We start from the raw sequence: 144,179 nt of genomic DNA, 5'->3' as shown, positions 1-144,179 counted from the left end.
CACTTCTTTGCCACCTTACACTGTCTTGTCTACCCTGAAATGTTCTATTCCTTTTGAGATCCATTTTAAGCTTGCCTTTTTGAAAATTCTTCTCAGATGCCCTTCTCCCCAGTGGCCTTCCTGATATGTTACCATACATCCCACAACTGCATGTACTTACCCAAGTTATAAGACTTCATTGACATGTTGTTTGCAATCTTTCTTTTAGTTGTGGATTTCTATTCCTTACTAAGATTCAGTTTATGATTGTCCTTGAGAGAAAGAATGAAAATATGGGAAATTAGGAGCAGCCCTTTCTTTGTGTCACCAGCATTTCTCTGGCTCTCATTTTGGATCCATCCTGTCAAGTTTATGTTTGTGCATGCAGTTAACATTTATTAAGAACATGTTTGCAATATTTCCTCCTTGTTTAGACTTGATACTCTCTTTCCTGAAAGCCATACTTCCTGATGCTTTTACTCATTTCCTGTTTATGACTTCTTCTTCGCCTCTTGGCTCTAATGATTGATATGACTTCTCTGGTACTAACAAAAGGATCATGTCTGCCTATATGAAGCCACTCTGAGTAAGCCCTATTCCTGGGACCATAGTCTAGGGTGATGAATTAGTCTCATAGAAATTGCTTTTGAAGAATATCAAATTGAGTACTCCAACATACATTTTTACTCCAACATACTTTTTTGGGGGTACAGTGATACATGTTCAGCAGAGAATAACAAGATATGAAACTAAACCAGCCTTTCTCAACAGTTCCATGAGAAAACTGGACCTTACTGCATCAAGACATCCATTGTATGCAATGAATTAATTTCTCTCTTCCATGTTTCTGAAGTGGTATTAGTTATATAACTACCTTGGAGATTGAGAAAATTGTCACAACAAATCATTTTTCCATGTTTCTGAGGCTTGGATGATCAGAGAGTGTGTCTTCTTGGTTATCCCAGAGAATGTGTGTTTGCATGATGCCATGGTGGTGAAAATCTGTGACCCCCTCCAAATTCATATATGACCCCCAATCACCAAGGTTATGGTACTAGAGATAGGGCCTTTGATAGGTGGTATAGACCCTCATAATTAAGATTAATGCTTTGATAAAAGAGACCTCAGAGAGACACCTTGCTCCCTCCTCCATGTGCAGGTATAGAGAGAAGGCACTATCTATGACCCAGAAAGTGGGGCCTTACCAGTTACTGAATCATCCAGCACCTAATGTTGGGCTTCCTGGCCTCTAGAAACTGTGAGAAACCCATTTTGTTGTTTGTAATTGAAGGCATTTTTTTATAGTAGCCTGAATAGACTAATAAAGGTGTTGGAAATAGTTTTGCAATTGTCCAGAGTAAGGCTTGTCACATCAGAGGAAGTTCCTCACCACAGCAAAGGCATATAAACTAAGCTTCAGGACTTCTCATTTGCATGGGCCATTCACAAGGCCTTGAAAGGGACCACAGAAATTTAAAGTTTGTTATTTATTTCTTCTTAATCAGTGCCCTCCTCCCAAACTGAATATGTTGCAGGTTCCACAAAACCTGAATCCACTGCTGTGCTTCTCACTCAAGCCATGCCTACCGGAAGTTCCAGAATAATTAGATTTCATGGATTTTAAAACTATTTTGAGCAAACTACATTGTCTGGATTGTCATGTCAAGTTCTAGGCACATATGGTTTTTTGCTATGTCATAAAAAAACATCCATAAAAATTATTGGTTTTCCCCCCTACACTAGAATCACACTAGCACCATGCAACAAAAATCAGTTAATCAGTTTGCAAACATGTGTGAGCGTGAGACTTGGCAGGTCTGCCTAGGACTGATCACATGCAGGAGAGAGTCTCATGGAGCTGGAACTTGATCTTCCTCTTTCTCTCCCTTCTCATTTCTTCTTCATTCTCTCTCTCTCTCTCTCTCTCTCCTCTCTCTCCTCTCTCTCTCTCTCTCTCTCTCTCTCTCTCTCTCTCTCTTCCCCACCATCCTTTCCCCCAAAAGAACAAGGGAGGATAGGAAGGAGGCAGTCAGACAAGCAGGAAAGAAATAACTTGCTATGCATGGTATTTAAGAATACTCTTGGTTCACTTGTTAGGCATATTGTTGCCCTAAGACACCTAGAATAGAACTTATATGCAATCTTATGTTTTTTGTTTCCCCTCTATGTACACAAAAAGTCATTCCTCAGTGTCTGTGAAGTGAAGAACTTTTCCAGGTCCCCTGCAGATATGAAAACTGGTGTATAATCAAGTACTTTATATAAAATGGCATAGTATTTGCCTATGATCTATATACATGCCCTCCTATATACTTTAAATCACCTCTATATTGCTTATATTACTTAATACAATGTAGATGCTATGCAGACAGCTGTTGTACTTATACTGCATCATTTAGGGAATAACCAGAATGAATTCCATACATGTTCAATACAGGTACAATACTTTTCTTTTTCAAACATTTTTGATTCATGGTTGGTTGAATCCAGAATTGGTTGACTCTGCAGTGCAAATCCCACAGAAACAGAGGACCAGGGTATGATGTGTGTATGTGTGTGTAGCTAAGAAAACTATATAGTTTTAAATCTGAGGTTACATTCACTCACATACTCACACATAAAATAAAACTCTACTATATAGTATGCTAATAACACTATAAAGTCTAGTAGTGTATCTTCTCAGTATTAATTGTTCTTGCTAATACAATTATATAATGAAAATTATACATCTGGAATTTTCTACTCTGTTAAATTACACAGGAGTCATACTTTTTTCCTCTGAACTTTTTGAATTATAGATTCTTAAATCTAGGAAATTTATAGATTTTCTAACTTAGATTTCAGATTTCTTAAAATTAGATCATGACCAGTCTTTCTCCCCAGACTATTACTGATTCTAAAATGGCAAAAATTGAAGCTTTTTAACACTGTTTCTCCTACATCATCTCCTGCCATTACCACCTTTACACCTTATGTTCCAACAAATCTGGGTTACTTATAATTCTCTAATCCACTTGGCTCCAGGGTTAGTGCTAGAAATTAGGTGCATACACGAGGACGTATCTTCCATAGTTCATCTACATGGGTTCTCCATCTTATGTGAGGTTAAATTGATGATAAGCATACCAAAGATTCTAACTTATAAAGTATTGGAAAGGGGTGTTTCATATTTGGAAGGTGAAGGAAATATAATTATGATAAGAGTTTTAAACCATAACAATAAAATTTAAAAAGAAACAAATATACTAGAATTAGGATTTTTAAAAAAACTACTTACCATTGCAGAATTGTGAAAAGATTGAATGCTTCAACCTCGCTTGCACTGGCAATCCTTATTCCAGGAAATGTATTGTATGTAAAGTTATGAATAAATAGATCCTAAGTAATACTCCTAGGACTGCAGCTCTGTAGCTTATTTTAGACAATTATCGATAACATTATTGGAAATATAATCCTGATTGCCTCACAGGAAATAAGATTCTCTTGTACTTTTTTTTCCTAAATGGAAAGGAAATGTTTTAGCTGGGAAGTGGAAAAAAGAGCCAGCTTTGTATACATGGTATGAAAAACAAATTTTTAAATTTAATTACAGAATGTGTTCAAACAAATAAAAAGTTCAACAAGAGAAATCAACCAAATTTTATAAAAGGAATCAAAATAGATGTAAAGACTGTCACTCTAAAAGGTCACTGAAAAGAAAAGAGAATGAGTCATAAACCACATTAGCAAAGCTGAAAATTGGGGCAATTCCCCAGAACTCCATGTGTGGGGAGGTGGAGGCGGAGAGTGTCACCACTCAGCAAACAAGTAGCTAGCAGACCTCGGCATGAATCAGGGAGTGACTCTTCTCCAACAGCGGAAGTGGCTCCGCCACTGTGAGAGGCAGGCCTGAGCTCTGCTTGTGTTATTGGCACATGATTGTCCCCCTCTCTTCAAAGGAGCCTCAGACTATCTCTACTTATTCTTGCTAATCAACACTCCAGTTGCCCTGATCTTCACATTATGCAGTTCCACCTATATAAAAATTTTATTCTGCCAGCTAGAGGGTGGGTGAGGCTGTGATGTTTATCCTGGGGCCCAAACTCTTCTAGAAATTCATAAAGGGAAATTAGTAGAGTTAGATCATTTGGAGGGGGCAGCGGAAAGAAATAATAATCTGAGGCTAATTTGATAGCTGGAAAAGGTACAAAGATTTCTGGGTACTTGGCTGGTCTCTAGGAAGATCCAAAAACCAAAATCAAAACAAAACAAACAAACAAAAAGCCTGCGAGAACTACAGAGTGTAATTTTTCCCCATTTACAAGAAAAGCCATAAATGAGAAAGAAACTGAGAGAAATCATTAAGCATATTGAAGGTTGTAGATCTCAATTATTGTGCATTTAGATGATTCTCAGATCATTAACCTTTCTAAACACCTATCAGCTCTATGACTCAATTTGAATTATTTCTGCACTTAAAGAATCTTCTAGTCAGAAAATGAGAACCAAAATTAAACCTGACTGGATCTTTTGGTATTGGTGAGGGCTCAATAATAGAAAAATAATCTTATTTTGTTAAAAATGATTCTCTCCTCCATTACAGTATAACCTAATCTACATATTTAATTGTGTTTGATTTTTTAAAAAATGTTCTGTATATTTAGACAAAGGCAGTCCTGAAGTCACTCTGAGATGTAGGAAGTACAATTCTATGTTATTCCTGGCAACCTTCTTAGAAAGTGTTTTAGTGTATTAACACTAATATTTCTCAAAAGATAACTGCCAACCATATTTTCCTGACCTCATTCTCAAATATTGATATCTATGAATATTCAACCTTCCCCAAGATTTGCATCCACAAGAAAACAAAAATCAAAATAGGATGAAATGAAAAGTAAAAAATAGCTCTGAGAAATGAACAACAATAATAAATGCTCAATGATAGCCTCTCAAATGAATGATTAAACATTTTAGAATCCCCTTCCCCTTCTCTCACTATAAATGTTATTCCTTTGACTTCTCAGAAATTCAGAGCCAGGGTTCTCGTGATAGTTTGGGTTTGATTCCCAAAGCTATCCTTCTTTGTTATATGACCTTGGGCGAGTTACTTAACATTCCCAAGCTGAGTGTCCTTATAAGAAAGATGAACTATCTAAAACACCTACTTCCTAAGAGTTTTTGTGAGGATTGAATGAGGAATGTTTAGAAAGTATTTCAGAAGTTGGCATACATTAAGCATTCTGTAAGTTTGTTATTTATCCAAACAAAATTTATCTTTATTTACATTCACAATTAACAGTTGTATTGGCTAGATTTACATTTGGCATCTAGTAACAAATAACAAAACTAATCTAATCTTAAAACTGTTTTTCTCACAAGTTAAAGAAGCTTGAGGTTGAGTAGTCTAGTTCTCATAGGGTGATGGCCATAGTGTTCAGAGGCCCAGCTTCTTCTTATATTCCTACTCTGCCATTTGTAGCCATGGCTGCTGTCTTCAAAGTTTTCTCATAGTCCAGGATTGTTGCTAGAGCACCAGCCACCATTCTTAAGCTCCAGGCAAGAAGCAAGAGAAAGGTAGAGAAGCGAGAAAGGATTCATGCAAACTGTCCTTCTCTTAAGATGCCTTTCTTTTCCATGTCCAGTTGTAATGCAGACTGCAGAAAGAAGTCCTTACCTGGTCATATTGACTCTTGGAACAAAAAGTCAAATTTTGTTACTAAGAAAATCATTATTGAAGAGAATCAATAATGATTTGGCTGCTTGTCTCTTTCATAACTATAAATCAGGACACAAACATTGCAATCACAATGAAGGTTTCAGTAGATCAAAGCGTGACTCCAAAATTATGTTGTCTTTGTTTTTGCCCTGTGGTAAACTTGTGCCTACACCAGTGGAATGTAAGTTTCTTTGAAGTTAGTTTGTATGAGGGTAATTCACTTCAAGGTACAAAACTAAGACTTTTGAATTCTGAAAACAGAATAGATTGCCAGTAAGTTATGTTTTGCATTATTAGACAAATATGTACAGACATATATATGTTTTTTTTCATTTTGCATATTCATAGATCATACAATATTTCCAAATTACTGTTGAAGTCTGACTATATATAAGGATCAAATCTTTCTTTGACCCAATCATTTTAAAATTGCATCATTAATAAGTAGCCTAGAAAAAAATGTGACCTTATAATTGACATACTTTTCCTCTGAGGATGTTCTAAAAACTAAAATGTAATGTGACATAAAACAAATGTACCTTTGTGAAATCTTACCTCTTAAATGAAAGAAAAAAATTAAATATGAAGATGAAGTTTTTTGAAGGGAAATATGATGTTCCTGGGAGAATGAAAGCTTACAATGAACACAAGGACTGCTGTTTGAAGGACTCCAACATGGTGTAGGCAGAGCAGGACAGGAAACACTGATTTCTGAGTCAGAGGTGGAGGTGAATGTCTCCAGCAATGGAACAGAGCTGGTAGGAAAGAAGCAACTCAGCTGTCACAACCTAATTAGTCTTGCTTATATTGTTGCCACGTTACCAGTGTGTGTTCATGGCCCCTTCTGAAGCTAACAGTGAGTCATGCTTGTAAATAGAATAATACTAATAAACCAAGATGGTTTGCATAGTAAACTATGATCTTCACTTTAAGGATAGATCATAATCATGTCTGATTTCTACAAGTTCTCATGTAGAACTGCCAGACAAAACACATGATGCTCAAATAAATCTAAATTTTAAATAAACTAAGCTTAAAATAAATTTAACAAACAAATAATTTCTCAGTTTATGAATGTTCCCAATGTTGCATAGGATATATTTATGCTAAAAATTACTCATTATCTGAAATTCAAATTTAGCTGGGTTCCTGTATTTTTATATTATTTGCAAATAAAATAAACCTTTGATGAAAAAAAATCACACAATTATGCTCATTAGTACTAGTTTGAATACAAACTTCTTAAGTTATTAGGGGCACTCCAAGAGGCAATAACATTTGTATCTTTCTTTTGTAAGACCCCTCTAGTCGTCTCCATAGCCCTTATCTTCTCAGCTTTCTCTAAAAATATTACTGGCTACTCACTATCTGATTTACTGAGAAAAGGGGGAGGAGGGAGAGGATAGGTAGAATTTACAGAATCTATGTCTCTATTTCTCTCTCCCCTTTCTTCTTTAGTTTCCTATCTCAGAACTGAGATACTCTTCTGGAAAAGTCTTTCCCCAGCACTAATCCCAAGTTCTCAGCTCCTCCTGGGGAGTCTAGCCCCTCTGCTCTTGTCCCTGTCTCCAGCTTCTCTTTCTTTGGCACCTCAATTGAATTTGAACAGTCAAGACTCAACCCCCACCTTGGCTTTGTAACTGCTATCTTCTCTTTCCCTTTTTCTTTGACATATAAGCTCTTTGAGCAGCATCTGTATTAGCAGGTCCCAAACCTGACTAATCATTAGCTTTACCTGGGAAATTTTATTTAAACTACTGGTTTCAAATCCCTCTCCTGGCAAACCAAATCCTGGGGTAGACCCTCACTATGTCTTACCAGTTCTGCTTCTTCAGTGTCTTTAGGTTCTCCCTACCTGTCTCTGCCTCTGAGTGCCCATTGTCCCTGCTTTGGTCCAGACAAGCATGAGTCCTTCTAGGAGTACTTACTATGGCTCTCTTTAGTTGTTCTATGTGCCTCTAATCTACTTCTATCCCAATCTCAGTGTTAGCACAAAATGACTGGGTCAGACCTAAACTTCATGAATAAGTCAAAAGCCTTTATTCAGGAATGGAGTCATGGTTCTGATGGACCCACTTTCCTCGTGGAAAATGAGCCACTGGCTAAGGGGGGATTTGGGGCTTATATAGGTCCTGAGAAATGATTTAGTGAGCGTGTCAGTTTGGGCACTCAGGAATTTGGGTTTGGGGATTGGGATCAGTGGTTAGCACCTACAGAGGATTTATCTTGGAAGAAATTAGTGTTTCCTAGAGACTTATCACTCTAGGTTTGATGAGACTCTTTTCCCCCACCAGTGGCCAGCATCTAAAAAGGATTTATCTTGAGTGATAAAAGCTATCAATGTATGGCTTTCTTCTTTACTCCATTTTCTCAGATCACACTATTTTGAGGTTTTTATTTTCCATATCCAATACTCAGAATGATTGTTGTAAATTCATATTTTATCTTGTCATATTCCTAATTTGAGATCTTAAATGATTTTTCCTTGCCTTCAGGATAAAATTCAAATTCCTTAGCATGCCAAATAGAACTCTTAATTATCTGACCACTTCTAACTTATCACCCTTCCCCCCAGGAGTATTTATCTGCCTGCAATCTCTCCATGCACTGTTCATTCTTGCTTTCCAGGTTTTACTTGAACAACTTCAAAGATCCTTCTACTCGGAGCACCTTTAGCCTACCTCTTAAACTCACTCCTCCTTATCCTTTAAGATGTAGAAATTACCTGTCTGGCCTTGCTATTGGTAGTGAGTTCCCTGAGGCAGACACATGTCTGATTCGTTTTTGGAGCCCCCATTATTTATCATAGGATTATAATAGATTTTTCATATGTTCTTGTTAAAAGAAATGCCTGAGTCAGGCATGGTGGTGCATGCCCATAATCCCAGCAATCCCAGTAATTTGGGAGGCTGAGGCAGGAGGATTACAAGTTCCAGGCCAACCTGGAAAAATTAATGAGACCCTGTCTTAAAATTAAAAAATAAAAAGGGATAGGGGTGTGGCTCGGTGGTAGAGTGTCCCTGGGTTCAATTCCTAATACCTGGATAAACCACGAATAATTTAATTAAAAATATTTAAAAGTCAGTAAGTTACTCCCAAGGGAAGAAGTGTTGGAATGCAAATTAAAATTTCAAAATGCAACTAAAACATAGCATATTCGACTTAGGAGCCAGGGATGTCACTCAGTGGTAGAGCACTTGCTTAGCACATATCAGGTCCTGGGCCTTAAAAAAACAATAGAACTAAAGGTCAACAAAATTTCAGAATCTATATAGCCCATTTTCCAAATGTATGCAGATTAAAACCACTAAAATATAAAATGCTATTCAGATTTGTACATATACTTCAACAAAACCTACTGGGCTATACTTACCTTTTCCCTGTTTTGTCTTGTACCCTGGCTCTCTGGTCTTTCTCTTCCCCATAAAATACTACAATAGCCACAAAATTTCCTAATGCAGCTAGAAAATCCAACTAGTAAACTCAATTTGAATGATAATATGTCTTTCCTACTCAGCCCTGTTTCTGAACCTCAGTGCTACATAGCCCAAATGTTTCACAATCCATTGTCCACCCCTTTCTTCTGGACTGTGAGTAGGATGTTACTGAATGAAACAGTTTATTTCCTCCCACTAGTATCAATCTTTTATGTTTTTATAATCATTTTTACTATTAATAATTTTCTCTGCTTAACTAGAAATGATAAAATCTCCATGCATAAATGATGTGAAAAACATTGTTATTCTTCAAAGTATGTGAAGATCACTAGTGTGCATGCATGCTGGATTTGCAAACATGTGGAAAATATATATTAACCTATCTCACCCTTTGTGTACCATGCTTGTTTTCTGTTGCAAATAAGATAGTGTTAACTTTTTTCCCCTCCAATTTTTTCTATTGTGGTAAAGTACATATAACATAAAATTTACTGTTTTAACCATTTTCAGGGTACAGTTCAGTGATGTTAAGTACATTCATATTGTTGCACAACCATCATCACTATCCTTCTCCAGAACTCTCTTCATCTTATAAAACTGAAACTCTATACCCACTAAATAACAACTCCCTATTTGCCTTCCCTGTAACCTCTGGCAACCATCATTCTACTACTTTCTGTAGGATTTTGACTATTTTAACTACTTCCTTAAAGCAGAATTACAATATTTGTCTTTTTATGATTGGCTTATTTCACTCACCATCTTGTCCACATGTTGTAACATGTGACAGAATTTCTTTTGTGTTTAAAGCTAACTAATATCCCACTGGGTGCGTGTGTGTGTGTGTGTGCACGCACGTGCACAACACATTTTGTCTATCCATTCATTCATGATGAACATTTGGTTTCCTTCCACATTTTAGTTATTTAAATAATGTTACTGTGAACATAAGTATACAAAAATCTCTTGTACATCCTGCTTTCAATTTTGGGGAGTTTATACTCTGAACTGAAGTTGCTGGATCATGTAGTTAATCTCTTTCTGGAAGCTTGAAGTCCAAGATAAGGAGTCAGAGGGTTGGTGTCTGGAGAGGCCTCTCTTCCTGGCTTGTAGGTAGCCATCTCCTTGCTGTATTCATACATGACCTTTCTTCCATGCAGTATATGGAGAGATATTTGTTGTTTCTTTCTCTGTTTATAAAGACACCAATCTCATCAAATCAGAATTTGTTACAGTTTGAATCTGGAATGTCTCCTAAAGGTTCATGTATTGAAGGCTACGTGGGGTATTGCCCTATATGATTAAGTTTAAAAAAAACCAACATAAATTGAATATATAGAATCATTCATTATGCTTAACAGAATCAAGAATAAAAATCACATTATCTCAATTGACATGGGAAAATATTTTAACAAGATTCAACTTTCCTTCTTGATAAAAGCCCTGAAGAAACCAGGGAAGGATGGTGTCTCAACATAGTAAAGGCTGTAAATGACAAACCCAAGGCCAATATCATACTAAATGGGGAAAAACTGAAAGCATTTCCTTTAAAATCAGGAACAAGACAAGGACATCCACTCTCACTACTTTTATAAATTATATTATTTGAAATTTCAGCCAAAGTGATCAGGTGAGAGAAAAAAAAATAAGAAGGATACATATAGGAAAGAAAGAAGTCAGATTATTCTGGTTTACAAATGATGTGATTCCACAGATAAATAGAATAGAGTACGATAATTCACTATGCTTAACCCTTCAAAAAATTATGCTTAGAAAAAAAGACCATAAATAAACCCATTGAATGTTCAAATTCTTTTAATCAGAAAAAAATGTTCACTATAAAATTCAAACTATTAAAATTATACAGGTCATTTAAAAGTACTTTATGGTTTCTATTTATATTTGATATTAGAGAGGTAATCTAAATTTAGTTCTTTATAAAAGTTCATCCAAAATTTTCCTGAAAAGTTTGTTATTTTTCCAGATGTTCACATTGAGAATTAGATTAATTATAGTTGAGTCTGATGATGCATCTATTTATAATGTTATGAAGTCTATATTCATTAAAGATCTGATTTTTGTCAAATAAACAAAGTGAAACATTTTTTCCCCAAAGAGACAAATCATTGATACGCCTTGAAACTAGACTTTCTGAATAGATATTTTAGCCTCTTTGAGGTTAGCAAATAGATTGTGGGTAGAAGAAAAAGTACATGTTTCACAAATGATTACTGTCTCCCTTCATTGATTTTAGTAGTTTAGAAGCCAAAAATATCTTGGAGATATGCCATGTATATTTGACCTAAGATGACTTTTCATAAAGCAAAAGACATTTTGCATACATAAGTCTGGATGTCTCCTGAGATGTATGGAACAGACTCTTGAATTGTAAACTATTAACACGAATCATTTCTAGCTACCAGTTGCTAGATACCTACTATTTGGCAGATTCTCTGCTAGACATCTTGTTATCTTACTGAATCCTCACTTCAGTCCAGTGAAGAGAGTGTTTTCATTTCCATTTTTTAATGAGGAAATTAAGATACAAAGGGGATATTCAACTTGGTCAGGGTCAGCAGCTCTGTAAGTGACCGAGTTGGCTGTAAGATTCAGTTTTTTAGGGAGAGTATTTGTGAAGAGTAAATGAAATAACCCAGGTGGAAACAACCTTATGTCCATTCATGGATAATCAAATTTCCTTTTTTTGGATAAAGGAAATTTATTTGTTATAATACAATAGAAAATTACTTAACCCAAAAACCAATTGTGACACATTACAACATGGTTGAATCTTGAAACTTTATACTAAGTGAAATAAGTCAAACACAGAAGAACAAATATTGTCTGATTCCACTTACATGAAATACCTTGAACAGCCAAAATCATAGACAGAAAATAAAAAGGTGGTTACCAGGGGCTAGGAGGAGAGTGGAATGTAGAGTTGGTATTTAATGGGTACAAAATTTTAGTTTGTAATATAGAAAAAGTTCTGGAGATGGATGCTGGTGGTGATGGTGAAACAATGTGAATATACTCAATGCCACTGAACTGTACTCATAAGATGGCTAAAATGGCAAATTTTATGTATGTATGTATTCTTTACCACAATAAAAAAGTCATCCATGAAAACTTCAGTAGCATTCTAGTTCACTATAGAACAAATACTTGCTTGAGGATCATAAGAGACTTTATTTGCAGTAGTAAGTGAAAATGGAGCCTGGTGTGTTGGTGCACTCCTGCATCACTATGCAGGAGGCTGAGGTGGGAGGGCTGCAAATTCCAGGCAGCCTGGGCAACTTAGGAAGACCCTGCCTCAAAATAAAAATTAAAAAGGTCTGGGGATGTTGATTAGTGATAGAGAGCCCCTGGGATCCATCTCCAGTACTGGAAAAAAAAAAAATGGGAAAGATTTTTAATGATAGGACATGTCAATGTTTAGATCTACTTACATTTAGATAAAATCATGGAAGAATTTATGGAGAATGCTTAGAGGTTTCTTAAACTTCATTTGTAAAATGTGACACTTTTATTACCTCCTAGAATGTTTCCTTGTTCATATTAAAATTTCTTAAGAAATGAGAGACCATTGTATTGTTATTTCTACCTAGTGATGGAATGGGAACTTCAATTATAGTCAACAAATTAATAACTAAGACTGATCTATGCAGATCCCATATAAGTACTGAAAGTGGACACAAGCAGTCTTCTGCAGCAAAACCTAGAAGGGAGGGAAACAAGTTCAGATTAAAAAAAAAAAAACTGTAAAAGAAGAGAGGTGAGCAAGCAAAATAGATAAGGCCTTCTGAAGGGTACATTGAATGGAATAAAATGAGAGAGGGGGTGGGCGGGGAGAGAGAGAATATGAATGAAACTGATGCTCACATAGGTAAATATATACCATTTTACCCCCAAAACTAAAGGTCAGATAAGAACAAAACAAACAAAATCTTCAAATAGACCATCCATTGATGTATGGTTCTGCACTAAATTATTCTTCCTATTATTTTATAGGATGACCCCCTCACCTACATTGGACATTTTTAACACATGAGATAAGATGGCAGAAGAAGAGGCAAATCAAACACATCCCTCCATCTGCTGATGCTGCATTCCTACTGCCAAGAACAGTCAAAGGGATGGATGTCAATATTTATCTCTATGGCTGTTTATGTCTGTACCTATCTCTATCTCTATCTCTATCTTTTTTCTATCTCTATATCCATCGCTATATCTCACAAAGGACCCATTTCCAAAAAAAGTGAGTTGTTGCAAATCCAAGAACAAAAGCAGACTACTTGATAGAAAAATAGGCAAATGAACCCAACAGCAAAGACTATCCATAGATAGTCAAGAAGCATTTAAAAGGAAGTTCAACTTTATTAATCATAAAGAAAATCCAAATTAAAACCATGAGATACAACTACAGTCTCTTCACAATGGGCAAAAGAGAAGAGACAAAACTAAATGTTGGCTCAACTGGAATTCTCATACATGAATGAAGGGAGGGAAAATTTACATAATAATTTTAGAAAAACATTTGTCAGTATCTACTAAAGTGAATGTGTGTGTATATATATTTTGTAATCGAGTATATCCATTTATAAGAATATAATCATCAGAAATGAACACATTTGTTTACTAAAACATGTACAAAAATATATTTATCAGAATGCACATCACTTATAGGTCGAATTAAGTTTCCACAGATTTCACACATTAAAGTGCCAGCTTGAGATTTTGACTTTATTAGGAAACAGGATTGTTTCAGATGTTATTAGTTAACATGAGGGTCTGCACACCTTGTAATTCCAGTGACTTAGGAGGCCGAGGCAGGAGGATTACAAGTTGGTGAGGTCTTAAGCAACTTAACAAGACCCTAAAGAATTTAGCAAGACCCTGTCTCAAAATACAAAAAGTGAAAAGGGCTAGGGATGTTGCTCAATGGTTAAGCACCACTGGGTTCAATCCTTGGTGCCCCCACCAAAAAAAAGAAAAAAAAAGATGATGTCATACAGGAAGAGTGTGGGACCCTAATCCATTGTGATTAGTGACTTTATAGAATGGAAAAACCAGTCAATGGAAATGCATATACAGATAAAACTATATGAATATGGAAGGCAGCTTTTCCACAGGGTGATCCAAGATGGTGGACTAGAGGGTGACTGCATTGCTCCAGAACCCAGGATTCAAGAAGGCAAGGCATTGAGAGATTTGGACTAAAATAGAGCCATGGGGTGAGTCTCCCCCACTGGATGAAGCTCAGCTTGGGCAGCAGGCCCAGATAGGGGCAGCTTATCAGAGCAGGGCAGGGCAGCTAGAGTCTTCCCCAGGTAGTCCTGCTCCCTTCGGCGGTGGGCTCCTCCCACATGGCCAACTTCTCGGAACAGGCCCCCCAGTGAGAGCCTTTCTGCACAGAACCAGCTCCAAGTCCTGGAGCCAGCAGCGAGCTCCGGCCCGCAGGCAGCTTCAGGGACCAGGACAGGGCAGCCAGGGACTTCCCCAAGCAGCCCTGCTCAAGGCGGGAGGCGCCTTTCGAGGCTAGCTTCTCGGAGCAGACCGCCCAGTGAGAGCCTTTCTACACAGAGCCAGCCACAAGTCCCCAAGCCGGCGGAGAGCTCCGACCTGCAGGCAGCCTCTGGGACCAGGGCAGGGCAGCCAGACAACTCTCCAGGAGGCCCTGCGCCCTCTGGCAGCAGGCTCCTTTCACGGCCAGCTTCTCAGAGCAGACCGCCCAGTGAGAGCCTTTCCGCATAGAGCCAGCTCCAAGCCCTGGAACCAGTAGCGGGTTAGGGGCAGATTTCTTCAGAAGCACTGCATTATCAAGTTCCTCCAAGACTTCAGGCTACTAAAGGCGGGGAGGTGATAAACTGGAAATCTACAGGGACACTATAAGCCAATAGAGGAAATCTGCAATATCTCAGAGTCCCACTGACATCTGACCAATATGAGAAAATAAGGGAAGAAAATGTCCCAAACAAACCTAGATACTATATCAATAAAACCCAATGACAGCACAGCAGAAGAAATGTCAGAAAGGGAGTTCAGAATGTACATAATTAAAACAATCAGGGAAGCAAACGAGGAGATGAAAGAGCAAATGCAGGCATTGAAGGAGGAGATGAAAGAGCAAATGCAGGCATTAAATGATTGTACCAATGAACAGTTAAAAGAGCAAATACAGGAAGCAAGAGATCATTTCAATAAAGAGTTAGAGATACTGAACAAAAACAAACAGAAATCCTTGAAATGAAGGAAACAATAAACCAAGTTAAAAACTCCATAGAAAGCATAACCAATAGGATAGAACACCTGGAAGACAGAACCTCAGACATTGAAGACAAAATATTTAATCTTGAAAACAAAGTTGACCAAACAGAGAAGATGGTAAGAAATCATGAACAGAATCTACAAGAATTATGGGATATCATGAAAAGTGAAATTTAAGAATTATTGGGATTGAGGAAGACTTAGAGAAACAAACCAAAGGAATGAACAATCTATTCAATGAAATAATATCAGAAAATTTCCCAAATGAAAAGAATGAAATGGACAAACCAGATACAAGAGGCTTATAGGACTCCAAATATACAAAATTACAACAGACCCACACCAAGGCACATTATTATGAAAATACCTAACATACAAAATAAAGACAGAATTTTAAAGGCTGTGAGAGAAAAGAATCAAATTACATTCAGGGGGGAAACCAATAGAATATCAGCATATTTTTCAATCCAGACCCTAAAAGCTAGAAAGGACTGGAACAACATTTACCAAGCCCTGAAAGAAAATGGATGCCAACCAAGAATCTTACTTTCAGATTTGATGACGAAATAAGATCCTTCCATGATATAAACAAAAGCTAAAGGAATTTACAAAAAGAAAGCCGGCATTACAGAACATTCTCAGCAAAATATTCCATGAGGAAGAGATGAAAAACAATGATGCAAATCAGCAACAGGAGGAACTAGCCTAAAGGAATAGCCAAATAAAGGAGAAACCAAATCATGTTAAAAAACAAAAATGAGTCCAATGACTGGGAATACAAATCATATCACAATAATAACCCTGAATGTTAATGGCCTGGACTCATCAATCAAAAGACATAGACTGGCAGATTGGATTAAAAAGAAAAATCCAACAATATGCTGCCTGCAAGAGACTCATCTTATAGAAAGAGATACCCATAGACTAAAGGTGAAAGGATGGGAAAAAACATACCATGCACATGGACACAGCAAAAAAGCTGGAGTATCCACCCTCATTCAGATAATGTGGACTTCAAGCCAAAACTAGTCAGAAGGGATAAAGAAGGACATTACATACTGCTTAAGGGAAGCATAAATCACCAAGACATAACAATCATAATTATCTATGCCCCGAACATTGGCTCATTGATGTACGTCAAACAAATTCTTCTTAATTACAGAAATCAAATAGACCACAACACAATAATACTAGGTGATTTTAACACACCTCTCTCACCACTGGATAGATCCTCCAAACAAAAATTGAATAAAGAAACCATAGATCTCAATAACACAATCAACAATTTAGACTTAACGGACATATATAGAATATACCATCCAACAAAGAACGAATACACTTTCTTCTCAGCAGCATATGGATCCTTCTCTAAAATAGACCATATTTTATGCCACAAAGCTACTGTTAGCAAATACAAGAAGACAGAGATACTAATGGATTGAAATTAGAAATAAATGACAGAATAAAAAACAGAAACTTCTCCTATACCTGGAGATTAAATAATATGCTATTATATGATGAATGGATAACAGAAGACGTCAGGAGGGAAATAAAAAAAATCTTAGAAGTAAATGAGAACAAAGACACATCATATCAAAATCTCTGGGACATTATGAAAGCAGTACTTTACTTAGAGGAAGATTTATTCATGGGGCGCATTCAACAAAAGAAGTAGAAATCAACAAATAAACAACTTAACACTACAGCTCAAAGCCCTAGAAAAAGAAGAGCAGACCAACACCAAAAGTAGTAGAAGACAGGAAATAGTTAAAATCAGAGCCGAAATCAACAAAATTGAAGCAAAAGAAACAATCGGAAAAATTAACAAAATAAATAGTTAGTTCTTTGAAAAAATAAACAAAATTGATAAACCCTTAGCCACACTAACAAAGAGAAAGAGAGAGAAAACTCAAATTACTAAAATTAGGAATGAACAAGGAAATATCACAACAGACACGAGTGAAATACAAAACATAATTAGAAGCTATTTTGAAAATCTATACTCCAACAAAACAGAAAACCTCGAAGACGTCAACAAGTTTCTAGAGACATATGAATTACCTAAACTGAACAAGGAGGACATACACAACTTAAATAATCAATTTCAAGCAATGAAATAGAAGAGGTCATCAAAAGCCTACCAACAAAGAAAAGTCCGGGACCAGATGGGTTCTCAGCCAAGTTCTACAAAACATTTAAAGAAGAGCTCATTCCAATACTCCTCAAAGTATTCCATGAAATCGAAGAGGAGGGAGCCCTCCCAAACTCATTCTATGAAGCCAATATCACCCTGATACCTAAATCAGACAGAGACACATCGAGGAAAGAAAATTTCAGACCAATATCCTTAATGAACATCGACGCAAAAATTCTCAACAAAATTTTAGCAAATCGCATCCAAAAATATATTAAAAAGATAGTGCACCAAGATCAAGTGGGTTTTATCCCAGGGATGCAAGGTTGGTTCAACATCTGGAAATCAATAAATGTCATTCACCATATCAACAGACTAAAAGTTAAGAATCACATGATTATTTCAATAGATGCAGAAAAAGCATTCGATAAAATACAGCATCCCTTCATGCTCAAAACACTAGAAAAAATTGGGGTAGTGGGAACATTCCTTAACATTGTAAAGGCCATCTACACTAAGCCCATGGCCAATATCATTCTAAATGGTGAAAAACTGAAAGCATTCCTCCTAAAAACTGAAACAAGGCAGGGATGCCCTCTTTCACCACTTCTATTCAACATCGTCCTTGAGACTCTAGCCAGAGCAATTAGACAAACCAAAGAAATTAAAGGGATACGAATTGGAAAAGAAGAACTCAAACTATCCCTGTTCGCTGATGATGTGATTATATATTTAGAGGAACCTGGAAATTCTACCAGAATACTTTTAGAACTCATAAGTGAATTCAGTAAAGCAACAGGTTACAAGATCAATGCTCATAAATCCAATGCATTTTTATACATAAGTGATGAATCTTCAGAAAGAGAAATTAGGAAAACTACCCCATTCACAATAGCATCGAAGAAAATAAAATACTTGGGAATCAGTCTCACAAAAGAGGTGAAAGACCTCTACAATGAGAACTACAGAACACTAAAGAAAGAAAATAAAGAAAATCTCACAAGATGGAAAGATCTCCCATGTTTTTGCATAGGCAGAATTAATATTGTCAAAATGGCCATACTACCAAAAGTGCTATACAGGTTCAATGCAATTCCAATTAAAATTTCAATGATGCACCTTACAGAAATAGAGCAAGCAATTATGAAATTCATCTGGAAGAATAAAAAACCCAGAACAGCTAAAGCAATCCTCAGTAGAAAGAGCGAAGTAGGGGGTATCGCAATACCAGATCTTCAACTCTATTACAAAGCAATTGTAACAAAAACGGCACGGTATTGGTACCAAAATAGACAGGTAGATCAATGGTACCGAATAGAGGACATGGACACAAACCCAAATAAATACAATGTTCTCATACCAGACAAAGGGGCCAAAAATATGCAATGGAGAAAAGATGGCCTCTTCAACAAATGGTGCTGGGAAAACTGGAAAACCATATGCAACAGAATGAAATTAAACCCCTATCTCTCACCCTGCACAAAGTTCAACTCAAAATGGATGAAGGACCTCAGAATCAGACCAGAGACCCTACATCTTATAGAAGAAAAATTAGGTCCAAATCTTCAACTTGTTGGCTTAGGATCAGACTTCCTTAACAGGACTCCCATAGCACAAGAAATAGAAGCAAGAATCAATAACTGGGATAGATTCAAACTAAAAAGCTTTCTCTCAGCAAAGGAAACTATCAGTAATGTGAAGAGAGAGCCTACAGAGTGGGAGAATATCTTTGCCACTCATACTTCAGATAGAGCGCTAATTTCCAGAATCTATAAAGAACTCAAAGAACTCTCTACACCAAGAATACAAATAATCCAGTCAACAAATGGACTAAGGAAATGAACAGACACTCCACAGAAGAAGATGTACAAGCAATCAACAGATATATGAAAAAATGTTCAACATCTCTAGTAATAAGAGAAATGCAAATCAAAACTACCCTAAGATTCCATCTCACCCCAATTAGAATGGCTATTATCAAGAACACAAGCAACAATAGGTGTTGGCGAGGATGTGGGGAAAAAGGTACACTCATACATTGCTGGTGGGGTTGCAAATTAGTGCAGCCTCTCTGGAAAGCAGTATGGAGATTCCTCAGAAAGCTTGGAATGGAACTACCATTTGACCCAGCTCTCCCACTCCTTGGCCTATACCCAAAGGACTTAAAATCAGCATACTACAGAGATACCGCCACATCAATGTTCATTGCTGCTCAGTTCACCATAGCCAGATTGTGGAACCAACCTAGATGTCCTTTAATTGATGAATGGATAAAGAAACTGTGGTGTATATATATATATATATATATATATATATACAATGGAATATTACTCTGCCATGAAGAATGATAAAATTATGGCATTTGCAGGCAAATAGATGAAATTGGAGAATATCATGCTAAGTGAGATAAGCTAATCTCAAAAAACTAAAGGACGAATGATCTCGCTGATAAGCGGATAAGGATATATTATGGGGGGTGGGAGGGTTTAGCGTTAGTGTTAGGCTTAGGTTTAGGGTTAGGGATAAGGAGGGTGGTAAGAATGGAGGAAGGAAGGACTGTATAGAGGGAAAAGATTGGTGGGAGGAGTGGGGGGAAGGAAAAAAATAACAGAATGAATCAAACAATATTACCCTATATAAATTTATGATTACACAAATGGTATGCCTTGACTCCATGTACAAATAGAGAAACAACGTGTATCCCACAAAAAAAAATATGGAAGGCAGAAATGGGGGATGATACTTATGCAAGCCAATGAACAACAAATATGCTAGCAAAGCATTGTAAATTGTGAGACAGTTTATATTTTTCAAAAACTTGTTTTAATTAGTTGTACATGACAATAGAATGCATTTTGAGACATTACACACAAATGGAGCACAACTTCTCATTCCTCTGGCTGTATGTCGTACACTGGTAGTTTAGTCATACATGTACATAAGATAATAACATCTGTCTCATTCCATCATCCTTCCCATCCCCACACCCCCTCCCCTCGCCTCATTCCCCTCTGCACAATCCAAAGTTCCTTCATTCTTCTCTACCCACCCCCACCCCTTATGGATTGGCATCAGTTTATCAGAGAAAGCATTCGGCCTGTGGTTTTTTGGGTTTGGCTTATTTCGCTTAGCATGATATTTTCCACTTCCATCCCTTTACTTGCAAATACCATAATTTCATTCTTCTTTAAGACTGAGTAATATTCCATTGTGTATATATTCCACATATTCTGTATCCATTCATCTGTTTAAGGGCATCTAGGTTTGTTCCATAGTTTAGCTATTGTGAATTGAGCTGCTATAAACATTGCTGTGGCTGCATTACTGTAGTATGCTGACTTTTAAGTTCTTTGGGTACAAACTGAGGAGTGGGATAGCTGGATCAAATGGTGGCTCCATTTCAAGTGTTCTGAGGAATCTCCACACTGCTTTCCATAGTGGTTGCACCAATTTGCAGTCCCACCAGCAATGGATGAGTGTACCTTCTCCCCCACATTCTCAACAACACTTATTATTTCTTGTATTATTGATAATTGCCATTCTGATTAGAGTGAGATGAAATCTTAAAGTAGTTTTGATTTGCATTTCTCGAATTGCTAGAGATTGATTGTTTGTTGTTCAATTGTATTTCTTCTCTGTGAAGTGTCTGTTCAGTTCCTTAGCCCATTTATTGATTGGGTTATTTGTTTTTCTGGTGTTAAGTTTTTTGAGTTCTTCATATATCCTGGAGATTAATGCTGTATCTGAAATGCATGTGGTAAAGATGTTCTCCCATTCTGTAGGCTCTTTCTTCACTTTATTATTTCCTTTGCTGTGAAGAAGCTTTTTAGTTTGAGTTCATTCCATTTATTGATTCTTGATTATACATATTATGCTTTGGAGTCTTGTTAAGCAAGTCAGTTCATAAACCAACATGATGAAGATTTGGGCCTACTTTTTCTTCTAGTAGGCACATGGTCTTTGTTCTAGTGCTTAAGTATTTGATTCACTGTAAGTTGATTTTTGTGGAGGGCGAGAGATAGAGGTTTAATTTCATTTTGCTATGTATGGATTTTCATTTTTTCCAGCAACATTTGTTGAACAGGCTACTTTTTCTCCAATGTATGTTTTTGGTGCCTTTGTCTAGTCTGAGATAACCATATTTATGTGGGTTTGCCTCTGTGTCTTCTATTCAGACAGTTTATCTTTATTCTTATCTTTATGGTTATCTGAAGGAACCAACCCTGCTGACATCCTGATTTTGAACTCATAGCCTCCAGAGCTTCAAGACAACAAATTTCTGCTTCTTTTTTTGGGGGGTAGATTGATCTCAGGGGCACTCTACCACTGAGCCATATTCCCATCCCTATTTTGTATTTTATTCAGAGACAGGGTCTCACTGAATTACTTACTGCCTTGCTTTTGCTGAGGCTGGCTTTGAATTCACAATCTTCCTGCCTGAGCTTCCTGAGCCACTCAGATTACAGGTGTGTGCCTCCATGCCTGGCATAAATTTCTGTTTCTTATATCACTCAGTTTGTGGAACTTTATTATAGCAGGCCCAGAAAATGAATACAAAGCCCAAACTAGATATAATCCTCCAAGTGCCAATCAGACATATTATTTAGCAAAACTGGTTTAAAAAAAGTGTGGAATATTAAACAGCAACAAAAATGAATAAACCATAACTATACTCAGCAGTATGAATAAGTCTTACCAATGTAAAATTAAGTAAAAGAATCTGATGTCTAAGAGTACATCTTATTATTCCATATAAATAGAGTTGTAAAACTGTTGAAAATAATTTATGATGTTATGTGTCAGGATAATGGTTATCTTTTGTATGGGATAAATCAGGAAGTGGGCCATGGAGGATATTTTGGGGTTCTGGAAATATTCAATTTCTTAATGTGGATTCTGGTTGCAGTTTGTGAAACATCTTTAAGGTATACACTTCTGAATTATATACTTTCCTGTATGTAAATATATTGAAATAAAAAATTGTTAGAGTGAAGAAAAAAATCTGGCAAATCTTTCTTCTCTCACTTGCTTTGTGACTTTTGGTAAATTTCTCATGACTAAATTTTCTAAGATGTGAAATGGTAATAATAATGCTTACTCCATATGTTTGCTGTGAAAATACAATAAGACAATTTATATGAGGCACTTAGGAAAATTACTAGCAACATTCAGTAAATGTTAGCTATTATTACCATAATTATAATGATTAACAAATATACTATGTAATAGTTCTACTCCTGGATAAACAACTACTGACATATTTTCTGTGGTTACACACTCTTGATTCGATTACTTATGATGAATTAGTTTGTAGAATAAAAGCCCAGTAGATTAGCCTAGAAAAAAATATGATGTGATCCAGTTGGGAAGACACAGTTTTAGGGTTTTGGGAGTTAGTTTCCATATTCCTTTAAATTACAATGTTTATTCCACATTTTAAGTGCAAAATGTTTTATACATCTTTTTTTTTTTTCCTGGCAGACAATACAAAATTAAAGAAACAAAAAGGGCTTCCAGGAATAATCAACCTTTATATTTCTATGGTTACCTTTTCATTTGAGCTTCACAACAACCAGTGAGACAGGCAATAAATTATTATTCAGATATTAAAAATGAGCAACCAGCTCAGCAGGTTAAGTGACTTACCCAGGGGCCACATTGCTAAGATATGGCAGAGTTGGGACAAGGCTATTACAAAATTATTTGGATAATTCAGGAAGTGAAGAAAGGAGGGTAATTAAATGTAAATAATAAGAGAATGTTTGCTTGAGCAATCATGTCCAGTGGAACTTTCTGTGATGATGCAAATGTTCTTTATCTGCAGTGTCCAACATTGTAGCCTAGCCACTAGACACTTGTGGCAAGTGAGCCCTTGAAATGTGGCTAGGGTGATTAAGAAAATAAATGTTTTAATATTATTTAATTTATATTTAAATGGTTGTGTGTGGCTATGGGCTTCTGTATTGGACAGGGCATCTGTTCCATTTTAGGAATTATGGTTAAGTCTCATGGTCAAAAAGTAGAGGCTGGAACCTGGTAGTGGTGCACACCTCTAATACCAGATACTTGGGAGGCTGAGGTAGGAGGATCCTAAGTTCAAGACCAATCTGGGCAACTTAGTGAGACACTGTCTCAAAGCAAAATAAAAAAAGGGATGGGGATGTAATTCAGTGGTAGAGCATTTGCCTAGCATTCTTGAGTCCCTGGGGTTAATCCCTAATACTGCAAGTAGGAAAAAATGTGGAAGCTGGGCTAAGAGACTCCCACTTACTTTGTATATTTAGGGTCTTTTACATTCTAATCTCATATAAATGGAAATACATATATGGGTTGGGGTCATTTGGATTTTTTTTCTTTTTTTTTTTTTGTGAAAAAGTCTTTAAGAAAAAAATTTAGTTAACAAAAAATTTAACAAGTTTCACTTAGCAAAATACACCCAAAAGGAAATCACAATACAAAGAAAGCTTTAAGTCAAGGCCTCACCAATTCCTACAGTATTAGTATTGTGTCTCAGTTCTCAAAACTAACTTTAAAAAGCTTAATCTTAACCTAAAAATTTTAAATGAAGAAGAAAAAAAATAGAACAAACAAACATGAGAAATGTTTCTCTTTGAATTAGGGATCTAGCACCTTTGAGTTCTCCAAAAAAGTACATCTCCCCAATGTGTTCACTGTGGTGTTGTGTAAAAGATCCACATTTAACATACTTAAAACTACTTTAACTCAGATAACATCACTCTGAAGTATACTACCAAAATGTTAATCAAGAAAAGCGGAAGAAAATAGTTTTTAGTTTACTCAATATCACATGCTAGAAGAAAAGTTTGCATGAGAAAACACTGAAGAGGTAATTTTTTAATCCAGATTTCACAGACTCATGGTGCAAAATGGGTCCCACAGCTTCCTCTAGTTATAAATTGCTTTTCACTGCTTGTTGGCTGCCTGTGAAAATTTGATTGAAATAACTCAAATGTTACTACAAAACTAGTCATATCCACCCATGCTATTCTGACCGCTATAGCCGGCCCCATAACAGCCGCTCACTGACTGGCTCTCTAGGCCACTGTAGGTGGCCTGGGCAGCTGACACCCCCATGCCCTGCATCACCTGGCTGCTATAAGCCCCATTGCTGGCCCCTGTTGTTGAATTCAGGAAGAGTTCTATATATCTGTGCTGCATGTTGGCCCTGTCTTTTGACATAGCTGCCACAGCTTCTTCATGGGTGGCAAGCTCAACATCTGCTTCCCCTGTCACTCTACCATCAGGGCCAATCTCAATATGAACTCTCACAGGGTTGAGTGGAGAGAAGTAGTTGTAAATGTCGTTCTCGGTTGCTTTGTAGGGCAGCCCCCTCATGTGGACACAGTGGCCAGTGGTGCTCTGCACTGTGAATTCACCATCTCCATATCTATGATCATACATTCCTGAGAGACAGTAACTGAGGTCTCTCCCAAACAGGTCGGTGGTAAAGCCGTAGCCATCACTCAGGCCGCTGTACTCCTCATAGCCCCCATAGCCTGCACTGTAGGCACCAGACCTCATTCTCTCCAGGCCCGCCTGCTTCACGATGCCAATGTACCTCCGGGCTGTGCTTGGCGGGTCTTAGGTCTTAGGGCCCCGGCCGCGGCACAGACATGAACTTCAGAGGCGGATCAGAGTATGACCTAACCTCCTCCTGACTGCTCTTAAACACTTCAATATACCTATGCCCTATTCTCTCCTTGTGCTTCCCTAGAGCCTTTTCAGCTAATTCCTGTGAGGCAAACTGCACGAAGGCCTCCCCTGTAATCTTGCCCTCGGGGTCCACAGGCAATGTGATCCCGTTTGGCACAATTTCCAACCCTGAGAAGAACTGAACGATTTCTTCCTTTGTGCATCCAAACGGGAGTCCCCGAAGCCGCACGAAGCCGTCATTGGCAGTGTCGGCGCTGTTTGGACCACTGTGCTTCAATACCCAATCCATCTCGGTTCTGTGTGACTTGAACACCTCGATGTACCGGTGTCCCATGCTTTCCCTGTCTTTTTTCAGGGCCATTTTTACATCATCTTCTGATTCAAGTTCAACAAAAGCCTCACCACTCTGCCTGCCTTCTCTAGTGTAAATGAAATGGACACCTGCAATCCCATCGTGAATCGTGCAGTCGGAGAGAAAGTTCTGCACGTCCTCAATTGAGCAGGACCAGGGCAGGCCACAGAGCTTGACCACAAAACCTTCACCTCCCTCAGGGCCCAACATCATGGACACTTGACAAGGCAGATGTCAGACAAGCTTGGGCACAGGTTTCTGTGGCTCAAGGAACAATGGATGCCTTCAGTGGAAGACACTCAAAGTAGGTAACAAATTGTCCGTTGAGGAAGATAGGGCTGATTTCTACTTTCATCAAGCAAGTGCAGCTCCAGGCCAGAGAACCCCAAATTCCACCCGACGCTTAAAAACGCAGAAGGCTCCGGGGAAAGTCCAGGTGCATCTTTTTTGTTCTTAACCTGAAAAGGAAGTTCAAGTCGCTGGGGCAAATGCTTTTCTGTGAGGGTCGGAAACCCAGGGGCGCGGCCCTGTTTTGGCTGGAAGCAAGGCCGAGATCTGGTGACAAGGTGACGGCGTTCCCGCGGGCCTCCACCTGACGATCCCACCGTCTGGAAAGCGCCGGCCGGGCAGCGGGTCATTTGGATTTTAAGCTCGATTGCATTCAACTAACATGAGGTATCTACTGTATTTCCAAAGACCATATTTGTGGGGCATACATTTTATTGTGATTTTAAAAGTACATGTTTACTTACTCCAATGTAGCAACCCCTGAAAAGATTAATCCTTTCTGGTGGTAATACATTTGCCTGTCACAGTTCTTCCAAAGGAGTTTTTGATAGTTGAATTCAAGATGTGTTGGAGTTCTGGGCTGGGGTTGTTGCTTAGTGGTAGAGCCAAGCATGTGTGAATCACTGGGTTTGCACATAAATAAATGAATAGAACAAAGGTCCATTGACAACTAAAAATATATATAATTTTTTAAAAAAAAGATTTGTTGGAGTTCTATACTTTTTACTTTTATTAGTAGTGTTTTAGAGGGATGATTCTAATTGTATGAGGAAGGAAAAGTTGATAGAGTATTTTGGATTGTGTTATGAATTACCTCAATTGAGTGAAACTGGAAATGGAGTGGTAGTTGCGTCACAGAAATAATTCTAGGGCAGTATTTAACTCTGTTTTTAAAACGAAGGTGTCAGAACAGGTGGTCTTGAAGTTTTATGGTAAACACACAAAAAGTTAAAGAGTTTTTTTTTGGGGGGGGGGTGTCTGGGGATTGAACCCAGGGGTGCTTTACCACTGATCGATCTATATTCTCAGTCTTTTTTATTTTTTATTTTAAGATGGGGTCTTGCAGACTTGTCAAGGATAACCTTGAACTTTCAAACCTCCTGTCTCAGCTTTCCAAAGTGCTGGGATTACAGGTCTATACCACTGTACCTGGCCTGAAATGCTAGCTTTATCGCTCTATAAAAACAAACATTTTTCCATTTTCTAGACAATTGGGTTCCAAGGAAGTTTCAGTCAGCCCAATTATTGCCCCATTCAAACAAACAAGCAAAATGTTGATGTTATACTCTGTGGTATATTTGTGTGTACATGTGTGTTTTTGTAACATTTATGCTTTTATTTTTAAGAGTAAGTGGAGAAGGAGACTGTAGCTTGATGTCTTTATCTGTGGAAATTGTGAGATTTTTTTCAGAGATCTTTCTTAACTAGCAGAATTTATAGGTATTTCATGGAAACTTTACATATGATTTATTGACAAGTAAAGATGGATGCAATATAAACATTTTATTTATTCTGGGATAAAACTGGCAGATACAAAAGGAACCTCCTTTTTCTTATTAAAAAGTAAGTTCACTTACTTTGGCTGTATCATGCCACTAGTTTTTTCCCTACCTTAAGGTCAGGAAATGGGGATGAGTTTTTTCATAGTTTTGGAACAACAGCATGTGGTAAATCTTCAGTCTCACTACCACTGTCAGTGTATCCTATAGATATTGAGTTTTCTTTATCCTCAGTACTAAAACCAGACAGCCTTATTATATGGTGACCTTGTAGTTGATGTTGTATTATGTTGTTAATGGTGAAGCAGTGAACTGACATCAGACTGTGTTTAACAAATGCGGTCTCATTTCTATTGTGGAGGAACAAAAGCAAATGCTTATTAACATGTGAAGAACATCTTAACAGACAAGAGATATTTTTCTTTGATAGTACTTCATACACACACACACACACACACACACACAGTGTCACTTTACATCAAGATCACACATTAGTCAGTCAAGAGAAGCCCGTCACAATAGGCAGTACACTTATGTCAGGTCTGCTCTTTATGAGGACAGAGATTAGCTTGCAGAGGCCAATAACAGCATGTAAATCTCTGCTTTAGTCTTGTCAAAGAAGAGCCCTATATACTCAAGGTAAAACAAAGTTCACCTTCATTTTGTAAAGTTCATTTTAATAACATGATTTATACAATTTCAAATATGAAATCCCTAAGGCAAAGTGATTGTTCATTTGCTTAATTTGTTGCCCAGGACAAATGTAATACTGAAGGGGTGTGTGTGTATATTTGAGTGTGTGTGCACACACACATATGTATATGTATATACATATATAAATATATGTATACACACACACACATATAAATTGATAATGGAAAGCTATTTTAATCTCTAAGCTAACTTTCTGGTACTTCCTGTTCCTTCTCCTTTCCCTCTATCCTTTATCTTTGTTTTATAGACTATTTCGGCTTATAGTATTTAAACAAACATGTAATGTCAGTTCTTTGTGTCAATCTGGCTAAACTGTCACCCCAACTATTCTAGGCATTTCTGTGATAGAAGTCCAAAAATCAGTTTACTTTCAGTAAAGAAGATTATCCTCTATAATCTGAGTGGGTCTGATTCTGTCAATTAAATGGACTTAGGGGAAGACTGAGACCTCCCCAAGGAAGAAGAAATTCTGCCTGTGCCAGTAGCTTCAGCTCCTGCCCTGGAGTTCCAGTGGCCTGAGCTAACGGTTTCATATTTGCCTAACCAACTTTCACCTTTGTATAAGCCAATTATTTGTAATAAATTCGTTAATATATATCTTCTGCAAAATCTGTTTTTCTAGTTAAATTCTGACTGATGAAAAACAATGGCTATATTTTAGTTTATACTGAAAAGAGAATAAAGAGAGGGCAAGGAAATAGATATCTGATTGTTAAATTGTTCACTTGAGATTTCCTCTCTAAAATTATAGAGCTGAACAGATAACATAACTCTCAAAACCAGTTAAATAAGGAACAGGTGAAGCTAAACTGAGGTTCAATCCCACAAACTTACTTTAAAGACTCATATCCATGGTAACAGAGAGAAAATGTTAGAGTAATAAATGTGCTTATTCATTTACTAAAGTGAAAAGCAATAGTTTCTTGTATATTCTAGGATTTTTTTGGAATTTAAAGTTCAGAAAATAATGACTAGTAAATTTTAATCAAGAAGAGATATAAATCTTCAGATACAGAATGCAATTTTATACTTTTTCATTCTCTAAGTATACAAAAATCTTAGATATTACAAATGCAATTAATTATTAAGATCTGTGGTCACAGTAACCATCAGAAGCTACTTTGAGTAGTAGTTCTGTGTTAGGTGTTGTAGAGGAAGTGACAAAAAGAAAAACAACAACAACAACAACAACAACAACAACAAAAAGTCACTGAACAAGTAAGGAAAATATGGAGCACTTGACTACTTGTGATTTATGCCTATGTAGATGGCCCTCTGTAGGCAATGACATTTCTATTGCTCTTTGATGAAAATCTCAACACACAATTCTGGTACACATGTACAGATCTCAGTATAACTAGTTAGAAGTAAAGGGAGAGGATAGTGGTTGACAAGAAAGGAGTTTACTTTAGAGAGAATGGTTCTCTCTGGGAAGGTGGGAGTGGTTTCCAAAGGGATGTCTGTCCCAGACAAAGAGGCCCCTGTGACCTGACAGCATTGCTCTGTAAAACACTGAAGTTATTAGTGTGAAGGTGGCAGATATATTGTGTCCACATGGGCAAATGTTAACAATGTGGGTACTGCGGGTCATTCTGGATGTAAAACATCAACCATATAAAATGACAGTTATAGATATTTAACACAATTTTGATATTAATAATGTTCTATTACTTTATTTATTGGTACTTGTTTAGGTTGGGCTTTCCAGGAAGCAGATGCTGATAAAAAACTAAGAGTGCAAGAGATTCGTTGGGGAGTAACAGGTGTGAAAAGAAAAAGGATTGAGCATGGAGAGCTGCCAGATTTGACAAAATTTCTGCCAGCTCAAGAGGCAAACTGTGCTCCTGAAAGAGATCTGGAGTCAGTTAAAAAGTTTGAACCTTGTACCACTGCCTTGCTCATTCAATGGCTCGATATCATCATGAAAGCAGCATCTCCTAAGGTTGAAAGCTGAAGGAAACCCTTGCAAAGCAAGATGTTGAGTATCTACATTCCTGGGCAGAGTGAGTTTTCTTAAGGAAATCTGGGTAAGTTCATCTGCCCCAGTATTTCAGTATTCACTAGTAAGATGATGGGTGCTTGTATTGAGAGGTGAATATTGTTTAGACCAGAAAAAGAGGAGTTAGTCAAGAGCACTAAGTCAACAATTCTACTGAGTAGCTTGTAATGGTGTACTAGCATCAATTTCTTAGGTAATTGAAGTTATCAGCAGAAGATCCAAGGGTTGAAAATATTGGATATTACTCAAGAACTTGCAAAGTGGCAAAGAATATTGTTACTCATGTTTTAGGTCACACAGGCTTAGTTGAAATGAAGCTCAGAATGACTTTTTGGGGGGGATGATGAGAAAGAAACATTATTTCCTATAGATGAAGAAGGTAGCTATTTGTGATGCTGCATCACTATCTTTTTATGTCTTCTAAACAAGTTTCACAGTAGTGGTGGCCAAGAAGGAGAAAGAGACTAGTCCTCTTTCCTTTTTTCAAGATTGTATTATAGCATAGTACTTCATATAGTGGAGACTCTGGTGTCCTTCATCACTTACCGGTGATTTGGTGTTGAAAATATATCTAATATCTCTGTGATTTAGTTTCCTCATCTACTAAATGGGGGTTACAATAATGTCTAACTCATGAAGTTGTTGTAAGGATAAAATAATTCATGCATAGTCCCTGGATTAAGAAGAGCTCAATACTTGTATGTTTTTCTACTACTGTCTCCTCTTTTCATTGAAAATATGCTTTCCTGTCGAATTTTGTCACATTCTCTGCTAGATTGACAAAATGTTCAAAAAACTTCGGAGGAGGGTAAAACAATCTAATAGAATTCAGGATGTCTGGAACTGAAAAATTTGTTACTCTAATAGGATTCAAGATGTCCTCCATTGGTCAAGTCTCTGGTTTTCAACATTATGTTCTGAGTATTGTATGGGGTGTGAAGAAATGTTTTTTTCTCTGAGAAGTAGTCTGTTTGAGAAATGAATATTAAAATGATCAATGAAAACACAAGCACATAAAATTTAATTCTTAATCAGCCTGATCAAACATAAGTTATGTAGGTATCTAATTTTATTTTGGTACCATTGGTTGTTTTGATCACTGAGAGACAATTCCAATTGGGGTGATATTGTGAGGGTGAGTACTTAAGTCAATAATATCAATACATATCTGTTGTCTTAGATTCTAAAATATATTACAGTAGATTATAAGAAAGCAAGTTTAAAGGAATTTAAGTATGATAACATTTAACATTGCCTTTTTTTTTTTTTTTTTTTTTTTTTTTACTATTAGCCTAGTAATGCTCTTGACTACTAGGTGTGTCAAAATGGCAAAACCAGGTAGACCTGATGAATACTTTTGGGGAAAAAAGCTATCAGTAAGGCTTAAACTTTTTAGTTGATGAATTCTCAATGAATTTCCCTCTTTATTGTATCATGATATTTAAACCAGTTGATCGGGCTCATCCATTGGCCTTCTGCATTCCAGGAATCTCCTCGTCATTTTCATCAGGGTCATAAAGTGAGTGCCATTTCAGACACCTGTCCATCCTCCCCTCAAGAGGCTCTTCTATAATATCACCTAGGATGAAAGGGTTCAACTATTTAAAAAACATAGCTGAGCCTGATCATATGGGATCATAATTTTCAGGGTACAAAAGGCAGGCTTTTGGGTTAAAAAATACTTTTTGCTGCTTCATCACTCTTTTGTTTGCTAGAGAAACATGCTTTGTGAAAGAGATGCACATACAGTAGGCCATCTGTGCTTAATCAGACACTGTCAGAGTACTAACAATACTCTAGAGTGATTGCTTACAGTTAAATTCCTAGGAAATATTGATAATTACCACAAAATTCCTACGTCATTTCATTATTTTCTTTACTCCTTCCCCTAACCTAGAATGCTAAAGGCCTTTTTTTCTTCGAGAGCTGTATGAATATGTCTGAAGACTCTGTTGGATTCTCATATCCCTTACTACTAAGAACAGACAAAAGGGATTTAAAAATTTATTCCATTCCGAATTTTAAGACACCAAAAATGTTTTTTTTTATGATACTATCATGGCTATTACACAATTTGTCCAAACCCCTAGAATGTACACCACCACCAATGAAAACCTTTATGCAAACTAAAGACTTTGGATGATAACGGTGTGTCAACATGGGATCATCAACTGCAACAAATGTTCAATGTTGATAATGTACTGCCCTAGTGGCAGGCTATGCATGTGTGGGGACAGGAGGTATATATCTCTATGCTTTCCTTTAAAATTTATTGTGAACTTAAAATTGCTCTAAAAATCTTAATAAAGAAAAAAAAAATCCTTAGCCCCACCTTTTTTTTTTTTTTTTTTTTTTGTACCAAAGATTGAACCCAGGGGTGCTTTACCACTTAGCTACTTTGCCAGTCTTTTAAATTTTTTAAATTTGAGACAGGGCCTTGCTGAGTTGCTGATGTTGGCCTTGAACTTGCGATTCTCCTGGCGCAGCCTCTGGAGTTGTTAGGATTATAGGGCATGCGCCACCCTGTGTATCCGATTCAATGATACTGAACGAGCGTTTTAGGAATGCCCAGGAGATGGCTGATTGCCTCGCGATGTCCTAGGCTGTATGAATAATAACAGGAAGCTGTCCTCAGGTGTTGTAGGAATGCCTCCTCTCTCCTCGCGATATCCGTGTCTATGCGGTGCGACTGTGCCCTCGCTCATTGCTGCGCGAAACCCGTGTACACAGAAAAATCCAATCAAGGACGGCGATTTGTTTTTTTTTTTTTCTTTTTCCTTTTCCAATTTCTTTTGCCACCTCCCACTCCCGACAGCCTGACAACCTAGACTGCTTCCCAGGACTTGCCTTACTTTCCCATCTCCTCCCACCCAGCTACACCCTCTGAGCCGCGACGCGGATGGAACGCCGGAGGAGCCAGCGAGCATGCGCGACCGCCCCGAGCATGCTCAGTAACGCACGCGACGCCCCGGAGCTTCTCCAGCGAGCCGCGGGCGACGCGGAGGTCTCCGCGGCTACTGCGGGAGCGACAGGAAGTGAAGCGGCCCCGCCGGGCGACCGCGGCGGCAGAAACTCAGGCGGAAGGGGCGCTGCGGCAACGACGTCGACAACGGGGGAGGCCGAGGGAGCTGAGCGCGGAGGGGACTTGTCCGCTCGGAAGCAGGATCCCGAGCCGGGCAGGATGGATCATCACCAGCTGGGGACTGGCCGCTACCAGGTGGTGAGTTCCCGGCCTCCCGGGACCTCGGGACTGTCGCCCGCTGTGGCCCCTGAATCCCTTTCCTCAGGTTATTCTTCGGGCGGACGTGCTAGTTAGTTATTATTATTTTGGATCTTCTGGCTGGGGCTTCTTCCCTCACACCTCTCCTGTTGGATCTCTGCTTGTGACTCTTAATCTGTGACTGTAATCAAGACCCTTCCGTCCTGCCCCAAGTCTCCTCTTAGTCCCCCACCCGCAGCATATACCCTCCTGTAAGACACTCTCCCCAGACACCGTAGAACTTATTAGTTTTATTTATCTTTTCATCTCGTCCCTATTCCCTGACTCAAGTCACTCTTGAGACTGTCCGGGTGATTTTCAACTAGTTCACATACCTGCTAGGAAGGTGGTCGCCGTCATAAATGGAGTGGGTGGGGGAGGTATAAGTACTACGTACAAGATGGGCTGTGGATTTGGTAAAATTGTGGGTTAGGAATTACGAAACTGTAGAGAATAGCTGTAGTGCCATCCTCGCCTCTGCTCTAGTTAACCTTGTCATTTTGTCCTTTTCCATTAAGTTAGTATTAAAGGGCTGGGGAGAGAGCTCAGTCGGTAGAGTGCTTGCCTTGCAAGCACAAGGCCCTGGGTTCGATCCCCAGCACCCCTCCCCCCCCCCAAAAAAAGTTAGTATTAAAAGTGATTGTATTCTCCCCCCCGCCGATTCCCACATGCATTTTTCTGGAGGGGGGAAGGACCAGAAACATTTTATTTGAAAAAATTCTGATCTTGTTTGAAAAATTAGTTTTCACTAAACACAAGGTTTTCTGGCATAACTATATAAATCTGTTACTTTAAGTGGTTGAAATGTGTTGTTACTTTTTGCCAGTTTTTCCTGTATTTTTTCCTTTGTGTATTACTTCTAATGATGTCATTGGAAATTCCTATTGTAAATCTTATTTAAAAATGGACTCAGTAATAAATGACAGTTCTGTTGCAGCTTCGTAGCATGTTAATCTATAAACTTTCATGATAATTTAGTTAAACCTATTTACTGAGGAAGAGGAGAAAAATGTTAATACCTACTGCTAGTGTTGCAGTTTATAGATTATAAATTTTACAAATGTAGATTAGTTAATTCCATATTTCAAACTATTTGCATATTATTGTGAACTAAGAATTTCTATTAATAAATGCATTTTGACACATACGAAGAATACTGAAAGATGAAATCCCAGGGTATGTAATTTTTCATTTTTTTACAGAAAGAACTCACAGTGCTTCAGTTGTCTTGTAATCTACCTCTTGTAAAACCTCCAAATAATTCAAATTATGAAATTTCTGAAAATTTATTGGTATTTTCAGAGTGGCTTAGGAAATATTGCTGCTAGAATAGAGGGTAACTTTCAAGTTGTCAGTATATACACTTTTGGTGATTTTACTTTTTCTAGAGTAAATTACTTTTGTAAACATTAGCAGGAATAAAATACAATAGATAATGTTGAATAATATTAGCAGTGGTACTTGTTTCATTTTTCTTACCTATCTATTCTGTTTGTTTCTCATAATAGCATGAACTGATTTAAATTCTTTCTCTTTGGGTGATTTGCTTATGGGAATCAACAATGTTCTCATACACAAGTCACTAATCAAAACATTTTTAACAGTTGTAGCTGCACTTTAATAATTTATTATATTGTTAACATTTGCTTTCAGTAGGTATTACCTGTTGAAACTATTTTTCAAAATTCCTGCTACCAAAATGTTGAAATCTGTTTTTTCAGTTTTGTTTTAATATATTGTTTTTTAGTTGTAGATGGACAGAATACCTTTATTTATTTTTAAGTGGTGCCAACGATCAAACTGAGTGCCTCACACTTGCTAGGCAAGTGATCTAGCATTGAGTTACAATCTCAGCCTATGTTCTTCCAGTTTTCAAGATCTTTTGTTTTTTCTACTGCTTTCAAAAATAAGTGGATGATAGCCCCCCCCCCCCATTAGGATTTTAATCCAGGGGCACTTTACATCCCTAGTCCTTTTTGCTTTTTATTTTGAGACAGACTCTCTCTGAGTTACCCAGGCTGGATTTGAACTTAGAATCGTCCTGAATTGGCCTCTTTAAAACCTGAGATTAGATGTTGAGCCACCGTGGCTGCTGACATTATCATATTTTATTGCCTTTTTTTTTTTTTTTTCTCTCAGACCGAAGCTTTGTCCTATATAGACTTTGAATGAGTGGAGGCATTTTTTTGATAGCAGAGTTGGCAAAAATCATTTATTCTAAAGATACTACTCCCTTTAGGTGGGATATGTTTGTTTTTCCTATAAGGCAAAACAGTAGAGTATGTTAGCACAGTTTAAATTTGCATTTTAATTTCTGTCATTGTGTATTTTCATAGTAATTTCATCTATCCGGAATAACTCTTGATTTTGTGAATGGTCTCATTAATAACTCTATCTTGGTATATGTCACAGAAGCAGCTGAATTTAAGGTTTATGTAGATATTAGTAGTTAGATATCTGTGGCTCTGGCTTTTATGGACCACAGCTGTTTTGTTTTGTTACTACTGTAGCTCATTTGTGTGTGTGTGTGTGTGTGTGAGAGAGAGAGAGAGAGAATGAACTCTGGAATGATTAATAAACTGGAGCAGTAAACAACTTTGGTTGTTGAAGGTTAAGAGATGACTAAGTTAGGAGATAGGCAAGTATCCATAGGAATGGAAAGGAATCCCATTCCATCCTGGAAAGCTAGCAGTGCAGCCCAGAACATCAGAATGACTTGACGAATAGATAACCTTTCTCTGGAAACTGCTTTTTCTATGGTTTCTTCTTCCCTTGCATAATTAAAAAGATCTGAATTTAGTTAAGTAAAGCAGTAGATAACAATGTAGAAACTACAAAAAGTCTTGATTATTACTCTTCTAATTAAAAAAAATCAGGCAAGATAAATAGTTTCATTGACTTACCAGGAATTTAGTTTTGCTTGGTCAGAAAACAACAGTGTCCCACATTATTAAATAGTTAACTTGGTTTCCAGGTGTTAGACCACATTCTGACTTTCATGTTCTCTGTTTTAAAGGATCGTGTTCCTGCACCAAGCTGACTACTAAGATTTAAAAGGTGTTCTGGGTAGAAGCTAAATTGGCAGTGTTCATTGTTAGCAGTAGTTTCTCAGACTGTATTCCAGAATGATGATAATAAGTGTTCTTGGAAGATTTATAACATATACTAGCATATTAAAACTATGAGAAATTCTGTAGTAAAGACAATGGATTTGTTTAAATTTTAAGATTATATTAACATTTCCATTCCAAAATGTTAGTTTTCAATGAAACATGATTTGAAGTATTAATATGAAAATTTGAGTACTTTGCTCTTGTATCTGGAGAAATACAGTTGCCCTTGATAAATCAACTAAGAAGGAGGCTTTATAATTAATGGTTAAAAACAGGATTTGGAGCTGAAGGTGTAGCTCAGTGGTAAAGTGCTTATCTAGTTTGCACTGAGGTCTTGGGTTTGATTACCAGTACCACGAAAACAAAAAAATAGGTTTCAATGTCATGTAGGCTTATATTTCTGTTTTGCTGTTTGCAATTTTTGAGATATTGGCTTAGTTTGCGTCTTTTTTTTGGTGGGGGGGGTATCGGGTATTGAACCCAGTGTTGGTTTAATCACTGTGCCACATCCCCAGCCCATTTTTGTATTTTATTTAGAGATAGTGCCTCCCTGAATTGTTAAGTCCTCTCTAAATTGCTGAGACTGGCTTTAAACTTGGAATCCTCCTACCTTAGTCTCCCAAGCCAGTGGGATTACAGGCTTGTGCCACCACTTCTGGCCGTTACTTTGCATCTTGATGCCTTAGTTTCCGTGTCAGTACCACCTTATTAGGTTATTATAAGAAATACTGAAATATATATATATATATATATATATATATATATATATATGTATTAAACATAGACTGGTACATGATAAATAAGTGCCCTGTTTACAAACTAATACTTTGGTTTGTTAAAGTTTCATGGTTGTTGGCAGAAAACAGGAAACTCCCAAGTCAAAGAAAAATAACATTACTCATAGCACCCTTAGGAACCTGAATATTCACATATCAGCATATTTGAATATGTTTCCCTTGCCACCAAATTCCAAGAACCTGTAATGGGTGTTCAGATGGACATAAGCAGTGGATTTGCTTCATAACTGAGGAATGCAGAGCCAAGGGTGCATTCCCCCTTTAAAGCCAGCTACAAACATTGTAGCAGACAATGAACAGGCTAGTTTACCTTTCCTTTGGACAGTTACATGCTGTGGTTGTCTTGATCTTTGTTGCCTGTATAGCTTATTGCAAGAAACAATTCAGTATCAGGAAATGGAAAGCTTTGCAGATGGCATACTCAGCAAGAATGTGTGAGGACATTCAGGCCCACGTACATGTTCTGCAAAAGATAATGTAAGGTTATTTTTCAGGTGCAGTAACTTGCTTTCATTTTCCATCTTAAAGGAGCATTATAGTCTTTTACTTTATGTTGCTCTCTAGTTATCATCCTTTCTTCCTGACCACCCTGATTCCCTTGATCTTCATTTAGTTCCTTTGAATTTAGCAATATGCTTTATTTGGCTTATATTTTTATTATAACCCCTTTACATAATCAAGGTTACCGGGTTGCATAATCTAATACTTTTTAGTTCTTGTCTTGCCTGAGTTCTCTGTTACATTGATACTGTGAACTTTATTCTTTGGAGTTGAAAGAATTGTGCAGTTAATTCTATATACCATATATTAATTTTAGGGTCTGCAGTTAACAGTTCTTTATATTGTGTTTTTGTATATTTGTCAATCCACCTTATTTTTTAAAAAGTTGCAGATGTCAGTGTACTTCCCTGAAAATCACATAGTTAACCAAAAGCCTGGCATTCAATATTTGTTTATAGTTTTTTTCTTTGGGTTAAAATCAACATAGACCAAAATGCACAAATCTAACAAGCCCTATTGGATGAACTTTGATTCATGTAACACTGTACCACTTTGAAAATATAGAGCAGGGGTCAGCTAACTACAGTTCTAGGCCTGTTTTTGTAAATAAAGTTTTATTGGAACACAACCAATTCATTTACAATGGCAGAGTTGAGTATTTGAGGCAGAGCTTATACAGTGTGAAATATTTACTATTCTGCCTGTCTTAGTCAACTTGGTCTGCCATAACAAGTATTAGATGAGTGACTTACACAACAGGAATTCATTTCTTACAGTTTTAGAGGCTCATAAATTCATGCTGGAGGATTCAGTTCTTTGGTGTGGACTCTCTTACTAGCTTGGAGATGGCCATTTCTTATGTGCAAAAGTTCTGGTCTCACTTTTCTTTTAAAGACAATCCCATCATGGGGACTCTTTCCTTATAACATCATCTAAACCTCTTACCTTCCAAAGGCCTTACCTTCATATATCACTTTGAGGTTCAGGGCTTCAACATAAGAACTTTGGGGAAACACAGATACTCAATTTGTACTCTTACTCTTTGCTTATTGATCTGATGCAGATTACTGTCATCCTACAAAGTTCCTTTATAGTCTTTTCCAGTTAATCCCTGTTCCCTTATTGACTAATTCTGAATTTTTTTTTACTTCTAATTATTTTGTCAGTTCTAAAATCTTACACTATGTAGTCTACAAAGCTTCTTTCACTCAGTATAGATTTTTTGAGTTTGATCCATTTTATTATGTATTTTAGTCGCTCATCCCTTTTTATTACTGAACAGTAATATTTTTCATAATATAAATATATTATATTTTTCATAATATAAATTGTATGAATATACTGAAGTTTAGTCCTGTATTGGTAGACATTTGGGTTGTTTCCAATTTTTGACTATTAGAATTAAAGCTGTTGTGAACGTTCTTGTACACATCTTTTTGAGACATATGTTTTTATTTCTGTTAGGATGATAGGTAGGTGTATATTTAATTATATAAGAAACTACCAAATACTTACCCAAAGTGGTCTTCCCATTTTACATCCCTACCATCAATAAATGAAAGTTGTAGAATGCTTTATAACTTCACTAGAATTTTGGTGTTATCAGTCTTTAAAATTTCATCCATTCCAGAAGCTTTATTTCATTTTTGAAGTTTAAAATTTCTATTCTTAGCTATGAGAATGGGTCCTTGAATAGGTCTTCCATATCTGTATAATGTCATATCTCAGGATTCTGTTCTCTTAATTTGTATGCACTGATTGATGTAGTCTTGTAGGACCTACTTATTATTAGTTCTTCAACCGTAGTATATTCTCTCCTACTTTTCTGACTTTATCAGTTCTGGTCTAGTTTGTTTATCTCATAAAACCTTATCCTTAAATGTAAAAACTCCTTTGAATCTGTAATTAAGAGGAGACAGGGAGAGTTTCATGCATCTGTCATCTGCATTAAAGCCAAGGAAAAATTGGGAATCACAGTATTAGAGAACTTGTTATACTGAATTATGTGTTTGTGTATCTTTCTACCTTCTAGACTAGTACTTTTCTTCAAAGATGATTCGGGGCTCTGTGAATGTCTGATTTCTATTTCATTTTTCAAATAAATTTTTAAGCTTTAAAAAAATGTAATTGAAGAAATTCATACTCAGTTGCTTTGTATACTGAGTTGTACACCAGCACTCAATCATGTTGTTCATGAAGTTGTCATGTATAGCTTGAAGACCACTATTTTGTTCATTTTTGTTGCCAGGATGAATTGTTTTTAAATGGACTCCAGACTAAAGTTTCTCTTGCTCTTTCTGATCCTGTCATAATAATGACTGTATGTGTCATTGATTTGATTGAGTGTAGCTCATTTAAAAAAATTATACATATGAGTAAATTGCTTCAGCACAGTAGGTGTGGTGGCTCACGCCTGTAATCCTAGCTACCTGGGAGACTGAGTCAGGAGGATTACACATTTGAGGTCAGCCTGGTCAACTTAGAGAGACTCTGTCTCAAAAATAAAAAAAATTAGGAAGAACTGGGGATGTAGCTTTGTGGTAGAGCACCACTGGGTTCAATCCCCAGCACAAAAACAAATAAAATCAACATACCTGAATGATGCTGAACTAAATGCTAGCCTTTGTTAGACATATTTGAGCAGTTCATGTTCTAGAAGTGTAATGTGCAGCATTGAGTCAATGCATTGGAGTTATATCACAACTATATAAGTAGTGTGTAGGCTTATTTTATGTTTGGAGTCTCTCTCTCGTCAAATTTATGCTTAAGCAGTTTTTAGACATTATTGATTAATTGTGAAACATCCTTTAACTTATTTATTCATTTAGCCAATACATAGTATTTCAGAAAATATCTCTATCTGCCAATTTTTATTTTAGGGGTTGATGAGTAGGACAGTTAAGTTCTTGTCTCTTGGCTCTTTGTTAGAGGGAGGCAGATAAATAAGTAACCATAATTTCAGATAGTTAATAAGTAAGTATAATTTCAGATAGTTTGAAGAAAATAAAGTAGGTTTATGAAATAAGTTATGAATTTTATCAATAATGAAACAGCAATAATAAAATAGTAATTACTTGCATTATGTCAAAACTGTGCTGAGAACTCTTAAGTACTTTATGCATATCAACACATTTAATTCTCAGAAAACCTTTGTGAAGTAGATGTTATAATCCTCATTTTGTAAATGAAAAAAATGGGTCACAAAGAAGTTAAATAATAGGCCCAGTTGTGATGGAGCTGGTATTCAGACTTGTTTTAATTTTATATTGCTATGTGACAAAGAACTCCAAACATAAGCACTTTATTATATTTCAGGTTCCAAGGGTTGAGGCCACAGTGTAGCTCAGTGGTAGAGAGCTTGCCAAGCATGTATGAGACCCTGGATTCAATCCCCAGTACCACACACACACACACACACACACACACACACACACACAAACACACAAATAAGTGAACGAATTTCATGGGTTGACTGTGATCAGCAGAGCAGTTCTTTTGCTCCATATGATGTTAGTTGGAGCTACATTTATTTTGAGGCTTGGCTGCTTTGGAACTTCCAATATGTCTCTTACACTTGACTGGCAGTTGGTGCTGGGACTGTTGACTGTTGCATCTCAGTTCTCTGTCTGCTCTCTGGGTTTCCTCTTTACATACTGTCTCAGTGTGACTTTGGCTTCTGACTGCATAGAAGTAAGATGAAGCTGCCATTCTTCCTAAGGTTGGGGCTACATCTGAGACTGTCGATTCAGATCATTTCTCCAGTATCCAATTGGTTAAAGTGATTTTAAGGGCAGCCCAGATTCACAGGGAGAGGGAATAAGTTCTCATCTCAGTGTGGAGAGGGTTGCATTTACATGTAGGGAAGAAGTTGATGGATGCTATCTTTGGATTAGTCAGTTTGACACCTCAGTAAATAGATATTAAGATAGTCTGTTACCTCCATCCACTTGTGACAGACTGATTGAAATGTGTGTTTTAGTTATAAATATTGCAGGTGTGATCATGACCTGTGATTGAAATTAGTTGGTTGGTTTAGGAAATAGGAAGAAAGACATGTGGTCGTAGCAAAGTGAATGAGATGGCTTATAGTGGAATGGGATAAAGTAAATAACTTGTGTGCTGAATTAGATAGAATAACAGAACTCTCATTTATAACTCCAGTTTATACTTTTTCCTGATGAAAGTAATCAGGTCTGGCTACATAATTTACAAGACCCAATGCCAAATGAAAATGTGGGACTCTGGGGTGGGGAAGTCAGTCTCTCCTTGAAGTAGTCTGCTGTCCCAGCTCATATCAGAAAGACAATCTCCAGCATGATCGCAGTCTCCTTGCTAGGTCCTGCCATTACCCAAATTGGCAATAGGCAAGAGATTTCTCTGATTTGCCAGCTAAATCTGCCAAGGTGATGCCAGCTTGGACTGGAGATGACTACCCCCTTGCTATACCCCTGGTTGTAGGGTGAAGATGGGGAGGTCAAACTGAGCGGGGTACAGCTATGAACTCCTCCTAGAGACATAAACTGACTATGCGCTGAGGTTTCAAGTTCCTGGTACATGGTCCATAGGAGTCCTATTGGAGTTCACTTGTAAAACCCAGATTCATCTGAGTGCCATGGGGTACATCTGTAATTCCAGAGACTCAGAAGCCTGAGGCAGGAGGATTGCAAGTTCAAGGTTAACCTCAGCACTAGGTGAGGCTGTAACAACATAGTGAGACCCTTTGTCAAAATAAAAAATAAAAAGAGGCAGGGATGTAACGCAATGGTAAAGCACCTTTGGAGTCAATCCCCAGTACCAAAAATCCCAAAACAACACAAAAATAAAAAACAACAAAAACAAAAAACAAAACCAAACACCCAACAACAACAACAACAAAAACCCCCTCAAAGATAAAATTATTAGAAATTTCAGGGCAGTGAGCACAAAACAAAACCCCAGCCACCGGGCTCTCCTGAGGAGGTGGCAAACTACGTGACTATAGTTATCACATGATCATAAGGAAGGCCCTGAAAGTAGTCTTACTGCTGGGATGGTGGTGATGAAGGTTGTTGATGATTTAGGTCAGGAGTTAGTAAACTTTTCCTGGTAAGGGCCAGATAGTAAATATGTTAGGCTTTGCAGGCTATGTTATTTTTGCCATAGCTACTCAGATCTGTTGTTGGAGAGCAACAGTGTCTATAGCAAGGATGAAAAGAAGTGAATGTGACTGTGTTCCAATAACTTTATTTACAAAAACAGATGAGAGGATGGATTTGCCGAGCTGGCTGTAGTTTGTCCACCCAAATGTAAATGATATGGGAATGTACCTTTTATAGGCCTAAAGCTTTGACCCTTTGAAGGATGTTTCTGAGAAGTTAGGTGGTTCTTTTTTTTTTTTTTTTTTTACTTAGTCTCTAAATCCTTAGGAATATGGTGAGGTTGTTTTGCACCCTTTGTTTACTCAGGTAGGTTCTTAGTCTGTTACTGAAATTGGGATGGAGAGGAGTAGGTAGTGGAACAAAGTATAAAACTCCCTGTGAGAATGGCAAAGTCACATTTTTTAAGTCTGGTGAAATCCTCTTTGTTCTGTCTGAGTGGTCTCCTCATTGAAGCCATTGTTATTCACCTTGTGTAAAAGCACCATTTTTACCCCTTTCTTAGTACTCTCACCCTCCATTGTGTTTTAGTTTCTGTCCATAATAGTTCACATCATTTGATATTCCAAATATTTTACATATTTATTTCCTACCTCTTCCCTTCTCCCTGAATGTGAGCCTCATGAGGGCAGAGAGATTTTTGTCTGTTTTGTTCATTGCTGTATCTTTCCATTCTTGACTTATGATACCACTCAGTAAGTATTTGATAAGAATGAATGACTGAATGTTCCTTGCTAAAGATCTTGCCTATGTTATTTTATTCTTTTTTTATGTTTGTTTTCTTACTCTGAGTCTTGGATTCTTTAAGGTGGTGGTGGTGGTTGCTTTTTGCATTCTTTTCTAGTTTAAGATACATTGCTTAGTCTCCCCTACCCCATAATGTCCCCATCAGTTGTTCAGTAAGTAATATAAGAAGCCATAATGCGGTAGCCCTGGCTTAGTACTACCTACATTAACTATTAAGTTGTGGGTACTGCTTTCATTTTCATTTGTTTTATATTGATTACGTAGTGTTTATATTCTTTTTGTTCCTTCCTTAGTATCTTACATTTTAAAACATTGTCTAATTATGTATTGATAATATATTATTTTAGAATTTTATATATATTCTATATGTAGTCTTGAAGTGAGTTTAAAACTATGGAATACTTTCTGCTGATATTTATTAAATTTATATTTATTGACAAGCTCATGGTAATTAAGGCTAGTCTACTTACCATGTTATTGTAAATCATCATTATGTCTGTGTTTTCAGGTTATGTTGTTATGGTTTCTTTGAAAAGTTTGATCACTAGGTGGAATTAAGTGTGGGTAAAATTCTTGTTAAAGACATGCCAAATGCAAGTTGGGAAATGCTGCATTAAGTTTAAGATTTACTATCAGATTATTTCAAGGTTTTGACTTGCTTACTTCTAAGATTTGTTTGAACATGAGCAATTTAATGCTTTAAAAGTTCAGGAATGTGCTGTGTTTTAAAAGTTTGTCTATGATGTTTCTCCAGAATTACCCACAACATTGTATGAAGAAATTGAGCTGTGTGAATAGAGGCTTTGAGAGTAATGAAATACACTGGAGTTTATTGTGTAAAAGAATCTTTTAATGTAATGGGGCTAACCTCTTTACTGATTTTTTTGGGGGAGTCTTAAGAAATGTAGGCTGTGAGAATGTAGGCTTCATTAGAATGAAGAAATTCAGTCATGACAATTTTTGTAGAACATCTGATCTCCTCACCTCAGGAGAGCTTTCATCTATATCTGATTACTTTTTGTGTGATTTCCTCCAAAAGGGGAGGAGTCTCAAAGTTATATTGTATCACACACTTCAGCCATGTTTTGAACAGTAATCCTCCTGTTCTTTGCTGTCTCTAACCACCACCCCAAACATTGCCCACTTTTGCCTTCTGGTTTTTGAACATAATATTCCCCTTTTCTCTTTACCTCCTTCCTCTAGGAACTAATGTCTATTCTTTATCAATATTTATGTTTAGGTGTTATTTTCTCTATGAAACCTCATCTAACCCTCTGTATCCCCCTGCCATTTCCCACTCTTCATTTCCAGGTTTTGTGTATACTTTTAAAACACTGCACTTGTACTTATTGTAGCTCTTACTTCATGTTGTGTATTTTCCCACTGGCCTGTAAACGTAGTAGGAAGTAGAACATAGATCTGTTCTACTGTTGCGTTCTTTCTGACTTCTTTGTTATAGGTGCAAAATAAACACTTATTGAAGAAATAAATGAATGCCTTTTCTGAATGATTGCAAATGTTTGGAGATATGGATATATTATCATATTTATGAAGTGATATTTAGTTTTACAGATTCTGTCCTGGAAAAATAATGTATTGTGTAACCACATAGTATTGATATTCTTGATGTCTATAATTAGGTATATAATTTGCTTTTAGAATATTGCTAATATAACTTTTAGATGAATTCTGGTGTTTTTGTGTAATCCCTCCAGTAGTTTGCATTTGCAAGATAGTAACCATAGTTAGACTATTTGGACAACCATGAAAAGGAAAAAAAAATGTTTCTATATACTGTGGAAGTAGAAAAGTCTTTAGTTGATCATTTTCTTCAGTCTTCTCATTTTATAGAAGACTATCTAAGGGCGATCCTGTTCAAGGTTATGCAACAAAGCTTGGAGGACAAATTTTATTACTTGTAAACATATCAATGGAGTTAAAATACATCAAAGATCCTGAGAAATAGAACTTCCATTATAGTTAGCTTTCTTTTATTTATGGTAATGCCAGACATGGGGAGGGTGGAATACCTTTAAGAGGCTGTTTGTCACCTAGCAACCAAGTGAACCCAACTGTTGTACAGAACTCACAACCCAGTAATCTTTCAGGGGGCTGGATTCTGCTAGTAGGCAAGTTTTCTTTAACCCTCATATGTTAAATATGTCAAATAGAATATGTGCACCATTTAAAAAGTTCAAGTACCAAAGACAGATGAGAAACAGCAATCTTCTTTTCCACCATTTGTCCTTCATGTCTTTCTCCTTAAAAGAAAACCTTTAACTGTTAGCTACGTTAATTATTCAACTTTGTATTTTTAATATGCATATTCAGCTACTTGCTGATTTATTAATTTTACTTGACTTTCTTGCATACCCTACTTTCTCTAGCAGTTCCTTTTCTCTATAGCCCCACCTCTTGTGTTTAACTCTTTATTACTCATTTAAAAGCATTGTGGGGCTGGGACTGTGACTGAGTGGTAGAGCGCCTGCCTTGCACACGTAAGGCACTGGGTTTAATCCTCAACAGTGCCCCATAAAAATAAATAAAAAATAAAATAAAGATATTGTGTCCATCTACAACTAAAAAAAAAAATTAAAGCAAAAAAAAAAAAAAAAAAACCCATTGTGACTTTGGGCCAATTGTCAAATGCTATATTTTTCTCATCTATAAATTAAGGACAGTACAGGTACCTATCTCATAGAATTATTGTGAAGATATACATTATTTAGAAATGTGTTTAATTTGCTCTTTTCCCCAGATTTCCCCCCTGCTTTAATTCTTCTGTGAATGAAAATGCACTTAGTATGATTTTTTTTTTCTTTTTTACTTTTAAGTTTGAGACTTGTTTTAATGCTTCATATGTCCATCTTGGTGATATACTATGTGCACATAAGAATGTATAATTTTCATTACTTGATTTTATTCATACTTGAATGAACAAATTTTTTGATAGATTTTTTCAGCCTAAAAACTTCCTTTTAACATTTCATAAAGTGCAGATCATCTGATAATCAAGTCTTATAGCTTTCCTTTATCTGAAAATGTCTTTATTTTGCCTTTATTCCTGAAGTAAATAGATAAAAATATATTTTTGATTATAGAATTCTTGACTCACTCTTTCAGCTCTAAAAGGTATTCTTCCATTTTCTCCGTTCTGCTATGGTTCCTTATTTGAATCATTGTTTTTTTTTGTATATGATGTATTATTTTTCTCAGGCTACTTCCAGTAACTTTTCTTTATCTTGATTTTCTAGTAGTTTTATTATGATGTGTTCAGGTGTAGTTTTCTTTGAGTTATTCTATTTTGGTCTGACCCTAATTGAATTTGTAAATTTTCATTAAATTTGAGAAATTATATCCATTATTTCTTCAAAAGTTTTTCTTGTTCCAGTCTCTCATTTCCATCAAGCATCACATTTCACTTTTCTCTTTTAAAAACATTTTAAGGGTTTAAAGTTCCTATAGCTTTTTTTTTTTTTTAAATCATTTTCTTTATAGGGGGTAAAATCTATCAGCTTTAATTCACTCCTCTTCTTTGTGCTGTTGATTCTACCTGGTGAATTTTTTTGTTTTAGTTTTCATTTTAAAACTTTCAACTTAGTTTTTATGTTTTCCATTTATCCACTGAGATTCCTTGTCTTTCCATTTATTCCAAGGTAATTTTGCTTTACTTCCTAGACATAATTACAGTAGCTGCTTCATGTTTGGTAACTATAGCTTGAGTCATCTTGGGGTTGGCATCTACTGATTGCATGTTTCTTGGAGAATGACTTATATTTACCAGTATTGGTAGTAATTTTGGATTTTATCCTGGATCTTCTGAATTTTTTTTATATTGTTTTTTGGAGAATGTTAATATTTTTGTTTTAGCAGGTAGTGAGCAGAGATTCAGATTATAAGCATTTTCAAATATGGTTCAAATTTTAGCTCAGTTACTTAGATCTTCATTAATCTCTTTGACTCCTACACATGGCATGGTTTGAGGATTAATAGGAATCAAAGGAATCAAAAGGAGGGAAGGAGGGGGAGACATATCTGGTATAGGTTGCTTCTCAGAGTTTTAAGTTCCCTCTACATCCCAGAATGTTTTCTTTAATGTTTGAGATGCCTAGGTAGTTGTTTATTTTTATATTTTGTCCTGAGCTTATAGTTGCAAAAAGTAGTAAACCTCCAATGGGAGGTTTGGCCTTGGGTGGTCACTGCCATGCTGGAACTAGAGTTGACTGCAGATTTTTGAGATTTCTTATTTTTCCTATTCCCTGTATTTAACTTTCTTCCAAGTATTTTTGTTTTCTTTACATGTTAAAAGTTTTCTTTCTTCTCTTACTTTGTTTTCCTTTCCCCTTCTTCCAGAGTTTTCTTTAAATTTGGGATTCTTTCTGTTCCTGTTTATATCCTATGAACTGTATTTGCAGCTAGCCTTTTCGCCAGGGACTTCCCAAATGTCAGTGTCTGCCATTTCATTTAGGAAGTTGTAGTCATCTTCAAGTAGAGCCTGATTTAGAGACAACAGAACCTGAGTTTGAATCTTGACTCTGCCTCTGATTAGGTATGGCAATTCAGTTCTGTTATGTTTGTTTCATCATCTATAAAAAGGAGGATATCCACTTCAGAGGATAGTTGTTAAAAAGGTGAATATGTAACGTGCCTTTGTTTTAAATAGGTGAATATGTAAGGTGCCTTCGTTTTTATTTTTAAGCTATTGTTTCCTGAGCATTCACTGCATCAGGCATTGTATTTGTGATTTGTAAGGGTATTTTATAATCCTTACAACACTGTAAGAAAATAGTCTTCATTTTATAGATAGATGATAACAATGAGACTGGGCAACATAGTAAGAGCCTGACTCAAGAAAAGAGACCTCAGACACTTCACCAAAAAAGACATACAGATGACCAACAAGCATGTGAACAGATGCTCTACATCATTTTGAAATGCAGGTTATATCAAAAGTGAGTTACTACCACGCACCTCATAGGGTGGCCCAAACTCAGAATACTTGACAACAAGAAGTACTGATAAGTATGTGGATCAACATGTACTTTCGTTCATTGTTGACTGGAACACAAAATTATACAGCTATATTTGAAGATATTTTGGTGGTTTCTTATAAAATTAAACATATTCTTTTTTTTTAAGTTGTAGATGGACACAGTGCTTTCATTTTATTCATTTTTTAAAAATGTTGTTCTGAGAATAAAACCCAGTGCCTCACATGTGGTAGGCAAGCACTCTACCACTGAGTTATAACCCCATCCTTAACGTACAATCTAGTAGTCACACAAAACCATGCACATATATGCTTACAGTAATTGTCAAAACTGAAGCAACCAAGATATCCTTCAGTAGGTGAATGGATTAAATAAACTATGATACATTCATATAATGGAATATTATTCAGAACTAGAAATGAGCTATTTAGACCTTAAAAGACATAGAGGAAATATGCGTATTGCTAAGTAACCAAAGCCAGTTTTACGAATCTATATACTTTATGTTTTCAAGTATATGGCATTCTGGAAATGCAAACTATAGAAAGTAAAAAGATAACTGTTTGCCAGGTGTTAGTGGGAGGAGAGGGGCAAGGAATGTATAGGTGGAACAGAGAATTTTTAGGGCAGTGAATATGCTCTGTGTGATATTCTCAGAATGTATAGATGTAATTATATATTTGTCAAGAAGCCAGGAGTGAACCCTAATGTACACTATGGACTTTGGATAATAATGGTATGTCATTATGAGTTCATCAGTTGTAACATGTACTACCTTGGTGGGGGATGTTGTTAATGGGAGAGGATTTGCTTATGTGGGGCAGGGGTTATATTGAATTTCTCTGTACTTTAGACTGACACTTATTGTGAATCCAGATCTCTAAAAAAGAAAAAAAATCTTAATGATATGATGAATCAGTATAGGGGTACATGATTACTAACAGCAGGAGACACAGAGCAAGTGATAGTGTGTGTATGCATGTGTGTTTGCTTTTGATATTCTGAAGTTATTCAGTTTCTGTATTTATATTTATCAACCAACCGTTGAGAGTTTTTGCTTTGGCATATAACATTTTGATGATCAACCCTTTAACTGTTGTCTTTAACCCTTTAACTGTGGTGACCTGGCACTTACTGCTTCCTGAATGAATCATCAACAACAGCATGTTTTAGTAATTGATGTTACTGTATTTAGTTTGATTGAGGATTTTGTTTTTAGTGTTTTTGGGTTTGTAGGAGGAAAAAAATAAAATGTTCTATGAAGGAAGTTGGTGTTTCAGGTCTGGTCCTCTCTGCTTTATCTATGATAAAATATGCTAACATTTATTTTTTTCATTCTACTTGCTGCAGCCCTGGTATCATACAGAACAGTATTGCCGCAGAGCCCCTACTTATTAGAAGTTACAAGTTTTAGGGATTGATGAGATGGGATTTGTACCTATTTCCTGTAACCAGTGTTATACCTGGAACATATTAGACATTTAATAAGTGTTGGTTGAATGACCAATTGATGACTAATTGATAGAATGAGAATGCATGACTCATGGCAAGAAAATGAGTCTCAGAGAGGTTAGTAACACAATCAAGGTTTTCCAGCTAGTAGGTGGTAGACCTGTATCTTAAATTTAAATCTGGCACCAAATCATATTTTCTCTAGTTTATTATTTTAGCTACTTCCTGATCTAAAAGAACATAAATTCAAATAAGACAGTACATTAATTTTTAAAGTGACAAATGAATGCTGATAGTGGTAACTTACAATGTTACATGTGGTTATTTGCTTTAAACCCATGTGAATGTAATTAAACTTAACCAGTTACACATGACTTAGCTTCACTCAAGTCTCTTTGTATCAAACTTGTTATCCACTCTTCAGGTTTAGCTAAGAATCTTAAAAGTTATCAGAGGAAAACAAGGACCTCTACAAAAGAAACAATGAATGGTCAAAGCTAGGAGGAGAACCAGAAGGGAATAGTTCTCTGGAAGCTAAAAACAAAAAAACCTGATTAAAAGTATAGTGAAGTGTTTTCGTTATATTGAAGATTTTAGCTAGGTGGAGGGCTGAATATGGGCATTTGAATTGAACGATTAGAAGTTCATCATTCTTAGCAATAGATGTTTGAGTGAAAGCCAGATGGTAATGGATTGGGGAGGAAATGAGCATTGGAAGTGCAGAGAATGAAATTGAATAATTTTTTTTTTCTTCCTTTAGGATGTTAGTCACTGAAAGAAGGGAGAGATAGAAATAGTTCAAAAAGCAGGAGAAAAAGTATTTTTAGCGAGGGGCAGATTTTTAAAAAGTATGGTGTGGATAAAATATACATGTGGGTAGAGAGAAAGAAGTAAGTCAGTGTTGAAAAGGAGGAAGAGGTATACTTTAAAGAAAACTTCCTTTGGGAAGCAGGATCTTCTCTGTATATTTGTCTGGCATTTTGAGTGAAGAATATAAGTTAGGATGGGTGCCATCAGGCTAAGTTTAGAGCTGTGGGAGAGAAATTGAAGGAAATTTTGCTTGAAAGCATATTTTTGTCTGTGAAGTAGGAAGCAAAGATTTTGACTGCAGGTTCCCTGATGGGAAAGTGGGTAAAGGAGAATGGTGGATTTGAGGCACTTCGGTTGGTGAGGGCTAACTGTGAGAACACTACTGGGCTTGGAAACTAAGTTCCTTGTGGTACCAAATCAGTTGTATGGTTTTTCACCCTCCACCAGAAGGCAACAGGCAAACTTATTCCAGATGATTGGGTCTTGGTGGAGTAGCTGCAACTGAGGTAAGAGGACTAGGGAATTGGTGGTGCTAGTGAGTGCCATGCTAGTTTTTCATTTTATTATCCAGGCTACATAGGATAGATGTTGTGTTAGTCAGCTTTTCATTGCTGTGACCAAAATGCCCACCAAGAACAACTTAAAGGGGAAAAATATTTTGTTTGGGCTCGTGGTTTCATAGCTTTCAGTACATAGTTGCTAAATCCATTGCTCTGGGCCTGAGTCAAGGTAGAAAATTATGAGGGAAGGATATGGTGTAGGAAAATTCTCAGTTTTTGGTAGTCAGGGTACACAGAGAAAGGAGCCAGGGTGACAAAATATAATCCCTAGGGGCACACCATTAATGACCTACCTTACTCCAGCCAGCATACCTGTCCAATCAGGTTCCAGCTCTTAAAATCCATTTAATTCACCTCCTACATTAACACAGGAGTTTTAGGGTTGGGTTGGGGGTGGGCACCTCATATTCAAACTATTGCAGAAGGTAAAATCATGTGCTAGTGAATGAGAGTCACAAAGAATAGACTTGGTAGAAGTAAAGGAGAAAACTAGTTTTAAGGCTAGAAGATTGTGATCAGAAATCAAGATGTATCAATTTATTGTTTTTGAGAAAAAGCACTTCAAAATGATGACCAGGCCAGGGAATCTGCCAGGGGAGTAGAGAACTGTGGTCAGCTCCAGATCCATTACTTCTTGTTTTACAGGTGAGGTATTAAGATGGTTTGGCTTTCTGGCACTAAAGTAGGATTTAAAGTCAAGGGAATGACATTGAGGTGGGAGCTGGCTTGTAGGTCTTTTTTCTAGGAGTGATTTGGACTGTTGTAAATATTACTTGTGAAGAACAGGGTGAAAAGGGTGTGGCAAACTGTATGGACAGTGTGAACTTAAAGACAGGCTTTTGATCTGTAATTGACAATATTTAAGAAAAATTTCTTTGTTCTTGTTCTGTTGTGGAAGCGGAGTTGTGGGTATGGGAGGATCCACATTCCTATTTGAAAGGGCTTCCAGGGATGTCGAACCATTCAGGGAATGCAGGATTTCCATTAAATGTGGAGAGATTATTTTGTGAGGTGGCTGAGTGAGTAGAGGAGTTAGTGATTATATAACAGGGTTTCTAGAGACAGATTGGAAATTGGTAGGGACTCGTTTTAACTTAATGTATTTGTTTTCATGCAACATATTAATATTACCTTTTTCTTACCGTTTAAAAAACTTTATTTAAAAATAATTTTAGACTTAACAAAATGTGTGGTAAAAACACTTGAGAGTTCCTGTGTACCATTCACCCAGTTTCCCCATTTTGCCACATTTGCTTTGTGAAATTCTTTTCATCTATATGTATGCATACATATTCTTTGCTGAAGCACTTGAAAGTAAATGGTAGAACTGTCTCTTTGCATTTAAAATTTTCTAAAACAAAATATTCTTTTACATAAATATAGTGTAATTTTTTAAATGCTTAACATTAACAGTGATCTATAAACATTTCATCAGTTTTTATTCTGTATGGAGGGAAAAAGTATGTATTTTTGAATTGGGATTAAATCTGTGGTTAGGCATTTGGCTTAGTTGATTCTCTTAGTCTCTTTTCCTTTGGAACAGTTTTATAGTGTACCTCACAAATGTCTTTTTTGTTTTTTGTTTAAATACATTCACGCTTTAGTTGTAGAGTTTATTGTTTATTCTTGTCTGCAATAGTTATAACTGTAGGGGTTGTCAAGTGGTTATTTTTCTAATTCCATTATTGTTTTGGATCTTCATTAATTAGATTTCTGAAAGAAAGAACTTCTCTCACTCTCAGTTTATTTATTCATTTGTATCTGAATGAATCTGCAGATTCATGTTTCATTATGTGTTTATTTTGAGGGTCAGATCATCCCAAATTTGGCCCGTAGGAACCTCTTTTATCTGTTTTTTTTTGGTCCCTTAATATGTTCCTATCATTTTGGCACTTTGTTACCATATAGCATTTAGATAATGTGAAAGTATCTGACTTATACAGTTTAGTTTGGGTTGAAGAAGCACTGTTTATAAACATACATATAGGACAACAATGCAAGAAAATTAACATCCTAGTTACTGCTGCTGTGCTTATGCTTAAAGAACATGCTCAGAGTTGTTTGTATCAAGTTGAGTCTTATCAGCTGGGTTGTTGAATAAAGTTGGAACATCAATGGCATACTGTGTACAATGTTAGTACATTATATTTAAAATTGGAGTTTTAAGAAATGGATAGCATTATAATACTCAAGACACAAAATGCCTTTTTAGGTTTATGTAGACAAATATCTAATATGGTTATGTTGAAAGGGCACCACAAGGAACAATCTTGTTTTAGGCAGGAAAGAGACAAAAAAAATTATGAATTCTTTTGTCCTTTAAACTGAGTTTCTTTAGAAAATCATCACATTAAAATGGATATAAGCTGCTATTACATTACATATTAGTACTGTTAAATGATTCATGGGAATAATAAACATCTGGGTTATGTACTTGACTTTCTTTGGTTGTGAAGGTGATGTGACAATGACAGGCTATTGAATGGATGTAATCTGTGATGATTTTGTTTAGAACCGTTTGAGCAGTTTTATAAATGAATTTTCTTGTAACCTAAGAGTTTATTTGCTTTTTATTTTTATTTCTTTTCTCATAGTGTTGGGTATTGAACCTACTACCTACGGCTTTGCTCATGCTAATCAAGTGTTCTATCCCTAACTTAAATCCCACCCACAAATGAAGATTTTCTAACTTATGGAAATTTATTTCTTTAAGCTCAAATAAAAATCTGTTTAACATGTCACATTCTGTCTTATACTGAAAAACAAAAAGGAATAAAAGAATATCCCTTACTTTATCCCTATTCTAGAATACTTGGGAAAATACAAAATAGTTTTTTAAAAAACAAGACAAAAACTTGCAAGCAACAATGTTACATATTTTGTCTATTAACAGTCATTTTGAAACTTAACATTTTCTTATTTAAAATTGGAATAGTGTATGATTCACATCCCCCAAAACTTTTTTCATTCTTTTACACCATATCATGAGCATTTCCTTATGTTGTTAAATATTCTTTCAAAGCAGTATTTAAAATACTGCATGATATTCCATTATATTGTTTATTTTGAACGAATAGATTTTTTTCTAGTTATCTGTTGTAACATTATGATGACAGCTTTATAAAGAAATCTTGTTTTAAATTTCTGATTAGTTTCATACGTATGGTGTTACAATTAGCCTGAAGTGTGTGAAGGTTTTAATAACCTTTTTATTTTTATAGATGTGATATATTATTTAGTTTTTAAAATGCTAGCAGTATAAGTACAAAGAAACAAGCAGTCTAGAAACCCAAATTTTCTTAACCAGAAATAACCTGTGATCACATCTAATGAATAGCATCTCATTCGTGCTTATGTATAGCTAGAAATAATTTTATAAGAATGGGATAATGCTATTTATGCTGTTATTAAAAATAAAAACAAGAAGTATGATTTTGTTTGAATGTAACATCAAGGGCAGAATCCTTAAAGAACTACTGAACTCTAGGTAAAGTGTTTTTTTTTAATTTTTATTTATTTTTTTAACCACAGAGCTCTTAAATGATATAAAATTTCACTAAAATTAAGACATGAGTATAAAAATTAGTAAGAAATTAGATTTTTTAAAAAACTGCATGTTTAAATTTTAAATATTAGAGATCAACTATCTGCCATGAAAGATGAAGTGTTACTAATATTTTCTCTCATCTTTTATTTCCTCAATTCTAATTTTTATGCTGTTTATATTTTTACCTTTCAAGGTACATAATATTTACTTTCTTTACCAGAAGTTAGTCTTCAGTCTATATTTAGCCTTGGTTCTATAGTTACTCCTGGCTTTTCTGTTTCTGTGCTTTTAATTTAATTGATTTTTTTTTTTTTTTTTTTTAACTTACTTTGGTTTTGTCCTGGAGTAGTTTTTATTTCAAGGAAACATGGGTGGTATGTGTTCATTGACTTCTTTCATGTTTGGAAGTCTCTCTTTTGACCAGCTATCGAAGAAAACTTGACTGACTCAATTTTTTTTTTTTTTCAATTCAAAATGTTATCATTTTGTTGTTTGCTTCAGATCTTGAACTTAAAGTCTTCCTTTCCACGCTTTTTCCACTTCTCCTTGACATACTGAAGTTGATATTTATCCTATTGTGAATGTTTTTCTTCTTTACTTTTACTGAATATAATATTTGTATCTTTATAAATCTATAGTTTTAGATTTTGTAATAAAATATATTTGTTGCAGTATTTTGCTATTTTCTAATTTTTGAATTGGCTTATTCACTTAGCATGTTAAGATTTAGCTATATGATTAATACAGATATAATTCAATAGTTTAAATTGTTGGCTTGTTTTATAAGTCATAGAATAAAATTTTTTTCATTACCTTGAGCATTCTTTATGTTTCTCTTTTTTAAAAACATTTTTTAGTTGTCAATGAACTTTTATTTAATTAATTTATTCATATGTGGTGCTGAGGATTGAACCCAGGGCCTCACACATGCCAGGCAAGCAATCTACCACTGAGCCACGGTCCCAGCCCCTTTATGTTTCTCTTTATGCCCATATGTGAGACTTTTCTAGTGCTAATGTCTGTAAGTAGAATTATTTGATCTGCATTACCTGGAGTTGACAAATTGCTCTTCAAGGAGATTGAATTAATTTATATTCTTACTAACAATAGTTCAAGTCTGTCCTTTCAAATATATTTTATTTCTTTAATTGCTAAGAACATTTAAGTTTTATATCTTCTGTGATGTTATTTCATGTGTTTTTCCAATGAAATTTTTTTCTAGAGTTATTTTTACTAACTTACATTAAAAAATTGCCTCTTTTATGACCTATTTCAAGTTCTTGTCCTTATATTTTTTTATTATTGCACTTTTTTTTGTATGAGTAAAAGTCCTGTGTGAACATTTTTTGGGGGGGTGGGGAAGGGTACTGGAGATTGAACTCAGGGGCACTCAATTACCAAATCACATCCCTAGATCTCTTTTGTATTTTATTTAAAGATAGGGTCTCACAGAGTTGCTTAGTGCCTCACTTTTGCTGAGGCTGGCTTTAAACTTGAGATCCTCCTGTCTCAGCCTCGCAAGCCACTGGGATTACAGGTATGCGCCTCTGTGCCTGCCTTGTGTGAACATTTCTAATTTTATTGTACCATGTAAGTCACTGATGTTTCCTCCATCAGTGTGTGAAGAGTTGCCACGCAGCTTATCCCTAATTCAGGGACCTTACCACCTACTCTGTTTTTTGTGATGGGAGACTGTGAACACGTTGTAATTTTTTTTTTTTTTTTTGACTGCTTACTCTTGACTGTCTTTTCTAATTGTGAGAAGTATGGTCATCTCTGGTTATTCTAGAGTCTTGGGTGATGTGGTGTTGGAGTTTATATTCTTGTTTAGTGGGATACTTATTCAGTGATCTGTGGTTTTTGGTAAACAGTTTTAATTTAGTAAATTTGAGGTGTAGATACTTGCTTATTAAATTATGGTGACTGCCTCACAACAGTAAAATGATTAAATATTTCAAGTTTCTATTGTGTGTAAGTACTATGGGAATCATATCTGTGAGGCATGATACTTGATCTTGAGATGTTCAGTGTATATGACATTTGTTACTTGAGTTAGCTCCCCTGTAGAAAAACTCCAGTAGGCTTAGAAGACTGCATTTAATGTGAAGCCGTGCCTTAACCTCTGCAACAAGTTTTAGGGGTTACCAAGATGAACAAAACATACTTTCTAAATTTTCAAAAGTTTGTAATCTAATTGGGAAGACAGATACATCCTCAAACTAGGGTCCCTCAACCCCCAGGGCATCATGAAGTAGCACATACTTGCAACTGGGTGTTTCCTGGAAGAAAGCGATTATAAAACTTCCTAGCTCTTGTTTTCTGTTTTGTTCTTAGATAGTTTTGCTCTTTTTTTAACTTCTTGAAGGTTCAGATTCTGATTGCTGAAAGAGTGCTTATTTCAAATTCATTGATATCTATTTTTATATTTTTACTGTGCTTTAAAGTTTGAGATCCCAGTCCTTAATTATGAAGCATACTCTTCAGGCCATTTTAATTTTTAAACTTTACCATTTACCACATTTGCTGACTTATTTTTAGTGCATGCAAATCAGAAACCCCTGGAGAATCTGTCAAAATGTTCTTATTTAATCTGATTAAGGGAAGAGGAAAGGAATACGACTTTTTATTCAAAGTGCAGTTATCATTATGTTATCAATGTCTGTATTAAAAGAATACCAGTATGTTGGCTTGTTAAAATCAGCATTGGAGTATTTTGAAAATGCAGGATTTAAATTCAAATATGATCATTTAAGATTTCTTCTGCTTTTAAAAAATGGAGCTTCTTCGTCTGGACCAAAATTTTGGTTCTCAAGCCATTAGGGAAGGATATATTAACATAAGAATTACCTTATATCATTTCTAATTAAGCATAATTCTGTGGAAGGCAAGCTTGATTTGGAAATCAGTTATGTTAATTTATAGAAATACTGAAAAGTGCCTTGGTGTGTTCCCTTAGCTATATTGAGGAAGGGGTACCTCATTACTCTTCCACTTTTACTACTTTTCTTATCCTGTTAACAAAGTTTCGGGTATCCTCTAATTGCATCATCCTAGAAGCCTGTCTTTGACTTATGTATCCTTCCCAGTTGGAGACCCATGCAGGTAGGTGGGAGTCAGTTGCTGTGCCAAAGGAATATCCTCATTGATGCGCCAAAGGAATATCCTCATTGATGCAAATAGTCAGGTCCTGGAGTGGGGGTCTCATCCAAATTTCCAGCAATTTAAAGTTGTCTGTCTTCTGGCACTGCTCCTGTTGGCCTCCTCCACATATTTTCTCAAAGGCTAGTAATCCAACAATCTACCTCACACCAATTTAGCATGAAAAGACCATAATACATGGCATAAATATCTGTATATTTCATCATGGGAAAATGTTCAGCCATATTTTTTTGATTTTACGCCAATGTATGTGTTAAATATAAGCTATTTTAAAGGATTGCTTTTTCAAAATCTGGTCATTAATTTGAGTTTGTGTCTTTCTGCAGTACAATATTGTATTTCATCAATGTAAGCAGCTTTTTGAAAAGTACTTATTAGTGACTAGGCTGCAGTTTATTTTTTCATTTATAAGAAAGAATTTTATTAGATGTATGTTGTAATCCATCAACCTATTTAGCATAGCTCTTTAATACTCTTCAAATTAAAACTCTTTGCTCCATTTTCGTGAATTCTTTTTTTTTTAAATTTTTCCCTTCCCCTCACCCCTCTTTTCCCTCTATACAGTCCTTCCTTCCTCCATTCTTACCACCCTCCTTATCCCTAAACCTAAACCAAACCCTAACCCTAACCCCTCCCACCCCCCATTATATGTCCTCATCCGCTTATCAGCGAGATCATTTGTCCTTTAGTTTTTTGAGATTGGCTTCTCTCACTTAGCATGATATTCTCCAATTTCATCCATTTGCCTGCAAATGCCATAATTTTACCATTCTTCACGGCAGAGTAATATTACATTGTATATATATATGCCACAGTTTCTTTATCCATTCATCTGAAGGGCATCTAGGTTGGTTTCACAATCTGCCTATGGTGAATTGAGCAGCAATGAACATTGATGTGGCTGTATCTCTGTAGTATGCTGATTTTAAGTCCTTTGGGTATAGGCCAAGGAGTGGGATAGCTGGGTCAAATGGTGGTTCCATTCCAAGCTTTCTGAGGAATCTCCATACTGCTTTCCAGAGTGGCTGCACTAATTTGTAACCCCACCAGCAATGTATGAGGGTACCTTTTTCCCCACATCCTCGCCAACACCTATTGTTGCTTGTGTTCTTGATAATTGCCATTCTAATTGGGGTGAGATGGAATCTTAGGGTAGTTTTGATTTGCATTTCTCTTATTACTAGAGATGTTGAACATTTTTTCATATATCTGTAGATTGCTTGTACATCTGTGAAGTGTCCATTTCCTTAGCCCATTTGTTGATTGGATTATTTGTATTCTTGGGGCTGCAGTTTTAATCAATTGGGGTAGGTATGTAATTACATCCCTGAAATATTCTTTCATTTAAATTCCTGGAAAAGTGATGACGACTACAATTTGTAATAAAAAGTCATATTCCTTTCCTCTTCCCTTAGTCAAATTAAATAAGAACATTTTGATAGATTCTTCAGGGGCTTCTGATTTGCATGCACCAAAAATAAGCCAACAAATGATGGTGAGAGAGAAATGAGAGAGAGAGATGAGTGCACCTGTGTTAATGCAGAAATGATTGGATTGTGAGAGCTGTAACCTAATTAGTCCATCCTAGTTTGAATGGGTTAACTGGGTGGTAACTGTGGGCAGGCTAGGTGAGTCTGAAGGAGATGGGTCACTGGGAGTGTGCCTTGGAAGGTTTGGTCTGCCTTATGGCTCCTTTCCCCGCCTCCCCCCCATTTCCTTTCTTTCCCCACTCTTTAAAGAGTAGGAGATCAGCAAGCTGTAATCTGTGTTAAGATCATATTCAGATTTGTAAGGACATTTTTTTGTTAGCTGAGATCTCAGTAAGCTATTTTTGTAGTTTGTTGATATTTTATAACATTTTAAGAAGCATATGTCATTTAATTAAAGGACTGAACACAACTAATGAGTATACCATATAGAGCACATTGTATTCAAGAAGGAAATCTTAGGATCTAGGATACTTAAGTTGCAGTAATTCTTTTGAAAGTAGAAATTTATATTACATTTTTACACCACCTGTTTTGTTTCTTTGTTCCTTGGAGGTCTTTGAGATGTAAATGTTCTTCAGCTCCCTCCCTTTTTACTTACTAAGAAAGGTAATAACTAGCTGTGAGAAAAGGATTTGAATTAGAAAGTTTATTTTCTCTCATGACTTTCTATTTTATGATTATTTGTGACAGGCAACCTATGTTGCATTTTCTTTTAATTTTAACCAAAGCTGAATCAGAGTACTTTGGGGGAGGAGGGGTTACTTTTATTTTTAGTGTTTAACAACACCTGTATAACCTCTACTTTTGTAGAGCTATTACTTTAACTGGGAAAACAGAGTTTAAATGAATGATTACATAAATAAACTGCTATTGTGTTAAGTGCTCCAAAGAACAGAATTAAGGTTACAATCAAATAATCCTGTTCATAAAAGTTTTCATGAGAATTTGATTTTAAGATGAGATTTGAACAATATGTAGAATTAACTAGGCACTGAGAGAAGTAACAGAATTGAATGTAAATCCAGAGCCCTTTTTTGTGATTAATTGATATCTTCGTGAAAAATGTATTAATGAATATTTGTATACATGTCTGGAGCTCAGAAAAGACTATTCGGGCAATATAAATTTGATTTTCTATTCTTTAATCACTTAATCCTCCCATTAATATAATAATCCCTTCTATTTCTTAAGAAGACAAATACTATCCAATTTTATTTCAATTTTCTTTTTTTTTTTTTTTTTAATGTGGTAATGGGAATTGAACCCAGAGCCATGTGCATACTAGGCAGGTATTCTGTCTCCGAGTTACATCCCCAGGTCAAGAAGATATCATTTCTAATTTACATTTAGGTATATGTTTTGTTTGGTTATAATTCCAGACTGTATTATTTTCAACAAAAAAGCCTGCATAAGTGTAAACCTAAGGATATCAGCATCATATTTTATGTTGGAGAATACACACAGTATACATCTTAACATTTTGTTTCTGAGACATGCCAGGCCAGAATGTAAAGGTCTCATTTTATTGCATTTTGATTTTATTAAAAATTTAAAAGTTTATGTTAATTTACATTTATGTTGAAAAATCTCACCACCTATAGCTATTTCTTGTGTATCCTAGAAATTTTGATTATTCACATATATTATGTAAAAATCTTTATTTTTTATACAATTGCACTGTATATACCCTTCTATAGCTTTTTTCATTTGACATAACATGAATAGACAGCAGCAGTTTTGAGATGAAACCAAAACTTCTATTTTTTTTTTTTAAAGACAACTTAGTTGTATCTTGCTAAAAATATCTGATGATATTTTTAAGTTTTAAGCAGACTTGTTCAAATGATGAAGCACTTGGAGCTCGTAGTGCTCTTTTGTAGAGCACCATGAAATGCTAACATTTTTTGTTATACCAACAAAAAATATTTTTACTAGCAGAAAATATGCCTGTATTATGAAATATAAAATCACACCAAGAATAAAAGTTGAGAATTAGGCATGATTTATTAACTTGCAGTTTTTCATTGCTATTCATTGGCTGTTTACACATTTGTTTCCTAATTGTTCTTATTTTTGCTTTGTCAAATGCTAACTCTCACCATCTGTAAAAGTGTCTAGAAATAGCAAAGGTTTAATGGGAAAAATATTTGAAAAACTTAATTTGAGAAAATTCTGCTTAATGTGCTTAAAGAGAGTGAGCGTATGAGAAAAACTGGTATAATTCAGTTGTATTGGTTGGAAATCGAGCTCCATTTGCTGAGCAGCATGGTTAAGTAGGACTCTTTCTTCTGAGCTGTTGGTTCAGAACATTTGGGCTGTCTGTAGAGATCCCTTAGCACCTGTGCTTAATACCTAGGAGTATAGATGGGTAGCTGTCTCCTCAGTTAACTTAGATGAGTAACTTGATTCTGCCATTTGATTTTATTATAACTTCAGTCTTTTTCTTGTTTAAATCAGGTGTCAAATAAGGCAACATAGAATGAAAGAAATTACTATAAGTTTTTATTAGTGACAGTATACTAAGAGTTTGGAGGAACCTTTGGCATCTACTCTGCAGTATCTCACTTGAAGACTGAAATTTCATTATATGTATTGACCATTTATCAAATTTAAACATTTTTGAGAACGAAAGTGGTGGATAAATTGGGTGGATCTCTGGAACTACCAGTATAAAGTAAAAGTGTCCTGGGGAAAACAGGTTACCCTAGTTATACCACAGCCTTGTCATGTCCTCTAAACTCTACTTGAAAAGATTTGTTGTCTCACAAGAAGACCAGTGCTGTGGGTAGCTCTAATAATAAAAAATGTTTTTTTTAATTGAGCCAAAATTTATCTCAACTACTAACTCTTATTTTCAGTTCTGCTCTCTGATAATAAGTGTAGTCATAATATTGTAGTATACAAAATATATCAGCTACCTTTTTTCAACTTTAAGGTAATTTTTTTTCTTTAACAAAATCTGACTGTTTTCCTCCTATAGTAATGAACTATGCTCAAATTAAAAGAAAAGAAATAAGAAGACAAATAGGGTGGGGGAAGCTGTACTGCTGCTGGCGAACTCACATGGCTATGAGGCTGGACACTGCTAACCGGGCAGCACTTCATAGCATATCTACTCATTCTCATCTTAATTCTTTTAGAAAACATAAAGAGAGGTCTCTCACTGCACAAAAGCAAACCTTCCGGTTACTACATTGTACTATCATACAATAGAATGGAAAGTTATACTGTAAGAGACATGTCAGTTAGAAGCAACAATAGTTATACACTGAAGGCTGGCCATCTCATTAAAATTCATCATAATGCTTAAACAGTTTTTTTGTCATTAAAACCCACTATTTTGCTGACAGCTTGGGAGGCTGAGACAGGAGGATCTCAAGTTCAAAGCCAATCTCAGCAAAAGCAAGGGGCTAAGCAACTCAGTGAGACCGTATCTAAATAATATACAAAATAGGACTGAGGATGTGGCAGTGGTCAAGTGCCGCTGAGTTCAATCCCCGGTACACAAAACAAAACAAAACAAAACAAAACAAAACAAAACAAAGCTGTTTTAGTCTCTGTAGAGACTAGCTATAATAATTTTAAGGCAATTTTATCCTTTAGACAAAAACAAAGCAAAACAAAAAACATGGTTCATTCAGTGTGCAACTTTTCACCACTCTAGTCACTATATTAAAAGACAAATTTTAGTTTTCCTGTGCTACACTGTTTTGCCCATGTTTTTTTCAGGAGGTTTGTAGTAGAAAGAGATGGAATGATAGCTGGTTCATTTTGGTCCTCCCCTTTTCCCTGTCCCTGTTTTGCTGTTAGGTTATTGTTAAAGAATGTAAAATAGAATCATTGAACAGAACAGTTAAGGGAAAAATTTCCCAAATAGCTTTACCTAATTTGGGAGACATGTAATTTGATTGAAACACTTGTATGGATTTATTTAAAATGCCTCCAATAGTAGGCTAGTTTATAGAAGCAATTTCATTACTTGTAAAGATGTCAAAGGTACAATGTTGCATTTGTAATGTTGAAAGTTACATGCTACAGTGAGTAGAGTTTGTTGACTGAGTCACTGGTTTTACTCTTCATGCATAGTAAATGTTTATTGCATATCATAATCTTATAAAAAATAGTTGGTGGTAAGTAGGCTATTTTAAATAAATTAGGATAGGTTTTACAGGTTCCAGAGCTTTATTTTAGAGGTCATATGTAGAAGAACCAGTAATTACTCTTTAATTGGAGTAAACTTGAAACATATTTTAAAAATGAATTGGGCATGGAGGGGTAACACATTCATGTACTATATTTGATGTGATGAGAAGTATATCTTGTGAGGAACCAGAGGAGAGCTATTTTGTTGTAGATTTTTTTTCTTTTAGTAAAGCTCATTGTATTTCATTTGCAGTTTTAATAGGAATGTGGAAAGTGATTTTCTCTTTTTTACATCTTGACTACTTAGTTGTTGAATTGATATTGCCAAGTAAACATCTACATTTGTTTATTTAACCTTACTCAACTGACATGTTTTCTCTTAGAAGAATAATCAGTTAAAGATGACTAGCTAAACAGAATTACTTTATATTAGGTAGAGGGGAGCGAAGGGAGGAGAAGGCATAAGGGCATAGGAATGATAGTAGAGTGAAACAGACATTACCTCATGTACATGTGTGACTGCATGACTGATGTGTCCTACCATATGTACAATCAGAAAAATGAGAGATTACACCCCATTTATGTATGTTCTATCAAAATGTGTAAATGCATTCTACTGTCATGTACAAAAAATTAGAATAAATAAAAAATTTCTAAAAAATGACTAGCTGAAGAGTTCTGGGTTGCATGCAATGGGAAGGCACAATGCTGCTACCCTAGAAAGTAGTCGTTTTGTTTTATAATTCACTGGAAAAGTGCTACAAGTAAATGTAAAGCTCATAAAAATTTATGTTATGATTATTTGAACTAAGAATTCAGTTTCTAAGAATTGATTTATTATTCAAACCTTGGTGCTGATGTTTATGGTGTTATCTTAGTTAACTTAAATTTTAGGTATGTTTATGATAGTTCCACTAAAAGTTATAATGCATTTATTAACTTGCAAAAATGTTTTTCCTAGTGTGATCCTTACTAAGACATATGGAAGAAGCATTTTAGTAAACTGACCTTTGTGTGTGTGTGTGTGTCTGTTGTGTAATTTTTTTTGGCAAATTAGTGATTACTTATTGGACTGACAGTAAAGTATTTCACAATTTCTGTTATGAATTCATGACATAAGGTATACTAAGCAAAAGGGAAGAAGGAAGAGACTAGTATTTATTTAATGTCTTCTGTATAAGTTATTATGCCAGTTGCTTTCTAAATATTATTTTATATCCTTATGAGGATTTGGCTGTATTTAGAACTTATAGTTAAATGCTGAGGTACACAGAAGACACATTACCAAAGATACTGAAAAGGAAGATCAAGAATTTGCTTGCTGTTCTATCTAAAACCCCAAATCCATGTTTTACTGCATCATAACATTCAAATTTGTATGTATACTCGCTCTATGACAAAATCTCTTTGGACATTGTTTTTTTTAACACCAATTTCTTAAAATAAATGGAAATTGAATAATAATGAAAACCTATAGTTTACTTTCAAACTGAGGTTCTAGTTTAAAAGCATCTTAATCTATTTTAATAAAGCCTCTTTTTTAGATTTATTTAAGGATCAATTATAGTGTCTCCCTGATGAATTATCTTTTATGTTATTGAAGCCTTTGCTCAAAATTGTGTTAATTTGCCTACGTTAGGTGTTACTGACTCCTAAAGAATGATCTTTTTGGAGGTTACTGTAAATGAAGGAAAAGGTGTGTAGCTACAATGTTTGGGTTTGATTTCTGATTTTACCTTCCTAGATAGTGTGATGTTTGGCAAGTTACTTTTAAGTCTCTATACTTACAAGGTTAGTTGGTTGGTGTTTTTTTTTTAGTTTTAACTGAGGATAATAACAGTATCTGATAGATTGGTTGTGACGATTAAATGAGTTAAATGATCTCAATATGTTATTCTTACAAAATTTTTTCAATTGTGATGAAAAATTTTTTTTTAGAATTCTGTACTCACTGACTCATTTTACTTTATAGTAATTTTTCTATTTTTAGGAAAACCAATTTAGAGTAGTTCACATTTTTAGAATGTTTTATACATTGTTATTTTGTTTTATAATTTGGTTTCCATTTCCAGTTATTCTAGATTCAAGTATAGTAGAGATGGTATTGTGGCTATGCTACTAGGATTTTTTATTTCCATTGCAGTACATATATTGTGATTGATACATGGTAGACAATATCTACTATAGGATTACATGAATTTAAATATATTTTGAATCTTAAAACTTTTCTTTATAAATTCACAACTATTTTGTACCTCATTTTTGTTGTAAAGAAACTATAAAAATTCTGAATTTCTTAAGAAGTGACTGATTAGGTAACTGATAGGTCTTTAAAATTTTTGTTCATCTTTTAAAATGCTAAATGGTGATCATTTGCCATAAATTACAAATTAAATTTAAGAAAAATAATAAACAGCATTACTTTAGTTTCATTTTCCTTTTCCTTTGTTCTTTTAGCTTCATAATGAAGAGGATAATTCAGAATCATCTGCTATAGAGCAGCCATCCACTTCCAACCCAACCCCACAGATTGTGCAGACTGCTCCTCCAGCACCAGCACTTGAAACTGATTCTTCTCCTCCCCCTTATAGTAGTATAACTGTGGAAGTACCTACAACTTCAGGTATGAAACAGCTAGTAATGTTTTTACTAGTTCTTTTTTTTTTTTTTTTTTCCCTCCTTGTACTGGAAACTGAACCACCCAGGGACACTTCACTACAAAGCTGTATCCCTAACCCATTTAATTTTTAATTTTGAGACAAGGTCTTGCTAAGTTGCTCAGGCTGGCATTGAACTTGTGGTCCTCATGTTTCAGCCTCCTGAGTAGTTGGTATTACCTTTCCTTTTTTTTTTTTTTTGACAGTATGGTTTTGTGTAATTAAGTGGGCTTTTAAACATATATATGCACATATTCATATTCATACATATACATGCATATATAAATATACAAATGTAAACATACATATACACATGTATAATACATACACATGCATATATGAATATACAAATATATATACACGTGTCTGTATATATGTACAAAATATATATATGTATGTACTCATAACACAAAGTTGTAGTGATGATGAGAGCGGGTAGGAATGTGGTATATCTTATCAGAGGTAAAAGGTGTACATAGTGTTAATTCCGTACATGTGATAATAATTCTTGAATACAATGCAGTGATTCCTGCTTTACTACCGTTTATCTTCTCTGATCAGGTCATTCTAGAGAACAAATATCAGTTATTTCTCTGGCCACAGTTTACATATTTTCAGCAGTGCTAAATTAGTCATTATGATGATTTGTATATGACTATGATTTTGTATACTATTTGATTTATATGATTGTATGATTTTTGTATGCTACTGTAACTTCTCTAATTAGTCTGATAACATCTAAATAAAATCTAAATTACTGCTCTAAATACAATATGTTTCATTATGAAACATGTATTTTAAAAATCAGTTACTGAAAAATATTTTAATAGAAAATACCCTTCACTAGAATGTTTTGTCATCCTTATTTCTTATTCTTTATTACCATTTACTTCTCTTGAATTCATGTCTGCGTTCTCTGGTTACCATTTTTTCATTTGCAGTGTATAAAAAGATGCAATATATATATATATATTTTTTTTTTTCCTCTCCTTTTTTTTTTTTTAGGACCCAGGATTTTGTCCATCAAATTCATTTACTTTTTTTATTCAGTTACTGAAAATAATCTTGTACATGAAGGTGTTCTCACAAATTAATAAATGTACATTCCTTTTATTTGTATATAATGTTTTGATCTGTATGCCAGTTTCATATACTTTAAAAAAAAATTTTTTTTTTTTTTTGGTGATGCTGGGACCTTGTGCTTGTGAGGCAAGCACTGTACCACTGAGCTGTACCACCAGCTTCTTGTGCATAGTTTTCATTTTCACCAACTTTATTTGTCTTTGGATTTAGCAAGTGGTTTGTTGCTTGTTAAAATTTATTATGTGCTAATTTTTTAAAAAATTTCAGATTTCTAGAATATAGTGCTAGAATAAGAAATCTACAATACTTGATTAAATTACAGTAATATCAAAAAGAACAATAAACTCAGTTTGGGTCTAGGGATATAGCACATTGTGAGGTCCTGGATTTGATTCCCAGCATCACAAGAGTTAAATAGAAATCACTTTGATGATAACCTTGAAGAAAGAAAATTAGTTGTTTTCTTGATGATGTCCATGTCAGAATAATGGAAGATACTAATTTTAAGAGTAAAATCTTGATCCCTTGGTTGTGGCTATCATTACCGACGCTGCTGTGTAACAAATGACACCTAATTTCCTGGAATAAAATACCAATCATTCATTGTTACTCATTTTCATGGTTCTGGAGATGTACTGGGATCTACTATGTTATTCTCTTCTATGGGCTCATGTGATTTTCATCTGACGGTGGCTGGAGTTGGAGTCATTGCAAACGCTCCCTTTTTTCATGTATGTGAGACTTGGGTTAGGACCCCAGCTGAGTCTGTTGGCCAGAACCTCCATATTTGGCCTCCTGTGACATAGGCTTTCTCACTGAATAATGGCTGGGTTCTAAGAACAAGAATTCTGAGAGAAAACTGGGTAGAAACTCTGGATCCTATTAGGAGATTGCCTTGAAAGTTGGTGTCACTTCTACCGTATTTGTTTTGTTTTATTTTTTAAATAAGTAGTCTGTACTTGCTATACACACAGACACACATACACACACACAAACACACACACACACACATACATATATGTATATACATACACATATATAACATATACTATTATATATGCATATATGTATATATATTTCTGGAGATCATATTTCAAAAACAGTTTAAATATTATTGGGGAGGGAGAAATACTTCATAAAATGAATATGGTGAAAATGGGAAGAAGTGGATAAGAGTGAAAAAGAGATTTCTTCAGTCTTTTAGCAAAGAGAAATACTGTTTGCTTAAGAGATGAGGGCAGTTGTTGAAATAAACATATGTGGAAAAATTACTCCTTATATGTTATGAGAGCCAAGTATTTGAAGTTAGGAATTCCCTGGGTCTCCCACTTACTGGGTGTTTAAGACTAGGCAAGTCACTTAATTTTTCTAAATCCCAGCATAGCTAAGATTAATGTATGTAGAAGTGATTATGAAATGGTTAGTATCATGTAAAAATTTGTTGTTATTATTCCTGATTTTTAAAAACTTTTTTGACTATGAGATAATGAGCCAGTAATTTCTTTGTGCCTACCAATAAGCATGTATTCTGAATCTTAACCTCCCTTGTCTGAAACTTCTTTACAAAATCTCATTCTTGAGGTTCTTTTTTAATGTATCAACCTTTAGAGTATATTTACCAGTCCTCTTTATAATAAATGACTAAAATAAGATATATGATTATAATAGAAATTGATGTGTTATATAGCTTATAATGTGGAACTATAACAGCAGTCTATTGTGTCCTTTTGTAAATTATTGCGGTCATGGATATATGGTTATATTAAATAGTTTGTTGATGATTTTTCTTTTTAAACTTTTTCATCAGATGCGGAAGTTTACAGTGAGTTTTATCCTGTGCCACCGCCCTACAGTGTTGCTACCTCACTTCCCACATACGATGAAGCTGAGAAGGCTAAAGCTGCTGCAATGGCAGCTGCAGCGGCAGAAACATCTCAGAGAGTAAGAAAGTTTAATCATTTGTTTTGATAATATTTTTGTTAATTTTTCTTATGTACATTTAATAATATCAAATAGTTCCTTAAGACAGTGTGTGTAGTTTTCCTGTATTTTCCCTACTACTACTTATTTGCATCATTTATTGTGAAATTGGCATTCGCCAAGTTAAATTCATCTTCTCCATTCTTTGACCTCATTTTTGTTGATCTTCCTCTCTATCCTCTCTCAGCTTGTGGTTATTCTAGACCTTGTCTTTACCAATTTGTTTATAATTTCATAAAATTTTAGTTGCAGGCATCCATCCTTCTAACTCACTCTGGTTACCACCACCCTAATAGTTCTCCTCTTTTACCTGGACCTCTAGTCTTCTGACTTCTTCACTGTCCATGTACTTATTTTTCTCCTTACATAAGTTTAGATTCCATAGTCTAGCACTTTAGTTATGATTCATCCTAGCATAGCCAGACTAATGACTATGTGAAAGAACTCAAGGTAGACTATATAATAGCATAGAGAAAATAGGACCTTTAAATATTTTTCTTTTCAGCTAACATTCAATTTCCTTTTAACATATCCTAGAATTTTGGAGTGATGGTCAAGGATTCCTCTTCCCTTTCTCTTTCATTGTATGCTTTAGTAATGGGGTCAGTGAGATACATATGTTATTTTTTCTGATAAAAGGAGTGGCTATCTCAGTAATAGAGAGACAGCAAGATACATGTATGCTATTTGGCAGCCAGGTAAAAGGTGGAAATTACTTATATTTTAGTGTGGCTGCAAGCAGGGCTAGTTTTTTGTCTCTTTTTCTTGCTTTGGAAATGTCATTTCAAATTCTTGGATTCGTCCCATTTTGTTTAGGAAAAAGACAAAATAAACAAAACGAAACAAAACCTCATCCAAGAAAGGTAGAATTAGGTGAGGAGTCAAGAAAGAAAGAAGTGTTTCCTATACTTGAGGCCAGAGCCCAGCAGTTAGATCTTCTGAGAAGTAAGCATGTTTCCAGGATGGGCTTTTTCCATCAGCTATATAGCTCTTCCCATCCCTGTTCCCACTCCCATCTTCTATCACACATAAATGTGATAGCTAACAGTTATGAAGTTAGGGAAAGATAATAAACCCCTAATTTATTTTTTTATAACTTAATGTCTCTTGGAGAGGAAAATAAGCCCCTTAAGAGAGTAGCATAAATTCAGTTTATTGACCAGTGACCCTGTCTAGAAGAATTTTTAATGTAAGAAAGAATTTCAGAGAAGGAAGAAATCTATGTAAGTAGGGAGTTTTGGTCAAAATGAACTCTAGCTTGCTTACTGTCAGGGAAGTTTGTAAATGCTCATGAATGACTCTCAGGGAAGTAAATTCAACTCTATTTTTAGAATTTTGATATTTGCAGAGCCAAAGGTCCTTAAATTGTATTATGGGCATTGGATACTTTATTGCCCTAACTTCCTACTTCTAAAGTAGGAAGCATTAATAAGTCTTGCTATCTGGACTTTGAGATCCACTTTGGAGAGAAAATTCTCAAGTGTTACTATTCCATTCTGTCACGATCATCATTTCATGTGCCTTGTTTTAGAAAGAAACTGTGATTCCCAACCTGAATTGGAACATGTCCACAAAGAAAAGTTCCCTGTTTTCACTTGGCTTCTGTTGATATTGTTACATTAGCTCATGGGTTTTGTAGAGAATTTCATAGAAAGCAAAGCATAATTGTACAAAGACAATAACTTGGGTTCCTTGTGAAATATCTTTTAAATTTATCATTGCTTCCTAATCCAGTGCTTCAGCACCCTCTTTTTGCAGACTATGAGTATATGATTGTTTATATGTATCTCCCCACACGCATTTTAAAAATGTCCATACCTAAAAATCACACAGAGATAAATCTTGTATTTTCACCACCAAAAATGATGTGCAAGGAAATGCATGTCAAATAACTCAATTTAGCCATTCCACAATGTATTCATATCTCAGAACATCAGTTGCATACCATAAATATATACATGTGTTTATATATTAAATATATATAATTCTTATTAAAATATTTTTTAAATTAAAAAATAAAGCTGGTCTGATTAGCATTTGAGCACATTCAGTTGTAGATGAGTCTCAGGATGGGTGAGCTCCAAGTTTATTTCTTAAATTAACTCTTAGTGGGACAATATAGGTAGTAGTCCAGAGATTTTGCAACATAATCTTTGTTTCTTACTTTCTTAATTCTTTTTTCCCTCTTCTCTTTTTTATTTCTGATGAGTAGAGCTGCATGTATATTACATAGTGGTTTAATGGGTTTTTTGTCAGTTCTACTCATTTTTAATATTTCTATGAAAAGTAACTGAATTTCAAATCATTCACTTTACAAAACTTTTAGAACAGGGCTTGTTCATCAGGTAGGCTCATCTAAAACCTTGTAGTGGGTAACATGATTTTTTTTTTTTTTTGGTAACTTATTTGAAATTGTTTCAGTAGTTGACCTTTTGACATAAGAACTAGCAATTGCTAAATTGTGAGCAACTCCAGGTCAGGACCTTGAGTTTATATTCCTAGCACCCAACCATTCCTGGCATATATTTGGTGTTTAATAAAATATAACTGGTTAAATTAATGAATGCCTTCTTTAACCAGTGTAGGAAATTAAGAAGATGAAAATACCACAAGCATTCTGTTATAGGTCTTATGTTTAAAATATTTTAGTGTCTTTTACAAATTTTGGATTTATTGATAAATTTTAATACAGTTGAAATTATTTCACAGATTCTCTCTTTTCTGTTTTAGAATTTTATGTAAATGTTTTCTGTTATTTAATGGTTGACTGTCCCATGGAATCAATATACTGGTGTAATTTACTACTCATTTTTTTCCCAGTGGACAATTAGATCCTTTTCACATGTTTGTGTGTGGGTTCCTCCACAAGTATCAATATTACATAAGATATCTTTGTGTATATGTCTTCTATCTTTTTAAAAATGAAATTCTTTGATAAAATTTCTGAATTAATGTTTTAAAAATAGTATGAAACATTTCTACTTTTTGTCATCATTGATAGTTTTTTTTTCTTTTTTGAGGTTCATATTGTACTTTCATGTTTATTTCTTGAATTAATTTGAAAATTTATAAAATTTTAATATGCATTTAATCATTTTCAGTCTTTAAATTTATCATATAAAGTTTGTCAGGATATATGATCGCAGAGTTTAAGGGATCTTTTGCCCAAATAATAAACAATATAAGATGGCTTTGAAAGTTTCTTTCTTTTTAAGAAAGCAGTGTATATATAAGATTACCATGACTGGATGGAAAGAACATCAGTGACCTGGATTCAAGTTCTGCCTTGACCTTTCTATTTATTTGCTAATGGACAGCACACAAGCTTCTCTGACTGGCCTGAAAAATTAGTTCTCTATTCAGATTGTGTATATATAGCCTGGGATAATACATATGTAAATCACATATCATTCATTTGATCAAATTTGAGTAAAACCTCTTACTCGGTAATACCCAAGATCCTTCAGTGGACTTTCTGGACCTTTCTGACCTCTTCCTATTTTCTCTTGTGTTCACTCTAGTTCATCCATGGAAAATTCTGCTATTCTTCTAACATGTCATGTATGACTCTGTTTTAGGGCCTTAGTTCTGGCTTAGTCTGCCTAGAACTATTTTTATGAGATACCTGCATAGTTAATCCTCTTATCTCTCCTTTAAGTTTTAAAGTTAAGTCTTACTTCAGTGAGGCCTATCTGACCACCATATTTAAAATTATAAATTTTTAACTATATAGCCTCCCCAAATTTCCTTTGTCCCCTCCCCCTTTCCCCTTTCTTTCCTTTTTCTTCTCTTCTGACTTAGTATTTGCACTTTTTAATAATTATATTCATAACTTATTACTATGTTTTTGTTTATTGTCTAACTCCTTTATCTGTAGTATAGGTTCCAGAAGGTCATACATATTTGTTTTGTGTGTATTAATGTATCACAAGGACTGGGAAGCAAAGTCTCATGTAGTAATCACTGGACGTACTAGTAATATTTGTTGAATATTGGAGGCAATCAATCATTGCTTTCAGAGATGTTCTTTATATTTATAAGAAAATATATTAATATCTTAGTGTATTAGTTTTGTATACAATTGATATTATACAAATCATCTTCACATAATATGTTTTGGAGGTTGTATTAGAATATAAGACTTTCAAGACATTTTTTATTCTTTTTTAATTGTCTTAAGATTTTTACTTTTTTTAAAGTTTCATTGGATAGATATGAAATAATTCATTTCCTCAATCTATCAAGTCTTGAGTTTTTACCCAGTTTACAAGCAGTCTGATTGGTCTGTCAGTTTCCTGAAAGTGGGTAGACATAGGACTGTTTAGGACTTTATTATTTACAATAATAGCAGTACAGAGTATTAGTATTTATTTCTGTCACTTCCATGAGCCCTGGTTCAAACAGTGCAGTACAAAGAGGAGTACATCTACTACTTCATGTGATGGATTATGTTCATAGGAAAAGGAACCCTGAATTTTAAGGATCTCATCTTTTGTAATGGTTGATAAGAATGTCCACACCTTGCTATGAAGGGAAATACTCTTCCAAAGCTCTGTACTATATAAACATCCAGAAAAAGGTAACCAGTATTTCTACCTGCAACATGTGCAGAAATGTGAGAGACCCGTGGACAATTATCTCCTAACAGGGTTCACTGTTTTTTTGTTTGTTTTTTTTTTTGGTACTGGGGATTGAACACAGGGACACTCAACTATTGAGCCACATCCCCAGTCCGTTTTTTGTATTTATTTAGAGCCAGGGTCTCATTGAGTTGCTTGGAGTCTCACTGAGTTGTTGAAGCTGGCTTTGAACTCATGATCCTCCTGTCAGCCTCCTGAGCCAATGGGATTATAGGCCACAGTTCGCTATTGATGGGCACTTAAATTGTGTGTAATTTTTTGCTCTTACAAACATTGCTGCAATGAATTATCTTCATACTTCATTTCTTACAAGTGAGATTTGTGTGTGTGTGTGTGTGTGTGTGTGTGTGTGTGTGTGTATTTGTACAATTTATTTCGAGCACTGGAATTGCTGGATTAGAGGTTGTGTACTTTTTTGTTTTTTTGACAAACATTGCCAAATTGCCAGCCATTGGGATCGTACTTACTGTGTTCCACTACTGATTATGGAAGTGCCTGTTTTCTCATTTCACATTAACACAACAGGGTAACGTCTGTCTTCATGATACCATTTTTATTAAGTTCATGTTATGCAACTTAATCTCTTTTGTGTTTATCTTAATTACAAAACACTCTTTTTTAAGAGTGCCCCTAAAAAAAATGTTTGCTACTGTTTTTTGAGTCTAACTCATTACCAGACATTGTATTCATTATCTCATTTTGTCTGTACAATAATTGAGAACATTAAATTTTATTGAAGTTCTTATTGTTACATTTAAGGAAATAAATTTTTTTTTTTTTAGTGAGCTGTTCTTATATTATGTGTTTCACAGAATCCGGAGGAAGAGTGTCCACCAAGAGATGACTTCAGTGATGCAGACCAGCTTAGAGTGGGTAATGATGGCATTTTCATGCTGGCATTTTTCAGTAAGTGATCTTTCCAAATTGTTTTTTTTTTTTTTAATTTTATAAAAATATTCAGTAGGTGTTTTGTGTTTAAAGTAACAGTGAAGAAAATAAATTTTTAACATGTATTCACATCATACAACAATACAAATTGTTTCAGACAGAGGATTAGTGAATATAAATCCTCAAATTTATTAAACACTCATTGGATAATTATGCATTGCAGTCATGATGCTAGATATTGACTGTATAAAGATATATAAGTTAATTTAAAGATTTTGTAAGAGAAATGCATTTAAATGTCCATTCAGTGCTGTAGGAATATATAGAATGAAACTGTAAAATCTGGTTTTGGGCAGCACACTTCATATGAGTGGTCTTAAGCCAAAATAAGGTTTGGAAAAGGGGATATTCTGGGCAGCCAGAACAATGTCACTGGAGGCACAAAGGTATGAAATTAAGTGTAAGTCCTTTTTGGGGTAATGATGCATAATTAGAAGATTAGAAATATAGTATTTTTAAACATCTTACAAAATTCTTAATATTTAACTGTAGAATTAAACTTCATGAGGGAAGACTGTGTCATAGTGTTTGTTATTTCAGTTCCAAACACAGAGATTAGCATATAGTAAAATCATTGAATAATATTAATACCTTTAATAAATTGTTTTAATAGCTAAAACCGATAGCAGAAACCCAATATTCAATTAAGCAAATTTATTAGACTATGATAGGGTTAATTTAAGCATCTATTTAAGTAATCAAGCTTTTATACCTTCTTCGATAGAATGCTGATAAAATTCATTTTAGCTTTAAAGTTTATTTTGGTGACAAAAATCAAGAAATAGATTACTTATTTAAAGGGCCATATTCAACTTAAAAAAAATTCTTCATGTGTTATTTTTGAGTCTGGAAGTTCACTTTAACCTTTCCATTTTGAAATGGTTTCTTGCTTCCTTTTCTGCTAAAGAAGAGACACTGGTGGGAGAAGGGCAGGCAGTTATACCTTTTTCTTCAAATTTTCTAAATTATATTCAGTTTGCTGGCTAATATATATGTGAAATTTAAATCATAAATTGATTCTAGTGGCAATTTTTAGATAGATACAATGGAAACAAAATGAACTCTAGTTACAAATATCTGCTGTTTTGTATTACTAGTCTGGTGAACTTTAGTTTTTAACTTAGTTTTAATTCACCCTTAATCTTTCATATTAATAACAAACTTCCCATATATTTTGTTTACGAAATAGTAGCTTAAACATTAATTCCTTTCATATCTTTTAAGAAATTCTAATTATAAAATAATTAAATTTATTATACTATTTGTAGTATGAATACCTGTTTCTTGGGAATAAAAATATTTTCATTTAATCACCTATTTTGACTCAGAGCTTAGTTCTTATTTATCTGTTTCTACATTTCTCTTAGCCCTATATTATCTTCTTATTTTTTTAAATTTGAAAATATTGTATTGATGTAAATATTATAAATGCATGGTAACAGATATGCTGAGTGACTTTATTTTTGTTCGGTAATAGTATATTAATTAATATGAATACACATGTATGATTTAATTTAAATAATCTGACTTTTACTAAATGTTTACTAAATAATTTTTCTATGACTTGTTTTATTTTTATTTTTTTGTGGTGTTTGGGATTAAACTTGGGGCCTTCTCCCTGGTAGGCAAGCATTCTACCACTGAGCTACAGCCTCAGCCCTTTTTTAGTTTTATTTTAAGACATGAGTTACCAAGACTGTACTTGAGTTTGTAATCCTCCTGCCTCAGTTTTCTGAGTAGCTGATATTACAAGTGTGCACCACCATGCAAACTTACAGCTTACATTTTTATATACTTTCTATTCTACAGATATTGCCCAAATTTTATAAGAGTGAAATTGTTATTTTTAACCTTCATTTCCTGATACATTTTTTCCTGGTAGACTGTAGTAGGCCTAGAGTGTGCTTTGATGAAAGCATAGATTTATTTGTAGTTACTGCCACCTAGTGGTTATTCTTCAAATTGCAACGTGCTGTATTTTCCATGCTTAAACTAATAGCTACTGTTGGTAAAAAGATCTGGAAATAGATTTTCTTTAATGTGTTTGTAACTTGAGGCATTTCAGAGTATATGTTTACAAATAAAGTCATAGTGAATATCAGTAAGAATATTTTAATCAAACCTTTTGTAGGGTTCATTCTCACCGTATTTATTTTCAACATCTGTGTTTCAGTCTCACATATAATTCTAAAGAAAGTTTACTCTTAAATTCAGCAATGTAATTACATGTTCTTATTCAGAAAATGTGAAGGAAAAAATGCATGTATTCCATGATAATGTTTTTGCTTCTTCATCCTTTTAAATATTACCACAAGTGCTGCATATAGTGTCTAAACTGACTATCTCTGGTCTTATTTCTAATAAAATTTTTAAGAGAATGAAATAAAAACCAGCTGTTTGTCAATTAATTAAAATTTATAAATTAAGATTTGAGTTAATGTATAATTGATAGGCCAGTGGAATTGACCTTGAACTCTTGCACTTTAACAATAGATTCTATTTGGCTCTATTTAGAAAGTTTTTCTTCCAGGGTCCAGCTATTTGTACCATGTATGTGAGAATCTTCTTACTAGCATGCTCTGTTACAATTAATCACCTGAGTCATTCCAGTTTTAACTTTGAGGGAAACATAACTAAAGAAAAATTAAAGTATTTGTCACTTTAAAAATAATTAAGAGTTTTTTGAAATATAAATTTGGACTTAAATGAAATTGTCTTCCAAAGTAGCTATACCATTCATATTCTCACTAGCAGTAAAAGAGAGTTCCTATTGCTTTATATCTTCACTAGCAATTGGATTTTTTTATTTTTAATTTTTGATACTTTAATAAGTATGTGGTATTATCTAATTATGGTTTTAATTTGCATTTTTCTAATGTTTATGATGTTAAGCATCTTTATTCTGTAAACTCTTTTGAGAACATAACACACGGAAAAGTTACTATTCTTAAAAGGGTTATACGGACACCACACACAATAGAAAAACAGTACTTTGGTGACTTGTTCTGTTCATGTAATGCTGCATTTTAATATGGCTTTTAGATGAGGTTACATATTGTAAATGAATCCAGAAAAGGAACACCTAAGAATTACGGCTGTACTTTAAGAAGCCCATAAAATACTTGTGGAGTACTAAGTTTTATCGTTCTACCTTTGAAAAAAGGCCAGTTTTGTTGGCTGATTGCTTATACTCAGTCTTTGGGGGTAGAATTACATGGGAATTACATTGTGATCTGGTTTTTAGCTGGTTTAAAATGTAGACTTACCCACTGATGGTAAGCTTTAAGGAATTGATTCCTGTTGACCTGACAAGAAACCAATTTTACCCATTTGTTCATGTGTAGTAAGTAACTAATACATTTGCAAAAGGTAAATTACAGTCTACAAAGATGGTTCAGTTGGTAGAGAAATGAAACTTGTTTTCTTTTGGCAGTGATAAATTGTTAATATTATGGCTGTTAATTTGTTTCCAAATGATAACCTTTAAAAGAACCGTTTCTGTTGCTTTTAGTGGCATTTATTTTCAACTGGCTTGGATTTTGCTTATCTTTTTGTATCACCAATACCATAGCTGGAAGGTATGGTGCTATCTGTGGATTTGGCCTTTCATTGATCAAGTGGATCCTTATTGTCAGGGTGAGTATCTTGATAACCTATATCTCTATTATTTCTGAAATAAAAAGATATGAAATTTCCTGTATAATTCATAAGTCTTCACTTTTTGCACATGAATTCAATTAATTAAAGGCTTCTACTTTATATACAATTACTATAGTGATATCTGTGGTGTGAACATTTTATAACTATATGAAAGACTGTTGTTAATATCGGAGAAATAACTTTGAAATCGGAAGAATTTAAGTTCAGATCTAATGTATACTCTCACATTATTTAGTTGTCCTTCTGAGTATTAGTTTCTTTGTAATAGGTTGTTAATAGCGACACCACAGAATTTTTGTGATATACGATAAGTAAAGTATGTTGCCCAGTTATTGCACAAATGTATGTGCTCAGTAAATGGTGGCTACTGCTATTGTGGTCCAGTGCCAGTATGCCTATAATCAGATTAAAATAAAAATTTCTGTTGTTTAGCAAATTATAACGAACTGAAATCGCTTCTGTATTTTTGTAACATTCAGAGCTCAGAAGTAAAGACCTATGAAATTGCTATCAGAACTCATCTTTTTTCCTTATGTTCATTCTAAGTCTCTCTTATTTTTCTGCTGTTTCCTGAAATCACCATCTGCCTGCTTCTGATCCTTTATAAGATGGTGTTCAGAGAGAGAGAGATAGAGAGATTGAGAGAGAGAGAAACATCCTTTTCTTTTCCCCATTGCAACAACTGGTCCTAAAATATTCTTCTGTAAAAATTAAATAGGCATTAGTGCCATTAACACAGTCATTCCCTAGCTCTTTACCTTTGCCTCTTGAAGATCCCTTTGGGGCTTCTTTTTACAAATGTTTTTCTTAGATAAAGGAAAGGCCTAGAAGAATGATCAAAAGTGGCTCTATTTATTATTTTAATCTTCTGAAATGCTACCCCTATATTTTTAAGTTCTGTTGTTCAATTAAAGTAAAATATATAAATTGTATAAATCACATTTACTTAAATATTGATTTCTACTCAAATAAGTTAAATTCTTCTAATGTTTTCAGTAGAATCAAAGGTCTGATATGTCAGTATCTCTTAAATACTTCTCTTTGAAAATTCATCTATATTATTAAATTGATTCAGAAGTATACACACAAACACTAATACTATGGATATAATGTATTTATTCCTTATTTTAAAATTTATTTTATAGCAGCTGATGGTTTCAGTAATCTTATCAGATCCCAGCTTGGTTCAGACCAGATTACAGGTCTTAGTTATTAATCAGAAGATTCTTGGTTGGGACTTGTGGACTGGTTTCTTATGTTTTAAATATGAGCCAATGTAAGAACTGTCCCCTGGTAGTTTCATGTTTTTATATTATTTCAAGAGATGTATAGTGAGTTCCCACCATAAAAATATATCTGTAAGAGTTGCAGAATATACAATGATAAAGACATAGTCCCTGTCCTTGCAAAAGTTATTACTAGAAAAGCCCCAAAAGAGTTGGAGCCAGGTACGTATAACCTTGGTTGTGATACAAATATAATTAATTACTTATTCAAATAACATTTCTCATCTAAATCACTGATCACAGAGAATGATATGAAGACTATTTTCTCACCTCTCCTAAAGTTGATAAATTGCTAGTATCATTCTATAATCATAAGGAAGAAGTTAACCCATTATTTATAGCCTATTCCTTTAGCATATTAGAACCTAATTCTCTTCTAGAAAGTAAGGTTAAGAAGGGTTAGATGATCCAGTAGTCAAATCTGGTAAATCTGATACAATGGAGAACTTAAAACCAAAGCCTGGAGTTTCTCACAATTTTTTAAGTATAATACCAGTTCATAAGATATATACCAGATCAAGTTTAATCATCAGGACTCTTTAGTTTCCCTTTAAAATATGTTTGCTTGAGTTAAGGCTAATATTAAACTGGTAGTGAGTGTTGAGAATTGATATGAGAAGAATTTTAAAAAATTCTTTGTATAAAATAATAATAGCTACCATTCATTGATGGTGTTCCAAGTATGATTTGATAACATCAAATTATTTAACCCTGTGTATATATCTAATGCTGGTGATGATCCAGCCATTCTGTTGATGATGAAAGCAAGTACAAAAGAGTCTGATAATTTGTTCAAGGTTTCAGTTTACTTGTAGATTAGAATTTATCTTATTCTCAGTTCAGTGCCTTTCTTCCTAAATTCTCTGCTGCCTGTGTTACACTGTATTTTGACTTATTGAAATGCTCCAAGCAACAAATTCCTCTTGAAGTCTAGTGTGGAGAGAGGTTTTCTCCAAAAATTTTGGTGTTTCCCTTTATTAGATGATAAGTATTTGATAAGTCATATTGTTACTTTCTTTTTCATTTCTGAGCTGCCATGAATCTTAGATTTTGTTGGAATATCTTTAGCCCAGAATTTTTTTTTTTACTTCTCCCTAAGGCTATTGATGTATTATTTATAAATGCATGTGTTTTATTAAAAATAAGTTCCTTTTGAAAGTAGGACTTAACAAAATACTGGTGTTTTAGTATAATAACATCAGACAAATTCTTAATTTTGATAGTTTGTTTTTCAAAATTTGATTTCTGTAGCCTGTGGTTGGCCAATCAACATGATTGATTTATTAATTAGACCAAAAAATTTAAAAACAACCATGATTTTAATATTCTAAAATATTTAAAAAAAAAAAACTCAGTAATGAGTCCAAAGCTTCTTTATCGTTTTTATATACTGAGTCTTTCTCTTTGTCTTCAAGGTGAAGGAAATTGTATTTTTCATTTGGGAGTAAATAACTCCTATGCTAGATGTTTTGGGATAGGAATGACTCTTTTCGTGATTTTTTTGGTTATCTTTTATTGGCTACCATATACATAAGGTTAAAAATGTTTTGTTTTGGTTCATTATTATTTTTTGTTTTTATAGCCTCTAAAGTCTCTATGAAAACCTTTTATTTCTAATCATTAATCACTTGATTAAAAAGCACACTACAGTCCTATTTTATAAGCTATAATTTTCCAATTTTCAGATCTTTATTGTACATTTTTAAATGTTTGGGAGTATGTGAGATTTGTGTCCTTAATAGTACTTGAAATTTTTACTATTTGGAATTTCTAACTCTAAGAATTTAGTGTATAGTTTATTTATTAATTGAAAATGATTCCAGGACTAGGTTTGTAGCAGAGCGCTTGCCTAGCATGTGTGAGGCACTGGGTTCCATCCTCAGCACCACATAAAAATAAATAAAAATAAAGGTCCATTGACAATTAAAAATATATTACGAAAAGAAAATGATTCTAGAGAAAATACTTAAAAAGTTTTTTAAAAGATGTAATCTTTAGTTGATATGCTCCCCAAGTAGTGACATTATTTATATATTTTTTGTTATTATCAAAACTATAGGGTTTTTAAGCTTTTATGGAAATCATCACCAAGTATTTGAAAATATCTATAAAGTTGGAAATATTTTTGATTAATTTTAGATTTGAGCACAAATCTGTATTTAACCAAATAATAATAACTGGTAGAAATAATATAGTACAGCAAGTTAATTTGTAGTAGTTTTAGAATAGGTTATATGAAACAGTTTTAAAAAGTAATTATTGAGGGCATCGTTGGTGCTAAAAAGATAGGGGAGGAATAGGGAAGAATTATCTGAATTAACTCTGAAGAAAATTAGATTTATATTTTTAAACCTTTTAAAAGTAATGAAGTATGATAGCTAGAGTTATCAAGGAAAAGATACCTGTGTCCTGTACTATCAAACCTGCCTCTTGATATTCCCACGTCATAGAGCATATAAAACTGTCACCGCCACTAATAGGAACTGTTGAAATGCCCCTTCAAGGTTCATTTAGCTATTCTCAGCTCACTGTTGGGAACTGAATGCCAGTATCTAGTTTGAAAATAAAAAGACTCCAATGAGTTGGGGGTCTTTATGTGCCTCGTATTTGGGGCCGTGATTAACAGTAGGGGGCGTACAGAAGGTCAAAAGCTCTTCTTTTTAGAGGTCACCAGAACATCCCCATCTGATAAGATTAAACTAATGTGGCTTTTGGTGTTAATATCTAAATCAGCAGGTTGCTGTAGTGTGTTTGGGATGGTAGTTGTGGCTTTGAGAGATTGTGAAAAAAGGACTGACATGTGAATGCTTTAATGAGAAAAGACTTGAGTCAGATATATAGCATTTACTTTTTTGTAAGTAGTTCAACTGTTTTGTTAATAAAGTTAATTAAATAACAGTGCTTGCTATTACATAAGAGATTTTTTTCTCATGTAATTATCAATAAGTATTTTTTCATCATTTTTCTTTCATGTTGTTTTTAAGTGTGAAAGATTATTTGAGGTAAATTATTCTGAATTTGAGGATAATCTATAATTTTGAAATTCAAGTATGCAAATATGATTAATATATTTATGTTTACTCCCTAGTTTTCTGATTATTTTACTGGATATTTCAATGGACAGTATTGGCTTTGGTGGATATTTCTTGTGCTTGGTAAGTTTATTATTAATGCATTTCAGTTAAATTAATTTTTGTTTAACTTTGATATTCTCTAACATTACAAGATGGAAATAAATTGTTAAATTGTATGGAAAGAATTTTTCTGCTATAAAATTGTCATATTCACATACTTATCTCAACTTTTCAATTAATGTTATATAGAGGCTATTAATATAAAGAATGGTTTGATAACTGAATTTTATAAAATTTGAAAATTCTAACATAATTTAAAAAAATTGTCATCATTATTTATCTTGCAAAATGTATGTGCACAATTTCTTTTAATGATCTTAGGAAATTTGAGAGAAGGATAGTTTGGGTGTTCCATGCATTTTCTTACTTTTGGATCATATGGAAACATGCTTTTTGCTTTTGAAATGTGCCCTGCATTAATCATGAATCAGCCAGGCATACAGAAAAACTTCAGACTAATGATCACAGTACCTTTGTTGAATTTTCTTCTTATAAGACCTGTCTTTTCATTATTATTAATAACTTTATGGATTTCAGTTTTATGTGTGTGGTAACTAAGTTAATCTTAAAATCACATTATATACTTTTACCATAGTTCAAACTGGTATGAATAAGCTTTGTTTCTACCAAAAATAATTACACTAGAAGATAATAGCATTTCAGTAGGTGGCAGTCTTCTCTTTGAGTTTTTGTCTAGTCATACTATCAAATCTATAGGATTTTTATGGAAACAGATTCTTGATGGTCAATTAAGGTCATGAAATTCTTTCTCTGATAATCATAGTGGAATTATTTTATTGTCATGACTGTGTTGGGAAGTCAGAAGTGTCTGAGGGTTAAACCAGTTTTACATTGTTAACTCTTTTGACTTCCTGAATTTTATGTTCTTTATTAAGTATTTAACCATATTTGTTTATATGTATATTATTAAGATATTAAAGGAATCTTAGGAAGATAACTGTGGGGCAGAGTAGAATACAGAGGACAATCCCAGGTCTACATTAGAACCATAATCTAGCATTTATTTAGGGGAGTTTGGAAATTTACTTATTTCTTCTATCTTTTCTCTCCAGTTTATTACAGATAAGCTTTTTTGTTAATGTGTTGGTTACTGTATTTTCATTGGAGTACAAATTTATTTTTGGACTTTGTGTTTTAAATTCACAGGTAACTTTTTCTACTGGTGAGGAAAGTTGTACAAATATGTATTTTCTGTATTTGTTATTGTCACCTACCATTTTCTGATTATAAATTTACTAGAGTTAATAAAATGTCTCTAAAATTATATGCTAAAATATTTTAAAGGCTTATGCTAATACTGACAATGCTTTTATATTGATCTAATACTTTCCATCTGAAGTTTTGAAGCATTTCACAGGTATTACTTTTTTGTTAAAAATATCTTTGCTGTAAATGAGTATTATTTCAAAACACAGTCTTACAAAGCAGAAAAACTGAGGTAGAAATCTCAGATATCTAATCATCCAAGAAATCACTAGAGTGACTGCTTCCGGTTTTCTTTCCTGACATTCTTAATTTTTATTATATACTAGTCTTTTATTACTTGAAGATCAGAACTCATAATTAAAAATATACACATAATGCATTTATCTTCAAATACATATTTCACAGGTGATGGGTACTTGATATTGCTTGACAGGTTTATTGTTTTTTTCCCACAGTATTTAACAACTGTGTGCATATGTTCTCTCTTGAATGCTGTATAAAAACAAACATGTCTTGGTTTACTCAGTAGTTATGTTAATTGAGAAGTTTGGTGTAAAATGAGTTTTCTCTAAGTTGAATCAGTTTAAAGTGCAACAGGAAACTTTACTATTTAAAGAAATTACTTAGCAGGTGTATTTTTTATGTAATTATGGATTGTCATAGCTGGATTTGCATTACTCTAGTTTTGGTACATTTAGGTTTACCAAACTGAAAGAATGTAGATGGCAGAAAAAATTTCATTATCTTTCCTCATGGTGGAGTTATAATGTAAAACATAAAATAAATGAAATCCTGCAGATTAACTTCCTTGAGCAAAAAGTCTTATTTATAATTGTCTGTTTTATATTTATGAGACCCCTTTTTGCTTAATAACATAATATAGCTGAATTATTTCAATCTTTCCAGGCCTGCTTCTTTTCTTCAGAGGATTTGTTAATTATCTAAAAGTCAGAAACATGTCTGAAAGTATGGCAGCTGCTCATAGAACAAGATATTTCTTCCTATTATAGAGGTAAGGCATATAAATGTAGCCAATGTGTATTTCTTTTTGTATTCACATTTACTATCTACATATTAAAGGCTTAATGTATGCTTATAATAATTTTTACTCAAAGTTAGCACAGCTTATACATTTTGTACTGTTAGTAGCTTAATGAAATTAAGTTGTAGATCTTTTTAGGTACCTTTTAGAGTTTCAAAACTGAATTTCATAAATTTTAATTCTTAAAATACAGAGTGAATAAACAAAACTTTTAAATCATATTTTTTAAACTTCTTTTTAAAGATTGTTCATAGATTGCGTTTGAAGTAACCACCAGCACAAAACTTGAAGACTTGAAAAACAAAATCTGACACTTAGAAGGACTGGGCATGTTGCATAAAACAATGTGAAATCTACATAAACATCTGGTGGAAAAATAAGACCAAATCTGTGATAGAAAATCAGTTTGTCATGCAGTCATTTTAACAGTCTGGATCAAGGAATGATAAAAATGATGTTAAGAAAATAGTTCTGTTATTTTCTTAACCTGTATCATTCTGCATTAAAATGAAGACTATAACTTGAATAAATGGGAGTATAAAAAATAAGCAGAGGCTGTCTTACTAGTTATCTAGTGTGTTTCTGGATGCTGGGTATGTAGTTGTAGCATTAATTTGTTGTACAACCAGGAGTATGTATACATATAAAGACCTTTTATCTTTATTCTCTTTTTAAAACAAATGCCAATTTATAGATACTTCATATCTATGAATTGTTTAAACTTTAAAAAATATTTGAACTCATAAACAAAATATCTGCTGAAACATTTAATTTTTGATTGTAGGACTATAAGGACGAAGTATTTCAAGGTTGCTGTAACTAAGTCAACATTCTGTATTTGAGGGTTCTGCATCAGTGTATTTAACCAATCATGGATTGAAAAAGATTGCATCTATACTGAACATGTACAGACTTTTCCCCCTTGTTATTATTCCCTAAACAACATAGTACAACAATTATTTAATAGCATTTCAATTGTATAAGGGTATTATGTGTAATCTAGAGATGATTTAAAGTTTATGGGAGGAGTGTGTAGGTTATATGCAATGCTGTGCCATTTTATGTAAGACACGTAAGCATCTAAGGTGTTTGGTATACGAGTGTGGTCCTGGAACCAATCCCCTGTGGTTATTTAGGACTGATTTTTTTTTTTTTTTAGATATATATATTTTTAGTTGTAGATGGACACAATACCTTTATTTATTTTTATATGGTGCTGAGGATTGAACCCAGTGCCTCCCACGTGCGAGGCAAGCACCCTATCACTGAGCTATAGCCCCAGTCCTGCATTTTTTTTTTTAATCAAAAAATTTGTATGGTTTGTGATTTGGTGGCTTAATTGTATTTCTGGGTCATATTAAAGTATCACTTTAAGTGTTCTATTAAAGTTCCCGTACCACCCACCCACAGAAGAGTTATATTTTCTTTTTAATCAGTGAAATTCCTTTGTAAACAAGGCATTGAGAATTTGTCAGTATAAAGATAAAAGGCAAAGTTTACTAATCTGATTAATGTTTTGTGAGTAGTGAAATTATCTTGTATGCACTTTGCAGTCTTAAATATAAATATTTTCTTGATGATTCCTGTAGAAGCATTATACTTTAGAATATATTCTGAAATAGACTGTTACCTTTATCCAAAAAACTTTATATATTTGATGTAGTACTGCTATAAAATGAGTTTTTATTGTCCTGTGATTTAGATAGAGTACAACTTAATACATTTTAAGACTAATTCTTTCTTTGTCTCTAGACTGCATCAGCCCAACATTCCTTTCTTATACCAATGTGAAATTTTCAGATCATCTATAAACCTACAACTTTAATAGGATAGAAGACTACTGATAACAGAAGAAAAATTAGTGAAGAAAAGATGGAGCTTCAAAATTGAATGGCAGGGTGGTTTATGCTTAAAAGCCATTCTGTTCATTCTTTAATTATTTATATTTCATTTGTTTTGCACACTTGAATTTTTGCCCATTTAAAGATTTGCATATCCTTGAAAGAAACCATAAAGTTGTAGCAGTAAAGTCTAGTCATATTTGGTTAATCAGTGTTTGATACAATTGAAAGAGATGAGTTATAAATAGTCTTCCAGCATGTAAATGCCATTGACTTCTGACTTGACTATTAGTATAATAAAAATAAAATCATTAACCATGTCAAATGCTTTAGTTTCTGGCTCTTAGATTCATATAGTAATTCTACATATGAAGTACTTTGTTATATATAAAGTTCATTAAATCCTGCAGAGCTGATTAAGAAAGGATTTGTTAAGTTTTTGAACATATTATTTAGGGAAATTCTTTCTGTAAATAACCATGCATAATTACTTTTTACATTGTTTTCTTAGAAATTATGTCTAGATATGTTTTCATTAATTTTAAATTAAGTAAACTAAATATATATAGAAACTTCAGGTGTTAAAGATAGAATTTGTTTTAGGACAGGTCTTAAAAAAAGTGGGGTGTACCAACTGTCCTTTATAATAAAATAAAAATTTTAAGGGACATAAACAGTTTTAGGGATTTTCAAATGAGAAACTTGGTTATTAGGATTACCCATCTTAGAGATTCTTGCCAGGAAAAGAGTGTAGCAAATATATTTATTTCATTTAAGACAATTTAAAAAATTAATTTTTCATATAAGATATTCTCATTTGCATTTCTTTTTTTAAAGCCCAATAAAAATATCTTTCAATATCACTGTAATAATCTTTCTTTAGATGTTTGTTAAACTTAGCAAATAAAATCTTGTTCTGTTAATAACATCTTGCTTTATGATCATAGGATTAATTTGTAAAAAATATAACCAGAATTTAGAGATGCAAAATACCTATTTTCAAATTATGGAAATTTATCTGTGGACTATAGAGTATGTATATGTGATGAGAGTGTGTGACTATTACTGCAACTGGAATCTACATTCAGAAGCTACTACATTTTGCATCTTGCAAAACGTTTTTTTTCTCATCTCTTTTTCTTTTAAGTTAGTTATATCTTTACTTTTGAATGCCAACATTAAAAAGGATGGGAATTATCTTTGAACATAAAATCATTGAATACAGCTATATAAAACATAAAATTGATCATTTATTAAGACACTGACTACTGCTAAAAGATACACATGACTGTTCAGGGACATTTTCCATTTCTGAAAAAAAAAATTATGCTTTATAACCTCTTTTGTATTTCTCTGTATTTTCTGATTTTTTTCATTGTCTTTGATGAATAAAACACACAGCTTTGTTTGCTAATTGAGCCTCCTATATTTTGTTTTCCCTCATTCATTTTATTCCTCTGCAATAGGATTTTTATTGTTGATTAAAGTACCTGTGTTATACCTCTTAAAGTAAAATAATGGCATGGGGTATAAACAAAATATTTAATTGAGTTGCCCAATTTGGAAATTAAAATTAGAATGTACTAGTAACATATACAGATTCCCACTGGATGTCTTCCTATCTTCTGTTCATTTCCCAAAGACCTATACTTTGTTCTTTTAATAATTTTTAAATGAAATTAAGCTTTGACATGTGGTAGTTTTCAGTTATTAGGAAGCTCAGCTATCAAACATCAATTTATTAAAATTTTATTTTATTTTGTATGATATTTATACTTGTTTTCCAAATACAGGATATCACTATTGATCCAATATCAAAACTTCACTTTTTGTTTGATTTTCCCTTCTAAATCTATAAGGTTCAAGTGTACATGTTACCTAATCCTCTATAATTGGTATAATTCAGTGGTAGCCTTAAGTTTTATCATCCAAGCAGAGGCATTAAAATGTTATTTCCTAAAACTTAACATTCCCTTCCATATTTATGAAATACTTCATACCTCCCTTCATTTCCTGTGAGCTTGAGCTTGGTTAACTGTCACCGCCTTTGCACTCTGCCTTAAAGATTGAAAATCAAAACTCTTACTAGAGTGTCTAAACATTTTTTGAATGCATATGAACTGTGGCTTGGAAGTTAATGCAAAAATGTGTAAAATTATTTCTGTCATATTTGAATAAGATAGTAATTGCTAGGATAATCCATTTTTATGTAGTTATGCAATTAACTATTTTAAGGCAAAAATACATTTTTCTATATAGTGTATTCAGGATAGATTTTAGAAATTTAAAATGAAAACAAATCCTATTTACACTGTTAAAATGTTACTAGAAAAAAATACTAATTTGCAGCCTATTATTTTGAGCCTATAAAGTGTAAATCATTTTAGACATGCCTTTGAATTCCATAATTTTACCTACTAAAATGATAATCTCAAATATTTTTAGTCAAACTTCTCATAACAGAAAAAGTGGAGTCAAGAATATCCAATTGAAAAAAAATTCAGGGTTTTTCCTTCATTTAATAACTTTTTTTTTTTCCCAACTGGTATTTAAAGCTGGTTTAAAAGCACAAAAGTATTGACAGTGAATCTGATACTGTACTTAACTATTATTTTAAGTTTACTCAGAACAATCCTGGTTATTCCCGTTTTCTTGGCTTTCTCTCAAAAGTATCCTAATTTGGAGGATAAATTATATGATCATCCTAAATATAGTTGTTCACTATACTGGGAAGTTACTACCTTAATTCACTACCCTTTGAGAGAAGGATCTGAGATAGGGACAGGAACCAGTTGTTGGAGTTTTCCTAGCCAGCCTTTTGGCCTGTAAAAGGAGCATAATTATTATTATTTTTTTAATAGAAGTTGTTGTATTTCACTGACTCCAGTTTCTGGTAAATAGTGAACAGTGGCTTTTATGTTTTTTTTTTTAACTGCTGTTAAATATTATTTTAATCATTATTTAATTCAAATAGTCATATGAAATATTAGTATATTATTTTTTAAAATCTCATTCTTGAAAAAGTTCAACTGTTGTTGATAATGTGCCATTGATTATTATAGGAATGTCATTGCCCATATATAAACATGCTGGCATGTATTTTATTTGTTAATAAAGTTATATAGATGTGGAAATGTGAACCTGTGATGCATCCTTTTAAAAGCCAATTTAACATTTAAAATATTATCACCACTTTGGCCTAACTTACATGACAAAACATTTAAGATTTGAGATAAAAATGACTCTGACATGGAATTATATTGGAAGGTGCAACATCATTTAACTTTACACATTTGTTAGGAGATAGATTGCAGTTTAATAAATGCAAAAAATCAACTTTTTGCAAAACAATTTGTGTTCATTTCTACTTTGCAAAAGATAGTGGTCACCATAGATCAAACCTGTTTATGGGCTTATTTATTTGGGACATATCTAATGTGCAAAAATTTCAAGTTATTAAGAAAAAATAGGAAAAAAGCATCTTATTTCACACTTTTTAAAAATTAAAATGTTTATTTTGGACTCAACATGTTTGCTTGTTTTATTTTTTTGATGTTCTCTGATTTCATTTTGTTTTGAGAGGTTGGCTATTGGCTTCTAAAAGACCCACCAGATTTTAATGAAAAGTTTTAAAATTCCCAATCCTATAACTAAATAACAAAGAGATGGGGTACAATCCCATTAATAATTGAGGTTATAGCAAACCAAAATCATATTTCCAGTTCACAGAATCTTAGAGGTGGTTTTCCTATCTCTTCATGCTTGCAAAGAACTACTTTATTACTCTTCTGCTCTTTTTGAGTGTTCATTTTAATTAAATCAACACTTTACTATTGGGGACACGAAAGAGGCTTCTTCTCTTAGCTTAACTAGAGTATAGCAAATTCAATAAGTAAAGAAGAAATTTACCCAAAGCCCAGTTGAAATCTAGAGGGCAGCCACTGCTTTTAGAATATGGAAAGATGAAAATAACCTTATTGGAAAGTAACAAATTATTTAGAGGCACCAAAACAGAGCACATGCATAAATTCCTTGTATGAAAATACATATATTATTTCTTTTGTCAAATTTAGGCTTTCAGTAACCTGAATTCCAGCACAATGATTTGACTTGGCTATGCAATCTATGTGATTTGGGCTGTAAAATTTTAATTCCCATCTTATTAATTCAGAGAGATGACCTAAAGATTCTTAATTGCTACTAAGCATTGGTGACCACTCATCCTAATATAATAAGTAGTGATGGGATAAGTGTGAAGTATCACTTCCTAAATCCAGTTTTAAAATGATGCACATACTATGGGAAAAATGTAGCCATTCATTGAGAGTTACAAACATTTTAAAAGAAGTGTTTAAAAATATGTAGTCAGAGACATTAGTTTTATTTTGTATTTATTTTGAAACAAATGCATGAGAGGTACTTTTAGAAGACATCTGAATCTTATAATTCCCTAATCCTATGGGAACTACAGGAATGAATTTTTGCTTGAATAATTCTGATAGGACCTTTCTCCAGGACAGTGATTGTTGTTCAGTATGATATATCATACATAATCAATTGGGAGCTTGGGGGAAGTTAACATTCCAGCCTCAGTTTCCAGAAGTTCCAGTGCAATCAATCCACTTCAGTGATGGCACATTTCCTTCCAGAATTTGAGTTTCTGGAATTTTGGTCTAGTGCTACTGTTAATTCTTTTCTCATCATTGTGTCCTCTTTATATCTAGCTTCTTAAATACATGTGATAGAAAATAGAAAATATTAGGGCTTATGTAAATAAGATTTTTTGTAAGGAAAGAAAAAGGCATATAAAATCAGACCCTAAAGGGTTATTGTTTCTGAGTTCCTGCTATAAGACCTTAGAATGAGGACCCTTCTGGTTTTGGTGTCTGTACCCACGACACGGCTCTGCAGGGCCAGATCACCAGGGCAGTGTGGGGTAGTGTGACAGAATGGAGTCATTTGTGCTGAGATGGTAGTTATTTTCTTTGTCCTTCTGTAAAGCAAGCAGAATTGGATTACTCTTGTCATATAGTTGATTTTTCTTGCTCCAACAAATATTTCCACTAGTAACTTTCTTTCTCCATTCTTGAACAACCTGTGCATTACTGAGAGACAGCTTTGTTTAACAGAAAGAATGGGTGTAGAAGCTACATTAAGTAACCCAGTAAGTCCCAAGTTTTTAATTCTGAATATTTCAACAAAATTGACATTGATACATTAAAATAGGTTTGAAATTATAAGCTAGAGCTTATATATATTATTATGTAAGTTAGTATTAAAAATTATGTACTATACATACTATATTGAAGTTTTTATAGGTGTTCCACATCTGGGACGCTGGAATTGAATTACACTAGACTCACGTATTGACTGTCAAACAAGTTCAGAAGATTTGCTTAATTGAAACCTCATTTTCCTCACCTGTGTGTATTGAGCACAACAGGTCCCTGAGGATTAGATAAGATGTATGCCCCCCATCAAAAACGGGAACCATGAGTATTACATCTTTGCTCTGTGTTTCCCTGTGAGCCCCTTGGGAAAGGGTGATAGGGTAGGATCATGTTAACCTATTGTTTGCTCTTCATTTCTCCTCTGTCACAAGGGAAATTAAAGCAAAAGTTGCCTAGATGACATTTGATTTTAAGGGATACAATTAAACATTGAGGGGAAGGGAATGTACCAAGTAGTAAAGTATTCTAGCTTCTAGCTGTTAGAGGTAGAGGAACCTCACATAGTTCTCTCCAGGCAGAAGTTTGGAGATTGACAGTGAATTATGATACTGCTTTAAACTGGCGATTTGTTTCCTTTGTGTAGGGAGCCAGAGCACTGAAATTCTGGTTGGGGTAGTGATCAGGAAATAACTTGCTAGTCAGGTTGTTACTGATTCTAGGATAAATAACACCCCCAGCTTCTATAGTCATCAGTTAACCTTGGATTTCTTTCCGAAGATGTCTATTGCTTTGAAATGGAAACACTTTAATGGAAGTTAAGTCCCCGAGACTGCTGACTGTAATTTGGTCATTTAGACATCTTCAAGTGCCCCTCTTTATAGTTCTTGAAAGGATGATGCTTTTACTTCACAAAATCTAATTTGTAACCTATTCCTCTTTCCATCTTCCAAAAAAGCATACATACCATCTCTTTGATATTTCTCTTTCATTCTCTTACACTGGTTTTGGTCCTATTGGGTTCCCACAGCCTTGTGCATCATTTCTGACAAGGCATTATTGAGACGATGTTATGATTTTTGTGTTCGAGTCCTCGATGGTAAATATTGTATCTGATTATTCAATTTTGTAAACCTTCCCAACAACTAGCACAAAGCTCAACAAATTCAACAAGTGGTTAGATGGGATAGATGCAAATGCCAGTCTCTGAATACATGAAATGCTTTCTGACTTTAACTCTGAGTCTAATGGAGGAAGATTTATGAACAGGCATAAACAATGTTTATGTTGAGGCAGGAATAATATCATGGGTCAGAGTGATTGAACTCTGGGAACAATAAGTCATCCTTCACTACAGTGATGACATTATAAATAGATCTTAAAGAATAAATGTGCCATATGTTTAAACATTTCATAATCATTTACAATTTTTCTATCTCTTGCATGACATTCTGCCTCCCTTGTTCTCTTTCAGAATTATGTTTCCAATTCTCAGAACATCTGATCCTCTTTATTAAACCACTTTCTACAGTGTGTTGCAGTATTTGTATTCATGCCTCATCACCGTGCTTGAAGGCAGGATCTAATGTCTGATGTAATGTCAATGTGCATCGTACCTCATAGATATCTTTAAAGAACATACTCAAGATTTTCCACGTCATTGTGAGCCACTCACTTTGTCCCAGCAGGTATTACTGACTTCAGACATCAGCATTGGGATAGACATCCCTCTTTTCCAAAAAACACTGGCATAAGAACATAAATTGTGAACATCCTTTTCACCTATCTCCTAACTCCATCTTCCTCCCCAGAATTAACCACTGTTAACAATTTATTACATACTGTTACAGGCTTTTTCCACATAAATTTTTTACTAGGATGTTGCTGTGCTCTATAATGTCAGTAGAACTTCTGGTTTCACATAAAGTTGAGAGGATCCCAGGTAAAATGACTTGAAAATTCCACCTTTTCTTTGTGTTCCAGGAGACAGTGCTCAGGAGAGAGTAGTATTTATTTCTGGAAACAGTTTATTTCTACTGAAAAGTTGAGGCTTATTTCCTTGGTCCTTAAGTGTTTAGATGAAGGTGGAATTGTGTTTTCAAGACCATTGGAATTGGACTATTCCAAGATCAGATATTTGCAACATTCAAATGTTCTATTTTATGATCGTATAATTCTATTCAGTAAGAAGTTCTCTGGAACCAGGTTATTTGGTGTAAAGAGCTCAGGTTGGACAAGAAAATCTAGCCTCAGTAGGCTTTGAGAAGACTAATATGATTCTGGCTTGAAAATGACTTTGCCTTGCTTAAGGACCATAGTTGTGTTTCAGAGTGTGCTAGTCACTGCTCTCTGGCTGACCTGCAGACATTTGGAATCCCTGTGTAAAACCATTCTCCAAAGAAATAGCAATACGTCTGTGGTGTGTGTATGTATGTGTCTAGAGATGTATTATGGGAATTGTTTCATGTGATCTTGGAAATCCTTCATTAGCATTCTGCAATCCAGAGAACCCGGAAAGCCCGAGTGTAAGTACCATGGTCTGAAAACCAGGGGAGTTGATGGTGTCATTTCTAATTTGAATCCAAAGGTAAGCATCAGGGTGGTATTGGTGTAAGTCCTGGAGTCCAGAGGTCCAAGAACAAGGATCTCCAATGTCTGAGAGCAGGAAAAAAATGGAATCTCAACTGAGAGAGAATGAATTTGCTTGTCTTCCACATTGTTGTTCTGTTAGGGCCCTCAAAGGAGGGGATGATACCCACCCACATGAGTGAGGGTGGATTTTCTTAACCCAGCCTGTTGATTCAAATGCCAGGCTCTTCTTGAAACCCCTCCACAAACATGCGAAATAATGTTTTACCAGCTATCTGGACATGCCTTAGCTCAGTCAAGTCTTATAAAATTAGCCACCACATCCTGCTTTCCTCTTCCCAAGTTCTTCCTACCTGAGCTCAATCTGACATCTGAAACTGAAAGAGGACTCAGATATGCAGTTTGAGTGTTCTATACAGTGTGTACTGCTACAGTTTAGATTGCTCCTAAGACTTCGGAAGTCAATAAAATCTGCATTGACAAAGTGAGTGGCTCACAATGACTTGGAAAATATTGCACTTGATTTTTAAGAATTTCCCTAGAATATATAGGAGAGCTGCTCAGGCCATTAGAAATCACCAATGTGAAAAAGGATAATCACAGTGTTTCCTTTCCACAGGGATTACTAACCATCCAGACTCCTTGCACCTGGTCTGTTGATTGGCAGTCAATTACTACATTTTGGCAATAAGTAGTGGGTTTATATCTGCTTAATTCTCTCTCTTCTTTTTCTTTTCCAAGAATGAGTCCCACAGAGTGACTAGCTTCCCAACTGCTTGTAGAGATGAGCTTAGGGGAATTGTCAACAGCCACAACACAACGGCCAGTTTGAAGATGATTCAACACTACCCACCCTGACCACCAACAAAAACTTGTCAAGGGCAGCACGTGGCATTTTGGTAAAACAATAAATGGAAAAAGGCCGTGAAATAAGCACTCCCTTTTATAGTCATCCAGCTTCCAAATGCCAGTTTGGGTGATTATTTGCAGAAATAAAACTAAATCTGTCTTCTTTTGGACCAAGGAGGGTTCTGGGTAAAGACTCGGATGTTCACAACTCTGCCTCAAATCCTGCCTACTGGTCTAGTGCAGGATAAATGACCTTGAGACTCATTGGTTATCCACATCACACAGCCTTGCATAGATGCTTCCCTAGAATGTGTATGCTGCTTCACCCTCCCTCCTAATATTAGTTCCCCACCTGGAACTCCATTCCCTCAGACAAAAATAATTTTTGCTTAGAGAAGCGTTAAGGAAAGAGAATATGAGTGAAGTCCTACAGATATATAGCTCTTCTTATCTGTTAAGTTCCCAGATTTTGAAATCAACTGTTTTTTCCACCCTGCACAGATTCATAGGGCATATATATAGTGAAAGTCTGGGAAAGTGCAATTTGTTCACAGTGATTTACCTCTTTTCTTCCTTTCCTCTATTTTTTTCGTTTGATTTCCCTTACTGTTCTTTCTTCCTTTCCCCTTCCTCCCTCTCTCAGTTTTTTTCTTTCTAATATATAAACCTAGCTTATCATTGTCTGAAGGCAGGATACAGGTCTAATGCAAAAATATTCTGGAAGAGAATTGGAAGAGAAATCACTCTGAGCATAGTACCTTCAGCCATGCATATCCATTGACTAATCTGTGGGTCCTCAAATTCTAGGTTAATGTTTCTCATAATGTGTCTGTTAACTAAGAGTTTTTTCTTTTTACTTTTTTTTTTTAGATTGAATGTACTTCTATGAGGGGAGGGCGAGTGCCTCCCCCACTTTTGATGTTTCCTCCAAGTAGAAGGAATGTAATTAGTGAAACTCCTGACCTCCCTCCACCTCTTTATTAGCTCTTCCCCAGGGGAGTCATTTACTTGATGGGTAAATTTGAAATGTAAATACCTGGGTATGCTGTGCTCAGCTTCTCTTCTTCCTCTGGGGAGCTAACAGCTCACAGGAGTTCCAGTTGTGCTCTGTTCTCCAGGGCAGGCTTTGTTTTGCCACAGCCTAGAGAAGCTGCTCCCAATCTATTACCATCTGGGTAAGGGACCAGGGTAGGGTACCCAGTTCTGGGGTTCATTTAACTAAGCTATTTCCTCCAATAGTTGATGTTTTGATTCTCCCTGTGACACTGCTTTGTTTCATTACTTTATTTATGCGTATCTCTGGTGAGAAAGAAAGGTGCCATCTTGGGATCCTCAGAGACTTGCAATATATTTCTCATTAGTTCTGCTGTTGGCCAGCAGTTCCATTAGCCACTTCCATATAGATGACTCAAATGCAAGACTCTCTGAACTCCTGCAGTTGAAGTCTTTTAGAGGAGGCTTTTTTTCTCTTATAAAATCATCTAACAGACACAACCTAGCTTGTAATTGGATGGCTCAGAAGAAATCAAGGGTTATCCTCTCCAAAGTAACCCAATGTGTCTTCCAGTGCTTTAACCAATTGAACCAATACAATCAAATTCATGGTCATATTAATTTCTTCATAGTCTTTGGGTTTAGGATGCATACTAGTCAGTCTGTTTCACAATGTCACTTATTATTAAACAACCTGTGTTAATTATGCCAGAAATGTACTAAGGGCTCCTTGTTGCTGGCAGTTAATTCACTTCTAGCTTCACGAAGGAGGAGATAATAGTTAGTCCCTGTCTTCTCTGATCTTCATACCTATCTATTGGGCCTTTGTTTATAAATGATTTGCTTTTCTAGCATGTGTTGTGTTTTTTTTTTTTTCAGCTTGTCTTCTTCAGAGGCTTTTGGGCAACTCTTGTCCAGCATCATGTTCTTTGGATTCCTGTATTCTCATAAACTATGTAATTCTCAAAGTTCAATAGTTATGTTGAAAAATAATAGAGAAAATGAGCAAAGGGAAGATAGGAAGAGAATTAGGAGGGAGGATGGAAGGAAAGAAGGCAAACATGTAGAGAGGAAGATGTGTTGTGCTAATAAGTCACTGTGACACTGGCCACCAAAGGAGAAACATGCTCCACTTGGAGAGTTATAGCAGCAGGACGAAAGCCCACACTCATCCAGTGAGATCCACTATGAACGGTTGAGAAAACTTTGCAAAAGGTGAAAATGTACTTGAGTTATTTTAAGGATATAGCAATATCTGACTCATGAAACTCAGGGGCAGGGCAAATAGTTTGTATGTATAAAGACCTGAACTAGCAAATAAATAATGAACAGGAGCTGAATCAGAAATATTCACACAAGCTTTCTCTGGAAAACTTCATAGTTTCTTGTCTCTTTTGCTCTCTGAGTGTCTATTTTTTCACCTTAGACATTAGTTTCTTTGGTTTATTCTACTTGGACCAGGCTCATCATGACCATCTATAAATGTCTCATTCAGCCCTTGACCTGCCCTTTTGAACTTGATTGAGCCTAACTTATGAAGTCTGAGTCCCAATCTTAAATTCCCAGGGAATGCAATCTGTTTGCCATTCTCTCAGATGGTTCCTGACTCCATAGTTACACTAATCCATAGTGCCATCTGGCCCTGGAGAAATGGCAAGATCATATCTGATTTTATCTAAAACCATGGTAGGGGCACATTCTTACATAGAACTGGGCAAAAAATTATTGGGATTTTTAGTATATTGTGTGCCCCTGGAAATATGGCCATATTGGAGGTTCTATGTTACCCAGAATGGACTTTTATATTTCTGGTCAGAACTGACCTGAAAGCAAAGTATCTGAATTTAAAGTTGAATGGAATTTGAGAGTGAAGTGTCCTCTCATTGGCATAGTTTCCTCTGATATTGTTTTGGTAAAATAAGATTGGTTGAAAGATTTCAATTGAGAACTTTTGCATTTAGAAAGATGAAGCAGACATACTTTTAATATTTCCCATTAACTACAACTAAAAATCCTGGACATTATATATAAAATAAACATAGAAAGGTCCCAGGAGGTAAGGAGACACCAGCAGTCTGCTGAGGTCCTTGAGATCCTAGGAACAGCCCTGGAGTAAGTTCCTTAAGTTTTCTTTTGCCTCACTTATCCAGACCTGGAGCTAGAGAAGCCAATAACCCAGAAATATCAAAAGACACAAACCAAAAAGAGACCTCAGCAAAACACTGACCTCTCCACCAAAGGACCAGAAAAGGGGCAGATGAGCAAGACAAAGCTTTTGGATGTAACCACTCTCCTGCAGCCAAACAACACAAAAAACTGCTCTCACCCTCACCTTCTCAAGCAAAGTAGGAAACCTAGAATTCCATTCTTGTTAAGCTGTCACAAGGCATCCAAATCTCCCCACTGGGGTGAGAGGCCAAGTAGGGAGCTTGAACTTGACCATCAGAGGAGTCCTGGTGGGGAGTCAGGACTTTCACCACTGCCCAGCAATAACAAGGTCACCCCTTCCTCAGTGTCAATGAAGACCACTCAGGGAACCGGGACCTCTTCTCTGCCCGCCAATTAAAAGGAGAGTCTCTCTTCCGTCACCAGTGTAAGTCCACAGGGGACCCTGGACCTCTACCTCTACTCAGTGGTAATTGAAACAGCAACTCCCTTTCTCTGCTGGAAATAAGATCAGAGTCTCATAACAGTATGAAATGACCAGGTTTCATTCAAATATGACTCATCACTACAAGGATTTCAGTTGTGCGGTTACTGAAAATCTAAACCAGGGGAAAATATCAATAAATGGTCAAGTATTTAATCTTACAAGTGACTTGGATTGGAGGAAAATGCAAGTGATTACAATCACTGGTTATTTATTCAAGAATGTTACTAGAGATAAACAGGTAAAACATGATTATTGCGCTCTGAGCTTGATGCTGTTTCAACATATAAAGAGCCCTTGTGATAAGAGTTTGGAAGGAGAATGAAATGAAGAGAATAAGATCATTCAGGGAACCGTGAAGTAAGTAGTGGTCTTGAATTGTGAGACTAAAGTGTTCAGTTGCAAGTGGAATCTATATACTGGGAAATTTTTCTAGCAATACTTGGAAATAAAACTAGTGAGCTTCTATGAGGGAAGGGTATTTTTAGCTTTTACTAGAGCAGTGTTTTTGTTTTCCTGTGTGTATATATATCATCTATTATTTGCGCATGTTAGTAAAGTTTAATGCTTTTAGAAATCTTAAGTATTTCTAGTGTATTTCTAGTATCTTTAGTGTACATTGTTGCTGATTGTTCTACAGAGATTTGAGTGAATCTTGAATTTTTAACAATAAAAAAGATGATATTCTTAAGTAAAGAAAAAAGAAAAGTCCTGCTAAGTCCTTAAATAAGGACTGATGTCCCAGCCCCAGGGCTGATGTTCTTTAGCATTCGCATATCTGTAAAAGGCTATGAGGAATGAATGACTTATTTAATTGTGTCACCAACTTTTTATTCTCTTGATTCCTGAGAAGAAAAAAAAGGTTTGATGTGTTTACTTAAGGGTAAGTAATAACGGAATATTTATTGAATGGCTAGATGAGAATGTGAAAGAAAATGGTTTATATATGCTTTGGGTTCTGCCTGATGCTTATGCCCACCCAGAATGGTCTATAAAACCTTCACTGTTTTTCTCCTCAGGATCAGTCTTCCTGAAGTCACCATATAAACTTTTAATGAGTGACCTATTTGCAAAATTTCCTTCCAGATTAGCAAATGCAAGTTGATAGAGAAATTCAGTGGCTTTTTGTTTTTTTCTAACCTCCCTTTCATTGTATTTTTCCCTGTTGAATCTTACCAAATTGGGAATGTCCCCCACAACACACACACACACACACACACACACACACAGTAAATGCATCAGCCAAACAATTTTTTTAAGTGAAAAGAAAAGTACAAAATACAGCTCTCACAACAGTGACTATAGCCTTTTCCTGCTTTGATCTCAATGGAGTATATTTGTCACATTGATTTTTTAAAAATAGTGTCTAATTTAGTCTATCTAAAAGTTTTGATGTAAAGCTGAAAGTTTCTTACTCAATGCTGAGGAGACCTAACTGTTGAAGTAAAGATAACATGGCATATAATGTCACTTGGAAAGAAAAAGAAGAAAAGATTATGGTGTGCTATCTTTTGATTCCAAGTACTCAACTAGAATGCATTCATTTCTCTTAGCCATCTTTTAAGATAATGTTACTAACAAAGGCAATATCTTATTTATGCTAAGTTTTGTTAAGTCTTTCAATAAGACCTACATCTCCATCCCCAGGGCTGATATTCTTTGGCTTTCACATATCTATAAAAGGAATAGAAGAATGAAGACTTGTTTAAAGCCAACTAAAGAAAAGCCACTTAATGTTTAACGTTATTTTCTTATTGTTTGTCTTTCCTCTGGAATTCACATACAACATGCAAACTAAATTAAAAACTGAGTGAATGAGAAATAAATATGAAACATCAGTATTCGTCTGATTAATTAGTACACCAGTCATTATTATAACCCCTCAAATGGCATATTTGTGAGAAAGAATAATAAAGTAAAAACAGGGTAGAGTTTCTTTTTATTATTGTCTTTTAGATAGTTTTCAAATGCTGAAACCTCCAGTAAACAATGCAAGTATGGTTTATGTCCTTAAAGGCTGTAAGACCCTGGGGCTGGGGCAGGAGCTCAGTGTAGAGTGCTTGCCTAGAATGTGTGAAGCACTGGGTTCAATCCTCAGCACCACATAAGAATAAATAAATGAAATAAAGGTATTGTGTCCACTACAACTAAAAAAAAATTTAAAAAAAAGCCATAAGACTCTAAAGAAAAGTGATTCTTTTCCACATACTTTTTAAAGAATAAGAATTTTCAATGAAAAACTGACATACTTCTATAATTAGAAAATGTCAATGGTCTTTTTAAAAATTCCATCAAAATTTAACATTGTTCTATAAATTTTGAAAGAAAAAAGACATCATTCATAATCCCATTCCATTGATACAATCTTCATTTAGGCTACTCCTTCCATGTCTTGACCACATGCACAGTTATTGTTATTTTTCAGGCAAACTTGCATTCTCTTTTTTCTTAACAGTGTTTTATCCTAAATCTCATTTATTTACAATTGTCATAATTTTCATTTGTAATAGTTTTAATAATTTCATTTATGGGAATTTATCACATGGAAAAAATTCAACAGAAGAAAAATACTCCATAACGATGTTCATGGCAGCCTTATTCATGAAAATAAATAGTGAATGCAATCATTGTCCAGCAGTGGTAAATCATGGCCTATAAACTGGATGGAACATGACGTTAGTGCTTTCAACAGTAGCCAAAAAAATGAAGATTCTAATCATGGCTCTTTGGTCAGCTCAAGGGGCTCTAATGGTCCAGCTGAGTTTCACAGTAGGGTGAGTCATTGTCCAGTGCTGCCTCCTGTGTTATGTCTCTTATAAAAAAATCTCATTTGACTGACAGAATGTGAGGAGAAGACTAATGAGTACAGGAGGTCCAGGGATGGCCCAACTCTTGTTTGACATTTAGAATGAAACAAAAGTGAAGCCAACCCCCAAATTTGGCCATGCTACAAGCAGATATAATTTAACAATTTGTAGGTATTATTCTTTCCCCTCAGGTTTTTCTATAAGGAAGGACTAATATACTGGTATGACTTGGATTAGCTGGGAACCAGAATAGGGGAAAACAACTTGTTAGGTAAAGAAATGATGTAGAGGGACTGGAATGAACCACTTTGAAATGCTGAATTCTGGCAGCCTGGGTGGGACTGGTCTGATATAGATTTTCAGCTCTGTAATGAGCACAAACTGAAGTTATTTCTTCTTCAACAGAAAGAGCCAAGACTGTGACTGGTGCCGCCTGTGTCTTTGCAGTCCTGATTTTTGTCTATACAGGCAGGCAAATTAACGAAGTCAAATGGGGGCTTTGGATTTTAGTTGGATATAACTGTCCCACTGGAAATGTGTTTAAAAAAATGTTTTCATTAATATTGCAACCATTAAGGAGCCTTAGAATATGTAAAAATCAATCCCCCAAATAAAAATATATCAGTATGTCATTAATAGATTTGTTGTTCATTGATATATCTTTAATGAATGTTTTCTTTCACTTATTTATGTTGAATTAAAGGAAAATGCCTTAACACTTTTAATGCCATACTTAACTTTGAAATAAAATATCAAAAATAATTTCAAAACATTTTTTAGCTCAATGAGATAATAGCCTAAAATATATCCCTTCCTTGGTTTTTCCTGTGACTGCCACACCCTGCCATGTTCTTGCCAGGTAGGCAACAGGAAGGTGGTACCAAAAGTTTTCTGTATATGATTATTTTAATATTAATGCAAAGACTAACAAGCAAGGAACTTAATTAGACAAAAAGTCAATGTTCAGTTTCAAGTTCTCAGTTCATATTTGATATGCAGGCAAGAACAATAGTTGAGGAACAAAGGTTTTTGAGTTTTAAGAAAATCTGTCAAAAATCAGAACTCTGGAGAATGAAGGTTTACAACTATGCCACAGAAAATTGTCATTAGAAGAATATTGGGCAGTTCAGGTGGCCCTCAAACTCAGACTAAACAAAATTATCATTGTTTGGAAGAAGACAAGAACAGTAAAGAAGAGCCCTGGTTTAGAAGATGGGTTGAGGGAAGAAGGACAACCTCTACATACTTGAGGATAGTAGAGAATATTGCAACTTAGATGCTTAATTTCCTGGGATGGAGGCAAGTTTCCAGATTTCTCCCTCATCATGGTATGAGTCATGGTATCTAGGTAAAGTATATACTACCTTGCCTAAGAAGGTGACAGAAACAAGGAGAAAAGGCTATTGGACCTGAAGAACCCTAAGGTTAGCACAAGGGTGACCCAAAGAAACTGTCCTGGAGTTTAGAGGACTAGATGGGACTATGGCCATTGGTAGGTATTATCATGGATAGATGTCCCCCAGTAGGGACCAGTGAGAGTGAGGAACAGCATGAAGTGTCAGCAAGGACAGATGACAACAGGGCCCAGACGTCCAATACATAGATGTTATAGATACTTCTGCATCTTAGATGCCATCTTAGAGGAATGGAAAGGGGTTGCAGAAAATATTCTGAATTGGCTGAGGAAAATCTGCTTGTCTAGCATTAATTTTGTATTACCAACAGAATTAAGTCTCAAGAAACTTGTTTAGGTATAGAAAAATAAGTACTTTCCAGCTTGAATTTGTAGCCTGAGATTCAATGTCTGTATATAGTTTTTAGTCTAAGAACTTGTTGAAAAATTATATCAGAACTTAACACATTCAAATAAAATATCTGAGAATACACACATACAGAAGTTTAAGTATCAACCCTTGGGAGGAGAGGAGGGTTCCGCTTGTTAGTTCCATCAAAATTTAATACATTTGGAAGGAGTTCTCATTCTTACAAAATAAATGTCAGCACTATCATTGCAATTTCACTGGTGGAGAAGAAGTACTATTAATATAATAGAAGACACAGGGACAAACCCACATAAATATAGATATATTATATTAGACAAAGGTGCCAAAAATATTCACTGGAGAAAAGATAGCCTATTCAACAAATATTGCTTGGAAAAATGGAAAGCAACATGTAATAAAATGAAATTAAACCTCTATCTCTCGCCCTGCACAAAAATCAACTCACAGAGAATCAAATACTTAAGCACTAGAACAAAGACCCTGTGCTTATTAGAAGAAAAAGTAGGCCTAAATCTTCACCGTGTCAGCCTAGGATCTGACTTCCTTAACAAGACCCCTAAAACACAAGAAGTTAAATCAAGAATCAATAAATGGTATGGACTCAAACTAGAAAGTTTCTTCTCAGCAAAGGAAACAATCAATAATGTGAAGAGAGAGCCTACAGATTGGGAGAAAATCTTTACCACATGCACCTCAGATAAAGTATTAATCTTTAGGATACATAAAGAACTCAAAAAACTTAACACCAAAAAACCCAAATAACCCAATCAATAAATGGGCAAAGAAACTGAACAGACACTTCACAGAAGAAGATATATAATCAACGAATACATGAAAAAATGTTCAACAACTCTAGCAATTAGAGAAATGCAAATCAAAACTAAGAGTTCCTCTCACTCTAATCAGAATGACAATCATCAAGAATACAAGCAACAATAAATGAGGATATGGGAAAGAAGGTACACTCATACATCACTGGTGGGAATGCCAAGATAGTGCAATCATCATGGAAAGCTGTATGGAGATTCCTCAGAAGACTTGGAATGGAACCACCATTGAACCTGATTATTTTACTCCTTGGTTTATACCTAAAGGACTTAAAATCAATATACTACAGTGATGCAGTCACATCAATGTTTATAGCAATTCAGTTCGCCATAGCTAAAATATGGAACCAACCTAGATGCCCTTCAACAGATGAATGGATAAAGAAAAATGTTGTATGTTTACACAATAGAATATTACTCAGCCTTACAGAAGATAAAATTTATGGCATTTGCAGGTAAATGGATGGATTGGAGAATATCATGCTAAGTGAAATAAGTCAATTTCCAAAAACCAAAGACTGAATGTTTTCTCTGATAAGTGGATGATGATACATAATGGGGGTAGGGGAGTGCGGGGTAAGGAAAGAATGGAGGAACTTTAGATTACGTAGAGGGAAATGAGGGGGGGAGAGGGCAGGGGTATGAAAGATGGTGGAATGAGGCAGACATCATTACCCAATGTACATGTATGATTACATGAATGGTGTGAATTAATCTACATCATGTACAAGCATAGAAAAGTTGTACCCCATTTATGTACAATAAATCAAAACGCAGTCTGTAAAAAGAAAAAAAGAAAAGAAAATGTGTGTGTGTATATATATGTATGTGTGTGTATATATATATGTATGTATATATATACATATATATATACACACACACAATGGAATATTACTCAGCTTTGAAGAAGAGTGAAATTATGGCATTTGTTGGTAAATGGATGGAATTAGGGAATATCATGCTAAGCAAAATAAGTCAAACCCAAAAAAAACCAAAGGCTGAATGTTTTCTCTGATATGCGGATGCAGCCAGGGTGGAGTATAGGGAAGAATAGAGTTACTTTATATTAGGTAGAGGGGAGTGAAGGGAGGGGAAGGGGTATGGGGGTAGGGATGATAGTAGAGTGAAACAAATTATTTCCTCATGTACATATGTGACTGCATGACCAATGTGATCCTACAATATGTATAATCAGAAAAATGAGATTTATGAATGATCTATGAAAATGTACAAATGCATTCTACTGTCATGTACAAATTAAAAAATTAAAATAAATAAATAAACTAAGTTTAAATGAGAAGCACTCATTCAGAAGCACTAATAGGTTAGAACTAATAAGTTAGAACTATGCTTTTCCCTCCCTTTTTTGGGAAGTATATATCCTAAATACCAGATCCCTGTACGGCCTTTTCTTTGACCTTAATTAAAGAAAAGTCTCTAGGGAAGCCCGGAGACAATAGAGGAGACAAAAAGATAAACACTAGAGGAAATTTTAGCCTTTGATACTGTTATGATTTGAATGTGAGATGTCTCCCAAAAGTTCACCTGTGGGACAATGCAAGAAGGTTCAGAGAAGAAATTGGGTTGTGAGAATCTTAACTCAATCAGTGACTTAATACCCCCCCTAATGGAATTAACTGAGTGGTAATTGAAGTGGTAGGGTGTGGCTGAAGGAGATTGGAATTGGGACGTGGCTTTAGGGTATGTATTTTGTATCTGAAGAATGGAGTCTCTATTTTTCTCTCTCTGCTTCCTGAAGATGTGAGCTGCTTCCCTCTGCCACACTCTTCTTGCCATGATGTTCTGCCTTACTTCAAGCTCTGAGGAATGGAACCAGCCTTCTATGGACTAAGACCTCTGAAACCGTGAGCACTCAAATAATCTCTTCCTCCTCTATAATTGTGCTGGTCAGATCATTTAGTCACAGAAGCAAAAATGTTGACTAAAACAGATAACTACAGGTTTGAAAACAGTAACGATAGCCTAATTTCTAGATAGACAAATATAAAATCTCATGCCAAAGGCCTATTTACCTGATCACGTCCAACAACCGACAAAACGTTGTGCGCTGTCTTGACTTATAGTAGGATCACACACCTCAGATAAAGATAGGAGGCCTAACCGTTCTCTCTCTTTATCCTTTTTAATTTTTTCTTATTTTAGCACTAGGAATTGAACCCACAGGTACTTTATCACTGAACTACATCCCCAGTCAATTTACTTTTTATTTTGAGACAGTGTCTTACTAAATTGCTGAGACTGTCTTCAAATAGGGATTCTCTTGCCTTAGTCTCCTGAGACTCTGGGATTACAGACAGGTGCCACCACACCCAGTGTGCCTTACCCTTCTCAAAGAATAAAAGCAGCTCTGCTCTCTAAATAAAAACATTCCAGTTCATTAATTATTCAACAGACCTAATTGGTCACTTCACATTATTCCTTTTTCCTTGTTAGTTTTTATTGAATATGAACACCAATGAAAAATATTTATAGCTTGCAATGTGTTAAAAAAATGATAGCAATGTGGCCAGATGAATATCTCTTTCATCACTCAGCTTGAGAACAGCTAAAGATTCTATGGATCCCTTCCACCTGCACCACAGGGAACCTATCCTGAACTTCATATTTGTCATCTTCTTGCTCTTCTTTATTAGGTATTATCCTCTTAGATGGTTGGTGCTGCTATAACAGAATATCCCAGACTCAGTAATTTATAAATTGTACACTTTTAGTTCTGGAGGTTAGGAAGCGCAAGAGCAATATATTGGCATTTGGTCCACTGACTTTCTTCTTTCAGTGACCTCACATGGCAGCAGGAAGAAAAGCAAGCAGGAACTAACTTAGTATTTCAAGCCTCTTTATAAGGGCACCTAACCTAACTCACGAGGAGGGACCACTCATGGGCTAATCAACCCTTCAAGGTTCCAACTTTTAATACCATCACATTGACAACAACTGAAATTTGAAAGAGAAACATTCAACCCTAACATTCCATCCACAGTGTATTTTTCATATACAAAATGCATTCGTTCTATCCTAATAGCCTCCAAAGTCTTACTTCACTCCGGCAACCACTCCAAAGTTTACAGGACAGAGTCTTGTCTATATATCATCTAAATCAGATATGGGTGAGACCTAAGGCACAAATCCATCCTCAGCTGTGAGCCTGTTACAACAAACAAATTATGTGCTTTCAAAATACAGTGGTAACATAGTCCCATCCCAAAATGGAAAAATAGAAAAAAAAAGAAAGTGGTAACAGTTCCTTAGTAAGTCCATAACCCAACAAGATGAACTAAATCTTGCAGCTTGAGAATATTCTTATTTGAATTCATGTCTCTCCTTCCAGATGCGCTGGGATGAGGTTTTGGCCCTCAAGACATCAAGGGCCCCTGCTCCCATGGTTTTGCTGGTGGACAAAGTCCATGCCTCAGCTCTCACAGGCTGGAGTCAAGGACTGTGGCTCTCTCAAGCTGATGGTTCTCCAGGTCTGAGATCTCTAGAGTAACTTTGCCTGCATGACTCCTTTAAGCATTGTCCTAATGTGAACTTTCTGGGGTGACTCTACCTCCACAGCAGCTCTCTGCTTCTGCGATCAAGGATCTCTGGGCATTCTTTGAAATTTAGGTGGAAAAAAACATTTCTCCATATCTCTTGTGCTCTTTAAGTCTGTAGAATTGGCCAGAAGTGAATGCTGCCAAGGTTTGTGGTTTACACCTTTGGAGTGGTGGTCTGAACCACATTTGGGTCGTATTGAGCCACATCTGAAATGGCTAAGGAACACTGTGCTGGAATGCTAGAATCATCACCACATTGACAACACCTGAATTTTAAAGGGAATGCACAATTTTTCTTGGTTGATCTTCTGTATCTGCATCCAAGGTAAGTTTTTGTTTTGTATGGTTTTGAACTTTAACTAAATGCCAATATCCTGTATTCATTCTTCAGCAACCCAGATTCATTTTTGCTGATGCCTGGTATAGTTCATTCCTTGATTTTTTCCATTGATTTCTCTTTTGTAGAGCTGTGTAGTTGGTAGTACATACCTTTTTATTTATTTATTTTTTTTGGTAGCGGGCAGTTTTTTGAAGCATTAAGGGTTCATGGCAGATCAAGAAAATGTGGCATATACTATAGAGTTTTATTCAACCATAAAGAAAAATGAAATTATATTATTTGCAGAAAATGAATGGAACTTGAGAACATTATGTTAAGTGAAATAAGCCAAACTCAAAAGGTCAAGGGTCATATGCTTTCTCTCATGTGGAAATTTGAGAGAAAAAAGGAAAAGAAAGGCAGGGCAGGGGGGAAATCTCATGAAAATCCAAGGGAGATCAATAGGAAAGATCTAAGAGGAAAGAGACCAGGGATGGGAAGTGGGGAGGGAGTGGGGGAAGGGCTGGGACATGATATCGGCCAAATTACATTGTTATATTGTGTGCATGTACAAACATGCTAAAAATAAGAAGTAAAAAAGGGTTTGTGACCGAAATGCAATTGTACACTTTTACATAGGTTTGTATATATGTATTATATTCACATTTGTATGTTGTCCACGGTTTGTAAGTATTTCCCTGTTTACTCCTTCCCTTTCATTGCCATTAATGAATGGTTTGGGGCCCAACACTTAACCTCCTAGGGGCTCACTGTATTCCTCCATTACTAAAATATCCAAAAGCAGGAAAAGAGAAAGCTTCCTCCCAGGTATACTTAAAACACTTCTCCAGAGGGCCTCAGAGACTTTGTGTGTCTTTCCTAAATTAGTCACTGGCGAGGGCAATCTAAAAGATCATAACTTAGACTAACAAGATGGGAAAACTGCTATGCTTCCCCTGAAGCATGTAACTTCCCCAATTGTGCACCAAGGTAAGATTCTCTAGGAAGGAAGTGGACGGTGTGTGGGTGTGTGTGGGTGGGCAGGGGGAAGGACACCTGCCACACAATCACAGGATTACGGCAGAAATGAAATGATATGAAAAATGTGGAAGAAGAAAAATACATATGACATTCTTAGGTTGAAAACTGAAATATTAAATATGGGATATTTTTCTCACAAACTACTAGCTTGGCAGTTGTGTTACCCTTAAAAAAAAGAAAAGAAAGAAAAGAAATGAAAAAACACCATGTCCTGACATGTCCCTTTCCATTCCCATAAACCTAGCCAAGTCAAGGGAACATTGAGAGTGGACCCAGACCGGCATGTCCAGATAAGAATTATCTGGAAGGAGACTGACTGTCTCTCATGCTCTGAAAACTAGGGCAAACTAGTGTTCTCTGTAGAAATTGTTTTCTTGCACATATGCTAAGTTTCTTGGAGTGCTGGTCATATAATGGGACAAAGCAAGCTAATGATGTCACAGCCCCTGTGATCTACTCTATACACCTCCCCACGGTGGTAACTGGTATGGAATCTCTTCTAGCACTGTGGAGAGGACAGGTGCTTCTCTAGTCAGCTGACAAAGTTCGATGAGGAATGGAGATACTCTTTTCTGGAGAAGAACTGTGAGGGGCAGAGGTACTATCTGTCCAGTCTTACGGATCTTTGCCATAATTTGTTTTCCATAAATCTTATGTAAGACTTAAATGCCATCTCTGATATCTTCTCTGGTCTCTTGGCAACCCATCACACTGACAAGCGGAAATGGGCTGTGTACCAGTTTTCAAGGATAACTGCAAACAATATTAAAATGATTAATATTTTATAGAGATCCTCTGGAAAAATGTTCCAATATTTAAAATATGCCTTGCTTAATAATCATTGTACAGAATCCAGTGGAATCTAGGATTGATGGGAAGCCTTTGAGAAGAAAGTCACTATAATTTCTGCTGTTTGGTAATGAAAGTTGCTGGCACTATGCTAGATTTGGACACTGAGGTAATAAACTAAATGTTCTGTTCCTTTTTTGTGACCTTGGAAAAATAAAACTTAAAAAAGAATTTCACAAGATACTCAAGAGGATAAGGTTTCCATAAGGGAATATCTTCCCTATAAACATCATTAAGTTCTTTAAAAAACTAGTCTTTGGTTTTTCTTTTTCAAATATGAACAAAAGAATTGATGATGGGATTTGTCATTATGAAGTCTTTGAGAAAAGATTTATAGTCATCACATAATTTGAACATTCAAAAGAATTATATTACACATAGTAATTCTATAATTTTTAATAATTGAAAGATCAAATTATTATAAACATCCTAAATATTTAGATTGCCTGACTTCTATCTATTGATGACATTAGAGAGAATTGTTTTAGTAATCAGAAATGTTTTAAAGAATTAATTTATGTTATGCATAAATATATGTTATATCTGCTGATAATTACTTTATATTATGGCAAGAGAAATTTTTAATACATGTCTTTTACCATACAGTCAGAACTGAGCTTTTGAACTGGACAGTGTTATTGTTAATATTATAAAATCACAGGTTATTTTGATATAAGACTAAAGAATGGAAAAATATTAAAGAAAAAAAGAGTAGTGTCTTTAAAGGAGGAATGGTAGTGGGTATCAAAAGAAGCAAATCTACCTAACTTAAGCACATGATGTGCCTATTTAAAATTAGAAATCATAAAAAAAATAATAAAATTTCTCATCTCCTGATAGGTACAAAGATCCTCCTCCTCCTTCTAGTGGGAGAGCTGGGTGTGGTGGTAGCACACTAGCTACTTGGAAGGCTGAGGCAGGAGGTTCTCAAGTTTGAGGCCAGCCTCTGCAACTAGGTCTCAATTTAGTGAGACCCTGTAACAAATTAAACTAAAAATGTAAAAAAGGGCTGTGGATATAACTCAATGGTAGAGTATTTGCCTAGTATGCACAAGGCTTTGAGTTTGGTTCCCTGTACCCCTGGGATTGGGTGGAGAGGAAGAGAAAAGGTATTCAGATAGAAAAAGCAGGCTGAGAAATGACAGGAAGGTGGTACGAAGCAAGGCATGTTAGAAACTCAAGCTTTTAACTTCAGGGCGGTTGAGAAAAAATGTCACAAGTATGTAATTAAAGAAGAGCCTGGAGACTTAGGTAGGGACAGATGATGAGGTCCTCATGAGAGAGATGAGAACTGAGGAGCTCAAGATGTGGCAGGTGACAGGAGCATCTGATGGATCAAATCTTGACGGACAATGGACAAAGGTGTCAAGAGTCCAGGTGTGATGCCCTTGGCTGGAAGAGAAACACGTGATTCACTCCCTGCAGGTGGAGTGAAGGAGACAAAAGATGAGTGTGGATGCGGGGTATTCATTTACATGAGGTACTTAGAATAGTCAACTTCTTTGCAGAAGTTGAGCAGGCACTTGCTCAATGGCTGTGATCTTCCCATTTACAGTCAACAGTTTTCCTAATGTGCTTAATGCTTTCCATGGTTTGGGTATGGTTTGTTCCCTAAAGTTTCATGTGCTGAATGTTTAGTCCCCAATGTGAGGTTATTAAAAGACGGAGGAACCTTCAAGAGGTGGGGTCCAGTAGTATGTGATTGGATTATGGGATTACCATCCTCAGAAGAGATTAATGCCTGTCTCATAGGAGTGGGATAGGTCTCGAGAGAGCAGGTTGTTTTAAAGCAAAGTCATCCTTTATATGTTTGGCTTTTTCAGCATGTGCTGCTCAAGACTAGTGCACATACTTCCTTCCACCATGTGATGATGGCTGCCAAGTTATGATGAAACATGAAGCCCTTCACAAATGTCACTGCCAAAATTTGGAATTTCCAGCTGCCAGAATTGTGAACCAGACAAATCTCTTTTCCTTCTAACTACCCAGCCTCAGATATTTTGTGATAGTGACACAAATTGTACTAAGACACTGATGTAATAATTTTAGGTAGTATATCTAGCATAACATAATGGGGGTTTTCAGGATAAAATGAATTAACAATTAAAAATATAGTAATTTAAATTCGTTGATAATTTTAAAGTATACAATTAGGGCAAAATTCATGAAGCTGCTATGTGAATGGTGGAGGCTGAGGGACCTTGGTGTAAAAGGTTAAGTGAGATAGTGAGAGAAGAGGGCCCAAGAAGTGTTTGGGACTTCAACAGTGTGGTGAAGATTTGAAGTAGCCATTTAAAGTGGGGGTGATGGAATTCTGTGACACTGGAAGAATAGACCAGCTATGTTGTGAGTCAAGCCAAGACTGGAGACATGTGACTTTTGTACTGCAGCCAATCTGCATGGTTGTAAGAATTGTTCAAGCAGCTCAGCTGCCTGCAGCAAGGGTTAAGAAAGCATCATAGATCCTAGAATTAGGTTTTTCTTGGAGGTTTTAAGCAGAGGTTGGAAAGGCAGGGGAATTAAGGGAACCTTTGACAAAATGGTCCAAGTGATCAACCATACAGGACAATTCCACTACTGGGAATATATTCAAAAGAATTGAAAATAGCAACAGGAAAATACTTGCACACTTAAGTACACTATTCACAGTGGTCAAAATGTGAAAGCAGCCCAAGTATCCACTGATGGATGAATGAATAAACACAGGGATATAATGGAATATTATGTAGCCTTAAATAGGAATGAAATTCTGATACATAGTACAGCATGGATGAACTTGAAAAACATGGTGCTAAATGACACAATCATGAATAGTATGTTTTCACTTATATGAGGTACCTAGAATACTCAAGTTTATAAAGGCAGAGTAGAACAGTAGTGCTATGATCTGAATGTGTCCCCCAAAATTTTCATGTTGAAAGTGAAAGGTTAACGTGACAGTTTGAAGAGGTGGAACCTAGAGCAGTGATTAAGTTATAAGAGTAAAGTCCTTACAGATGGGTTAGTGACCTTACAAGTGGTCAAAGGGGCACTCTAGTCCCTTTTCACCCTTCTGCCTTCTGCTATGTAGAACAGAGAGACCTTAGAAGGAGGGACCTTAGAAGCAGAAAGCAGCCCTCACCAGACACCTGATCTGCATCTTAATCTCCAGAACTGTAAGAAATAAAATTTATTTCTTATAAATTACCCAGTCTGTGGTATTTTGATATGGCTGCAGGGATAAAAGGGAAAAAGTGATTATTAGGAACTCGAATGAGGGGGAATATTTAGCTAGCATTTACTACTTATGGAGTTTCAGCTTGGGATGATGAAAAAGTTTTGGAGCTATTAATGATGGTTTCACGATATTGTAAATGTATTAAACTGCACATTTTAAAAGGGTTAAAATTACAAATTTTAACCTACATTTTAGCACAACATCCCCCTAACTGGATTTTTGAATGTATTAATTCAATGAGAAATGACCATGATGGTTACCATATACTTGAAGTCTTGTAGACTGAGCTTTTACTCCTGGACCCTGGACAGCCCTGACTATGCTGAGTCTCACAAGACCTTTTAGGAGCTTGCCTCTCCCCTTTTCTCAATCCACTCTCTCAGAGAGGCTCAAAATCAGGTTTTGCTGGGTAAAACATATTCACACCCTCATTCTGCATCTCTTCTTTTCTCTCCCTGGCCCACCAAAAATATAACTTCTGTCTCCTTCTTTAGCCACATTCCTCATTACTATGAAAAACTAGGGGCCCATGTAGCAATCAATTTAAGTAAATAGGTGCCCAAAGAAGCTTTCAGCCCCACCCTGGTTCAGGATCCAAATTGAAGGCAAAAGCCACAATGCCTTGTATGACCTCTCCTCAGAAGTCAGTCATACAGTCACATTTTTGCAACTTTTACCAAGTGGGACAGTTAGATTTTAGGGAAGGAAACAATGGACCTTTAAGGAGGTGTGCTGATGTCACTTTGTAAGAGAAGAGCATGTGGGATGGGATAGATATTAAGTGTGGATATCTTTGGAAAATACTACTTGCCAATTTTGTATAAGGCTCTGTTAATGCTTTTTGCTCTGCTTTTCTTTAGAATATCTAAAATTTTTTAGATGACTAAATGGAAATCAATGATAACAACATTCTTTTGCTATTCTTCTCCTGTTCTTCTGTATTATATTCTCATAAATCTAAAAAAAGCAGAATGCATTGGTCATTTTTTTTGCTTTTACTATTTAAGATATATTTACTACTTTACCTTTAGTCATCATGTTTTCTTAGGCTCCTCTTGGTTGTGGTGGTTTCTCAGACTTTCCTTGTCTTTGATGACCTTGACAGTCCTGATAAAGCAGGTGTTGTGAAGGAGGTTCCTCAATAAGGATGTGTCTGATATTTTTCTCATAACCAGATTGAGGTTATAGGGTTTGTGAAGGAAGATCACAGAGGTCAATTGCCATTCTTATCACATCAAATCAAGGGTACACACTATCAGGATGAGTGAACATCCCTGATTTTGATCTTGCTTGCCTGCCTGAGGTGGTGTTCATCATTGCACTCTTGGAAGGAAGTGCTTATGCATAGTGTGCCCACTCAAGGACTGGGGAGCTGTGTGCCACCTCCTCCAGGGCACAGTGACTCCATAATTAATTTGGCGATTTTCTGCCTGGAAGATCCATTGTTTCTTCCTTGGAAAATACCATTGTCATTTGCCAGCTGTGTGACCACTGGTAAGTTCCTTTACCTTGTGGACTTCATTTCCTTCCATTAAATTCATAAGTTTTAAAGATATGTTAGACCTAAATGCTCTTTGCTTTATGAACTATGCCTGTATTAAAGATCTTAGTAATTGTTTCTCTTAGTGTGGATTTCTTGTCTCCCCTGGAGGGCCTCTCATGGAGTCTGCAATGTTTTTTTCCTGGATATGAGGGACAGTGGAAAAGTCACTGGGAGTCGGGGGGGGAGGACTATGCCTGGGGTCAGGGCTGGGTGGGATCTGCCTTGGGGACAGACCCTCAGGCCCAATAAGGGTTCTGCTCTGCTTTGAATCCCTTCTCTTCCTGCCAGGAAAGCTCCTCATCTGGGGTGATGGCTGTGGTTATGATTGCCCAACACAGCTGTTTGAAGGCTGCTGAGGAGGGCAGAGGTATGAGGGAAAGGAAAACCTTTTCCCAGGGAATATGCACAGTTGGAGGTCTGGAGCATTTTGGCCCAAGAATTTCTGTACCTGCCTGCTTCCCTGACTCTTTTCACTTTGCTCAAACTCTCTAAAGAGCATTGTTTGCAGTTTTGTACAAGTTCCTAACACCACTGCAGGTCGTGACTGGGATGACTGTCTTTATGAAAGATACTTGAAAGTCAGGTCCAAACAAGGCACACGTACGTTCTTTGCAGAGGATGTGAAGCTTGCTGACTGGAAACCTGCCTGCCAGAACAGGATCCTTCTGTGCACACCAGAAACAATCTGCTATTGTCTCCAGGGATAAAACGGTGCCAAAAAAATAAAGAAAAGAAAAGAAAAAACCCTCCCAGTCAAGAGGAGAAATACTACATTAACTGCTTCACCTCTAAAGGTGATCATGGGAAGGAATAGATAGGGCAGAACTCGCCTGTGATTTTAGCTGGGAAATACACACATGACAGAGATGTGGTGTCCTGAGTCCAGCCTGTCATGGCCCAGTTAGAGTGAAGTGATGGTTCTCTCCCCATAGAGGCACTCATCAGGTTTAGAGCTCTTCTTTCATTTGGAGAGTTTTACTGCTGCCAGGGGAAGTAGCTGGGCACCTCCTCAGTCTCTCTTACCTTGGTCTTGGTTCTAGAAACTGTTACCTTGTGGGTGGTGCCAAGCCAGGACTGCGGGGGAAGATAGGAGAGTGTGCATAGCTTAAGGGAAGAGGAAGAAAAGCAGTGTCCATGGAGGAAACCGGGAAGGAGAAGCAAGAGAGAAAAGACCAAAGAAAGTACACTGAATTAGGTAATGGGGAGGCTTATCTTAATGTTATTAATTCTTTAATATGTAATTGCCCCATTGTTCTCCTTTAACCTCTGGTGAAAAAAAAAAAATATTACTTAAATCTATGTGGAAACCCCATTTACTTATTTCCTACGGTCTTGGTCAGCATCAGACTATAGCTCACGAGAAACTTGCTGGTGATATTTTGAATGCCTTCAACTTACTATGATGGTCTACCTTTATTTTTAAAGCACAGCTTTATTTTTAAAAATGCAAGCACTGCAGAACAATTCAAGACTCTGAGTGTTTTGAGAGGTCCTGTTTCACATGAGGAATCCCTTAAAGAAATGACCGTCTGGGCCATGATCATAGTCTCCTTCTATTAAGAATAGCCCAGCTAGGTGTGGTGGCACATGCCTATAAAACCCGTGATTCGGAAGGGTGAGGCAGGAGGACGGCAAGTTCAAAGCCAGCTTCAGCAACTTAGGGAGGCCCTAAGCAACTTTGGGAGATCCTTCCTCAAAATAAAATATAAAAAGGGCTCAGTGGTAAAGCATCTCTGGGTTCAATCCCTGGCTCCAAAATATAAAAAAAGAACAAGAACAAGAACAACCCACACGGAGTGACTGTCTTCAGATCTTCAGAGAAGAAGCCTGTTCCCGAGTGATCAAAATTCCTGGCCAGGTCCCCTTCTGTTTCATGTAATATAAAATTTTCTGTGATCCTTTATGAACTATCTGTGAGACAAGGGTTAAAATACGCTCTTGTTTTAAAATTTGGGTCCATTTATTTCAATATCTGTATCACTATTGGGTTTAGTGTGGTTTTTCCTCTTAGTCTTCTCTCTGGATGTGTCTGGTAATCTTCCATGGAAGGCTGGACATGGTATATGAAAAACTGAAGATTGTCTAGGTGGGTGTTCTTGCTTCAAAGAGAATGTTATTTAGCTTCCAGAAGGCGGTCAGCACAGGAGCAGATCACCTTAATCCAATCAGGGAATGAGTTGATTTGAAGCTATATTACAGTCTTCAAGGTTTCCACTGTTTTTAGGTCTGCCCTCACTTCTAGGGTGTAGGAAGTCTTATGCAAAGCCCTGGTATGTTTACTTGGGCACCTCCACTTTGGCAGTTTCTGAACTCTGTTTTTTTTTTTTTTTTTTTTTTTTTAAATCTTCATAGCACAGAGTCTGCCAATAGCTCTGCTTAGTGTTTAGCTTCTTGGCAAACACTTTTTGTATCAGCTTTCCTATCTCTTGAGCTGAATCAGAAACAAATGATGACCATCTCAAGAGGAAAAGCAGCTTGAACCTTCTCTTTGAGAGTTTGGCTTCTCTCATCATGGGTCCCTTGATAGTTTTGAACCCCCAATTTTTTTCTCCAGTCCCATGAGAATGATAGAAGCTTTGCTTGGCTTCTCTACATCTCTGTGGCCACTTTCTTCCCAGATTTTCTGGACTCCTCAAAATTTTGATCACTTTCAGGGTTCTTCAAAGACCTTAAATAGGATCTTATGTTCTTGTGTGTGTGAATGTGCTTTTTTTTTTTTTTTTTTTTAATCAGAACTTTTCTGGTACCAGCAGGAGAATTAGTTAACCATAAGCCAGAAAGCTAAGCACTGCTCTTGTTCTAAGTACCACAGATGAAAACGTTCTGAAGGCTTATAATGAACTGGATGTTTATGTCCCCTTAAAATTCATGTGTTGAAATTTTAGCTTCCAAAGTGATGGTAAATGGTAAATGGGTCCTTTTGGAGGTGATTATGTATGAGAGCAGAATAATTATAATTAATATGAGATCATACTAATCCTTTGTGGGCTTAATGCCTTTACAGAAGAAATTCAGAGAGATCCTTTGTCTCTTCCACCATGTGAAGACACAGGGAAAAAAACCAGTCATCTGTGACACAGTAAATAAACCTTACCAGGCATCAAATCTGCCAGTGCCTTGATCTTTGATTTCCCAGTCTCCAGACCTGTAAGAAATAAATTTCTGTTGTTTATTAAGTCACCCGGTCTAAGGTACTCTGTTATAGCAGTCAGAAAAGACTGGGACAAGTTTCCTTTGTCTTCTCTGTTTTGAACCTTTAATTTTAAGTCAAAGAACCAAAAATGTATGTGTCTGACTTTGCCTATAGTGTAATGGAATAGATTTCAAAGTCAGTATTATGTATGTGTTTCCATAGGACAGGAGTTCACACTGCTTGCTCTTCCATTAGGATGCTCTAGAATAACCATTGAATACGTGAATTTTTTTGGTTCTCATTTTACTAGTAAGAAATCCCCCTTCTGGAGAATCCATTTGAATCATTTGGGTTGTTCATCAGCTGGAGATTTCCTGTCTCAGGTAGGACATACCATCTGCATCTCTTGAGGCAAAGGAGAAAGAAGACAGGTCAATTCCATTTCTTCAGCTGTGAAATTGATAGAATGACTCTAGATTCCCTCAAAGTCCCTCTAACCTTGATAATGGGTCCATCTGTTAGTGAACTTAACCTCATTTGTTGGTCCCTTTATTGAGGATTTTGTTAACGACATCTGCATCTGTGTTTCCTTGGACTGTTCAGGTGCTCACAGTACTCCGTGAAAAGGGAGACTTAGGTCTGGGTGCTTATTTTCACATGGGCCCTCTTTACCACTGTATTTGTTTCCTATGGCTGCCATAACAAATTATCACAAACTTGGTGGCTCAAAACAACAGAAATTTATACTCTCCCCATTCTAGAGGTCAGAAAATAAGAAATCAAGGCATTGGCAATGTTGGCTCCTTGTGGATGCTCTGTGGAAAAACCATCCCATGACTGTCCCTTCACCTCTGGGGGCTGCCAGCAGTCTTTGGTGTTCTCTGGCTTGTAGATGTATCACTCCACTCTCTTCCTCCATCTTCCCATTGCTGTCTTTTCTGTGTGTCTCTCTGTGCCTGCTTGCTTGTCTTAGAAGGACATCAGTCATTGGATTTAGGGCCCAACTTAAATACAGGATGACTTAATCTGAAGATTGTTAGCTGGTTATATCTACAAATAACAGTAATTCCAAATAAGGTCGTGTTCTGAGGTTATTATGAATGGACATGAATTTTTGAGGAACACTTCACTTTCACTATAGCCACCTACATCAAATGTAAAACAAACTATATGAAGGCCTGGGTCATGTCTGTCTTATTCACTATAGAATTCTCAATGCCTTGTACATTCGAGGCAGTTAAATGTTTGTTGAATAAATGAGTGAGTGAGGTTGCAATGGGGCATACGTCATAGGAACTCAGTACATATTTCCAGTTGCATTCAAATTAGGATGTCACTGGGTGTGGTGGCACACACCTGTAATCCCAGCGACTTGGGAGGCTGAGGTAGGAGGATCTTGAGGTCAAAGCCAGCTCAGCAAATTAAAGAGGCCCTATAACTCGGTGAGACTCTACATCTAAATAAAATACATTTTATTTATTGGGGATGTGGCTCTCTGGTTGAGCGCCCCTGAGTTCAATCCCTGGTACAAAACAAACAAACAAACAACAACAACAAAAAAAAAACCAACAACAAAAAAGTTATTCATGGGCCAATGTTCTAGGGTGCTTGCTCTTTATGTGATTTTTTTTTCATGTATTTATATAAGGCTCTGTGCTTTGCTAGACTAACAGGACTGCAATCCATTAGTGAAAAAAGTTACTTTGCAGTAGACTATTTAAAAACTCATCTTTATATTATTTCCTTAGTTTGACTTTCTTTTTATTTCCTTTGTTTTTGTCCCATTTTTTTTTTTTCTGTTGGATTATTCTGCTATTGTGAATTGCCATTCTTCTGTTTTCCTTCTCAGTCTTCTTTGTCATGTCCTTTCCTCTCATTAACTCTTCTTAATTCTTCTTATAAAAGGTATGGGCCTAGAATGTTCTTCTGATATATGTACATATTCTAATATATGTCTTAGTCGTACATAGTTTTTAAATAAGACTGAGACCAGAGGGGTCTCAAACATTTAGGCAAATTTGAATTTGAGAGCAGAGAATAATCCTTTTTTATTGACTTTATAGTTTCCCTAAAGAATGGAGAAGCAGCTCATTTTGTATTTTAAATTAGTCATAAGAAGAAAAGAATTCCATGTTTTCCAGCATACAATCTTTTAAGGTAATACTGTCTGCATCTTTTCTGACTGTTAAATGAGGGCATAATGAGTGAGGCGACATTGGACATAATAAGCTGCTAGCAATCCAACCAAGAAATCCTTTCTCACGCTATTTCCTGCAGAGTGAGATTGTATGGATGCCTGCAAGTAGTGAAACTTGCTGCACTGTTTGAACATCCCTATTACCTTTCTGAGCCTCTGATCTAGTCCTTTGATTTGTTCTCTCAAGCTCCTTAAAGCTTCTTCGATGCCAGTTTGGATGGTATTTAGGAATCTTGATGAATACACTCATTATCTAATACAAAGTGACATAACACACTCCTGCCACGAACTCTGCCACATAACCATACCCTGCTGAACTCCCGTGATTCATGCAGTACTAGATTAATAGCATTTATGTTATTCACATATCTCAGTTGACCTTGATCTGCTAGAAACTCCCTCCTTTTAATCTCTGTTCCATAGTGGGGAGGTTTTGTCCCATATTAACAATGCTTCTTTTGTACATCAAAGCATACCCCCCCCCAACATTCTAAGTTTTAATTTTCCTTGCATGCATAATATGTATCTCTCTTCTGTTCACTCTCTGTTACTTCTTACCTATGTTTAATTGATGGATAATAGAAATTTCTACTTATTTTGCTGAAGAGAAGTACTTAAAAATTAACCTTTTAGTATCTGAATTTTAAAAAGACTGTAGCTTTGTAAATGAAAAATATTCCCAGAAATGATTCTTTCCTCTCTTTTTCAAATTTAAGAAATACGAATTATTCATTTAAGCAGAGATCTAGTCACATATGTTTCTATTTGTCCAAAATCTTTCAAACAGCAGTATTTATTTGTCTTGGAAAGCAAGAGTTTTAATCACTCTCTAATGTCCCTATTTGTGTTATTAAAAGTTTTGTGAATGAGACATATACATATAATTTTATACATATGTATAAAATTATATTATATACATATTTATATAATATAATTTGGCTATTAACAATGATACATTGATATACTGAATAAAGATAGTGGACAACAATTCAGAGTTCAATGCTATGAGTCGTTATGTCATACCTGTTAGGAAACTTCACTGAACAGCACTTACAAAGAAAGGTCAAATAAAATCAGCAACAAACCCGTCAAAATCTAGGAATTATTTTGCAATGTGTATCTTCCTACTTTCACTTAGGTTTTTTTTGTAATCAATGAATATTTACCTGATATTTAATAGTTACATGTAAAATATTTGTAACTCAGTTCTCCAGCAATTACTATTGCAGCAGCAATAGATGGGTAAAGTCTTTTCTTAAACTTTTTTTTTTTTTATGGCAATCTCTTTGTTTTTACCTGAAGATTCAAATCTTCAATGTATTTATTGTTTTGGTATGTTACTTTTTTGTGACAAGGTATTCCATACTATTTCTGATGGCAGGATATATGGTGAGGGGGTTGGGGTTTTAGCTTAGTGGCAGAGCACTTGCTTAGCTTGTGCAAAGCCCTGGGTTAGGTCCTCAGTCCTGAAAAAAAATGTCCTGAAGATATATAATGAGAATTATCTCCCTTTTGAAAAATTATCCAAATTCTTAAACTTTACTGCATGTCAATATTACCTGAGCAGTTTTTTTTATTTTTTCCAAATTTTTTAAATTAAAAAAAATTTTTTTGAGCAGCTTTTTAAAATACAGATTTCTGGGCCCCTTCTTGAGAAATGCTGACTTAATTGTTCTGGAGTTATCAGAGTGTGTGTTTTATAAAAAGAACTCTGTTGATCCTGTATTTTGATTATAGACCATACATTAAGGAACATTGTTCTAAAATACTGTAGAGCCAAGAGCAACTTCTATTGCTGAGAAACTTAAGAGTCTGAAAGTTTGAAGGATGCAGTGGAAATGTGTGCTTGAATGTAGAATGCTGCACCTAGACATACAGAAAAAAGGCATAGGATATATAAACTACTAATAAGAAGTGCTTAACAAATGTTACTTTTCATACAGCCAAAAGCAAGAAGGGAAAATGCTAAAAAAAATTTCTAAAGGGAGTAATATGGGCCAGGAATGGACTTATCTTGTGACCCAGCCATTTCACTCCTCAATATTTATCCAAAAGAATTAAAATCAGCATACTATAGTGATACATGCATACCAGTGTTTATAGTACAATCCACAGTAGCCAAGTTATGAAACCAGCCCAAGGTGCCCATCAACTGACGAGTGGATAAAGAAAATGTGACATATATACATAATGGAGTTTTACTGAGTCATAAAGAAGAGTGAAATTGTGTCATTTGCTGGTGAATGGATGGAACTGGAGAATATTATGCTAACTGAAATAAGCCAGACTCAGAAAGTCGAGTCTACTAAAAACCATTGATGAAAAGAAAGTCTTCTAAACTACATATTACATATAAAGGAACATAGAAGTTCAAATGATACCCCACTACATAAAATGTAAGCTTGAAGACAAAAGAATGGTATTCTTTCCCCAGCCCCAAGAATGGTATTCTTCAATGTCGGGAGAAAAAAGAAGTTGAACAGGAATTCTGTATCTGGCACAAATATATAGAGTTCTCTATATTTCAATACTAAAAATAAAATTAGAAAAAAAAAAAAGGAAGTCAAGAGTCAAAGGTTTTCTCTTATTGTGAAAGCTGGGGGTGGGGACAAAATAAAGGAGAGGGATCTTAGTAAAATAGAAGGGAGATCAATGAAGTAGAGGAAGGGGATTGAGAGGGAGAGAAGGGGGAAAGGCATAAGGAAGTACTGGATGATGGATTTACCAAATAATGCTATGTCCATGCATAAATATACCACAGTAAACCCTGCTTATACATATAATTATAATGTAATAATAATAATAATGATGATGATGATGATGATGGAGATCAGTAGAGTAGAGCAAGTGGATCAGGAAGGAAAGGGAAGGTATTGGGGAAAGAGATTGATTAAATCATGTGAATGTACAAATCATGCATAATGAATTCCATTATTGCATGTAATTATAATGCTTCAAAAAAATAAATTAATTTTTAAAAAGAAAGTACTATGGAGTGATGAGTGTTATTGGAGCTAGGAATGGTAGGACATTTCCCTCTTTATCCCTATTAATGATTTATTTAAAATGAGCTGGGCCCTGTGATTATACATGCACAAAACTAGGACGGGCTTAAACTGCTCCATGGGAATAAAATTATTCACCAAACCACTTATACTTGTTTTGTTTTTTAAGTCTTCCCATAATTGTGATATAAGGATACTTGGGGAATGAAGTGATTCAAATCATCAGACACTTTTTAACTCCTCCAGGATAATTGCTCATTTCCCCAGATGAATAGATGTGGAGTTATTCAAAGTCTGCATTAACATAATTTGTGCCAAGCCTACTTTAAAATTAGGTCATATAGTTAATTGTTTCTATGTATGTTTGGCTTTAGTTAATTACATGAGATAATATATGTGAAAGTGCCTAGTCTAGAGGTGTTAAGTACTGGTATCTAATTGTTTATTTAGCATCTCACCTTGGATAACTTGCAACCACCTCAAATTCAACATTATCCACACTGAAACATCCATCTGCTCCCTGTCTAAACTGTTTCTCAAATCGTCCAGTTATTCAAGCTATACATCTTTGTTTCATCCTTGATGTCTCCTGTCCTTCTCACCTCCAAATCCTATTGATTTGACTTCCTAAATAGTTCATAAGTCACCACTTTGCTCATCCATTGTTCTTGGAATACAACAGTGAGCCACTTATATCCTATACAAAGTTATTTAAACAGGTCCTATGTGATTGTGCTCAGGTTCAAAGATCTTGGCACATACAAGGAACAGAGAGGGTGAGCATGCAAAGGGAAGAGGGCAGGGGCAGACCACAAAGGACCCTCTAAGCCATGTTAAGAATTCTGAAATTTTATCCTAAGAAAAATGGGGAAAGTTTAAAGAGTTTTGATCATGGAAATAACCCTGTCGGTTTTGTCTTTTACAAAGATTGTTCCCTTCTATATCTCTCCAACTCCATTTATCCCAGTGGAAGATCTGGCCACAACCACCTGTCCTCCGGAATATGACATTCAGTGTTCTTGCCCCATTCACCCTTCCTACAAACGCATGCTCCACATTGCAACCGAACAATGGAATAGAACAAATAAAATCCTTAGCAATTTAATTGGAGACATTCCAGTTTCAGATCTTTTAATGATGTCCCAGTGATTTTTGTTATAAAACCCAAATCTCTAGTGATGGGTTCCAAGGTTTTGGCTAATGTTTACCTTTCCAGCCTCTTCTGTCACCACCACTCCAGGTGCACCAAACATCTTTCAGTTATTCTAGTGAATTGTGGTTTCTCTCACCCAGACCTTCCTGTTCCTCATGCCTGGGCATCAACCCTGTCCAGCTCTGTTTGGGCTAGAGAATTCTTTAAGCTTCACTTTTCTCAGGGTGGATTTTTCTAAACCTGGACTTTGTGAGCTCCCTTCTAGCAATTGCCATCTTTCCCGTTTGTAACATTCATCTCATTCTTTGCTAAATTTAAGCTCCCCCAGCATCTGTCCTGGTCATTTCTTTAGTGGCAGATCCTCATGAAGCTTGCCACCTGGCAAGTTCTCAACACACACCTAACAGAATGAATGGGTGAGCATTAACTTCTTTCAGGAGAGTCACTGGAGAAAAGGAATGTGTCAATGATAACCTACCTAGATTGAGTTTAGATGACAAATTTTAGTCCTATTAATATTCTTGAGAATAAAGGTAACAGAATTTAGACAGGGATGCAGGATATGATAGATTAGACAAACATTTTCATATTTAAATATCTGACCCTTCTTAGATTTCTTTCATGTAAGTTTTGAAGTGAGTAATCAAAATTATTTTTCTCCTGATGGCTACCCAGTTGTGTTCATACCTGGTATCAATCATTCTACCTTTTCTCCACTGATTTGATGTTACTTTTATCAAATGTTAAACACATTACATTTATTTCTCCAATTTCTGTTCTGTTGATCTATCTTCATTTTCATATGACAATATCTTATCAATTGTAATAACTGTCACTTTGTAATTTATCTAGCAGGGACAGTCTCCTGTACAATCATTATTATTTCAGAAATGTGATTATTTTTGCTTTTATTTTTAAAAATTTTCTGCGCTTTTTTCATTTAATTCATCAAATTAAAACATTCCATGTACATTATTTTCAGAATTAAATGAAATTTTGTGGACTTAAATTTGATATTTTGCTTTTTTGTCAAAGGGCACTTTCTACCAACTTTCACCAGGTTTTGTTTTTAAACTAAAGAATGTTTGCTTCTCTTTTTCAGGAGGAATTTCTCTTTAGGAAATATGAAAAAGTATAGTTTGATTTTTTCTTTCTTTCTTTTTTTTGTCTTTAGATTTGATCAAAATGTTCCCCCAACTCACCAAGTTTGTGACTGAAATTATAATGGAAAAAAAAAAAAGCAAGTTTGCTCTCATAAGATCTCATGAATAGTTGGTTCTGAAAGTTTGAGTGTGTACACTCATCAGCAATGCCAAGTGTGCTTTGTAAACCAAGAGACTTGGCTGGGTGAAGAAAACTGTAAATGCTAACTAAAACAGTCCTTGCTATTTCACAGCAATGTTTTGCAAGTTCAGCTAGTATATCCTGTGACTCTGTTTTCCAAGGATTAACACACTTTGTTGTGGTCTTAGTTCTCCAAAAGCAGTGGCAAGGTCATCCAGTTCAGGTGTCACCAAAACAAGCAGCATATTCACAGTTCACAACTAGCTTCACTCATATGCCAACATTGAAAAAGTATAACCTAAACAAATACTTATTTTCTTGTTTAAATCTTAAGTTCTGTGAATGAAACCTGCACCTTTTTGAAATCAACTCCCCAGTTAATAAAAACATCCTTATCGATGTTGGGCATGTGCTATAATCACAGAGTCTTTGTTTGGAGAAGTACACAGATTATGGCTAAATATCCCTCTCAGTTTGGAAGGAGCCACTGTGCAAATCTTGTGAAATAATTCTGAGTTCTCTGCATGCTCTGACTTGCTATGAAATTAAGAACTTCCTCTCACAGCTACCCAACTTGTTTGATTCCTCATGGCTTTAAGTTTTAAGAGTTTTCTCAGAGATGTAATTTAAAATCATTACACATTATACATTAGAGATTTAATTGAAATTATTCCTATTTTCAGTACACAGACCAAAAACTCTATTCTAGGAATCTACATTTTTTCTATTTTCTTTATATAAACATATATATAAACATAGGGATGAAAGGAAAATTAAAGGTTAGTGATAAACTAATCTTATTTTGTGCAGATATTTTAGTTCAGAAAAGAGCATCCTGAGGCACATTTGCTGCTTGCTTATATCTTGCTGTACATCTGCACAGGGTCCTACCAGTCCCATGGAAGCCTTAGAAATCAAGGTGAATTTCAGTAACAATTGAAGGTCAGGGGCACACTGGCTGCTCTGAACTTATTTGGTGCTTCTTATCGTTGGGGAACTCATTCCACCATCTTCCCATTAACTTGGCCTCCTCTACATAGTTTTTGGTTTTGCTGTTGTTTGTTTTGATTTGATCTTTTTTTTTTTTTTTTTTGAAACTCCAGAAAGAATCAGAAAGGAGTGATTATTTCCGTGACTTGATTTCAAGTTCTAAATAAAACAGGGTTATGGGATAGAGAGGGACTGGGGCCATCATAACATTAGCCAGAGTGTTCAGGGAAAGGCACTGATACCGGGGCAGAGATTTAGACTCATGAGAGGAGGTCAGCCACATGAAGGTCAGGGAATAAGCTTTCTAGGCAGGGATGGCTTGAGTGAAGGCATGAAGGTGAAGTTGAGCTTAGTATATTCAAATGATGGGAGAAAAGTCAGAATTTTGGCAACATGAGTTTCAGGAGCAGGTGTTGTATGCAGCTTTTGACGTGGCTCCTAGTGATTCTTACCTCCTGGCATTTGTGCCTTTATGTAATCCTCTCCCCCTTGCGTCTGGGTCAGACTTAGAGACTCTTATAAGAGACAGAAAAAAATGAGAAATATACAATAAGGGTTAGAAATGTCACTTCTGAGATTACGTTGTGACTCAACTGACTTGAGTCATTGAGTTCTGTCTGACTCTTCATTGCGTTCTGTCTCAGTCTCTCTGACCCTTTTTGGCTCACTCCTGGTGAGGCAAGCTGCAATGTTTTGAGCTTCTGTATTTTGTGACCCATAGAGCAGATAACTAGGAGTGTTTTTTGACCAATAATGAGTGAGTAACTGACATCCTTAGATGAGCAGCTTGCAATAAACTAAAAATAGCCCCAATTACCATGTAAGTGAACTTGAAAGAGGATCTTCCCCAACCAGGCAAAGAGATGACTTCTTGTTCTGTCTAATACCTTGAATACAGCTCAAAAGATATCTTGAAGCAGAGGACCCTGCTAAATTGCCCTTGAATTCCTACCTACAGAACCATGAGATAATGCTGCTTCAAAGTCAATAAGAATTGGGGTAATTTATTATATAGCAAAAGATAAGTAATACAGGAGGGGTGGACTGGACCACACAGATTTGTAGGCTGTGAAAGGAGTTTGGATTCTGATTACAGTACAGGGAGGGATATGATCACTTGTTAAAAGACCAGTGACTGCTGTGTGAGGAAGGGACAGCACAGGGATAAGAATGGGAGCAGGAAACTCAACTAGGCAACTCTGACAGAAGTATGAGCATTTACATGTAATGTTGATACAACCTGCAGGAAGCTGGGATGCAGGGGATAAGACAAACGGATTTACATTGACTTCTACATTTTTGGCTTGATCAGTTGAAAAGATACGGGTGCCATTTGCCAAAATGAGGATGGTTGGGGAAGAGTTAGCTTTGGTGGGGAGATGGGACTATATACGTTGGAGATGCTATATCCATGTGGAGATATAAATGGGAAGAGGTCAAGAATTCAGAGGTGCCTGTGTACATCTGAGGATGGGTGGGATAGTTTGCTGGGAGAATCTACTTGAATGTTCACAAACCTCTTGACTATCCTTAGAGAAACCAAGATTCTGTCATTTGGTTGAAGGAAAAGAGGCTAAGTGTAAGAGAGTGCTGGCAATTCTCTCTCTGGCATCTTGTGTTCCAACTTTGTCCACATGTTCTAGCTTAAGGGAGATCCAACGACAGCCTCAAGAAAAATTAAAGCCTCTCAATAAAATCTCCATTCATTGATTCATCATTCATCACCTCTAGTGCTACAGAAATGGGAGATGAAAGTCTCAGCATAGACATCAAGCTTAGAGTACCTATCATTGGTATTGTTGTCAGTCATTGGTGATGACCTCTTCTGTGAGCTACTGTGATGTAGCTTCCATTATTTTGCCTCCACTGTAATAGGAGCTAGCACTAGGAAAATAGGAGAGAAATAAAATGGTAGATGCCTGCTATAGCCAAGACAGCCCTTCTTGGGGACTTGTTTTGAGGAAATTAAAATGGATGGAATTTCTTCAATTGGTATGGAATCAGAAAATACTTCTATCTGACTCTACCCCTAGAATGTGCTGTCTGGAAAACAGGGTACTAGGAGAGTCATTTTAAAAGGACTTCTTAAGTTGTTGGAAAATTGTTTTCAAGAATATTAGTTATTGAGCCATACAATGTACATGTATAAAATCATACATGATATCAATAGTATTTATTATTTTAGTCAAAAAACCAATGTGCTTTATATTTTGAACACTTATGTTCAAAGGACTAACATAGACCCTGTTTGCATTTTAGCTCTACTTCTTCACAGAAAATGTACTATCAATTTATGTTGATGCTTATGGTTGACATACTTGTTTTCTACTCAGTTATGTTTTTTAATTTCATATCTTGATCTTATTAAGATGGATTTTGTTATACATTCTTTCAAGCTTTTTCTGTTTGTTTCAAGAGAAATGAGAAATTTAAATAAAACATTTTAAAGTAATAATATCAAATTATTAAATATTGGAGTAATACTTTTTATGCTCAGTATTTCTTGTAGTCTAGTATTTTTGTCCTTGGTATTTGTTTTGCTCTACACTATGACGTGTTTCTTTCATATGTCACTGTTTTTAAATACTTCTCATTACTCAACAGGAAAAAAGAGAGACTGAAACTATTAAATTGAGTTTCTTTTTGTCTTTGATCTTTCTTTTCATATTTTAAGATTGGGAATATTGAACTTTTTGAGAGCTAAGTGTAGAAAAATTATTAAGCCTGGTTCTGGGGTGTAGTTCAAAGGTTGAGCACTTGCCCAGCATGTGTTCCATCCCCAGCACCCCAACCAAAAAATAAATAAATGAATAAGAGAAAAAGAAAAAAAGAAAATGAAAAATTATACAGCCTAGGAGAGGTTAGTTTTTGGAATTAGAAAGTTGTTAAGTGAGTAGAAAAGAGTTTAAAGAGTTCTGAACTCGAAATATTAGCACCTAGGCTCAAAATATTTCTTTAATGTGTAATTGATATATAATTTTTCAAATTGTTCTTTATTTTAAAAATTTCCTGGCATAGAGTATGTCATTGGTTTTCCTGAATATAGTATTTATTACTTCCTCGATAATTCATGAACTAATAATTAGTAAATTTGGCATAGAAAAAAATTAACTTTTGTAATTTCAGAAGTGATAGGATAAATTACCAAATAAGTAATAAAATACATATTGTAATATGCCCCTATTTTAAAAAAATATATTATGCAATAAATAAAAAATCTGACCCCTTATCAAGTATATAAAGTCTTCTGAAACTTTGTCTGCCATTTTTGTATTTAAATAATTAGTACTGTATGTAATTCAACATTGAGAACATTGAACAACTGGAAAAGTGCTTTTCTTATTAAAATTAGTTGATGCTTGAGAATCTTTTTCTATTTGATGCTTACAGACCTGATCCCCATAAGACTTACTTAGAGAGAATCAGTTACTAAATGCTCAAATGAGTTATCCATTGCCTGAAAACCAAGAGTTCACCATATATGCACATCTTTAGGGGTGCTAAATCTTGAGCTGCAGATTTTTGAAGAGGAACCACTTGCATTTGCAATCTGGCATGTCTACTCCATGCTAATCTACCTTAGAGAAATTTTGTCAGTCAGTTTACATGCAGAATCAGACCCTTAAAAAGCAAAAAGATTTTTAATGTTATCATTTTTTTCTTATCAAGACTAAAAACAATCTCAATTTTAGTTAGTAAATATATTTGTGTATATATAATAGTATATTAGTCTGTTTTTTGTTACTATAAAGAAATACTTGAGGTAGCATACTTTATATACAAAAGAAGTTTATTTTGGCTCACAATTCAGAGGTCTAAATTGGGGGATGCATCTGATGATGGACTTCTTGTTGGCCAAGTCTCAAGGTGGTATAGGGTATCACATAGCAAGAGATAGGGAATATGCATATATGTGTGTAAGTGTCCTCTGGTCCCTCTGTCTCTTCTTATAATGTCTGCAGTATTCAATAATGGGAGCTCTGATCTGATGGCCTGATCTAATTCTAATTACCTCCCAAAGGTCTCATATCTAATATCATATTGATCAAGTTCCATTTTCTTAATACCTCACAATTGGGATTAGATATCTATGAGAAACTTAGCGTGATGTGTGTGTGTGTCTTGAGGGGTGTGGACCATATTTAAACCATGGCACATACATTGTTATTTCTGACTTGATGAGATAGATTCCTGTTTACTAGTTAACTGATTTTTATGTTATTGATTTAGTACCTATGCTACTTTCTTTTGGTTTTGTCTGTTTTCATCACATTAAATAATTTGAGCAGAAATTATTGCAATAACCAGTAATATAAATGGAATAGAAGAGGGTTGCTTCTGAAATATGAATATTTATTAAAATCACAAGAGTGTATTTACTTTTATTTTAGGTAAGTACTAATTTCAAATAGCATTATAAAATGGCATTATATTATGAAAAGAGTAAAGTGTTTGTGTATATCAATCTAGCATCTAAAAGGACAACCCAGCACATAGTAGAAAGTCAATAAAAATTTATGGACTAATTGAATATGCATGAATTGTGATTTGACAATAAACACCATTTTGAAAATTTTTTAAAAATTTAATTTGTGTTTACTCAGCAAATTCTTTTGATCTATTTACTCTCAACTACTAATAGTGTACTGGCCTCAGGATTTCAGAAACAATGCAGTTGGGTGTCTCTCCCTGCTCTGCTTCCCTCCATGTTTGGCCACACTCTTCCCATTTCAGAAGAGCTTCCTTTTTTACACTGAGGATAGAAGTTCCTGGCCATAGGCCACTTTACGTCAGTGACCCAGTGGGGAAAGAGAACTGCGTCTTGAGAATTGACTATTTTGGTTATTCAACAAATATTTATTGGGTACAATAGGTGTGATGAACATATATAAAAATAATCAATATTATCTAAACAAATTTTACTTGGTATGTGATGATGAAAAGAGTGATGTGATCAGAAGTGAGTTTTAGATGAGGATTCTGACAGCAATGTATAATGTACCTTACCAAGGAAAGATAAGGTATTCATGCATTTATTTATTCATTCATTTTTTTTTCCAGTGCTAGGGATTGAACCCAGGGTGTCATGCATTCTAGGAAGTGATCTGTCCCTGAGCTATATCCCCAGCCCTATTCATTCATTCTTAGATTCATTTATTCCACTCCAGCCTACCCACTTCTTGAGTCTGTTGAGTCCTTCCTTGCTATCTGCCATGACAGTTCTGGCATTTCTGTTTGATTTATGATGACTATTGTTTCCTCCAAGCTTCTCACATCCATCCTAGTTTTTTCTTCTTTATCCTTGGTGGTGTGTGAAGTTTTATCTCATAGGAGAGTGCTGCTATAATAGAATCTCTTTCTGGTCCACAGTGTGTTCTGCTTCCATTGGTCTGTACTATTTAGGGTCCAGTCATATATGTATTATCCATTTCCCCTTGGGACCTCCTGGGGTCCTGTAGTAATACTAAGATGCATTCCCTTTGCTTTCTTAGCAGTCCTAATACTTCTTTGGTAGGATTTTATATTGACTTAACTCTAGTTATTGACCTGGTAGCCAGGAAATGGGAATAGATCAAGAGTTCTGTGTGTGTGTGTGTGTGTGTGTGTGTGTGTGTGTGTGTATCACATACATGTGGAGAGAGAGAGAGAGAGAGAGAGAGAGAGAGAGAGAGAGAGAGAGTGTTTTGTGAGGTAGATGTCTGTTTATAGATTTTAAGAAAGGGAAGAGTCACTAGCCTTTATCTGGGGAGGAGTGAACCACTCCTGAGGCCCAGAGATCTTTGAAAAGTATGAGCATTTAAGATTTTCAATGTGTCGACCCAATAGCCCAACTCCATATCTTGGCTTCCTACTATTTCTCAATTAGAGTCCTAACCATGGAGTAGCAAATGAATCAAGGTTGAAAATACAACTTCCCCTGGATCTGTGCTACTCTTCATTTTTCATTTTTTTTCTGCTACTTTTAAATTAAGACCTGGGTTGAATCCCTCCCAAGTTTTGTTTGCCCTCTGGTTGTAAAAGATGAGGGTCTCTTAATACGCTGCCTAAGGAGGTCCTCTGGCTTAAAAATTTATACTTTAATTGGTGATTAATCACTCTCAGCTATGTGTTATCTTTCCCAGCATTGATTGTCCCCAGCAGCATGCAACCAAATGTGTGACATATTGCATTAGTATGCATTTCTTTCCCTATTCCCGGGCCCAGGTCTCCACTGGTGAATGCTTTAGCAGTGGCACTGCCATTTAAGACAGTGTCTTTCTCTCTGTTCCCCTTACTACCAGTAAGAGGGTACTTATGATGGGCAGGCCAACAATTTACACAGCTGATACAAAAGCCCACTTTGGAATGTGCTTCTATGAATCCCAAGGGGTTCCTTGGAAAGTGGAATCTAACAGATTCAGGTGCAAGAGGTTTATTGGAGAATTGTGAGTTCAACATGTCGAGGAGTGAAAGAAGCAAGATTGGGTTCAGGAGAAGTTGAACTACAATGCACTTGCAACAAAGTTCTCAAACAATTTTAAGGACTTTTAATTAATTAATTAATTTATTTATTTATAACTTGCTATGTTGTTCAGGCTGATCTCAAGCTCCTGGGTTCCAGTGATCCTCCTGCCTCAGCCTTCCAAGTGGCTGGGACTATAGGTGTGCACCACCATGCCGGGCTTCTACAGTCTTTAACCTTCAATTGATTCATTCCAATGATGCAAGGAGTGGCACACTGACCTTTGGTAGGTGTGTCTTCAAGGTAGGACAATTCCTAGAGTTGGACACTGCTGAGACCTGTTGGCTGACTTGTGAAAGCAACTGGGAAATGAGGGCTCAATTGCTGAGTGAAATCTGGACAGCATCCAGAACATTCCAGCATTCAGTGGAAGTGTGAAGCGGCTGGTCTTCTCTTACCAGTGAGTCTGTCTATATCTGTGGAAGGCAGTAGAGGAATTATAAGTGGATTGACTGCCATAATAGTAAGAGTGTTAAAGGAGGTAAAGAATGTGTCAGAAAAGATATGGGAAAGAAATTGCTTTTTCTGGTGAACAAAAGCTGGGAATGCTCTACATTTGAGTATGGTCAGTAAACTGGTCTGATTTTCTTTTAAAGTTAGCAACAGCAAATGCCTTTATTTAAAAGTTTTCTGCAGAAAAAAAAATGACTTATCAGTCTTAAGTTCCTTTCCCACTGGACTCTGACTAAAAGAGTGTCTTTTAGAATGTGATTTTTGGAAACATGAGGTTTCATACGTCCACAAAGTTTGTTTCTTAGATTAATGGAAGATACAACTCAGAGAGTTTAAGGAGTGGGTTTATTTCTGTTCCCTGATAGCACTAGAACTGATTTAGTACATGTTCAAACAAAAGATCATTCATGGTTGGGAAGACTTTGAGGGAACAAAGCAAGAAGTCTGGGTTACTGGTGGCATTTCTTCCATGTGCAACATTAACATTTACTAAGTCATTTTGTTATGTTATTATTTTTTTATAATAAATCTATAATAGCACCCCCGAATCCTTAATTTATCTAATTCCTTAGATCTTGTACATAATTTTGGATATTTTTCTTTTTATATATATTTTCAGTTTTTGTTATGTTAAACTTAGGCACATTAAAATTTTAAAAATCTTATTTGAGCAGAGGGTGATTCATGAACTGGGCACCTCCAGAGTGCATGTGGTTTGAGGCTCTGCAGGAAGGCCACGGGGGAAGGTTTTAATAGGGTGAATGTGGAAGCAAAGCAAAGAAAATATTTGATTGGTTAAAATGGAGCAAGAATCTTATTTGAATCATTCCAGTGTAAAGTCCTTCTTTAGGGGTTAGTTAGCCTTTTCTGATTGGTTAAGCTTAAATTTTGTTTTATTGTTTACACTGAGTTGGGTTTTGGTTTGCTTACGTGGGAACTGCAGGCACCAGAGCCACCTCTGTCTGATGGCTCTGAATTTATTGCCTACTTTTAAAGATGAGGACACTGAGGCTCTTAAGAATTAAATGGATTGCCAGATTCCCCAATTCTACTTCCCAGCGCCTGAGACCTTTCCAAATAAGAGAACTGGTATTTCCTTCTGGTCTCTAACCAGATAAGTTAGCAGTTTATCTATAATTCAGAAGCAAAGAGGGGAGAGGATAGAGAGTATGAGCCCTTCTGAAATGAATCCAATTACATGGCATAAAAGAAAAGTTTCATTTTGCCTTGGGCAGTGAAATACCTTGGACCCACCCTGGATATAGGAAGAGAGAAAAAGACCAAAGGGATGTGAAGAATTCAAGAGATTTACCCCAGGGTAGGAAGTGATTCTGTTGAAATGGCACCTGAAAACCACATTTGTTCTGGGAGCCTGAGACCAGGAAAGATGTAGACATTTTCTTGGAAAAAGTTCAGACAAGAAGTCAGGAAGATGCTTGAGGTGGGTGGAAGGCACTGACTTAGGAGGACTGGTTAAAGGAATTAAATAGGTTCGCTTTGGCTTAGCGACAGCAAAGATATGCCTTGATAACCATCTGCAATTATTTGGGTGTCCAAATACCCAAGGAAGGTAAAGTGCTACTTGGGGTGGAACAAAGGATTATAATTACATGAAAATTAAGACAATGAAAAAAATACTGGAATATGAAACAATTCACATTTGCAACAGGGCTCAAAGTAGTTCTGCTATAAACATTGCTGCCTTGAAGGACCACTTTATAATATATGAAATGATAGAATATCGCTTTTTTACCTCAAAACTAATCTCATCTTAATGTTGTAAATTGTACTGAACTTGAATTCAGATATTATCTAAGCAAAATCCTACAAGATTGTACTAAGCAGTTTCCAGTTACTCAGCTGAACAAAATGATCATTTGTCATTTATTCCTGATTAGGAGTGAACCAACATGATGGGAAAGGCACTGGATGTTCTTTCCAGGACAGGTCAGTAATCCAGAGGACACCTGAAAAGGTCAGCAGTTGGTCTGTGGTTTAGCTACATGCCCTGAAGAAGGTACTATGAGTTTCAGACTCACTCTGCATCCTTGATTTGATTAACCTCATGTTTTGGATGTGTCCTGATTCTTTTGCTATTTTAAAGTACAGCTTTTATCTCTTTGTGCATTATATTCTGCTTTTGAAAGCTGGTCAGAAGATTCTCATATTTTGTAAATATTTGCATTTCTTAACTATTTCTTAAAAAGTATTTTGAGTTTAGTGCATCCAATCCCTAATATACACTTATTTTCACCCATATGCTCATAGACAGGATGGTGATTTACTTTGGGGAATAATCTTAAAGTCTAATAGTGCTTCTCAAACGTTTTGTCATGAGGGATTCGTTTCTTTTTCTTTAATTTTCAAATTCTGTGAACTGAGACTTTTTAGAATACAATAAAATTAACTGTGAGAAAAATGAAATAAAAATCCCTAAGACATATGAAGTACAAATCCTAGTTTACGTGTTTTAGATTTAACAGGAAAATTTTGTATTTTCAAATTGTTACAAAATTTCTAAGCACTTTCAATGCAAACTTTTGATTCTACCTTTTCCTGATCATGTCACATTGGGCAATACATTTACCTACCTACAGCATGAACTTGCTTATTCCTGAAATGAACATAATGTTGTACAGCTTAAAAATGTCTCACAGGACATTCTCATTCTCAAGCTATTTGATACTCCTTTGAGAACAATTACTCTTTGTGTAGGATTAGTTAGTTGGAAGTAAGGATACTAAGAAGTTGAGATCATAGAAACTATAGTGATAGTAGTATGAAAAATACTAGATTAATTGGGGAAATCATAAACTGGAGACAACTCAGGCAATATAGTGGCCATATGCTTAGTTTGAAATATCATTAACTGTTAACAGAAATTCACTATCAATTTAGGCAAGAGGAAGGTTACTTAGCTTTCAATGGGCAGCAATCTGCTAAACTATTGGACATATGGGAAAAAATATAGTGATTTGATTTTGGTTGGCCAATTCTCTGATTTTCTGGCCTTCAAAGATCTAGTGAATTCTAGAATGTCTTGTTTCTGGATCCTAGACAAGTGTCCTGAAATGAGACTCCTTGCTATTCTGGAGCCCCATGATGGATTCATTATTTTTTTATTTTCCATTTTGTTTTTTTCATTTATTCATATAGTTGCCTTCTGTTTTAGTCAGTTTTGTTGCCACTGTGATGAAAATAACCCAACCAGAACTACTGTAGAGAAGGAAAAGTTTATTTGGGGGCTCATGGTTTCAGGGGGCTCATGATTTCAGAGTTCTCAATCCACAGACAGCAGACTCTGTTCCTCAGAGTTCAAGGTGAGGCTGAACATCATGGCAGAAGAGTGTCGAGGGAAGCAGCTCACATGATGATCAGAAAGTAGAGATCAACTCCACTCACCAGATACAAAATACATACCCCAAAGCCATGCCCCCAGTACCCACCTCCTCCAGCCACACTGCCCCTGCCTTCAGTTACTACTCAGTTAATCCCCTCAGGTTGATGTAGGACCAAGAGGCTGGATACCTGAGGAATTTTCAGGAAGCAGTTTTATTGACTGCAGTCAGTTGGGGGCGGGGGGGGGCAATCACCTAAGATTCTTTGGACCAAGAGTTTGGAATTCTTTGAACTTTATGCCCAGTGGGAGACTTGGAAGTTCACATTTTTGCAGTAGGAGTCTACATAAAAGTAACTTTTTTTTCTTTGAGTTCCTGGAAAGTGTTTTTTTAGGTCTTATAAGCCTTTCCCAAGAAAACAGAGATAATGTTCTTTTTGCACAAGCTTACAGACTCTAACTCTATCACACCTTTTGTGTGCAAAGCCCTCATTTACAAAGAGAGGAAACTATCAACTTAAGGATATAGTTACCTACCTCTCTACCGCCCTGGCCTAAAAGATCCCGCCACCAGAACTCCTCCTACGAACTGGCCCTGTCTCCTGCCTGCCAAAAGGTTCCACTCAAAGTAACTAACTCCTCCCATGGCCTGTCTCTGCTAACGCAGTGTAAAGCCCAGAACCTTGTGACCAGCAGTCATTTTACTCCTGAAAATGATCACACCAGGAGTTTGACCCACTGACCCTGCTGCTGAATAAAGAAGAGCTTGCTGATCTGAGATCTGCTCCCTGCTCCTTCATTTGTGTTCCTTGAATTTACACCAACCACAATGCTCTCTGCAGAAGCTTTTGTTGACATCCTCTCTGACAGGCTAAGAGGAACTTACATGACACAAATTGGTGGGGGTTTCTACTTAATTATGGTAAGGGTCTTTTGGATTAGGGGTCTCTGGCCTGCTTCAAGGTGATTAATTCACTGATTGGATTAAGGTTCTCCTAACCCAAACATTTCTTCACTGAACCTTCTTGCATTGTCTCTTAGTTTTTGGAGAGCACCTCACATCCAAACCATAATTTCTTCATTAAATCACTCACTTTTTCCATAAATTTATTAGTCAGAAGATGATATTAACAAAATGAGATGATTGGTACATCCCTTCATAGAACATTATTTATTTTGTGATTCTGCCATATAACAGATGGTACATACACACAAAAGAAAACCTTAAACAACATTCTAGAAGAGTTAACTTAGAATCATGAAACTGCCCAGAAAATATTGCATGCATAATTTAGTCACATATCTTTTCTTAAAAACACAATTATTTGTTAGATTTTCATGGTTCTCTTGGTTCAAAACTTTCTGAAGTATTTGAGAAAAATACTTCAAATATGGCTAAAATAGTGTAGACGTTTGAAATTGAATCATCTAGCACCGAGTATTGGAAGAATTGCTGGAAGTTCACATTAAAGGAGGCAATATGACTTTGAGATCCAGACAGAACCAAGTACTCATCCCTTCTTTATTACTGACTGGTTCTGTGACTTTAGGCAAGTTATGTAATTTCTCAGTCATAGTTTCTTCATTTATAAAACAGCAAACTTTTTTTTTTTTTTTTTTTTCGGCGCCAGAGATTGAACCCAGGGGCACTTAACCATTGAGCCATATCCCCAGCCCTTTTTATTTTTTTAAATTTTGAGACATCATCTCACTAAGTTGTTTAAGGCCTTTTTAAGTTGCTGAAGCTGGCTTTGAATTTGCAATCCTCCCGCCTCAGCCTTGTGTGCCACTGGGCAAACTTTACCTTTCTCGAAGATTTGTTCCAAGTTTTAAACAAAAAGGGATTTAAAGGTAGAAAATCTGGCGTCTGGTACAGAAGAGGTGTTACTAAATGTGTTGCCTTTCCTTCCCTGTGGTGGGCTTTTGAGAGTTCATGTTTGCAAACATACTTCTCAATATTGATGAGATAGTTATACCAAGATAAAAATCGTGAGGCCTATACACCCTTGAAGAAATGAATATAACAGATTTCTACTTCAGAATATAGCCAAGACCATGTTTCTGTTAGGAAGTATTTTCTAGATTTCAAATATAATCATTTTATTTATATTTTCCTAGTAGCCATTTTAAAAAATCTTTTTTTAAAATTAATGTTAATATTCAACTCTACAAAAATAAAATGATATCCGTTAAATTTGTACTAATTTTGAAGCTAATTTAACTGTTGTAGTCAGGGCCTACCATCCTGAATCCTATAGCAGTTTGCTCTTTGGCTGCATCTAGCAGGCCTTTACATGGTTCTCACACAGGAAATGGTATCAGTACCTTTGGGGGTCTCTCAGTCACAATCCCCGTGGGTGAGAAAAGGGGTAACTGCCCAAGGACGATGCTGGCTATAAGTCAATCAACTACCCATAAACTTATTGAATCAATAAAAACACAAGAGCCAATACTCGTTTGAAATGAGAGGGGGCATGATGGGTTGGGCCATACCAGATCTGGCCTCTAACAACATGGAGTAACCAACTCTCCTTTATTTTATCATCACACAGGTAAAGGGGCCTGGACCAGGAGGGGCTTCTTCTGTGATGAACAGGATAGGGTGGAGTTAGGGGAGCCATTTTCTTAGGGGGACTATTGCAGAATCACCCAGCAATCCACTCCCATGCAGTGCCACATGCTTCCTGGCAATCTGGGACATTCCTCCGCGGTAGCCAGTTCCTAGAAGCCCAGACCTCTACATCCCATGGCTCAACCTAGTCTGATTCTGCTAAATAAAGATGGCTTCCCACAAGTGCCCATTCCCACGGTTGTCTTCAGGACTGAATGCAATGTTAGTATTGTTTTTACAGCAGTTTGCCATTTTAAAATGCTTATCCATTTAGTCTTGGAATATCTACATGATTTAGTCTTTTAAACATATATTTATCTTCTTTTTGTGTCCTTTATTCAAAAAGATAATTTTTCATTTACCTATGTATTCTCAATGAATTTCAAGATATAGTGGCAACTATTGTGTTGTGTTTTCCTTATTTCTGAAGAAGAGTGAATCATCTCTCTCCTCAGTATCAAAGGATTATGTACTGACAAGATCAACCAACAGGTAATGTCACTGATCAAAAAGTTTTTGAATGATAAACTGAAGCTTTCATTAAAATAACTAATGTCAATTAGAAAAAGCACAAGCCAAGAAAAGTGTTGAGTATGGAATATACTGTTTGGAGACTCTTTGACATAATTTAATATTTTAGCAGAAAGAAATATGTGAGTATCTTGATATTGAAATTTTTTTTCCATGAATGTGGATCTAAGATGCAGTTGAACAGAATAATATTCAGCCTTAAAAAAGGAATGAAATTCTGACCCACACAACAAAGATGAACCTTGAGGACAGTATGCTAGGTGAAATAAGCCACCATAGCATGATTCCACTTAAATGAGGAACCTAGAGTGGTCACGTTCACAGAGAAAGTAGAGTAGTGGTTGCCAGGAGCTGGGGGAGGGAGAAATGGGGAATTTGTGCTTTATGCATACAGAGCTTGAGTTTTGCAAGATGAAAAGAATTCTTGAGATTGGTTGCACAACAATGGAATGTACTCTACAATCTTGAACTGTACACTTAAAAATGGTTAAGATGGTAAATTTTGTTATGTATATTTTACCATTATTTATAAAAAGACTATAGTAATTACCCCCCAAAATGTCTCTTTCCCAATATGTCTCTCCTTTCCTAAATAAATCTCTGTCAGAGATGTGGGGGGATCTACAGTAATTTAAAAAAACAGAAAGATTAAATAAAAGAATCATACTGTCATCTACAAATCTTTTTGTCCCTCTACTTTATGACCTTATATGGTCCAGTCTACAACTTTTAAACTGTAATAACCTTAGTACTAGGACATCAGGAATGTAATTTGTACAATTAGAAGTGTTATCTCTTCACATGACCCTCATTGCCCTTGATCAGGATTACATAAACACACTGCAGGAAGGGTAAAAGAGTTTCCTGGAACTTACCAGGTTGCTGAAGCACATAATATATATATCAGTATTTTTTCTGATTGAGGCCATGGTAGAGTACAGACCTCATTAACCTTACCATCTTTTTTTCAGTATGTTCCCTTCATCGGTTTTCATTTCTGTCAGTCAGTGTCACATGGCACTTCCGACTCCATCCCTTTTTGACAAGGTTAAGCCTGTTGATGCTCTGCAGTTCTGTTCAGCTTTATTTTTCATAGATTTCTCCTGATAACCATAGTGTGAACTCTGGAGTACATGTTAGAAACTGAAAAGAAACCAGAAGGTTTTTATTAGAGTTTGTGTTCACACAGTCACTAATTTTCTGAGTGGCAACAATATGTCAGTGTCCTCTATGAAAAGATTTAATTAGGACAAAGGCATTTTTTCTATATTCAACAAAATTCTATTATGACAATGTCTGCTTCTATGCATGTTCTTCAAAGTCAACTTAGTGTTTTTCTTTATCTACTTTTTTAGAATACAATTGTTTTACTCTGTTGTACTTTGCTTTGATATATGCTAAATTAATAATGATAATTGCAATGATTAATGTAATCTTTAAGCATCAATGTTCTAAGAAAGAGTTTACCACTACTTGTTAATTTTTTTTTTTTATCATGTTGCTCAAATGGTTAAATAGCTTGTAGTTCTTTAATCTTTGCTCAATTCTGGCTGCTGATCATTTTTTTGTTAATTTGTTCATGCTGAACATAAATGCTGCATAAGAAGGTATAACAATCATTTGATAGTCACCAATATGTACTTAGTTTATACTATGTAGCAGGTCCTGAAAATATATTAATCGTTTATTCACTTATGTTCCCCATCCACATTCTAGGATGATAAAGCAGATTAAGAGAACAGCTCATGCTGGCAGAACTGGGAAGAGGCAAATTGTAGGTTTAACCCAGTGTTTCTGGCATCAAAGCCTAGAGCTGCTGTTTTCTTAATTACTTATTTATGTAAGTGTTTAGTGCACTTTAAATTTAGTGCTTTCTCTCTTATCATTTTATATTGGTAAGTTAAAGATCTGTTTATACCACCTCGGACTGAAGAGGGCAGAGCCAGCACAAAATGGACAGAGGACTTTGGATTCCCAACTTAGTGCCAACAGAAACAAGTTTGGAAAACTACTCTGCTGCAACCTTAGGTTACTTCTTATGGAAAAGGAAGGATGACTCAGAGAGAGGAACCAAGAACAAAGAGTCAGGAAGTAGAGGGAATTGTCCCTAGGCGGGAGGACTGGGCTGGGCTGTACTCAAGAAAGTTGTCCAGACCTGTTCAGTAAGATAGAGTGGCAGACAGGGAGCAAGGGGGAAGGAAGGAAGGGGAATGGAAGTGAAGCTAAAATCATTTATTTCAGATGATATGATTATTTATATATACAATTCAAAATAGTTTATTAATAGATTATCAGATTTTAAAAATACATCTTCAAGGCCTACAGGTAAACATTGAAATAAATTCCAATGACAAAAAATTAGACTGGCATTGGACTTTGGAAAACTAATCACAAAGCAGAAAACAAATAAGCATATTTTTGAAAATCAGTGAAAACCATGCATTTTCATCTAACCAAGGTGTCAGTCAAATACCAAGGCTATTGTATTAGTTGTCTTTTCATTGCTATGACAAAATACCTGAGAAAAACAAGTTAAAGGAGGAAAGATTGGGGGGAAGGGAAAAAAATAACAATGAATCAAGCAACATTGCCCTATGTAAATTTATGATTTTTAATAAAAAATGCATATAATTGTAAAAAAAAAAAGTCATATGTAATAATGGGATTTGCTGTTACCCATTCTTATATGCACACAATGTAACAATATAATTTGACTAATATCACTCCCCCCCCCAAAAAAAAAAAAAAAAAAAAAAAAAGGAGGAAAGATTTATTTTAGCTAATGGTGTCAGTTCCTTGCCAGTTGGCTCTATTGTTCCTGGGCCTGTGATGAAGCAGTACTTCATGGTAGAAGGAAGCTATAGAGCAGAGCTGCTCATCTTATTATGGTGGTCAGGAGGGAAAGAGGAAGGGAGAGGGAGAGAGAATGAAAGAGAGGAAAAGAGGAAGGAAGGGAGCAGGGACAAGATACACCCTTTCAGGGTATGTCTCTAGTGACTTGCTTCCTCCAACTGGGATCCATCTCTGGCAGTTTCTTCCACCTTCCAACAATCTATTCACTTATGAACCCATCAATGGATTAATTCATCAATGAGATCAGAGTCCTAATCACTTCCCCAAAAGCCCTAGCTCTGAACATGACTGCGTTGGGTACCAATCCTTCAACACATAAGCCTTTGGGAACATACCAAATCCAAACTGTAATAGCTATAAAGAACAAATCTCAAAATACAAGAACTTAGGAAATTCTGGATTCAATGCTTCTTGAGGAATCTACTGCTGAGTGGTGACTGGAAAAATTATAGCAGAAGGACTGATGGTAACCATTTGAAAATGTATAAATATGCCATCTAGGACTAAAAAAAGTAGCAATTATGGTAGAAAAGGAGCTTACAAATGCCATATACTATGACAAATTAGAATGCAAAGAAAACTTGGGGGCAAAGGGGAAAAAAAGAAAACATGGAAAAATTCCTTGTTGTTCAAGTAATATGCAGATACCTAAGCATAGCAAGGGACAAAACTCCTGATAAACCTGATAGTAATAGTT

The 144,179-nt window shown here is 35.4% G+C and overlaps 1 protein-coding gene and 1 pseudogene across 3 annotated transcripts; one reads left to right on the top strand and one right to left on the bottom strand.

Moving 5' to 3' along the window:
• Positions 1–23,884: 23,884 nt before the first annotated feature.
• Positions 23,885–26,146, bottom strand: LOC306659677 (heterogeneous nuclear ribonucleoprotein F-like; annotated as a pseudogene). Its single transcript has one exon. The product of its transcript is annotated as a heterogeneous nuclear ribonucleoprotein F-like (transcript).
• Positions 26,147–32,922: 6,776 nt separating this feature from the next.
• NDFIP2 (Nedd4 family interacting protein 2) lies at positions 32,923–90,380 on the top strand. 2 transcript variants are annotated; one of them, XM_079138188.1, is made up of 8 exons: positions 32,923–33,258; positions 66,200–66,365; positions 69,290–69,423; positions 74,915–75,008; positions 78,562–78,686; positions 83,085–83,151; positions 85,264–85,369; positions 87,152–90,380. In XM_079138188.1, exons 1-7 carry the CDS (start codon positions 32,938–32,940, stop codon positions 85,365–85,367), a joined length of 1,011 nt encoding a protein of 336 aa, XP_078994314.1. In that variant the 5' UTR covers positions 32,923–32,937; the 3' UTR covers positions 85,368–85,369; positions 87,152–90,380. The 2 variants fall into 2 exon arrangements, with proteins under 2 accessions (XP_078994314.1, XP_078994315.1); XM_079138189.1 differs by lacking the exon at positions 87,152–90,380 and adding an exon at positions 85,643–86,778.
• The last annotated feature ends 53,799 nt before the right edge of the window (positions 90,381–144,179 follow it).

This window comes from Sciurus vulgaris (assembly GCF_902686455.1).
Source record: "Sciurus vulgaris genome assembly, chromosome: 4".
Classification (NCBI taxonomy): domain Eukaryota; kingdom Metazoa; phylum Chordata; class Mammalia; order Rodentia; family Sciuridae; genus Sciurus; species Sciurus vulgaris.
Note: the sequence above shows the minus strand (reverse complement) of the source record. Positions and strands in the feature narration are given on the sequence as shown.

Excerpts from the sequence above, each read along its gene's own strand:
- NDFIP2 (XM_079138188.1), top strand. The coding sequence starts at position 32,938 with ATGGAACGCCGGAGGAGCCAGCGAGCATGCGCGACCGCCCCGAGCATG. Across the intron at positions 69,424-74,914 it reads CGGCAGAAACATCTCAGAGA|AATCCGGAGGAAGAGTGTCC; the intron begins GTAAGAAAGTTT and ends TGTGTTTCACAG. Across the intron at positions 78,687-83,084 it reads AGTGGATCCTTATTGTCAGG|TTTTCTGATTATTTTACTGG; the intron begins GTGAGTATCTTG and ends TTTACTCCCTAG.